Consider the following 107,143-nt stretch of genomic DNA (forward strand, 5'->3'; position numbering starts at 1 on the left):
TTCTGTAGCTTAAGACTAAATAACTAAAATACAGATTTCTCTGTATTTTCAAGCATTTGTCAACTGTTTCTAGTTTCTGGCAACCAGAAAACAGAATTGTCTGAATGTTCAAACTTGAAGAAGACTATGCAGTACAACATAAAATAGGGCATTTGGGATATCCAGTGTTGTTGTTGTTTTTTTTTTTTTAATCACAGGGAGTATGTGAAGCAAAAATGTCATATTTTCCTCATTGGGAGGGCAATTTGAGTAGCAGTAGGACCCTCCCTCCTCTCACTTCTGTCCCAAGCAGTGTCTGTGTAGTCCCTGATAGCTTTATGAAGTGAATGTTTATTAAATACTGAAAGTAAGTTTTGATGTTCACTTTTACGGTTCTTCATTTTCTCCCTCGATTCTGGTAGTGCGTATTCACAGGCCTGACAGCAACCAGAATATAATGACATAAACAGACTTACAAGACGGTGACTCAAGGTTTAATTTTTCTTACAAGTTTGCCTTCCTTCCTTCTTTCCTTTCTTCTTTCCTTCTCTTTTCAAATTCACAACACTAATGAGGGAGCACCTGTAATTGAAAATAAATTTTTGACCCAGCAATTAAATGGTCTCATTGTCTGGGTCTGAGGTTTACCCCATCCAGGCCTCCTCAGTGAGAGAGAGCAGCACTGCGTGAGCACGGATGTGTGTACAGAGAAATCCCCAGTCAAGAGGCCAGATCTTTTCTGGGGCTTTCAGCCATGTATCCAAGGAGCTACAGAGCAATTAGGAAAACAGTAGTGTCTGCTGACTTGGTTGCTGTTCAGGAAAACTATAAAATAAATTTCAGGCTATAAGCACAGTCAAGAATCATCTCCAGATGTGTTCTTCTATAAACAGCACACCCCATCTTGGTAACATAATCCAATGATGATTTACTGTAAATTCATAGAGAGCTGGGGCAATGTTAATCCTCTTTGGGGCCTAGTCCAGAGCTGAGTAAGCAGTGAGTGTTCAATAATTGCCTAATGATTTCTTGATTAATCTTTATCTCCTGTACCCTGTAGATTTCAATTGGCTGTGTCCATGCTGGCTCACAGCCACATAAGATGGATGTCTGGCAAAGAAAATGATTTTCTGCTGCTGTTGAATATTTGTTGAAATTGTTTTCTCTAGACTCATCACAGTCATTAGCTATTTTGTTCAGCTCATAGAATTCATTTTTCTGAGAAGACTCAATGAGAGCAAGCTATCTTTTCTATCTCTCATTCTTGGACTTGAGTTCTGGAATTCTCAGAACCAAAGCTTGAGTCCTCCTAGGAGCCCAAGCAAACTCATCCCGCCCACGCTGGCACAATGGCCATTCTAACCACATTTGCATGGGTGTGCCCGACTCTGTTCTGTTCTTTGCTTGAGCAAAATCAAAATTTTTATGGCAAATTTGATTTGATACCTGCTGGATGGCATCACCGACTCGATGGATGTGAGTCTGAGTGAACTCCGGGAGTTGGTGATGGACAGGGAGGCCTGGCGCGTGCTGTGATTCATGGGGTCGCAAAGAGTCAGACACGACTGAGCGACTGAACTGAACTGAACTGATGGGAAGGTAAGGGCTTCCCAGGTGGTTCAGTGGGTAAAGAATCTGCCTGCAATGCAGGAGATACAGGAGCCATGAGTTCGATCCCTGCGTTGGGAAGATCTGCTGGAGGAGGGCATGGTAACCCACTCCAGTATTCTTGCCTGGAGAATCCCTATGGACAGAGGAGTCTCGGAGGCTACGATCCATAGTGTCCCAAAGAGCCGGACGTGATTGAAGCAACTGAGCATGCACGCAGGTACCTGGGAAAGTAGGCTGATAATCTGGGGATATGCTAATACTGAGAAGATGGTATTTATTTTCACAATGTTCTCATTTATTTGAAAAATCTGAGAGAGTCAAAGGAATTTCCTATAAGAGAAGACACTTGGCACACTAAATGTGAGATCAAAGACCTGCAGCATATGGAGGAGATGTAGTGAAAATCAGCCCTCAGTCCCTGTCTTTGTGCAAAAAATTTAGAGCAATACAGAAGGGATTTTGATTCAGAGTTTAAGTTCTAGAGCCACCATTAGCTCTGTGTCGTCTCTCTGCCCCTTAGATTTCTTATATGAAAAACAGGGTTAATAATCATATCTTATCACAAGGTGGTAGTGAGATGCGGAGAGTTAATAAATGAGAAGTACCTGGAATGCTGCCCTTGCCCATGGAGAACACTGTGGGATCATTAGTTATTATTATTATCCAGTGTCCTATGAGGGAAATTTAGATCTAGAGGTGAGAGAGAGATACTTTCTCAGGGGAAAAAAAAAAAAAAAGAATTGCAGACTTAAACTCTTTTTTTAAATTTATTTTTAATTGAAGGATAATTGCTTTACAATATTGTGTTGGTTTCTACTAAACATCAACATGAATCAACCGTAGGTATACATATGTCCCCTCCCTCCTGAACCTCCCTCCTGCCACTTCCCTCCCCAGCCCACACTTCTGGGTTATTACGGAGCCCAGTTTCAGTTCTGTGAGTCACACAGCAGATTCCTGTTGGATATGTGTTTTACATATGGCAGTGTATATTTCCATGTTACTCTTTCCATAAACTCTTAACCAGTAGAATGTGACAGAGTGTTAGTTTCCTGTTTCTGCTTTACCAAATTAAAACAAACTTTCTACAAACAACAAAACTTTATTTCATTATAGTTCTTCAGGTCAGAAGTCCAGGTTTCACTGGATTAAAATCAAGATAATTATCTTTCTTCTGGAAGCTCTGAGGGAGAATGTGTTTACTTGTCTCTTCCAGTTTCTAGAGGCTACTGCATTCCTTGATTTATGGCCCCTTCCTCCATCTTCAAAGCCAGTTCTGTAGCATCTTCAAATCTGTCTTTCTGACTCTGACCATCCTGCCTCCTTCTTAGAATGACCCTTGTGATTACATCGGACCCTGACGGATAACCCAGGATAACCTTTATATTCTAAGAAGAGTAACTTAATCACATCTGCAGATTCATAAGTTCAGGGCATTAGGATGCAGACGTGTTGGGAGGCCATTATTCTGCACACCATATCCAGTCACATGCAGATGCATTTCCTGTTGCATATCAAGGCATTTGTAACAGTTTTTCAGTTAAAACAATATTTCCACCAATAGTGTTGACATTAGGTATACTTACTAACATCTAATAGACGTTTAAGAGATAATGCACAAGTCCTGTGTTAGGAAAGGGATCAGAAAACCATAAAACTATCTGTCCACAATGCCATAAAAGCCAACTGGAAAAGCAGAATTAGCTTGTTCATTTCTTTAAGCTTGTCAGGCTGTCTAGAATATGTAATGTATTTCAAGATGTATTCAAGTGCTTTATTACTTGTAAAATGTATGTTGGATTGCAGAAAAGCACCCTGTTAGATTTGGGAGGCAGACCAACTTTTAGTATTCTCACTATCACCAAAAGATAGCTCGGGAAATTAGGTGTGATCATAAAGAGTGGAGACTTCCACTGGCTGAGGTGAGTTTCTGGACGAGAAAGATGCTATGTATTGTCCTTTTTTTTTTTTTAATTTAATTTAATTTTTAAACTTTACACTATTGTATTGGTTTTGCCAAATATCGAAATGAATCCGCCACAGGTATACACGTGCTCCCCACCCTGAACCCTCCTCCCTCCTCCCTCCCCATACCATCCCTCTGGGTCGTCCCAGTGCACCAGCCCCAAGCATCCAGTATCGTGCATCAAACCTGGACTGGCGACTCATTTCATACATGATATTATACATGTTTCAATGCCATTCTCCCAAATCTTCCCACCCTCGCCCTCTCCCACAGAGTCCAAAAGACTGTTGTATACATCTGTGTCTCTTTTGCTGTCTCATATACATGGTTATTGTTACCATCTTTCTAAATTCCATATATATGCGTTAGGATACTGTATTGATGTGTTTCTTTCTGGCTTACTTCACTCTGTATAATAGGCTCCAGTTTCATCCACCTCATTAGAACTGATTCAAATGTATTCTTTTTAATGGCTGAGTAATACTCCATTGTGTATATGTACCACTGCTTTCTTATGCATTCATCTGCTGATGGACATCTAGGTTGCTTCCATGTCCTGGCTATTGTAAACAGTGCTGCAATGAACATTGGGGTACACGTGTCTCTTTCCCTTCTGGTTTCCTCAGTGTGTATGCCCAGCAGTGGGATTGCTGGGTCGCATGGCAGTTCTATTTCCAGTTTCTTTGGGAATCTCCACACTGTTCTCCATGGTGGCTATACTAGTTTGCATTCCCACCAACAGTGTAAGAGGGTTCCCTTTTCTCCACACCCTCTCCAGCATTTATTGCTTGTAGACTTTTGGATCGCAGCCATTCTGACTGGCATGAAATGGTACCTCATAGTGGTTTTGATTTGCATTTCTCTGATAATGAGTGATATTGAGCATCTTTTCATGTGTTTGTTAGCCATCTGTATGTCTTCTTTGGAGAAATGTCTATTTAGTTCTTTGGCCCATTTTTTGATTGGGTCATTTATTTTTCTGGAATTGAGCTGTAGGAGTTGCTTGTATATTTTTGAGATTAGTTGTTTGTCAGTTGCTTCATTTGCTATTATTTTCTCCCATTCTGAAGGCTGTCTTTTCACCTTGCTTATAGTTTCACTTACATTTTGCCTGTATCTTCCACACTATCTACTTTGACTCAGAAGTACTATGCTCCCACATTGCCATAATAATCCTGGACTTTTCCGCTAACAAATCAGACTAGGTCATAGGTAAGGACCTTCGCTCTTGCTCTTCCTCTGCCTGGAACAGTCTTTCCCCATTTACCTCTCCAATTCCTCCTCCAAATCCAATTCTTCTGTTGTGTTCCACTCATCCTCCTCAACTCAGCTAGGTCACTAATCTCCAGTAAGCCTCCCCCCCACTTCCCGCCCCGTCCTGCACCCTGAGGCGATCACAACTGAGCGGCTGCACACACATAGTATATTGAGATTTCCTTAGTTTTTACCTAACGCCTCTTTTTTTGTTCCAGAGTCCCACCCAGGACATCACATAACATTTAGTTCTTTAAGTTCCTCTTGGCTGTGACAATTTGTTGCTGCTAAGTTGCATCAGTCGTGTCCGACTCTGTGCAACCCCACGGACAGCAGCCCACCAGGTTCCCCTGTCCCTGGGATTCTCCAGGCAAGAACACTGGAGTGGGTTGCCATTTCCTTCTCCAATGCAGGAAAGTGAAAAGTCAAAGTGAAGTCACTCAGTCGTGTTCAACTCTTAGCGACCCCGTGGACTGCAGCCTACCAGGCTCCACCGTCCATGGGATTTTCCAGGCAAGAGTACTGGAGTGGGGTGCCATTGCCTAGGCTTTCCTTAAGGACCTTGACAGTGTTGCGCAATACTGGTTAGGTATTTTGTAAAATGCCCCTCAGTTGGGAATTACTGGATGATCTTCTCATGACTAGACTGGGAGGTCGTAAGTTTGGGGAGGAAGGCCCAGAGGTAAAGTACGGCCGTTTTCATTGCTCCTTGTCAAAGTCCGTGCTACCAAGATGACGCGTTATAGCTGATATCAATCTTAATCCCTGGTTGATGCTTGTCAGGTTTCTGCACTGCGAAATTTCTCTTCTCCCAGTCCCTTCCCCACTGTCCTGTTTGGATGAAGTCACTATGCACAGCCCATATATGCCCTTAAATAACGGGGAGCTACCCTCCATCTTCTTGAAGGCAGAGAACCTACATAAAGCTTATCCAGCATGAAGTCTAATTTTGATAGGATCCCAAAAGATCCCTATCCATACCGAAACCTGGGAATCACCAGTCCGAAGGGCAGAATCACGTGATGTCCTGGGTTTTCTTCCAACTTGATGACTCGCTGATTGTCTGAGTGTGGACGACATGGTGCATGGATGGATTTGCTGGACTTCCGTGGAGACTGATAGTCACTTATTTAGTCTAGAAACCAAGTCTCAGATCCTCTAGACACAAAACAGTGGATAAATATAGAACTGTTGATATTACCACCATGGAGTGTTTTGGAATTGGAACCCAGCATATTGGAGGAGAAAAAAATATCATTCCAAGGAGAATATATATACAGTGCTTTGGACTGGAGTCATACACACCACTGAGGGATCAGCTAAAGAGGAGAAAGTATCAGCCGAGTCAACTAGAAGAACAGTGTTAAGGAGGAGCCCAGAATCCTAGGGGATAAAAGGCCATGTGAAGAGGATCATATGGCACATGAGCAGTAAAGGGCATTTCAGAGCCACAGTAGCATTAACAAGAGCAACAAACATTTATTAAGCTATTTGCATATATCAAGCATCAATTGTACTATTAATATATCCATTCCTTAAATTAGGGACTGCAACTGAGTTTAAGTAACTCACCCAAGGTCACACCATTACTGTGTGATGGGTTTAGGATTCAAAGTCAGGTCTGTATGACTTTGGATATGAGGTTAAAACAAAAGATTAGGTCAGCTGTTTTCTTAGAGAAAGGAGACATTCCCAAAGTTATCCAAAGGATGTAGTAAACATGTAAGAGATGAGAAGCAACCATGTTTCTACTCAGGAAGGGGGAAAAGGTAAGCACCTTTATGAAAGTTGCTGACTTCAGAGAAATGATACAAGGAAGGCAAGCTGAAGATGGAACCATTCGCAAGAACACATGAACACATGAACTGTTGAGAGAGCTTATGGTGTAAAATGAAATTCGGAAACTCATTTTTCCCTAATGGAAGCCTTGAACTAATAACAAAGCTGCTACACCAAGGAGAAAGTTGGGTGGGTTATAATATTTCCTTGTTAAAAGCTCTTACATTTTCTCATGTGTGCCCTGCACTCAGCATTAGGTTGCAAACTTTTACAGGCAGGCTGTGGTTTGGTTATTCCCAGAGGGCACAGAGTGGGAACTCAGGAATGCAGTTAAGCAACTTCCTACTTTCCTCAAGCCTTAAAAGAGCTGCAGTGACCATCTCAGACATTGTTATTTTTAGAAAAATTTCCTAATGTATTTTAAGAAAAGAACAGATAAGATGCATATGATAAGGAAGCGCTCTGGCTTTAGGCTTTCTTTAGCACATTTCAGGGTTATGGAAACATGCTACCACTGCCCTCTTTTCCTTAAACAGTGTGGCTGTCTAGTATCTCAGCCTTAGGAGGTCAGGCCCACTAGCTCTACCAGTCTACTTCCACTGCTGAAAACCAATGCCCAGAAGAGAGCCCTGGGTCGAGCAGGCTGGACCAGAGTCCAGGTCATTTGCCAAGGCAGGCAGGGGTAGCCATCAGGCTTCTCTTTGCGCCTCTGCAAGGGAGAGATTTTCCCAAGATTGCTGAGCAGAGGAGCCTTTTACTTAAGGAACATCAGACTCCTTAGAGGAGTCTTTATTTTATGATATGCCCCTGGTTTGGGTTGACCTGCTGCTAACCGATTATTGATTGCAGATAACTGGTTTCTGGGACAGCTTTACAAAAGTTGACCCTTAAATGTAGTTAATCAGTGCATTTCCCATCCCAGTCCTTGGAAATACTGAGTTAGAACAGTTTCTTAAAACATGGCTTAAACTTATAGAACCTTAGCCATTGGAATTACTCGTTAGTTTATAAAAATGCACATTTCTGGGGTTTCCTTGAGCCAGATTCTCTGGGGCAGAGCCTGAAGATGTGCATTTAAACCAGAGCTACTTAGAAGCACTAGCACAAAGTGTAGTGGGATAATGTGACTCTCCAAAGTATAGGAAAACAGTGTAGGTTGGGTCATCATTAACATTATCATCTCTCTTGAGATGACAGGTCCCAGGCATGTGTCCTCAGAGAGCAGACACAGACAGGGGAAGGCAACTGAGCAAGACCAGAAGTCTCTGCTCTATTTTCGGCTCCGTCACTGATCGTCCATGTGGCTTTGTATGGTTCACTAAGCCCTGTGGCCCTGGTTTTGTCATTCATAACTATAAGTGTGGGGGCCTACATATTTCAACGTCCTTTTCATGTCCACTCATCTCTGATTGAAATATTGTCTGAAAATACAAAGTATAAACTGGCCTGAGGGCATCTGTGAGGTTCAGTTCAGTTCAGTTCAGTCACTCAGTTGTGTCCGAGTCTTTGGGACCCTAAGGACTGCAGCACGCCAGGCCTCCCCGTCCATCACCAACTCCCGGAGTCCACCCAAACTCATGTCTATTGAGTCGGTGATGCCATCCAACTATCTCATCCTCTGTCATCCCCTTCTCCTCCCGCCTTCAATCTTTCCCAGCATCAGGGTCTTTTCAAATAAGTCAGCTCTTCACATCAGGTGGCCAAAGTATTGGAGTTTCAGGTTCAGGATCAGTCCTTCCAATTAATATTCAGGAATGATTTCTTTTAGGATGGACTGCTTGGATCTCTTTGCTGTCCAGGGGACTCTAAAAAGTCTTCTACAACACCATCTATGAGGTAACAGGCTGATAATGTTGACAGTTTTCATAGAAGGTAAGGTATGAAAAATACAGCGGCTGAAATTTTGCCCCAAGAACTGGCACTTTATTACTCCCTGGCTGTGGGTGTGACCTTCACCTCAGTTTTCTCATTTACAAAATGACCATGAAACCTACTCAATCACGGCACAAGATTCCTGAGCTAAATTTTATAGAAAGACTTAAATTGCTAGAGTACTTTGAAAACTTTAAATAGCCAATCAAGGGAGCATATTATGAGTCGTCACCAAAACGAGGATTAACTCAACTGAATAGCAGGAGATACTTCAACGCTGTTGTCCGGAGTGTTGTGGGAAGCCCTGGGAATGTAGGGTGCCATTAAATGGTCCTGAGGTTTAAGCGGGAAGATCCCATAGAAAGCAAAGTGGCCTGATCCAAGCCAAGGCAGCACAGGCTGAGTGCCAAGATCAGCTGCGAGTTTACACAAACACTCTCATTTTAGCATCAGACATACTTTTTAGCCCCCAGAAAAGAAAGTGAACAGGAAGGACCCCACGAGATAACTTTGGATGCTTCAAGAATTCTAAAATCTTCAGTTTGGAATTTGAAGCATTCATTTCCTTTTCCAACAAAATTGAGACCCTATAGGGTAATTTCAGGCTGATGAACTCCCGCTTCTTTAAAACCTGATTGGAATTTGACATAGCTGGATCAGGCTGAGATTCGCACTGTGATGAAAAGTTTCACAAAGTAGCAGAAAACATATGGGCTTTGGAATCAAGTTGGATTCAAAGGCTGGTTTTTTTTCCAACAATCTAATTTGACTCATTGGGCAAATCATCTAACATCTGAGCATCTCAGTTTTCTCGTTTGTAAAATAGGAATATTGTAATATTATAAGGACTGACGGGAGAACACAGTGGAATAATGAATTCTGGTGACTTTCAATAGAATGTTCCTCAGCAGTCTTCCATTCTAACATGCATTTGATTACAAGCTACGTTGTCTGAACCCAAACTGCAAACACACCCTTCAAACACAAACAAAAAGAAGCTTAAGAACCCTTGCTTCTTAAATTTTCCAAGATGAAAGATTAATATATAATGTGGAACAAATGGTTTCATAACTTTCTTGCCATGGGCAGTGTCGTGTTAAGGCCAGTAAAAGACAAGCAGGATGAAGCTCTGTGAATTACTTCAACTAGTCCAGAAGCCATGAGGCTTCACATCCCTGAACCCAGTTTATTCTCTTTTTCTGGTAATATATCTGATTGCCTTATGCATTTATCCTTTTTCTCTTATTGAAGTATAGTTGACGTACAATGATATATAAGTTACAGGTGTACAACACAGTGATTCACAATTTTTAAAGATTATACCCTTAACACATTTTATTCATCACTAAATTAAACAATAGGATGACGGTTGATAAGTCTTCCCTCAAACCCCTACATTGGGTCTCTCATAGGAATAAATTTGAGTTTTTTAAATGACTCTCAAGATTTTTCTGGTATTATTATCACCCTGCAAGCTTACATTTCCTCCAGAATTTAAGCTATATCATGCATATAACGATTGCTTTTTTGCTGTAGCTTATAACAATAATTGAGATTTTCCAGTTGTGACTTGTAAGTGTGGCATGATTCTAGCATTCCTTTGGAAGTAAAGTATTCAATTCAGTGGGGTTGTATATATAATTATTTATGTACAATTATATGTTGTATATTAAATCTGTATGTAAGTCTTTGCAAACTTCTAAATCAGATCTATTAGATTTAGCAACTCTCATTCATCCAGCATATCTGACTAATCACAATATTTAATTATGTTCCCATGTGATCACACCTATGCATTAATAAACTTCCTTACTGTGCAGCAATTTTCTTACATGTAGTAGAGTCGGTTACATATATAATCATCCTGACAGGCACAGGAACACAGGGAGTCTTCAGGCAGGGTCTTTGGTCACCTTGGGTTTAAAATTCATCATAGAACAATAAAACATGTTTGTTTTACTGAACCCATGACAACGAGGACTTTATCCAAAAACCAGCTGTAGATGCTGGTAACACGGGCACTCCACTGACCTGAAAGAATGTGAACAGGGTTTGTGTCTTGCACACGTATTTGTCGACAGAGTACTTTTTTGGTAGAGAGGAACAGAAAATTCTGGCTTCTTCAGAGAGCTGGATGCAAGCAACCCCTCCTCCAAAAGTAGTCAAAATACCACTGGGGAGAACCTTGACTTTATAAGGGAAGGCAGCTTCTGAGTCACAGAAAGTCTTTTCCTGCTTAATTCTGTCTCACTGGCTGGCCTGGAATGAGGCTCTGCTAAAAATGTTTCAGGCAACTGTTGATTTAGGAATTTCTGTCCTCTTTTCTAGTAACAGACTGTGTATGTGTTGTGGAAATTCTACAGATCCCTACACCTCACTCACCCCTTTTAAAGTCTTCCTCTTGAAAAGTGGACGTGGATGGAAGATTTCTCAGGCTTAAAGAAGGAAAAGTTTCTGCCTGTCAGAACTTTATATAGGTCTGGCATTTGGGGGTAAAACACTACATTAAAAAAGCTTTTTTTCCCAGATGACATACAGATGGAAAATGTGTCTGGGTAGAAGATTCTTCTGAATAAGAAGAAACATCCCAGAAAACAGAAAGATTTAGGGGTTTGGAACATTATTATCTGTGTTGCATCGGGGTTTTTTCCCCTCACATTGAATAGTACTCAAGACAATTTTATACATAGGATCTTGATTATTGAACCAGTAAGTATAATCTTAAGTGACGGGAGTAGGGGAAGTTGGAACACATTGTCTCCATAAAATTAAAATGGATTTTCCAATACGCTGTTTGCTTTGCCACTTCTCTCATCTCCCAAAAACTTTCTTGACTTTAGTGTCAATATTCCATCTTAAAAAAAAAAAAAAAAAACTGCTTTGTAAGATACAAACATTTCCACATTCTGGGGTATTTGGGGCATCAACTGTGCCCAAGCCTATTCTGTAACCTGAGCTGTCACTCTGCCTTGATATGCCTTTGATCTCTCTATCGGAAAGGACACAACCCACCCAGAATAACAGATTTTCTGTCACGCAAAGGAGACTTTCCAAGCCTTCAGCTTCATCTCTCGTCATCCTTTTATGGCTGCCTTATTTCCACTCAGATTTTTCAGATCTCTCAGATGGTCAACTTCTTGGAAGCCTTCCCTGACCACCACACTCCCTCCCAACTAGATATTATGTTCTTTAAGAGCACTCAACTGTTTTCTAATAGTACTTGTTGGTCTTTGTAATAGTGTAGGATTATTTTGTGATACCCACCTTTCTCATTAGACTGGGTAGGGACCTGACTGTTCACCACAGTATCTCCGGTGTCTTTTAAAAGCTGTGGGCATAGCAGGTGCTCAGTAAATGTCTCTCATGTGGATGTTGGCAAAGGACCAACTCCACCTGGGCCTTGATGATGACTTGTCGTTGTTTTTCAGTTTCTATGTTGTGTCTGACGCTTTGAGATCCCATGGACTGCACAGTAGGCTTCCCTGGCCTTCACTGTCTCCTGGAGTTTGCTCAAATTCATGTCCATTGAGTTGGTGATGCTATCTAACCAGTGATGATGAGTGAGTGCCTCTAATCCTTCAAGAAGCAGGCACTCCTTGCAAAATATGCTGATAGTGGACTATACTGGTAATGAAAGAAAGATGAATTTAGATGCAATTTTAGTGACAGAAAAGTGTTTTCAGTATTCAGGCAATCTGTAAATCCCTTACATTTAGTGTTAAAATGCCGCTTAAGGAAAATGTTTACTTTCGTGGACTGGAGCTCACCAGTTCTTTCTCCACTCAGAGGCAATGTCGTTATTCCATTCAAGCAGATCTATTTGTCCAAGAAGCATTCCTCCAACCTCCAGCTCTTAACTCCACTCTCCAGAAACATGCTGGAAAAGTCACGTTGACCTGACTCTCCTCTCCTCTGAGTTCCCTTCTAACCCAGAAAATTGCTGAGTGTTCTCCAACTTCCATTACCACTTAAAAAAAAATTTTTTTTTTTTAATCTTTTGGCTCTGCCACAAGGCATGTGGGATCTTAGTTCCCTGACCAGGGGTTGAACCTATGTCCCCTGCTTTGGCAGTGAAGAATCTTAACCATTAGCCTACCTGGCAAGTCCTCCATCACCACTTTTATTCCAAAGTTTCCTTGGAGCTCAGGTCCCTGCTCCTGAGAAAGGGCTTTCAGTTAGGAATTCAGGGACCATCTGAATAGAGCTGGTTCTAGCTAAAAACAACTCAGCCCAGCAGTGAGTCTTAGAGGGTAGAAAGGACACACAGTAGAATATTAATATTGCATTGGGTAGTCCTAAAATTAGTTTGCACAGCTCTAGAATTTTCCACTCGATATTTATGAATCCAAAAATCTGACAAAGAGATATGTCTGAATTTGTGTCTGACATTGGGATTTTACCATCAAAAGACAATAAAATGTAGTGACAAACTTTGTTCTTGGCTTACTCTTATCCATTAAAGGGATAAATAGTAGACATCTTCCTAAGTGATTAAGCCTGATCTTTAAGCACTTCTCATACAATTAGGAATGGGGCAGGAAAGAGTTTTTAGAACACCTAGGCTGTCACTCTGCTTATTTAACTTATATGCAGAGTACATCATGAGACATGCTGGGCTGGAGGAAGCACAAGCTGGAATCAAGATTGCCAGGAGAAATATCAATAACCTCATATATGCAGATGATACCACCCTTATGGCAGAAAGTGAAGAAGAACTAAAGAGACTCTTGATGAAAGTGAAAGAGGAGAGTGAAAAATCTGGCTTAAAACTCAACATTCAAAAAACGATGATCATGGCATCTGGTCCCATCACTTAATGGCAAATAGATGGGGAAGCAATGGAAACCATGAGAGATTTTATTTTCTTGGGCTCCAAAATTACCGCAGATCGTGACTGCAGCCGTGAAATTAAAAGACGCTTGATCCTTGGAAGAAAAGTTATGACCAACCTAGACAGCTTATTAAAAAGGAGAGACATTACCTTGCCAACAAAGGTCTAGTCAAAGCTATGGTTTTTCCAGTAGTCATGTATGGATGTGAGAGTTGGATCATAAAGAAAGCTGAGCGCTGAAGAACTAATGTTTTTGAACTATAGTGTTGGAGAAGATTCTTGAGAGTTCCTTGAACTGCAAGGAAATCAACCCAGTCAATCCTAAAGGAAATCAGTCCTGAATATTCACTGGAAGGACTGAGGCTGAAGCTGAAGCTACAATACTGTGGCCACCTGATGCGAAGTGCTGACTCAGAAAAGACCCTGATGTTGGGAAAGATTGAAGGCAGGAGGATAAGCGAACAACAGAGGATGAGATGGTTGGATGGCATCAACAACTCAATGGACATGAGTTTGAGCAAGCTCCGGAGTTGGTGATGGACAGGGAAGCCTGGTGTGCTGCAGTCCATGGGGTCACAAAGATTCGGACACGACTGAGTGACTGAACAACAACAAAGCTGGAGAAGGCAGGTGTTTTTCTTATTTTCACTTTGCCTAGAGTTTAAAACTTCAACTCCTTAAATGAATATCTCACTTCCAAGTGTGTAAAATAACAGATGGTACATTTGTTTTTTATCCTTAATTGTTAACATGATGAAACAAGTACAGTTAAGCACAAATACAAGCATAAAATGGGCAAACCCCACGTAGTATGTTTTGTAAAAGGAATCAATGGCATAGAGACATAGGATTCTGTCTCAATCATTGTCAACATGGCCCCTGAAATTTTTTGTTAGTATGTGAGTGTTTGGGTAAATAGAATAAGAATGAATAGAAGTTATATTTCCTTAAATCACATCTGCTAAATGGTAAGACCCAAATTTCGTTACTTGACTCTTTCATTTCAGACCATTGGGTTTTATTTATTTATTTTCTGATGGGTTTATCAGAAGCAGAAGCAACAGTACAAATCACTGGAAGAGAATTTTGTTGTAGGTGTTGTCCTTTGTTTTTTGTTTTTACTAATAGGACCTTTGTATAATGAAGACAGGATCCACAGCATGTAGTGGCTCAACAATTTGTGCGATACTCCTCTTGTTAACCTTGCTGCATACTTTTTCCCTAGAAACAGCCAAGAATAAGTGTTTGGAGAGTAGTACTCTGAGGATGAGTTAACATACAGATCTGTAGCTTCTCCAATAGTTCCTTATTTATTCAAGCCAGATTTACAGTTCCTGGAGAACTAGGAGGCTGTTGTTCAGTGGAACTACTTATTGGTTATGCGTTTCTAGTGAAATGAAACAAAGTCATCAGCTAACAAGAGGAGAGGAGCTTAAATTCAGCCATTGGCTGGTCTTCAGGCAGCAGGAGAATAAGGGACTCATTATTTTTGATAGTGATTGATGTTTTTCTCTTTGTCCTTTCTTACTTCTTTTGTGCTACGTAAATATTTTCTAAACATCATTTTAATGTATCTATTTTCTTTTTGGGCTTCCGTGGTGACTCAGATGGTAAAGAACCTGCCCACAATGCAGGAGACCTGGGTTCGATCCCTGGGTCAGGAAGATCCCCTGGAGACGGGAATGGCTACCCACTCCAGTATTCTTGCCTGGAGAATTCCACGGACAGGGGCGCCTGACAGGCTACAGTCCATGGGATCACAGAATTGGACACGACTGAGTGACTAACACTTCATTTCCCTTTAGCTGTATCTTCTTGTACTATTTTTAAGCAGTTGCTCTAAAGACTACAATGTGCCTCCTTAAATAGTCACAATCCACATAGAGTTAATGCTGTTTCACTTCATGGAAAAAGCTGAAACCTTATAAGTGCATAAGTACTTTTATCCTCTCATCCTGTTACAATGCCTATTATAAACCCCATACAATCGTATAATTTTTGCTTTAATATACTTTGCTTTTTTTTTAATAGTACAATTTGCTTTATTTCTATTTGAGCATATGCACTGTCAAAGTGAGCACCTCGTTTATCTTTTGATCTATGTCTAGACTGTTTCTCCAATATGTATTTGAACTGAGAGTCCTAAAGGCAATTTTTTAGTGTTTCATGTGTTTTTGATTGCTGATGGAAAGATTGTGTTTCTATGTACATGTGTTTGTAAGGGCTGAACTTTTGAAAAAAGCCATTGCAGGAGACTAAAGAAGAATGAATCCATATGGTGTTTGTGGTTGTTTTATTTTAAAATCCAACTTAGTAAGTCCTTGGTCTTTCCAAAAATAAATTTTAACTTCTAAATTTCATTTTTCTATTTTTGCTTTCCTTCTCTTCCACTGACCATCCCCCTTCTTTCCTCTGTGTGACCCATGGAGTCAGAAACTCCTTATTTGGATAATTTCAGGTACAACTTTGGAGACAAACCCCAGGAAATTGATCCTGGAGATGCAGTCTGACCCTTATGGGGTCCCACCCTTAGGGATCTCGAGGATATCATCCCCATCTGAACAGCAGCTTTAAGAGAGACAGGAAGTGAAATGTCTTGATGGGGCCAGGGAGATGCAGTCCCAGAGATTATCCCTTTCTAAACAAAAAAGTATTGCTTCATCCTGATTCATCATTCTATCAAGTATCATGGATGTAAGACGATGTGCCTGCAGGCCCCATTTAAAGTGCAAAGTGCCCCCAAAGCTCTTTAATGGGCCATTCTTTACAAAGTGCTTAAAATGAACTAACCTCAAATGGCTCTCATTCAATTATAGACATTCAGATAAAACTTATATTCATTTTTGCAACTGAACCAAAGTCACCAGGCAATCTAGTGTTTGCCAGGCCAAATACAAACAAGTATATATACCTGTACCTGCATAATTACCTGTGTGTTTTGCATAATTATGTAAGCATGTACCTTCAGAGCTACAAAGTTTATTAAATTTTACAGCTGGGCCTAAGACAGGCATTAGGGTGAATTGTAAATGTAACCTGATTTAAGCCATATTGAATTTGGCTTGACTCTTCAGCAAAGAAATGAGGCTCTCAAGACCCTGATTTAAGAAACCAACAGCAAACAGAAAACTGTTCTTGATGTATTTCACCTAATAGGTGTCCAAAGAATTTATACTTGAAATTGGATGATTTATGTATTAAAAGAGAGATTGAGGCTAAAGCCCCACTCAATTAATTTGAAAATATGGAAAAAGCAATTGCCAAAGTGTGTAACTTATTAAATGTTGGTGGTCTCCAAACTTCATCTTTAAAGTGGGGGGGAAACGATATAGTTATTCTGACAGTGAGTGAAATAATGTACATTGCTTAGTGCAATGTCTAGCAGGCAATAGGTGCTCAGGGCCTTTCACTGTTATCATGGATTGTATTAGTATCACATTAAATTGCCAACTAGAGTCAAAGTGAAACAGTGTTTTAAGTCATTGATTAAAAAGAAAAGAAGATGACTTTCAAGCAGGAGCAAACAATCATACTGCTTCTATGTTTTCTAAATCTCCGAATATGTGGGTATTTTAAGGCTTCTGAAGAAGACTGCTGAATTTATAAAAAGAAAAACGATAAATCGGAGACAGAGAGGACCCCCACAGGTCAGCATCTGTGCTTCAGTGAGGTACTAGCCCCGTGGGTATTTTGTGCGTGCTTAGTTGCATCCAACTCCTGTGACCCCATGGACTGCAGCCCACCAGGCTCCTCTGTCCATGGGTTCTCCAGGCAAGAGTACTGGAGTGGGTTGCTGTTTCCTATTCCAAGGGATCTTCCTGACCCAGGGATCGAACCCTCATCTCCTGTGTCTCCTGCACTGCAGGCAGATTCTTTACCCACTGAGCCATCAGGGAAGCCTAGCTCCATGGAAGGGAAACCAACTGAAAAAAAGATAAATTTGTGATTCTTTTTTAAGGGAACGAAAAACACCATAAGTGTTTTGTTTGTTCCAGAGTAGACATAACAAAGTTTTCCTGTTGCTTCTGGCTTCCCAAAGCTCTAAGGCAAGAATCTCAGGTGGAAAGGCAAGAAGAATATGGGAAGCAGCATGGAAAGGGCAAGAACAGAGCCTTGGGGAAATAAATCTGTGGGTTCTGGGCTCGCTTAAGTGGGGCCACACGTGCTTTTCACCTGAACTGTAAACTCTAAAGGGTAGGAAATTTTCTTCAATTGTGTTCCCTGCTGCATCTCCAGAACACAAACCCGTGCCTATCACATAGTGGGCTTTGAATAAGTTTTCTAGAATAAAAGCAAGGAGAGAAAGTGGAAGATACTAAAGGGTTAAGGTAGTAAAAACCTGTCTTCTCTCCTTAGACTTGGGGAATGTAGCAGTATTAGTGTACATGTATAGTGTGTATGCAGAGAAGGCAATGGCACCCCACTCCAGTACTCTTGCCTGGAAAATCCTATGGATGGAGGAGCCTGGTAGGCTGCAGTCCGTGGGGTCGCTAGGAGTCGGACATGACTGAGCGACTTCACTTTCACTTTTCACTTTCATGCATTGGAGAAGGGAATGGCAACCCACTCCAGTGTTCTTGCCTGGAGAATCCCAGGGAGAGGGGAGCCTGGTGGGCTGCCGTCTATGGGGTCGCACAGAGTCGGACATGACTGAAGTGACTTAGCAGCAGCAGCAGCAGCAGAGTGTGTATGTGGGCTCCCCAGGCGGCGCTAGTAGTGAAGACCCCTCCTGCCAGTGGAGGTTAGACATGAGAGATGTGAGTTCAATCCCTGGGTCAGGAAGATCCCTTGAAGGAGGGCATGGCAACCCACTCCAATATTCTCGTCTGGAGAATCCCATTGACATAAAAGCCTGGCAGGTGATGGTCCATAGGGTCTCAAAGAGTAGGTCACGACTGAAGCAACTTAGCACACACGCACACATAATGTATATGTAGTAGTAGTCGTGTTCACGTGTAGTACTAATACATGTGAATACTATACAATAATACAAAGTATGTAGTACAATACTATAGTGTGATGCCAGAGCACTATACAGTTGTAATTCAGTGAATTTAATTTAAAACCAGTATTTGTGACATCATTTGATTCTTCTTTAAATTCTCAAATTAATTGCTGCCAAAATCTGAGATCCTTCTCAAGCTTGATTCTTGTGTCCTTTGTAGATTAGGACGCTATTATAGATCATTGATATTGTCATGGATTATTATTATTAATTTTATGATGTGGGTAGATGATATATAATTGATATATTAATTAACTATATTAATATGATCACAAAAGCCAGAGTAAAGATAATAGGAAAGTATATATTCTCAAGGAGGTTGATAGTGTTGACGACAATATACTGGTTTATTTTGATAGTCATGCAAAAGACAAGTACATTGATTACTTTCAAGTAACCTTTCCATTGTACTGATCTAATTAAAGATTTTGATTCTGAAAGTCTGTAATTTTATAGTTAAAAAACACTTCCTCTCGGTGATTTGAAAATGACTAACTGTAACAAATGCTGAATTCATTACAATTCAGTGACATTGTATTATTATTTTAAAATGTATGCTAAGTATTCTGACTGATTGTAATTTTAAATTAATACAATTGTGTTCTCTTGACACTTTAAAATGTATATCCATATTTAAATAATTATGTTAGGAAGAAAATGTTGAATAGAATTCTTTGAAAATGTTTCATTAAATAACACAAAACATAAATGTTCAGGCACTTGGGTAGAGTTGAGGTTTGAAAATTAAATAATTATTTATTTTATCAAACATTATTAGACCCTCTTAAAGGCTTAAATCAATACCAATGTTTGTAAAAGATGTTGACATTGTTTGAGATGCTTGACTCTGGTTTAGGGAGTTTTGCCTACGCCCCCGCCCCCTCCCCGTCCCGCCAGTTTCCTTTGAATAAGCAGCAAAATATTTTATTCTAAATCCCAAAGGAGAAACTTATTCCTGGCCTCTCCAGCATTGAATGAATTAATATTTTGGAGGATTGAATTATTAAAAGGCTAAAAGAAGTCTCTATCTCCATTTCACAGAAATAGGTGAAGCTGAGAAAACATAACTGTCAGTACACTTGTCAGAACTCTACAAATCTGCACGAGCCTGTCTTCTGTGTACACTGAGAGAGCTTCTGCAAACCTTCTCTGACCTGTCAGCAAGTGGAAGGAGAGGGAAAAGACTGTTCTACCGGAACCAACTGCAACGGAAGGAAGAAATGAATGCCGCCAGGCTTGTGCTGACAGCTGATCTAGTCATCAGTCCTTTCACACTAAAGCTCCAGCTCACCCTACTGCCAGGGAACCTAGAAGTCTCAAGGTGTTCGGGGACCACTCCGGGAAGGGACTTCTATTCAAGTGGATCTTCTCTCCCACTAGGGCGTGCTTGGTGTCTCCGTAAAGAATCTGCCTGCAATGCAGGAGACCAGGGCTTGATCTTTGGGTTGGGAAGATCCCCTGGAGGAGGAAATGGCAACCTACTCGAGTATTCTTGCCTGGAGAATTCCATGGACAGAGGAGCCTGGTGAGCTACAGTCCATGGGGTCACAAAGAGTCGGACATGACTGAGTGACTAACATTTTCACTTTTTCTCTCCCACTAACACATGGAGAATTGGGCCATCCCTCGCAGCAGCAGCTTCTCCATAGTCTTCTATGGCCCCTGAAGCTAGAAGCAACCTTTCCTCCATTTGGATTTCTTGGCAATTTGACTTTCTTATACAAATAATAACACTATTAGGGAATAATAGTAGGAAATATTAGGAAATAATATTAGGAAATAATAACACTCATCAGGAAATGACTATGTGTCAGATTCTGTGTAACACGCCCTTTCCCTGAATTACCTATACCTTCATAACAAGCATAGAAGGTACGTTTTGTTGTTAACATCTTTTTACAGATCAAACTAAAAGTCCAGAGAAACTAAGCAACTGCTCCATGCCCACCTACTTAATGGTTGTGGAGCCACAGTTCAACTCCCGGAATCCATGCTATGACCCCATAGATTATACTGACTGCCTAGGTTCTCTAGCGGAGAAGGCAATGGCACCCCACTCCAGTACTCTTGCCTGGAAAATCCCATGGATGGAGGAGCCTGGTAGGCTGCAGTCCATGGGGTCGCTGAGAGTCGGACACGACCGAGCGACTTCACTTTCACTTTTCACTTTCATGCATTGGAGAAGGAAATGGCAACCCACTCCAGTGTTCTTGCCTGGAGAATCCCAGGGACGGGGGAGCCTGGTGGACTGCCGTCTATGGGGTCACACAGAGTCGGACACGACTGAAGTGACTTAGCATAGCAGGTTCTCTAGGGGACAGGACCCATATGCTATATATCTCTACATCCTAAGTCTTCCTTTTCTCCCGCTGCTGCAAAGATAGAGACTTGCCCAAATGTCAATACATAGTTTTGGAATTAAAACCCAGAAGTGAATTGGTCTTTGGTTTCACTCTGGATGGGGGAACGGGCTGGCTTGTTATGACATCCTCACTGAGGGACATGAAAGGGTCATGTAGCAATGTGAACTAATTGAGAACAGAACTGAAGGCAAAAAGGTTTCCTCCCTATGCCTTCAGAATTATAAACCAAGTCAAAGTCAAGCCATGGTGGACTGTCAGGGTAACCTAGAAAGTTCCTCTTCTCCCTCATGCTGTTTAATAAACCAAATCTATTTTCACTCGGCCACCCGACTGAATACACCCAGAATCCTACCATCTTCCCTAAGACAACAGTAGAGAAATATCTTTAATACAAGTGAGCCTTTGAAAGTAGTTAGTATGGGGAAATGTGGTTTCTATGGACAAAAGGCTCAGTCCTGAGAACGTGATGGCACCTGACAGTCTCCCAGAACAGAACTGAGGATTTTCCCTGTCCTGATATACATCTACACTAATCCAGCTGTCCTTATGTCTCCTTGCTTAATGGAGAAAAAGCAGGATGACCAGAGGCAGAGTAAAGAGAAGAATAAAATGTGCATCCAAAAAATGGGCACTGGTGAGGGGAAAAAAAACATATTATTTTATGTTTAGGAACATGGTCCACTGTCTAAAACCCTGGAAAACAGAGAAAAACAAACATAATTCAAGTGATAGATTCTTTAGCTGTTATTAAGCCAGTTCTAATGGGCTGCACTGGTGTGTGTGCAGGGGGAGGGGTGCAGAGAGAGGGAGATGAGAGCTGAGAATAAAGGGAAGAAAGAAAAAAAAAAAAAAATGGGGTCAGTGAGTTTCCAGGCTCTGCAGCAGGGAGGTTTGGCAGCTCTGGTTCCTAGAGAAGCCAGGCCTTGTGATTCATCACAGACCAGATTCCTGCTGACTTCAAAGAGAGATGTTTAGGAGGAGAAGATGCCAGCATCCAGGAGGGAGGCAAGTCTGGCCAAGTAATTGTCATGACCCCTGAAAACGTATGCTACTCATCTAGAGGTGATACTAAACTCTGGTTTGTGTAGCAGTCATCACCCAGCAAAGAATGGGAAAGAGAACTTAATGGTCTCAGGCTGAGGCATCTCTCTCTTCCTCTCTGTCCCTCTGCTTTTCTTTTGTGGATGATGACATTATTGTTTATCTTAACATGTCTCAAAGCCCTGAACTTTGGGGAAGGACAGCATGGATATAATTCTTTCTATCATTTTATTAAAAATCAGGGCAAAATTAAAACCTCGTTCAATCAGAAAAGATTATAGGTGTTTGGCCTTATAATTTGCCTTGTTCAATCAGAAAGGATTATAGGTGTTTGGCCTTATAATTTGCTAGCCATCTAGTCCTGACTCCACAATCAAGTGACAGGTGAGTCTGTATGCTGCTGATGCTGCTGCTAAGTCGCTTCAGTCGTGTCTGACTCTGTGCGACCCCATAGACGGCAGCCCACCAGGCTCCTCTGTCCATGGGATTCTCCAGGCAAGAACACTGGAGTGGATTGCCATTTCCTCCTCCAAAGCATGAAAGTGAAAAGTCAAAGTGAAGTCGCTCAGTCGTGTCTGACTCCTAGCGACCTCATGGACTGCAGCCTACCAGGCTCCTCCGTCCATGGGATTTTCCAGGCAAGAGTAATGGAGTGGGGTGCCATTGCCTTCTCCAGGTGAGTCTGTATAGAAACAGCTAAAGCCATTTCCAGTGTCTGCATCTTCACCACAAACCTCCTCAAACAGTAGAAAGTGCAATATGGAATAGTAAAAGTTACACTTCCTACTTTTAAGGAGCTTCCAATCTAATTACGGAAATTAACAGACAGAAGAAGCAAAACACAGCTGCAAAGTCTGTGGGTTCTGAGCATGGCCAGATGGGCCCAAAGACTAATCGTGGGCTTGTTTCCACTTGAAATTTGACTTTTTTATTTTGTTCACGGCTTTCAATTTCCTCACCCTTGTGGTCTGGATGAAAATCAAAGAGCTCAGTTTTAGACAAATGAACAGTTTGAGGTGATAAGTGGAAAATGAGAAGGAATTAAAACAGTGCAATGGGAAGGTAAACCTAAGTGGGAGAAAGAGGGAGAGATCTGAAAGTCATCTGGAAAGAGGGGATGGTCAAAGCTTTAGGGCATCTTTGAGAAAGTGAGGGGAACAAATGCTGAGGAGAGTAGCAGGAGGTCAAGCATAACCAGGGTGAAGATGGCAGGGAAGGAGGAGCACCAGAAGAGAGGTGTCTGGTGAACCGAAGGAGGTAAGTGTTTCTTAGGCAAGGGGAGTCAAGGTTGAGAATTACAATCATTTTGTAAAATCTGTTAAGGCAGGGACCACACCTGTTCAACTCACTGCTGTTCCCAGGACTTAGTAGAGCCCATGCCACAAAGCAGATATGTATAGATATTCATCTAATTAAGGAGATTGTTGGGATCCAGACAGACTTAAGTTCAAAGCCTCCATTCAAAGACAGTAGTAAAGGATGCCCCTCTCTCAAGTAACTTGTTTTCTGATTTAGCAATGTATCTGGTGCTAAATAAAGTCAAGTCCATTTTTAAGGCAAAGGTGAATCAGGGTGGGGTAGTTCAGTTCCACGTTGATATAGATTTACCTGAAATGTGGTTTTGTTTTGTTTTTTAAAGATGATTTTCACAGATTCCAAATATGAAACTCAATATCATTCACTCTTCAAAAGTGGTGAGAAAGTTCTATGTTCTGAAAGGTCACAATGGGTAAAGACAGTCAGAGAAGGCTAGAGTTTTAAATTCTGCCTTCTGTGAGAAGTGGGATTTGGAGGGTCAAAGTGGAGGAAGAGGGTCCTTCCAGATAGGCAGTTTGGATGAGAGGTTGGGGACAGGGCATGGGGAGGCTGACTGCCAGGAAGTCAGTGTTAGCAAAGGGCAAAGGCAATACATCATCAAAGAGGGAGTGGGGTTAGTTGATGAAGGGATACCTTAGGAGACCTGAGACCTGTGTTCTAACCTAGATCTACCCTATACTGGCATGTGTAACTCAGGCAAATAACCTAAATTCACCAAGCCAAAGGTTCTTAATTTGTAAAATGAGGACAATCTTACATAATGAGATTATGTTAGGATCACATGAGGTTGTGTAAAAAGCACTTCCTAGTGGGCTTCCCTTGTGGCTCAGCTGGTAAAGAATCCACCTGCAATGCGGGAGACCTGGGTTTGATCCCTGGGTTGGGAAGATCCCCTGGAGAAAAGAACGGCTACCCACTCCAGTATTCTGGACTGGAGAATCCCGTGGACTGTGTAGTCCATGGGGTCGCCAAGAGTCGAACACGACTGAGCAACTTCCACTTTTACGTACAGTTAAACTCTTGGCTAAAGGTTAGTAATGTGTCAATCATTGGGCTGAGAGAGGAAATACTTTTTCTGAAGAAATTGGCCAATGCTTTACCCTTTGTCATTGTGGTTTGTGAACTTTCGCTATATTCACAACATGAAAAGTAGATAGGAAATTCTGTTTTGAATGAGGGCTAGAATAGTATCTAAAGAAAGAAAAATGAAGAGATACAATCCTAGGGCATGGGAAAGCCCCAAGGGAGGGTGAGGGAGGGACATTTTCCAATTCCCATCTAATGTCGCAATTGTTGGTAAGACCACAAAGGAGGAGACGGATGGGGGTGGCAGACATGAGGTCACAGGAAGAAAGGAAAGGTGAGGTGGGGAAAGGACTAAGGAAAAGTTAGGCCAGGTATTTCAGACCCTTCCAGAAAGCGCTCCAGAGCCAGAGAATATACATCCTAGTCTATGCTCTGGTATATGACCAGGTTTCAGATTGGTGCTATATCAAAAGAAAGCAAGAGATAAACTCTCATTCACTAAAAAAGGTAGGAAATATCAAGATATTGGGCAAAGACAGAGCACAGACTTTAGAGTCAGACAAACCTGAGTTCAGTGGACATGAACTTGAGCAAACTCCAGGAGATAGTGGAGGACAAGGAAGCTTAGCATGCTGCAATCCAAGGGATCACAGAGAGTCAGACATGATTTAGCAACTGAACAACAGACTTGAGTTCCTTATTTACCTGAGGAACTTGATCAAGGTACCTGTTTATGTGAATAAGAAAAGTTAGTCTTTCCTCATAGATGTGGGTAGGAGAATTAAATGAGATAATATATGTAGAAGGATCTAATGCATAGTGAATGCTCAATTAACTAATCTATACTGGTTCAGGAAGAAGGCAGTACATGGTTAAATGCAAGAAATAATTGTTTGGTTCACATCCCAGCCCTACAATTTACTTGTTGTGTGACTAGAGCAAGATTTTTAACCACTTGGGGCCTCACCTTATTGCATCTATATAATGGGTATAAGAAGATCTATCTCTCAGGATTTTTATGGGCATTAAATGATATGATATTTATAACCCTTAGCATAGTACCTGGCTCATATTAAGTGCTCTAAATAAATGTGTTAAAGATAATCAAAAGCTGTACATGCACTAAATGTAACATAAAAAAAAATTTCTACACGAGAGGTCCACTGTGGGTTATTTATTTATTTATTTATTTTGGAGAAGGGGAAAGACAGACATAAAAGGCAGAGTATGTGCACAGAACTGTAAGATACATGTCCCCACGACAGAAATAAAGAAGGCAGAGATTCACTGAGGGGGGAATTCATGGACATTTATGGTCACATTATTCTGATTGGCTGAGGGGATCAGCAGGCTTCTGGCCAGTTTTCTTTCCGTTCACGGAAATAAAAGTTCAGTGTGTTTGAAAATGAACTAAGTTTATTCCCCCTTATTTTTCTTGATAGGAAGGATTTATTTATGTAGTCAGAGTAGGCTTGTTTCTGCTAAGTGAAAATTTGGCCCAGGGAGTATAATAATAAGCTAAATGGGAACTGGATAAAAATATGTTTATTATGACATTATTTAATTTGTTGATATCCCTACATTCCCTACCTAATACCATGAAAGAGCTTCTCAAATAGCAGTACAGTTGGTCAAATTGTTAAAAGTGGGGTCAGCTTGTCTGTATCTGTATGAGCTGGATCAATGGCTAGTTTCTTTGAGCTGGTTACCTTGACAACCCAAGGCTCCTCTCCAGATGTGCCATCCACAGGAGTAAGCGTATGAGAAATGCAGAATCTCATGCTTCTCTTCAGACCTACTGCATCAAACCCTGAATTTTAATAAAATCACAAGGTGATTTATCTCTATATTACAATTTGGAAAGCACTGAGAATGTGGAGTTGTGGCCACATAATCTTAATCATTACAGTCATCACTTCAATCCAATTAACATGGACAAGAGCTATGATAATTAGGAGTGAGTGGATATAAACAGCAACATTTCATACTTGATAGATTTGCTTGGTGCAGTAAAGAGTTCCCTTAGCTCATGATATCTTAGGAAATAAACCTGAAACTTAAGAAAATAAAATGATGAAAGTATGACAGTAATCATCCAGAAACCAAGTGCTCAACAGAACCACAAAACAATCAGGTTCTGTACTTCCTTAGAGTAGATTCAGCCTGGACTGTAGAACTTCACCTCAGCCACTTTATAACCAGGTGACTTTGGGTAAGTTGCTGCAACAAATTTCTTATATCTGAAACGAGATGCTAAGAGAACCTATTTCATGAATCTAAGGGATCTACTTTAAGTTACGAGGCTTATATGAATTAATATGAATGCAAAGAACACATAAATGTCTGTGCCAAGATTAGTTATTATTAAGCATTAGACATTTTAATATTATTAGATATTATTATGAATAATGCCTTAGGTTTGTTGGATTTCACAATTCCCTTCTCTTTAAACAATTCTTCCCAACATATTTCCATGGTTTAAATAAAAATAAATCTGAAGAAAAATCTTAAAAGAGTATTGATAAGCCCCTTGAATGACTTGGAATTTCCAAGACTTCACAGCCAGGTGAGTAGAAGATGCCTGCTTTGGGTCTTTGCTCAGTCCCAGCCTCTCCAAACCCCAGCAGACTCATAACCACTACAACATGGGAAAGAGTCTTCTAAAGAACCATCCTTCCCAGAGGGTGGTGTGTGTATAGGAGGACAGGATGCTTAGCAATTTAAAACTATTTTAAATAGTTTATCTATGACATTCTCCCTTTTGGGCCATGTCTCATTATGGGTTTGAACAACTTGATCATAATCACTGCGGCACACACAAAGCAAGTTACTAACATCTTTGTTTTTTGTCAATACCCATTTGATAGACTTGAACCAGCAAATGAACTATGGACATGGCATGAACTGGGCACATAATTTGTATTTGGTTCTTAATGAAACCTTTGGGCCAGCCTAAGTAGTCAAGTCACATATGAAGAGATCTGAGCAGAGCCAACAACAGATGATCATGGGATCAAAAAATTTGAGACAATGATTTCTTTTTAGTTCTTTTCCAGGAAGTTTAAAATATACTTTCCTTTGTGGAGAAGCCAAGATGAGGGGCTGCAGGCCATGTTTATGCTCTCCAACCTAGTGAAGAAGGAAAAGCACTGCAGGTAAGTAAAAGTTCACTGATAGTGATAACTTTGGGACCAGCCCGTGTATGTTGTCACCCATTAAAAGGTGCTAGCAATCCAAGAGGTTTTGAGAGGACATTTGCACACCGCAAAAAAAATAAAGTTGCAAAGTACAAGACCGGCTCCCAAGCAAAGCATTATGCTGAAAGTGCTTAGGTTTACCAGGTGAGAAAACTGACACTGAAAGAGGTTAAATATTATGCAAAGCTTCCCACAGCTAGTGAAGGAACTGACCTAGGATTTAAATCCATGGGCCTGTCCTCCTCACTCTTCTGTATTAGCTGACGAAGGCCATCGTCTGCAGAAAACCATCTACGTCCTTCTCTTCGTGTGCTCTGTGCTCTAGATTAGCCTGCTGTTCCCCATCCTCTCTTTTCTAATACCTTACTCCGCATTCTCTCTCTAGCTTTACAAGATTCTCTGTAACCCTCCTTTACCTCTTATCCATCATGTCCCTTGAGCTGCCACTTAGCCTGTTCTAATGGGAAAGGCTTGGGCCTTGGTACAGGGTTCCCCCCAATCTCATCCCTCCAGCACTAGGTGGGGCCTAAGAGGCAATGACTGCCCCTAACTCCATGCTGCTCTGACATCTCTTGATGTTGATATTACCCAGGTTTGCTGGGCCTTTTTCTGGTGGTCATTTTGGAGGCAGAGGAAGGCTAAAACAGAAGATTTTCATGCCTTATGTCAACCTTTTCAGTACCCTTACCACTGGTGGTTTGGGAAACATTTTTAGTGGTAGGAAGGCAACTATTTCATTTCAGTGGTTATTTTTACAGATACCTTCTATCTTTGGTAATGAATGCTGATTTTCCATTTATGGTTACAATGTAATGCTTTTTTTTTTTTTCTATTTCTATAACATCTTTTTAAATTTATCTTAATTGGAGTATAATTGCTTTACAATGTTGTGTTAGTTTCTGCTGTACAACATGAATCAGCTATATGTACACATAAATCCCCTCCTTCTTGAACATTCCTCCCACCCCACCCCCATCCCACCCCTCTTGGAGCACCCAGCTAAGCTCCCTGTGCTATACAGCAACCTCCCAGTAGCTGTCTGTTTTACACACGGTAGTATACATATGTCAATCCCGATCTCCTAATTCATCACACACACATACACACCCTCACTGTGTCCAGAAGTCCATTCTCTACATCATCTTTGTACAGAGAGAAGCAAATCAGAAAGAGAAAAACGAATACCATGCATTGACACATATATATGGAAGGTAGAAAAATTGGTACTGATGAATCTACCTGCAGGGCAGGAATACAATGTAATATGTTATTGTAAAAATAAGTTACTTATGAAACAATGCAAGTTGACTTTATATTATATATATATTAGTTATATATAACTAAGTTATATATTATATATATATAGTTGTATATAACTAAGTTATATATTATATATACATATTAGTTATATATTTTATATATATATATTAGTTAAATGAAAGTACAAGTGGACCACAGAAATAGCAAAAGGTTTAAGAAATATTGCCTCAAGATAAGCCTTAAATTTCATCTGCCCCAGATCAGCTCTTCTTGAAAAGTGGCCCCTATCTTTTCATGTGTGGTACGGAACACCTTGGATGGGCCCACTTCTGGTGTGTGGATTCATAGAAAATCTGTGCTTTCAGGGCGCTCAGGGAAGGAGTGTCCAGCTGGATTACAAAACCAGGACCTACAGAAGAACCGTTTTCTTCAACCACTTGCTGCTCAGAGTGCACTCTGCATCTTAACCACTCCAGTCTTTAGGGACTTCCCTGTTGGCTCCGTGGTTAAGAATCCATCTGCCAACGCACGAGATGAGAGTTAAATCTGTGGGTCGGGAAGATCCCCTGAAGAAAGAAATGGCATCCCACTCCAGTATTCTTGCCTAGGAAATCCCATGGACAGAGGAACCTGGTGGGCTATAGTCCATGGGGGCACAAAGAGTCAGACACAACTGAGCAACTGAGCATGCACACAGGGAACTAAGATCCTACACGCTTTAGGTTTACTGAGTCTGCATGCCGCAAGTGCTAAGCACTCTCTGGAGCCGCAACTGGAGAAGCCTGCACGCTGCAGCAAAGATCCTGTGGGCTGCAACTGAAGACCTGACTCTATCAAATCAGTCAATAAATATTAAACAAATAAATGCTCTTTAATCCATTGTCTTTTTCAAGTTCTTGCTCAAGAGGTAGACTGATACATCAGGTTTCAAGGCAGAAGACATTGGGAGATTGAGGAACTTGTTCCACATCCCAGTGGCCAAGCTTTCCAGCCTCTGTCTGCCAGGCTCCAAGTATTTTCCTTGAGCTGTACCTTTAGGCCACAATCACACTCATACAGGAAGTAGCACAGAAAAGCAGTTGTAAGCTACTAAACTTGTCTTTCTTTCTACCTGAACTGTGACCCCAATTAGCAACCTGTCCTGTGAACACACCTCATTTAGGAGGAGCAATGATAAAGTAGTATTTATTGTATGTGCTAGGTGCTTTGTATACATCATGTCTTTAATCCTGGAAGAATGTTCTCATACAGATGAAAATGTCTAGATAATCAGTTCACAGATTCTCTCTCTTCTTTCTTCCATTTCCCAAGAATCCAAATATATTTTTATTCACGAATCAAAACCTTGTTCAAGTTGCTTCATCGTTTGGCTGATGTGGTATCTGGCACCCTCTAGTGACAGAAAGAGTCTTTGGTAGAAGTGATGTTCTAGATCTTCAGCCATCTCTATAGGCTTGTTTAAGACCATCATCCTTATTGAAACTGTAACAGTCTATTTGTAACAACTAATTTTGATAACAGAGAATTTCTTATGCCGATTATAAGCTCCGATGACCTACTTGTTAAGGCTCTTTTTAGCTGTAAGACTGTGGCTTAAGCAAACGTTGAGACTGTACTGAGCTGGGTAACTGTGGGTAGTCTAACTTTCGATTCCAGGATTAAGTCGATTCCGGACTCAGGCGACACTATCAGGCTTGGCCCTTCGGTGTGGTTTCTTTTCATCCTGGGTTGACTCTGCCTTCAGCTCTGGCAGGAGCAACCTCATCAGTTCTGTACCGCAAATATTTCCACTTCAAATACAGTGGAAAAAAAGAAAAAGAAGAGCTTGTGTCCCACTGTTTCCTGGAAAGCTCACGACAGAATGTGATGTGCTGGTTGCATTAACCACGTGGGGTTCCTTGTCCTCCTCTCCCCCGCTTTACACACACACGCAGACTCTGGGATCGGTGTCACGACCGCTGTAGTGATTAACCTTACGTGTCACCTTGACCAGGCCACAGGATCCAAAGACTTGGTACTTTTCTAGGTGTTTCTTTTAGATGGTGTATTTTTTAGATGGGTGTATTTTTTAGATGGGATTGATATTTAAATCAGGAGACTTTGAGTAAAGCAGTTGCCCTCCGTAGTATGGGCGGGCCTCGTCTACCAGTTGAAGGCCCTGAGTAAAGGACTGACCTCTCTTGAAAGACAGGGAATTTTGCCAGCAGATGGCCTTTGCAATTCTTCCTTGGGTTGCCAGCCTGCTAGCCTACCTGGCACATTTTGGACTTGTCAGCCTACAAAATCACATAAAACAATCCCTTACAACACATCTTTGTCTCTCTCCCTGTTTATATATAGGTCTATGTAAAAATAGATAGATATAGCTATATAAATCTTGGTATCTATGGCTAATCTGTATGTATCCTATTGGCTTTGTTTTTCTAGAGAACCCTGACTAACGCAACCATGTCAATAGCTAGGAAGACGGAAGAGGAACAAAGACAACTTGGAAGATGTTACCAGGAAGAAGGGGAGAAGATGTAGGATAAACAATCATGAATGTGCACTACAGATGGGGATTATTGAAATCAATTTGCTGCTATTTAGTAGGAGAAACTTTGTTGACAAAAATTTTCAAACATTAGGGGATAAGAAATAAAAAGTCTTGATGGTAAAAGGGTATTGGGGGTTTTCTTCCTCCCAGCTTTTTAAAATAAGTAGAAATATGTTTAAATGTTATTTAGAATGAAATGTTCAATGGCAAGGATTTCTTTAGAGTAGAAGCAGCAGGCTTTAACTTACATGGTGTGGTTTGAGTAAAATCAGGATGGTTGTCCGAAGTGTCTCCCACATCTGGTGGAGTGCCTGAAACTCTATTATTAAAATTGTATTTCTTTGCCCTTGAAGGCCTGTAAAAATGTGTTGTTAAAATTAACTGTTAAAGATGTCTGAACTGTTTCTTCCAGAACACCAGCATTCTTAAGGTGTTATTCAGTAGGTGTTCTTCAAAGAACTCCATAAAGACAAAGAAGACTAGGAAACAGTATAGATCACAGTTTATCTTAGTCAGAATGCATATTAGCATATTGAGGGCTCAGAGAACTCTTAGATTAGGAGACCTGTTTAAATTAACCCAGAATTTTCTAAAATCATTTGATCATGTAACACATTTCTTCCCACAAAGTACCTATTACTATTTCATTAAACTTAAGGGTTAGGTGTGTGTGTGGAGTGGGGGAGGTTTCAGGGGAGTTAGAAAGAGCAAGAATATCTAAGTTTAATTCCTGAATCTACTATTTACTAACTAATCAAACTGTCAGTGTTGCTTAAATTTTTTTGGCTACAATTCTTTATAAAGTAAATATAATACTTAGACACCTCACTGGGCTAAAATGGCAAATATTAGGTAAGGAAGAACCATTTGTGAAAGTTGTTGACTTATGATTCATTCTCAAGAGATGCTGATTTTGTCAGCTGTCTCGCTCTCCTCCCTCCCTTCCTCTCGCCTTTCTTATGATTTTTTTTTATTTCAATAAACTTCTAATTTCAGAATAGTTTTCGACTTACAGAAAAGTTGCAAAGATAATACAGAGTCTCCATATGCCAGCCCCTTTACACCCCTCTCCCCAACCTCCCACCATTCATTTCTTTTTGTGTCTGTTTTGGGTTGGGAACTGCAGGAGCAGGATCTTCTTCACAGCACTAACAATCTGCTGGGCAGTGAAGCAGGGGGCAGGTAAATCCACACCTGTAAGACAGGGCCACGAGTGCAGAGCAGAAAACAGGGAGAGTGAAAGCATTTAGAAGCAAAGCATTAGAAGCAAAGCAAAGCTCCTAACCTTGAATTGGGAGACAGGAAGATCTCCCAGACGAAAATGTCTTGAAAATGTCTTCAGAGAGGGATCCAGATGGATGAGGAATGAGCCAGGCAAAGGGAGGGAAAGGAGAGTGTTCCTAATGGGATACAGCCAACAGGGAAGATGGACAACCGAGTGCAGGTGCAGAGCTTATGGAGGAGGCGGGCCCCAGCTTACCAACTACTTGCAGAATCACGCTCACGAAGGATGTCATTATACAAACCTTCTGTAAAACTGTTGCGAACTGGCTAACCAGACGAATCAACTTTTCCAAAACAGTAATGACTTCGAGCTGTTAACCAAAGCACTAAAATATACTTTTTTTTTAAATAAAGAAAATTGGCCAGGAAATGAGTAATCAAGGAGGGGAAGTAATTGTACGCTTTTAATCATATAGCTGGAGGTGTGTGATTTGTCTTAGGAGTTAGCTTTGTACTCCTCGTGAGAATAAAATATAGAGGGTCCTCCCTCTTCGGAATCCTCACAGCACTGGCCACTACAGACACTAGTCCGGGGTTCCTGTGAGCCTTTAACGTCGCCACCACGGCACACGGAGCTGAGCCAAGGCTGGGTCTGCTCTGGGAATCCCAGCAGTCAGCCGAGGCTCCTGCTCCGAGCAAGACGCGTGCGCTCTGCACTTCAGTCCTCCCCAGCCTCCCCAGATGAAACTGCAGAAGAGTTTAGAAAGGACATGGGGCCCGTTCTCAGGATCCTCACCTGAACCCGAGCATGCCAGTCGACTGCGGAAACGCTCCCAACGGGGAATGCCCGCTTGTGCAACAACGCTGGCGCTTTCCCCGCTCCCCGTTCAACACCCCTTCCCCCACCCCACCCCCAACTCCAGGCGCAGGGTTGCAGAATCAAAGGCGCCCTCCCCTACTCGGGCGTTCCCCAGCTAAGCTTCCTCCTCCAACCCCCACCCCCTGGCTCCGGGGACATTTCTTTAGGTCTTTTCAAATGAGCTACCAACAGGTGTTCAGACACGCTGCTGGAGAAAGAGGAAAGCGTCCCGAGAGTAACTGTGCGTGAGCGCCCGGGGCGGGCCCGGGAGGGGAGCACTCTCCCAGGCCGGCTGGAGCGCGGGGAGGGGCCAGTCGGGGCTCACTACTCACCGGGTGCGTAACTCGCCCTGGTGCCAGTTGTAAGGCTCCTTCACTTCGGAGATTGTTTCACAGCCATGTCCGGGATCTGGGTTCACTTGTCACTGGTGAGTCGTCTCTGCCCCGGCGAGGGCCTCTCCCAGCTCGGCCACTGGGCTGGCGCGGGACGCGCTCTGGGGGCGGCGGGGGAGATGCGCGCGTGGGCGGCGGACTTGGCCGGCCTTTGCCCGGCTAGCTCCGCATGACTGCTAGGACTTCTCTTGAGGGCGAGGTCTCAGGAAACCAGGCTACTCGTTTTTCTTGGGGCTGGACGCGAAGCTGCGAGCCCTCGAGGCAGGCGGAACATCTCTGGGTGCCCCCTGGGAACGCGGTTTGCGGCGCCGAGTGGGTGGGCGCGGGGGGCTGGCCGGCGCCGAGGATGTTTGGGGGTCGCTGCAGGGAGACCCCCGTCTGAGGCAGGAAAGGGTCTTCTGGATAAGTCCTTGCATGTCTCGCTAAGGCTGTGCTATGAACGTGTGCGCCCCGGGGCGGTGAGAACTTGCTCTCTCGAAATTGATAACACAAGTTTTTCCAGCACTTCCCAACTTTGGAAATAAATCAGCCTCGAGGCAGTGGTTACACCAGAGGCTTTGGAGCGCACCGTTTCTTTCTTGAAAACGTTATCTTGGGGCTGAATGCGCCTTAAAGAGACTTGTTTACCTTTTTGCCGCTGCACAGAAAAAGAAACTGTTTTGTTTCCCTTCCGGGAATCCCTCTCCTTGAGAGTGTGAGTCACTGTCTCAGGTTTGCCCCCCGCCCCTTTTTTTCCCTCTCTCTCTCTCTTCCGTTTTTTTTTTTTTTTTTTAATCTTTCATTGCTTGCCTGACTCGGAGGCGGGAGGTAACCCTGGCCCCATTGCTCAGGCGGTGGTACCTGCTGCCACCGCGCATGCGCTGAGCAGCCTGTACTTGGCCTAGAAGCCTAAGCCGCATCCACCTCTTTTGGAGAGTCCCTACCTCAGACATCCCGGCTTGGTGATGGCTGATCGAAGACTTTGGCCTCAAGGGGTTCATTTGAGTTCCGAACTCTCTGAAAACCAGTGGATTCTTATTTGCTGGGCCTCATCGACGTGCCAGGCAGTGTGATAGGAATGTTTATGAGTATGATCTGAGTCAGTTCTCGCAGCAGCTGCGCAGTATCTCCATCTTACAGATGGCAAAATGAGGTTCAGACAGCTTACAAGTCGAGTCCAAACAGTAAGAGGCAGGACTGAATTTAAATCCAATTTAGATCCCATTCCAAAGCCTGGGGGGTGGGGGTGGGGGTGTCGACCGCAGCTATGTCCAGGTGACACCAGGAGTTTTAAGAAAAAAAAAAAAAGATAAAAAATGGATGTCTGGAACCGTCTTATGGTTGGGAAAAAAATTCTCCCTGGTCCTTTTGGAAGTAATGTACGATATTTGGGCTCCTTTAGAAATTTTCTTTGAGAAAATTTGAGATTCAAAGTTGGGAAACCATTTATACAACCTCAAATCACATTCTTCCTTATCATGAACCACTGCCTTATTGCAGTCTTGGTTGCTTTGACAATCTCTTCGTTCTAGGAACAACAATTCCAACTAGTATAGCAAAATTATCAAAGCCCAGAGCTACACTTTACTTTTATAATAATGCTATAGTGTCTCTACCAGGGGTGCCTGTTTAAAACAGCAAGGAAACTGCTTTTCTGAAAGAATGCACACGTATTCATACACACATATGTGCAAATACAGATTTATTTACATTTATTTGTATGTGCAGATTATAATAGCTATGATATATATTGAACATTTATTATTGTTATATGATATAGAACCTCAGAAGTGAATGTTTATTGAATAAAATGTGTTAATACAGATGTGTAGAAAGAAAAAAAATCTGATATAACTATCACCTAGATAGTGCTGTTTACATTTTGTAGTATATCTTCTATTTCCCTTTTCTAATATGGCTCTTCAGTTTAGTTACCCAGAATCCTGCCCTGCCCCCATCACGGGCCCAGCATCACACCTCTGTTCTTAGAGAAGTTTCCACACCATTATGTCACCTTGTGTGTCTCCAGAAAATGCTTGCTTTTATGACCTCGCATTTAGTGGGGCTTAATTACTAGTCGCAAATAAATTAAACCAGTTAAACCGGGGCGTGAGTGCTAGCTACGTGGGACACAGGAGCACATTTGGCTCAGTCATGTCAGTGGCCTGGAAGTGGATGGGAGGGAGCGACCATGCTGTCTTTTTTCCTCTTTCTTTCTCTGGTCCGTTCATCTCGAGTGTGGTCTATCATCAGCAAATATCCCATCCTTTACCTCTTTCCTTCTTTCTCCCCTGTTGAAGTTAGTTTTCTCTCTCTTGGATTCTGGGTGTTGTTTGGATACAGAAGAAAAGGCATAGTTACTTTAGAAATTTGTGTGAGAAATAGCTGTGAGTACTGCTGCTGCTACTTGTAATACCACATAGTTCTGATAGCTTTTGTTTTGTACTCTTTAGGTCTATGGTTAGGCAATTACTAGATAGCCATTTTCCTGTCCTTTATTTCTTGGAGTTTTCAAAATTATGGGCAAGGGAAAGGAGAGGGCAGCTGAAAAAGTGTATTTAAAGTAACCATACAGGAGAGCTTTGAGGAGAAAGTAAAGGACAGTCATTTAATTTGTAATTTAATAATTTTTCCATAAACAAGGCTAAGAAGCAAGAAATAGGTTGTGGTGTGTTTCTATTTATTGTTGTTTTTCGCAGGTTTTCCTTATCTCATGGCAGACTTGAAAATTCTTTTGAATTAAATAATATTATGAAATGTAATTTAAAACATTAACAACCAGCATGTAAAAACACACATTGATAAAAGATGGCAAGATTGGGAGGCAAAAATGAAATTGATATGTGAAGATCCTCAGGGCCTTCACCGCTAGCTTCAATTAGCTGAATGAAAACTCTTCTATTGTCTATCTCCATAATACAATTACCACCCTTAGTGGCAAAACTGGAGTTTAATTTAGCAAAGCAGTTTTTATTCTTGCACTGAGTTTATAGAAGGAGAAAAGTGAGATAGAGGCAAAGAGGACTCAAGATTTTGATGTTGTCTCTAAGTAAGTTTCTTTGGAATACGAAACAAGTAATTTACCTCTAAATAGTTCCTAAGAGTGGAAGTGTCAGCATTTCAAAGGAGCCTCTCTGAAGGCTACCAGCACTGTACCACAGCTGCTAAGGAGTAATCACTTTCTAAGAGATGATCAAAAACCTGAATAAGGAAATCCCCCACTTGAAAACCCCTAATGAGTTAAGTACATTTTGGTAAATTATCTTGGGTTCCAAAAGTCCCTTAAATGAGCACATGTTTTGTAATAGGTACTAAAGATTTATTGACTTACGATGAAAAGTAATAACATAAAGGTAATAACATGTATAGCTTGTTACCAAAAAATTATTTGCAGAATCATTGTAAGTACCTTAATGGACAGTAGTGTATTCTTTTTGCTATGTGTGTGTATCTATTTACAAAAGTGGGAAAACAGCATTTAACTACTTAATAAGTCCTTTCATTTCCCAGAAGACCTTTGCTTTTAAATGAAATAGATAAAATGAGTAAATAAATAAACAAAAATGAAATAAAGTAGTGTATCTTTTGCTTTGTATGTAATTGGATCCCTAACACCAATTGAGTATCTTCCATTCAGTCTTAAATAGGAACAAATAATTCAAATGTACTTGCCTACTTTTATTTTCTTTGATGTGAGAGTATGAGTAGTAAGACTCGAATTAGAAAGTTGATCATTATAAGACTGTTAACTTCACCTTCCTCAGAAGGAAATGGGCTGGTTCTCCTCTTTGATCACAGTTCCCTTCTTGATTTGGAATGAGCTTTTGCGCAACTGAGCCATCCCCATCTGTGGACCAGTTAGAAACAGCAGCTATTGCTCTACTGGACACCTGGCTAGAGACCCACTAAGTGAGGGGTGATAGTAACTTTTGTATGAAATTATGCATTTTGATTAAGGCTAGTCTTATAAATTAGCAGTCTGACTACAAACTCATTCAGCAGATGTACTCTGCCCAGCAAAGCAAGCAAACCTACTATATGTAGGTATTGTTAAGCTGTGAACTGGGATAAACTTGGGAAATTAGAATAAACTTTTTTTTGAAGTCATTAATGTCAGGCTGTCTTATAGTCGAGTGATGGCTGCATTGTAGATTTAGTCACTTCTGTGTTCTGGGACACCATAAAAATATAACCTGTGAGAAACGTCAATACTTTTGATTTCTGACTTCAAAGATCTTGGAAAAAAGAGAGATAGAGAGAGAGAGAAAATGAACTCAGAACATGTGGTATAATGTTCCCACCCCTTGCTGAGGTTTGAGCTTTGGTTTTTAGCCATCTTCACAAAAGGATCCTTGTACCTAATGGACTGTTTTTTCATATGAATGTCTGTCTTAGGCGTGATTTCAAAAATTGGGCTTACATTGCCCCAGACTATGTTCTTGTTTTTTAATATTTATTTATTTGGCTGCACTGGGTCTTAGCTGCAGCATGCAAGATCTTTATTTGGAGCATGTGGGATCTAGTTCCCTGACCAAGGATCGAACTGAGGATCCAACCCAGGCCCCTTGCATTGAGAGCATGGAGTCTTAGCCACTGGACCACAAGGAAAGTTCCCGCCCCAGACTGTGTTATGTCTCTGCTGCACTGCCTTGACACATGCAGAATGTATATAGGCAGGTATGTATTTTTAATATCAGTTGCCCCATTTAAACGTTGGAGGATTTTGGTTTCTCTTGAAAAATGAAAGGTCTGGACCCACATGCCACCTGGTCCCCACCCTCCTGGATTAGAAGGCTGCCCCTTGGGTCCAAGTGCACCTCTCCATTTTCACAGCCCAGCCTGAACTTTGTTGTCTGTTCCACCTGGATGCTTTACTCTTGTGACCCTTCTGGGCATTTGAGAATTCTTGGGCTCTAGTTTAGGACTTGGTAATCTTCCCATTTCCTCCACCAAAGATGACTTCTCTTCCGTTCAGGCTTAGTTTTAGAAGGGTCGTTATTTCTCCATGAAAAGTCAAATTCTAATTGGCAAGTGCAGAGCACAGAGGCTGTTGGTCTGTAATACTCTTCTCACATGTAAATGTACTCATCTGCTAACCTCAGATTTCGCTTCCTCCAGCCCTAAAGACCTTCCCAGGTCTTCAGCTGCGAGCAGCAGCAAAATAACCAGGGTTATTAGATATTAAAAAACAAGGTTGAGCATAATCATGAGGAGGCCCCATTCTCAGAGATCCTGATTCTGTAGGTCTGTGCTGGGACCGAAGCATTTCATATTTTTAATGTATCACTGTGTATGTGTGTGCTCAGTTTTGTCCAACTCTTTGTGACCCCATGTACTGTAACCTACCAGGCTCCTCTGTCCTTGGGATTTCCCAGGCAAGAATACTGGAGTGGGTCTCCATATCCTTCTACAGGGGATCCTCCTGACCCACGGATCGAACCTGCATCTCTGTGTCTCCTGCATTTCAGGCGGATTCTTTACCTGCTGAGCCATTGGGAAAACCATCACTACATGATTCTAATGTTTTTCAGGGTTTTGAGGACAGTTTTTCTAACTCTAGCACAAAACCCCAAATCTAATCCCAAATGGAATTCTCTAGGTTTCATTTTATTTTATTTACGACTTGATTCAGTCAGGAGTCTAACCAATCACTTACTCTACTGACCTTGCTATTTTTCTCCTGGTCTTCCCAGAAACCAGCCTTAAGAAAGAACGAAGACCTTACTGGAATAAGATTACCTTGTGTGTTTTTATTTACACACAAAAAATAAGAGCGAAAGAAATCTTCACTTATCTCTTTAATACTGAAATGTTTCTATGTTTAGAAAATTTAGAATACTTGTTTTTATTTCAGTTTTTCAATAATGTACCTACTACAAAATACCATCACTATTAATATTATCTCACTTTCTATACAAATAGAGATGCATTGAACAGTCAGAAATGGTGGACTATTAATGGTTTGTTAGAAGTTCTTTTTCCTAAAGTGTTGATCAGTAACTAAAAGTCTGAAAAGGGAATGACCAGTACTCATGTGTTGCTACAGTTGTGCCCTGGACAGGAGGGGCCAGTGAGATTTCAACTTCCTAGTGGAGGTCTGTAAGACTGGGAAGTTCAGGTTCCTCCTGGCCCCTGAGGATTCCAGTTCTGAAGACCATTTTCAGTCTCTAGTCCGTTTAGCACAGTGATGGTTGAAGATGGGAAATCCTAATGCTCAGCTGCGAGGGATTCCCAAATGTGTGTGTACCACGGACCTCCCTCAAATCTAGACTCTGAGGGAATCAAAAGATGGTGGTGTGGGCCGATAGGTACTCATTTCCTGTGGCTGCTGTAACTGGGTGGCTTAAACAACAGAAATGTATTTTCTCTCAGTTCTGGAGCCTAGACGTCTGAGATCAAGATGTCGACAAGTTTGGCTCCTGAAAACCCCGAGGTAACGATCTGTTCCATGCTTCTCTCCTTGGCTCATGAATGCCCTTCTTCCTGTGTCCTCATATCCTCTTCCCCTTGTCTCTGTGCCCAAATTTCCTCCTCTGAGAGGGACACCAGTCATATTGGATTAGGGTGCACCCAATGACCTCATTTTGATTTCCTCTTTAAAGACCCTGTCTGTAAATGTGGTGACATTCTGGGTTACTGGGGTTAAGACTTCAACAGAAGACTTTGGAGGTGAGGGAGAGACAACTCAGCCTAAAGAGACTGACTCTCTTGATCCAGACCCGACCGCCAGTTTGGGGCATAGCTGCCTCTAACAGATGAAGGGCTTGGGTTCTAAAACTCTTCCCAGTGATTACTGGAGAGCTTGTAGTCAGTCTGAAGTATGTGGTCAGTATCAAAAATTCTCACTGACCATTCTAAGCATCTGTCTTCTTACTCTTGTCATTTGAAGGACTGCCATTTTTCACCTTCAGACACCTTTTTTTTTTTTTTTCTCCTCTGCTTTTACAAATTCTTTTCCTGTTGCTTTGAACTTCACTGAGAACAGAAAAAAAGGTGATTTTTTTTTTTAAACTTCCTTTTCAAACCCTGGCTCATCTCTAAGGGCTATTGCCACACTGATTCTTTGAAGTAACCCTAATTGGATTCTCAGTTTCTTCCAGTAGTTTGTTTAATTCAGTCACTGTGAGGCTACTCTATTTGTGATTGCCATGTTAGATCTTGAATGTTTACAATTCCTGGGAAAGCATGGTGAGCTGGTCAAAGGGGAGTGATATGCCTCAAGGGTGGTTGTCGATTTCTGGATCTGGCCCTTCCTGCTTTGTTTCTTCTATGTAGTAACCCAGTTGGCTATGAAAAGTGATCCATCATATGATACAATTAATTAATATAAAGTCAACCGTCATCTGATACAAGAGACAGACTCTCATGTCAGCCTGTTTTTGAGACTTTCAAAGGGAGCAAATGCAAAGATCAATGATAGGCTAGGAGGACTCCTGGTTCCCAGCTATTCATTGCAAATCCCCGCACCCACAAGAGACTCACAGTGCCTTTGATGGCTGTGCTCAGAAACTCAGCACCCAGATGGGAGGAAGGGAAACCCAAACTCCCCTTCTTTTCAAGATGCAGATCAGGGCTAAGAAGTTTCCCCTTCCCTGCCAGCCAGAATCCCAGCCTGGATAGCCCTGCCACAGTTTTCCCAGACTAGAGGGCTTGGGACGGACTTCTGGTTTTCAGAAAGTTCCTGCTAACTTCCTCCACCCTCAACATGCATTTGCTTTGAAGGTTCATTGTAAAATTAACACTCAGCCATCTTGCCCACAGTTGTCTGAAAACAGACTGCATTGTTTGCATGCATAAATGGAGAAAGCGATTAAGAAACTGATTTATAAACCAGAACCAGAGTCCAGATTTGCGCCAGAGGTGCCGAGTCTTCCCTTAGCCTGTCCTAACGGGGATTATCCAATGAGTCATTTCACATACTCTGTTCAGCTTCCTCAGCTATAAAATAAGAAAGTAATAATTCCTCATGTCTAGGTTTATTGTGGTGACCATGAGGTGATTTTTGGAAGGAATGATGCTAAAGCTGAAACTCCAGTGCTTTGGCCACCTCATGCAAAGAATTGACTCATTAGAAAAGACTCTGATGCTGGGAGGGATTGGGGGCAGGAGGAGAAGGGCATGACATAGGATGAGATGGCTGGATGGCATCACTGACTCGATGGATGTGAGTCTGAGTGAACTCCGGGAGTTGGTGATGGACAGGGAAGCCTGGTGTGCTGCAATTCATGGGGTCGCAAAGAGTTGGACACAACTGAGCGACTGAACTGAACTGAACTGAGGTGATGTATATGAATGAACTTCATAAAACGCCAGGCAAATGTCAAGGGAGAATAGGTAAATGACTCTAGGGTTTGGTTTCCTGACAACACTTTCATGAATGATTTGGGACTCTATCCATTCGACCGAATGACATTTTGGTCATAATATTCTCCTCACTTAGGATGCTAGATATGAGTTGCCACTTCATTAACAGAACTCTCAAGATTCTGAATTTAAGAGATTGTAATATTTTTACGTGCCATTTCTCAAAATGAATTTCACCAGGTTTTAGGCTTTATGCTGTTAAAGCATCTACTGGGCATGCTAAATAACAAACCTTACCTTTCTTCATCATTTCATAAGAAATTTTCTGATTTGCAGAAAACATTAAAATCTTGTAGATAAGGAAAGACTCAAGAAGATCCACTTTTTAAATCTATGTGGAAGTGGAGCAGATGGTTACATGGTCCCCTTCTGCTCTGATGTTTCAGGATTCTACAAGAGTGCAGCGTCTGTGGTTATGATTGGCTGTGTGATCCCATGCACTAAGTCTTCAATAGTCAACATGTTAATTACCTGTGTGGTTCAGGAGACATTGATCTTTATTTCTGTTAATAGCTAACTGTTAATAATATTTTTCTGAGGACCTCAGGTAAGTCCCCATTTGGGCTAAGCCAAGTTGTCTGGGTGTGACTTGCCTGGAAAGCCCTTTTCAGCTAATCATCTACTTGCAACAAGTCAGTTTTCTTATTCAGTGGCCTTCACAGACAACTCTTCCTAAAAGAGCACTGCCTCACACCTCAAATTCTCCATGCCCCCTAAGCTTGCCTTATTCCTTTAAATAGTCCTCATTCCTCCTGGTTATGTTGCCTATTTCTTTGTTTCTTCATCATTTCCCTCCGTGTGATGCCTAATATTATTTGTCTACATGACTGGACCATGGCACCCAGATATTTGTTCAAACAGTACTCTGGATATTTCTGTGAAGGTTTTGTTTGTTTGCTTTGTATGAGTTGAACATTTAAAGTGCTAAACTTTGAGTAAATTAGATACCTTCTGTAATGTGTATGGGTCTCATTCAATCAGTTGAAGGCCTCAGTAGAACGAAGACTGAGACCACCCCCCTAAGGAAGAAAGAATTCTGCCAGACTACCTTTGAAGTTCAGCTGCTACTCTCCTCCGACTCTCCAACATACTGACCTACCCCACCAGCAGAATCTGGACTTGCCAAGCCTTTACAGTTGTGTGAGCCAATTCCTGAAAATCAATCAGTCTCTCTTTCTTCATACACACACACACACACACACACACTCAGTACTGAGCCTGTTTTTCTTGAGAAGCCTAACCAATAACTTCATTTACATATAAATGCTGTAAGAGCTGAGTCTTTATCTGTATACTGCTCTGTTCCCAGAGTCTGTCTGGCGCATAGCAGGCACTCAACTGAAGAAGGAAATGGCAGCCCACTCCAGTATTTTTGCCTGGGAAATCCCATGGACAGAGGATCCATGGGGTCACAAACAACTGGATATGCTGAGTGACTAAACAGCAGCAAAGGTACTCAGCAAAGTATTTGCTCATTTAAATAATTGATTAATGTATCAGCTAAGATTATTCCCAGCAGAATCTAAAACTGAGGTCCTTTTGACTTTTTGATCTTTGTTATGATGGTTAATTTTATTCCTTTTTTCCCCATTTGGTTATCATTTTCCTTAGTTTTTCTGCTTTTCAAATCTTGAACTAATTTTCTGGCCTTTTCAGCTTTTTTGAAAAAACAATTTTTGAGCATTCTGATCATTTAGTTCTTTGTGGGTTTCCTGCCTAGTCGCAATTAAAAACACCCCAGTTTCTGCCAGGAAAGTTTGGGTTAAATCTTTGCATACTGCAAACTTGAGCTAATATAAAAACTTTAAAAAATGCAAGCTGTGTGGAAACTGTTTACATCGAATCATGTAACAGAATATGCTCTTTAGACACATCTTTCTTTTTTTAATACTTGACATAATTCTTTGATGCTGAAGTAAGTAGGAAATGTTTCCAGAAATTGAACTCTCTGAAGCTGGTGTGATCAGATATGAAGTGAGTTTGGTGCCGGTGTCTGCTTCATGGCCAATGATATATATGTCTTTCACTGTTCTACTCCAAGATTCACATTTCTCAAATTCTGAATGTATTTTGGACAGTGACTTTTGATTTCCAGTCAAAAACTTCAACACTAAAACGAAATGTATTAGCAAGTACATTTCTTTCAGACAGTTCCAGAAAGTTGAGTATATGCACAGTGTTTTTAGAAATAACACTAATATAACAATTCATACATATAAAATGTGCTGCTCCTCTGAGCACTCGGTCATTTAAACCAGGAATTGTGGACCTGCTTATAATATTGTCACATGATTACTGAATGAAATTAGTATACCAAGGAAGATGGGCCCTATAGCTGTAGGGTACACACACACACACACACACACACACACACACTCTACTGTGTATCAATTTTGAACACCTTTAAATTGTCAGTTTTAACTAGTCCAATTTTGACTCAAATCTCTTTGAGTTTGAATGTGTGGCATTTTGTTCATTTTCTGGTGAGATGAGAAACCAGAATTGAAAGAAGAGAGCAAGTAGTATCTCACTGTTAACTCCCTCTTTCCAGGCCTTGAGGTGGCTGATAACAGAAAGAATTGCTCCTCCGCAGTTTGGTTGCTCAGATTCAGTTTTCCATTATCTGTTTTAGAAGGGGCTTACTGATTTCTTCTAGCTACAGAAACTTGTTAATTTGTGCAAGAATTTTCATGTGCTGGCAATGTCTGGAATGTTATATGGTTAGTATATTTAATTCCTGACTGTCACATAGAGCAAAGTTTGTGATAGAATAAAGATCCTAAAACATGGGTGATTTTCATTTGAAAGCCCTTCCCATCTTAACAGTGAAAGCTTTGGTGTGATTTCAATCACATTATTTCCTAAAGTGTTCAATTCAGTTACTGTTCATTAGCTATGATTCTATGGTTTAGAAGAGGGACTGATATTAAGAGGCTGATCTTCTGTAGAGAAGGTAAGAACTGGTTGGGGAACTGTCATCTTGAAAAGAGAAATTGATACTGATAAATATCTTTAGTTCAGAGCTGCTTTAGACAAAGACCATAGATTCAAATGTGTTTTAAAAAGTAAAAGTCAGGCAAATATAATGTTAAGAAATTAAAAAATTCCCAAATGATTAATATATTACAAATAACACGCCCCTGTGCAAGTCTGCTTTTGGAAACTTAAAATTCATTTTTGATTATAAACAGTGTTACACATATAATTATAATTTATATATTATATATAATATAATTATAATTTCTATTATAATCAGTGTTACGCATCTCTGTATTCACAGAGTAGGTGCTAAAGAAATGTCTGTTGGGTTGTAAAGGCAGTGGTTTGATAGTGAAGCCAGCACACTGAGGCATAACTCCTCTGATCTGTTTACCAGTTCCAGTTATTCTTTAAATAGAATTGTTGACATAGAAAAAGTAAGCTACATTTTATGGTGAGTTGGGTGTAGCAGGAAAAACACTGTAATATGAGTAAGGTGACTTAGACAAGTCCTAGCTCTCTGCTTTTTTGCTCATGAGTGACCCTGGATAAGTCAGGTATTTTCTTGATATTTTGGTGTGATTTTTTTTCTCCTGGAGTCTGGATGTTAGTAATGGATTTTTGCTTTTTAATTTATTTTTAAAATATTTTTCTTCCTGTCTTTCTTTGCCTGGGCTGGGACTTAGTTGCAACATGTGAATCTTTGCTGCTGCACACAGACTCTCTCTAGTTATAGTATGTGGGCTCCAGAGCTTGTGGGCTTCAGTAATTGTGGCACATGGGCTTAGTTTCTCCATGGCATGTGGGATCTTAGTTTCTCCAACCAGGGATCGAATCCATGTCTTCTGCATTGCAAGGTGGATTCTTAAGCACTGGACTACCAGGAAGTCCCTGGAAATGCATTTTTCAATCAGCCATCCCAGAAGGAAAAGTTCCTTCATCCTTCCTTCCTTGGAGGTCCCATGGTATATTGTGACTTGGCAATGCAGGCTTTGGTGACAAAGGGGGAAAGGCTAAAAGGGAAGATTTGGGGACTCCTGTGACAGTGATTTATACACAAAGAATATTTAGTTCCCTTAACCCAGAACATGCCATGAAGTAGAAAAAATAGTGTATGCCATGAAAAATGTGAAAAATGACCTTGAGGGAAAAAACCCTCAGAACTAGTAGTTTAAAAAATTGTGATGCTTGGCAATGAATTTACATATTCCACACAGAAGGAAAGATTATTTAAATTTGTGTTTAGAGAGACAAACAATAAATGTTTAGAAAACCTGAGAAAGGGATCAAACAGGCATTAACCCCAAATGTTTCTATACATTTTAGGAGCTCATTTTTCTGAGGAACTCAAGCCTACAACTGACTAAGATAAATTTGACACAGTGTCCCTTATGGATTTTGTCTCCCAAACAAAGGAACCAATATTAAAAGAAGTTCATTTTTCCTGAATAAAAGTGAGAAAAATCCTGTTGGATTTATTGTGAAAGCCACCAGGCTCTTATGTCCGTGATTCTCCAGGCAAGAGTGCTGGAGTGGGTTGCCATTTCCTCCTCCAGCAGATCTTCCCCACCCGGGGATTGACCTTAAGTCTTCTGCACTGTTGGCAGATTATTTACTGAGTCACCTATTAGTGCTGGTTAACCAGGAAGGAGTTCATCAGCACTGACTATTCTGTCACTATATATAAAAAAGGAAGAAATAGAACATGCTGTACGCTAAGTACCAGGTTTGGGAGAAATTACCACTTTTTATCCTCAGCGCTTCGAGACAGAAACTGCTGTTGTCACTCACAGATCAGGACCTTGAGGATCCCTGAGGTTATCTAACTTGCCTAAAGTCAATGTCGACCGCAGAGCTAGGATTCAAGCCACAGTTGTTTTGAAATTTCATGTATTTTCCCAGTCTGCTACGTTGTCCCTTGAGCTACCATCTGTGATGCTGTTTCTCAGGTGGTTTGGAGAACCCGAGGTTTGGACTGTTATGCTGTTGACCTGCTCCTTTTTTGGAGATGGGTCAGTGGAAGGATGGGGCCTATGTCGATCTGTGTGCAGCAAATAAAATACAGCCGTTTGGGGTGAGTTAACACCTTTTTTACCACGTTGCTTAGATGAGAAGTCAGTAAAATTCTCTTCATGCTTTTCTTTTACAGATATTTATCTCTGTTTCTGGACCATTGTCTAAAGGTGAAAATGCCCACATGGCTGGTATCAACTCTGAGGGGCTGAAATTGAATATTACTGAAGCGAACTCCTGCCAAGAAGGCCTGTATCGTGAGCACCAGTTTTGTTGTCAGCCTTGTCCTCCTGGTATGTTATACACACGCAAACAAAAAAAAATCCAGTAATCAGGGTGAAAATCGGGGTGAGGACTAGCATGTGGTAATAATGAAGAGAGTGTTTTTACAGCATTTAGTTCTCCTGCATTATGGCATGACTGAAAAGAAAAAGAACTATGACATTATTTTCCCAAGACTGGCTTAATTTTTTAATTTATTTACTTTTTAATTGAAGGATAATTGCTTTACAGAATTTTGTTGTTTTCTGCCAAACATCAACACTAATCAGCCATGGGTGTACATATGTCCCCTCCCTCTTGAATCTCCTCCCCAACCCACCCCTCTAGGTTGTCACAGAGCCCCTGTTTGAGTTCCCTGAGATACACAGCAAATTCCTGTTGGCTGTCCATTTTATATGGTAATGTAAGTTTCCATGTTACTCTCTCCATACATCTCACCTTCTCCTCTCCTCTCCCCATGTCCGTAAATCTATTCTCTATGTCTGTTTCTCCATTGCTGTCTTGCTAATAAATTCATCAGTACCATCTTTCTAGATTCCATATATATGAATTAGTATATGATATTTATCTTTCCCTTTTTGACTTACTTCACTCTGTATAATAGGTTCTAGGTTCATCCACCTCATTAGAATTGACTCAAATGTGTTCCTTTTTATGACTGAGTAATATTTATTGTGTATATATACCACAACTTCTTAATTCATTCATCTGTCGATGAACATCTACCTTGCTTCCGTGTTCTAGCTATCGTAAATAGTGCTGCAATGAACGTTGCAATTTTGGTTTCCTCAGGGTATATGCCTAGGAGTGGGACTGCTGGGTCATACGATGGTTTTATTCCTCCAAGACTAGCTTATTTTATCTTTATCACACTGATTTGATGTGAACATGAGTAAATATAATTTGTAAATGACATGTAACTCAGAAGTGAGAGGACTTATTTGTTTAGCTCCATTTTTCAATAGCCAAAAAAGACTAAGTTGTGGATATTAAAACTTACCACATCAGAACTGGTTAGAATGTATCATAATAATTGTGGAGCTCTAAATGCAAGAAACTTCTACCCTTAAGAGATATGTCTCAACACTTCCCTTCAATCAGAAAGTCTCTAAGAATGTTTGTCCTAGCACTGAAGCCTGAAAAATACATTTGCATTTTGCAACCGAATAACTAGATGAGCTACGAAAGCAAAGAATAAAAACCAACCATTTTTTTTAAATCAGTATTTTTGAAATGAAAACCAATTTCAGATCGGAAATCCTCTGAACACTAGCAAATTAAAAGCTAAGCAAAAAGCAATTGTGCAGACTTTTATTTTCAACACGGAGTAGAGTTGACTGTTATGTTATACAGATAAGCATTTCCCAGCTGCATCATGAAGGAAGACAGGAAGATAAAGGAAAACAGCACATGGGCATATATAATAGATTAATAGAACCATAAAGGATGGTAGTTGGAGAAGGCAATGGCACCCCACTCCAGTACTCTTGCCTGGAAAATTCCATGGGCGGAGGAGCCTGGTAGGCTGCAGTCCATGGGGTCGCTAAGAGTCAGACACGACTGAGCAACTTCCCTTTCACTTTTCACTTTCATGCATTGGAGAAGGAAATGGCAACCCACTCCAGTGTCCTTGCCTGGAGAATCCCAGGGACCGGGAAGCCTGGTGGGCTGCTGTCTATGGGGTCGCACAGAGTCAGACACGACTGAAGCGACTTAGCAGCAGCAGCAGCAGCAGCAAAGGATGGTGGTAGGTTTCATGTTTGGCTTTCTGGGCCTCCAGTACTTAAGCTGCTAAACAGATGTGGGCCCTGTTTATGAAAAGATTCTAACAGTCTTACTTGGCCTTCTCTCCAGGTTTTAACAATCCTTATGGAAAATCTGTCATAATCCAACTATATTTAAGCCTGTTTATATTTAGTCTCCTCCAAATGAGAATAAAGACTGGCTTCCTGGCTTTTTGTAATCTGCTGGTAAAGAATCCGCCTGCAATGTGGGATACCTGGGTTTGACCTCTGTGTTGGAAAGATCCCCTGGAGAGGAGAAGGAAATGGCAATCCACTCCAGAAATCTTGCCTGGAAAATCCCATGGACAGAGGAGCCTGGTAGGCTACAGTCCATGGGGTCGCAAAGAGTTGGACATGACTGAGCGACTTCATGCTCACTCACAAACACCATCTATTTGTCTTATGAATTGAGATCTTTACTCATATTTTTAAATGCTAAAATGCAAATTAAAATGAAGATAATATGCTTTGCATATCAAGCTGTTAAGGACTTTTGTTTGCTTCCTTTTTTTGTTTTGCTTTGTTTTATTTTCATTTTCGAAGTGATCTCAGTGAGTTTGCTTATGAGATAAGCAGACTCTCCTACATCACTCTTGGAATGTCAATTGTTAAAACATTTTAAGAAAGAAATTTGGATATGTGGGTCAAAAATTTGAAAATCTACTTATACTATAATAGATTTGTGGAAAAATGTCTTAAAAATAGTAAAAAATAAATATATGCATAACATTTCACTGTGATATCCAATGATGTGAGATTAAGTAAATTTCAAAGTATTCAAAGATTGGAATACTATGTATCAATCAAAATCATGTTTCTGATATATTTATGATATAAACCTCAATGTATATAAATTTTCTTAAGAGATTTCTAACTGATCTGCTGGCTGGATTAACTGATTCTCTCTGCTCCATCTCTAAAACATCCTGGATGGTGTCCAATATGTACTAAAAATCTTCCCACTTCTATTCCTTTTTGAAAAGAAATTTAAGCTTATCAGTATCCAAATTGCTTCCAAAAATTTTTGCGATAGTAATATGTAATTTAACATTACATAAATCAGTAAATAAATACACAGGAAAAACATTTAATTTCTATGAAAATTATTTTTAATGCTTTGGAGAATTTCAGTAAAGTCGAGTTACTAAAAAAAATTATTAATGAATTAGGTGGAGGCAAAATACATGGGGAAAATAATGAAACTATGAAAGCCTTTCATACAGATTATTGAAGTCTTTAACTTTTCTTTCCATCAAAAACAAAGGAAGAAGGAGAAAGAAAAAAGAAATTGTGAGTGATACATTTTGGATGTGACTTAAGTGAGAAAGAAGCTGGAATTCTAATAAGTTGTTTCTATATCACAAGAGTGGCAAATAATTATACAGTTATACTTTATAAACTGAATTATTTATAGTAATTTTTCTGTGATCCCCTATTTGAATTGACATTTTTTTAATCAAAAAATATATATGCAATGTATGCAGTGTACCATAGAATCCTTCTTATTGAATATGGTGATGTGATAAGGACTTTTTTGATTAAAAAAAAGTCAATTCACATAGGGGATCACATACATACCTATGTGTGTATATATATATACACATACATATACACATAGGTGTGTATGCATACATACACTCACATGTATATATGTGTAGGAATGCACCAAAATAATATCTCAGAGTGGTTGATATATAGGTGCTTTTTACACTTTCCTAAAATTTATACAGTGAGCATATATAGTAGTATACTCAGAAACAAATATATTTTAAAATATTATTTTCAAGAAAACAACTCCTTTTTTAATATTTTGATAAATTTAGGTTTTATCCTTTGGAAGAAAGAAAGAACTTGTGATATTATATCTCTGTCATGCCATAGGCATTCTGAAAGGTAATTCATTAAAGAGGTCAGCCCGTTTAGAAAGCAGTATTATTCTACTGGCAAGCAATTAAAGTTGTACTTTGACTTGGTTTTCTTAAACAAACTGCTGCAATGATATAGAACCCCGATGCGCTGTATTTAAATTGGTTCCAAGTTTCCACCATTTGTTTATTTTTTTCTATTGACATACCATTGCCTTTGTTTACTAAAGTATTGTATATGTTTAAATTTCATGACTTGTTTATGTATTGAGTAGTATTTTGTTTTATCAAAAGAAATGCTGTGAAAAGAAATTATTAAGAATTTCTATGTTCCTAGATTTCCGAGGAACAATTTCTATGTTCCTAGGAAAGATAGTATACATAATTTTTGCTCTTCATGCGAATAGGGCAGATTAAACTTTAAAGTGCATTCCAGCTCTCTTCAGGAAACATCCTGTACGATATTACTGGACACTTTGCTAACATCCCATTGGCCAGAATTTAATTATATGGCCATGCAAAGGAGGCTGGGAGATGTAGTCTTGACTCAGGGCAGCCATGTCTCCTAGTAAATATTCTCTTCTTATGAGAGAAGGAAAAATGGATATTAGGTGAATCAGGGATCTCTGCAACATTGATCTTTTACAAAGTTCTACATTAAGAAAAATGTGAAGACATTGTCATGTGTTGATCTGTGTAGTATCACCGTTTGCAGTTAGGTTTTTGGCACCCATAGTGGGCACACCCAGTAAAGAGCTCCCCAGTAAAGCGATCCCAGGAAGGCAAACTGACTTCCGAGAGACAGTTATGGGACAATGTTAGAAAGGAAAAGGAAAGCAAGTAAAGAATCATGCTCTGGTACACACATTCTCCAGTGCAGCGGATAAGCCACTGGGACTGTGAGATGAAGGCAGAGAAATAGGACAGAGCCCCTGAAAAGTTTTGTCATATTAAGAGTTTGCAATATGATAGCTGAAATCTTTACCAAGCAGATATTGAATTGTGTTTCATAGTTTAAGTACTGGCATCAGACACTGCTTTCAGGTCCTCCCTCTGACACTTAACAGGATGACCAGCATATTCTGGTTTGCCCGAGACTTCCCCAGTTTTAGCACTAACAGTCTCACATCCTGGGCACACAGGGATGATTGGTTCTCCTAGCTATTTACAAGCTTCATTGGGCAAGATACTTGATTTCTTTGAGTCTGGTTCTTTAATTGTAAAATGGAAGTAGTAATAGTTCTGACCTTTTGGGATTATTGTGAACAACAAATGGAATGTGTTTCTAGTGTGTAGCAGAGCGCTTGGCTCAATGAGTGTTACTATTATCATGTATTGTTACCATTGTAAGAATTATAACAGGTTCATATACATTTGAATGGGTTCATTTGAATGGATCTGATGCGTTCATATACACTTTACCTGCATTCTTCTGGATGGAATGACATGCTATATTGGAATAAGTGAAACTGAGAATTTGTGATGGCCTTATAACATATTTCTCATGAATGACAATGAGCTACTGTAAGTGAGGAATTTTCTTTTAAAATTTAACATAAATCTCAAATGTTCCTTCTCTCATTTTCTCTGTATACTAATCCACTAATCTTTTGTTGTTCCACCATGGAATCTGAAATGAGAATATTTTCTGAACAGTCATGTAAAGTAATTGTCTGAAATGTTACAATAAATTAGAGTAGCACTGGACATGGAACAACAGACTGGTTCCAAATAGGAAAACGAGTTCGTCAAGATTGCATATTGTCACCCTGCTCATTTAACTTATATGCAGAGTACATCATGAGACACACTGGGCTGGAGGAAGCACAAGCTGGAATCAAGATTGCTGGGAGAAATATCAATAACCTCAGATATGCAAATGACACCACCCTTATGGCAGAAAGTGAAGAGGAACTAAAAAGCCTCTTGATGAAAGTGAAAGAGGAGAGTGAAAAAGTTGGCTTAAAGCTCAACATTCAGAAAATGAAGATCATGTCATCTGGTCCCATCACTTTATGGGAAATAGATGGGGAAACAGTGGAAACAGTGTCAGACTTTATTTTTTTGGGCTCCAAAGTCACTGCAGATGGTGATTGCAGCCATGAAATTAAAAGATGCTTACTCCTTGGAAGAAAAGTTATGACCAACCTAGATAGCCTATTCAAAAGCAGAGACATTAGTTTGCCAGCAAAGGTCTGTCTAGTCAGGGCTATGGTTTTTCCAGTAGTCATGTTTGGATGTGAGAGTTGGACTGTGAAGAAAGCTGAGCGCTGTGGTGTTGGAGAAGACTCTTGAGAGTCCCTTGGACTGCAAGGAGATCAGTCCTGGGTGTTCTTTGGAAGGACTGATGCTAAAGCTGAAACTCCAGTACTTTGGCCACCTCATGCGAAGAGTTGACTCATTGGAAAAGACTCTGATGCTGGGAGGGATTGGGGGCAGGAGGAGAAGGGGTCGACAGTGGATTAGATGGCTGGATGGCATCACCAACTCCATGGACATGAGTTTGAGTGAACTCCAGGAGTTGGTGATGGACAGGGAGGCCTGGTGTGCTGCAATTCATGGGGTCGAAAAGAGTCGGACATGACTGAGTGACTGAACTGAACTGAACTGTCATATGTACACCCTGTTTCTGAGCCCTAGGTTGAAAGAACTGAAATCACCTAGTGGAATTTTAAGTAGACAGACAAGCCAGCAACCGGGACAACCGCACCTTTACTTAAAATGGCTCCCCTGTTCTCATCTAGAGCCTGTCTACTCCAAGTATGGTTTATAAGTCAGCAAAATCCACATTAGCCAGGAGTTTGTTAGAAATGCAGAGTGTCAGGCCCTGCCCCAGACCTACTCAATCAGACCAATGCCAAAACCCTCACTTAGAAATTCTGATTTAATTGCTCTGAGATGGGACCTGAGTGAGAGAGTGAGTGAAAGTCGCCCAGTGGTGTACGACTCTTTGCAACCCCACGGACTATAGCCCACCAGGCTCTTCTGTCCATGGGATTCCCCAGGCAATATTTGGAGTGGCTTGCCGTTTTCTCCTCCAGGGGATCTTCCTGAGCCAGGGATTGAACCTGTGTCTCTCACATCTCCTGCATTGGGAGGCAGATTCTTATGTATACATAAAGCTGATTTGCTTCGTTGTACAGAAGAATCTAACACAACGTTGTAAAGCAATTATATTCCAATAATAAATTTTTTAAAAAACTAAGAAGAAGACAAAAAAGAATGCTATGAAGTTATTAAGAAAGTCATATACCTGAGAAAAACAGAATAAATTATGTTTGCTGTTCATACGAGGGGGGCAGATTAGATTTTGCCTATTCTTTTTGTTTAGTTATAACAAGTTTAGTCACTACTTAGGCTTTTCTCTTAAATGTCCCTTTATATTTTTTCTTTCATCTTTCTCTGTTCCCTTGCTATAACTTACCTTCCCCCACAGCAATTATCACCACTTGCCATCCTGTATTTATTTGTGTATGGCCTGCTTATACCTTGAAAATGTGAAGTCTTTGGAGACCAAGGACTGGCCTTCCAAGGGTATCTCCAGCTCCCAGAACGTGCCTGGCACACAATCGGTATTCATAAACACGTCTTAAGGAAATGAATTTTCCAGAACACAGTGTTGTATGAAAAAAGAAAGTGAAACTCTCTCGGTCATGTCTGACTCTTTGCAACCCCATGGACTATACAGTCCATGGAATTCTCTAGGCCAGAATACTGGAGTGGATAGCCTTTCCCTTCTCCAGGGGATCTTCGCGACCCAGGAATTAAACCAGGGTCTCCTGCATTGCAGGCAGATTCTTTACCAACTAAGCTCTCAGGGAAGGCCATTGTTGTATAATACTTACTAATAGCAGTCCAGTGATTCATTTTATTTTTAAAGGAAAGCAAACATGAATATGATTTAAAGTTTTGTGTATTAAGATAGCAAACCTACACATCATAACATACTCTGCCACTTAGTGGCAAAGGAATAGAAAGAAAGAGGAGTGAAAAGGAAACTGTGAGCACTTACTGGGGCAGGTCCCTTGCAGTTCTTTTAGTTGTGCAAACGAAGTGTGATTATCTCCATCACATGCATGAAGAAATTCGGCTCAGAGAGATTAAGCAGCTTGTTAAAGATGTTATTGCTGTTAAAAATATAGCCAGAGTCTTTAGAACTTCAAATGTTCTTTTCCTCAAACACTACTATTCTTACCAGGATTTGTGGACTTTGGAAAGTCAAATGAGAAGTCAGAGCAAGAATTGGGTCATCTCAGTGGCCAGTGGCAGTCATCTCTTACTGTGAATATATACTTAACAACCTTCTTCCCTCCGCCCCCAAAGCTGGTAAAAGCATCTCTTCCAGTGCTTTTGGTCATTCTGACCTCCTTTTCATATGTTCCTATTGCTAATCATCCTATAGAAGTAGGCATAGGAACTTCCCTGGTGGGCCAGTGGTTAGAAATCTGCCTGCCAATGCAAGGAACGTGAGTTCGATCCCTGGTCCAGGAAGATTCCACATGCTGTTGGGCAACTAAGCCCATGTGCCACAACTACTGAAGCCTGAGTGCCCTAGAGCCTGTGCACTACCCTGAGAGAAGCCACCGCAACGAGAGGCCTACGCTCCACAGCCTGAGAGTAGCACCTCCTTGCTGCAACTAGAGAAAGCCCCTGTGCAGCAGTGAAGATCCAGCACAGCCAAAAATCAATCAATCAATAAATAAAATTAAAAAAAAATAAAGTAGGCATCAGTTCAGTTCAGTCCCTCAGTCGTGTCCGACTCTTTGCAACCCCATGAATCACAGCACGCCAGGCCTCCCTGTCCATCACCAACTCCCGGAGTTCACCCAGACTCACATCCATCGAGTCAGTGATGCCATCCAGCAATCTCATCCTCTGTCATCCCCTTTTCCTCCTGCCCCCAATCCCCCCCAGCATCAGGGTCTTTTCCATTGAGTCAACTCTTCACATGAGGTGGCCAAAGTGTTGGAGTTTCAGCTTTAGCATCAGTCCTTCCAATGAACATCCAGGACTGATCTCCTTCAGAATGGACTGGTTGGATCTCCTTGCAGTCCAAGGGACTCTCAAGAGTCTTCTCCAACACCACAGTTCAAAGCATCAGTTCTTCGGTGCTCAGCTTTCTTCACAGTCCAACTCTCACATCCATACATGACCACTGGAAAAACCATAGCCTTGACTAGATGGACCTTTGTTGGCAAAGTAATGTCTCTGCTTTTCAATATGCTATCTAGGTTGGTCATAACTTTTCCTTCCAAGGAGTAAGCGTCTTTTAATTTCATGGCTGCAATCACCATCTGCACTGATTTTTGAAGCCCCCAAAATAAAGTCTGACACTGTTTCCACTGTTTCCCCATCTATTTCCCATGAAGTGATGGGACCAGATGCCATGATTTTCGTTTTCTGAATGTTGAGCTTTAAGCCCACTTTTTCACTTTCCTCTTTCACTTTCATCAAGAGGCTTTTTAGTTCCTCTTCACTTTCTGTCATAAGGGTGGTGTCATCTGCATATCTGAGGTTATTGATATTTCTCCCAGCAATCTTGATTCCAGCTTGTGCTTCTTCCAGCCCAGCGTTTCTCATGATGTACTCTGCATATAAGTTAAATAAGCAGGGTGACAATATACAGCCTTGACGTACTCCTTTTCCTATTTGGAACCACTCTGTTGTCCCATGTCCAGTTCTAACTGTTGCTTCCTGACCTGCATATAGGTTTCTCAAGAGGCAGGTCAGGTGGTCTGGTATTCCCATCTCTTTCAGAATTTCCCACAGTTTATTGTGATCCACACAGTCAAAGGCTTTGGCATAGTCAATAAAGCAGAAATAGATGTTTTTCTGGAACTCTCTTGCTTTTTCCATGATCCAGTGGATGTTGGCAATTTGATCTCTGGCTCTCAGTAACTCTTTTAGCTTTTGTCTTGGGAGAAATTCTGTCTCTTGATATGATTTTTCAACAGCCTTCTCCACTACTGTATTTATATTTCATTAGCTTAGCCCTTCCACTCCTGTTTCAGGAGTGTTTTATTATCATCCCTGCAGACTTCCCTTGCTGTTGTTTAAACACTTGTGTTTAAACACTTGTTCCATTTTTTCCCCATGGGCAGGCAAACGGAAAAACGGTGATTGCAAACGCGACGGAGATACACCAGAATGTGTGCTCTGCTCAGAGGGGAACGAGTACACAGACAAGAGCCATCATTCTGACAAATGCATAAGATGTAGTATCTGTGATGAAGAACATGGTAAGTGTCTTAAAAAAACATTCAAAAGGGACAAATCATGGTACTGCATGTAGCACCATGTATAATACAGTCAGAAACTGGGACCTATGCTAGGGCTATGTCAACATACAGGAGGGAGAGGGTGGGGCTGATGGGGATGAAGCAGGATCAGGTACCCAGTGAATGAGTGGTCTGGACATTTATGGGTCAACTCTAGGCAATTCTTCCAGATGTAAGAGAATGACTAAATGTAAGCATGGTGAACAGGACCCATCAGCTCTAACCAGAATTGCAGGGACTTTCTTTCCTGCCTTGATTTATGCTTGTAAAATGGCTTTTGTTCTTAGCCAGAAAGAGCTCAGAAGCCTGCAGATACAAGGACACAGAAACCCAAGAGGTGGGTGGACTGCTCCCCGTTTCTCTGAGGATCTGGCTTGTCCTGATAATTACTGTTGAGGACCTGAATTTTCATGGATATTCCAGTCTATCTTGAGGGTTCAGATTAAAATAAAGCAGAAGTACTCCCAGTTTTGTTAAGAAGAACATCAAGAACCCTCTGGACATAAAGCTTTTCTTGTCCCTATGCGGGCTCTAAAGCAGTGTTTCTCAACCCTAACTGTATAGTAGAATCAAACAGTAAGCTATGAAAATTGCCCACATTTAGGTCCAATTTCAAGGGCTTCCTAAGTGGCTCAGATGGTAAAGAATTTGCCTGCAATGCAGGAGACTCAGGTTTGATCCCTGGGCCGGGGAGAACCCTGGAGAAAAGAATGGCTACCCACCACAGTATTGTTGCCTGGAGAATTCCTTGGACAGAGGAGCCTGGTGGGCTACAGTCCATGGGGTCACAAAGAGTTGGACACCACTGAGTGACTTTCACTCACTCTCTCACTCAGGTCCCATCTCAGAGCAATTAAATCAGAATCTCTAAGTGAGGGTTTTGGCATTGGTCTGATTGAGTAGGTCTGGGGCAGGGCCTGACCGAGCTCCTGGGTGATGCTGAGGTTGCTGATCTATAAGCCATACTTTGAGTAGCCAGGCTCTAGATGAGAACAGGGGAGCCATTTTAAGTACAGGTGGGATTGTCTAGGTTGCTGGATTGTCTGTGTGCTTAAAACACTGCTAGATGATTTCAGCTCTTTCAACCTGGGATTGTCTATTTGGCATTTAAACGCTAGATATGTTACTAAAGGTTTGATGGTTTGATTGCTGATGTCAGCACTGGATCTCAAAAACGCATGCTACTCCTGCCCATCCTTTTCATTGTTCATTCATCAAATTGGTATTCTAGGGCTAGAAGTGGAACAAAACTGTACTCGGACCCGGAATACCAAGTGCAGATGCAAATCGAACTTTTTTTGTAACAGTTCTCCGTGTGAACACTGTAACCCTTGCACCACGTAAGTTTTAGTCTTTCTCTGGTTAAAACAGTAGGTGTATCTTGAGAGAAAATGATTTCCTGAAAGGGAAGCAGCACTGGCTGAGAGTGAAGAATCTGGGTTTTAATCTTGCTTTGACTCCAAGAAACTAAACAACCATTTTTTCACCCAAACATCCTGTGTCTAAACATTTATTGAACACTTCCTGAGTGCTTGATTCTGTGCTGGCTGCTCAAGCCATTGATGTATGCAGACGCATGCCTGGTCTTGAAGATCTAAGGCTAGAGGCAGAGAGTGTCAAGGAAGATGATGGTTATTATGTCCAGACCATATGGTTAGACTTGTGTTCCAGATTTTGAGTTATATAGGAAAACCTTTGAACTCTGGGGGATGGGTAAAGATATGACACATGGCTTGAGTCTTGAAAAAAGGAAGGAAAGATACTTACCTGGTGTGAACAGAAAGGACATTTCAGGCAGGGGAACAGCAACTGCAACAAGGCAAAAGGAAGCTCTGGAGAACAAAGGACCTGGCTGGAGTTTAGGAAAGACTGAGAAGGAACCAGGTCAGATCATGAAGGACCTGTCTTTCATGCTAAAGTGCTTGATTTTAACCCAAAGATAGGACACCTGATTGTAGGTTTCACTTTTCTTCCGATTAATTGGGTGATTTTGAACAGATCACTTAACCTCTCTGCACTTTGGTTTCCTCACTCATTTTGTTGTTGTTCGGTCGCTAAGTCGTGTCCGTTTGCCACCCCATGGACTGCAGCATGCCAGGCTTCCCTGTCCTTTACTATCTCCCAGAGTTTGTTCAAACTCATGTCCATTGAATTGATGATGCCATCCAACCATCTCATCCTCTGTCGCCCTTTTCTCCTCCTACCCTCAATCTTTCCCAGCATCAGGGTCCTTTCCGATGAGTTAGCTGTTTGTATCAAGTGGGCAAACTATTGGAGCTTTATTTTCAGTATCAGTCCTTCCAATGAATATTCAGGGTTGATTTCCTTTAGGACTGACTGGTTTGATCTCCTAGCTGTCCAAGGGACTCTCAAAAGTCTTACCCAGCACCAGGGCTAAAAAGCATCAATTCTTCGGCACTCATACTTCTTTATGGTCCAAATCTCACATCCGTACATAACTAACGGAAAAACCATAGCTTTGACTATATGGTCCTTTGTCAGCAAAGTATTGTCTCTGCTTCTTAATACGTTGTCTAGGTTTGTCATAGCTTTTCTTCCAAGGAGCAAGCGTCTTTTAATTTCATGGCTGCAGTCACCATCCGCAGTGATTCTGGGTCCCAAGGAAATAAAGTCTGTCACTTTCCATTTTTACCCCCATCTATTTGCCATGCAGTGATGGGACTGGATGCCATGATCTTAGTTTTTTGAATGTGGATGCAAATAATACTCACTTGTCTTATCAACATCATTTCTGTGGCAATCAGATTGGGTAGTATGTGCTGTAGAAATTTGTCCAAGCTCACCTAGTTAGGGAATGGGCAGAGCCAGGTTATAATTCAGACAATTTGTCAGTATTTGGCTGTCTGAAGAAAATCCTACAGGAACTTCTTGAGTGCCCTAATCACTAATTGATATAAAAGAGGAGGCCTTTAAGGGGCTAGCTAAGTAGACTCCATAAGCAGCAGCCTGGGCAGTGGGCTATTGTCTGACCATTTAATTGCTCTATGACTGTTTTGAAATTGCTTTTGGAAATTTATGATTTTACGTTTATTAGCTAATTAAACTTTATTTTTATGTCTATTCCATCTTTTTTCTCACATGTTGATATTTTAATGCCTTTTTTTTAACCTCAAGGTATTTTTAACCCCAAGGTATTTTTAACCCATAGTCATTCTTTAGGATATTTTTCATCCAAACACCCAAATTATGTCATGAATTTGCACCAAGTAGATGCTAAAAAACACTAAAATCGTGTCATCCGATCCCATTAGGCATGCGTGCTTAGTCGCTCAGTCATGTCTGTCTCTTTGCGACCCTATGGACTGTAGCCCACCAGGCTTCTCTGTCCATGGGATTCTCCAGGCAAGAATACTGGACTGGGTTGCCATTTCCTTCTCCAATCTGGTCCTATCACTTCATGGCAAATAGATGGGGAAAAAATGGAAACAACGACAGACTTTATTTTCTCGGACTCCAAAAATCACTGTGAATGGTAACTGCAGCCATGAAATTAAAAGACACTTGCTCCTTGGGAAAAAAGCTATGACAAACCTAGACAGTGTATTAAAAAACAGAGACATTACTTTGCTGATAAAGGACTATATAGTCAAAGCTATGGTTTTTCCATTAGTTATGTATGGATGTGAGAGTTGGACCGTAAAGAAGGCTGAGTGCCGAAGAATAGATGCTTTCGAACTGTGGTATTGGAGAAGACTCTTGAGAGCCCCTTAGACAGCAAGGAGATCAAACCAGTCAATCCTAAAGGAAATCAACCCTGAATATTCATTGGAAGGACTGATGCTGAAGCTGAAGCTCCGATACTTGGGCCACCTGATGTGAAGAGCCAACTCATTGCAAAAGACCCTGATGCTGGGAAAGATTGATTGCAGGAGGAGACAGGGATGACAGAGGATTAGATGGTTGGTTGGCATCACCGACCCAATGAGCATGAGTTTGAGCAAACTCTGGGAGATGGTGAAGGACAGGGAAGCCTAGCATGCTGCAGTCCATGGGGCTGCAAAGAGTCAGACACAACTGAGTGACTGTACAACAACAACAAAATGCTAATCTAGAAATATTTGAGGGAATATGTTTGCCAGAGATGCAAAAATGGATAAAATGTCCCTGGATTTATAGTATGTTATTGAAAATGATCAAGGAATCTGTCCATCAGAATTTTTGAATTCCCTCTGTATTTTTTTCTAGGTGTGAACATGGAATCATTGAGAAATGCACACCAACGAGCAACACCAAATGCAAAGGTTATTATTTCTTTTTATGATTACATTCTCCTTTCTCCCAAACTCACTGCAAAATATGAAGAAAAGGCAATCCATTTTGACTCTTTGAGTACTTTGTTTTCATCTTTTTTTAAATAATCTTAAGAAGTATGTACTTTCATATATCATGTACAATGTTCCTATCTACAGGATCCAGATCTCACGCAAACAGTTTATGGGCCCTCCTGATCCTCCTCATCCCAATAGTTCTAATAATATACAAAGGTAAGCTCTTACTTCATTCAAATGGCGGGTTGAAGTGACTTGGGAAGTCATTGTTCACAAGAATTCCCTTCTGTCTTCTACTTGTAAGAAAGCTCCTACCAGGTAGCAACTCTAGTATAGTTAAATTCCTACTTCTAAATGCACCCCTGAGAGCTGATAAGAATAGATGATATTATCCTTCAGCTACTGTTTCTGAGCAACCATTCTGGGGCACTGATTGGGTATTCCCATCCTCCCCATGAACAAGGGTATTTTCATTTACACAGCAGCCAAGTTGGCCAAGAATTAGAAGTAGTCCTTGACTCTACATTGAGATCATCCCCTGCATAAAGAGAACTCCAAGAGCAAAGGGATTGCAGCAGACACTTGATAAATTCATCCCTCTCTGTGCCTCTTCTCCCTTGTCAAGACCCCATGTTTTTTTTTATTATTTATCCACTTTAAAGACTGTGGCATACCTTTTATGCAAGAGTTACTTAGTAAAATCATCAGGTAAACCAAAATTTGGAATACTTGTAATTACCCTGGGCTTCCCAGGTGGCTCAGTGGTAAAGAATTTGTTTGCCAATGCAGAAGACACGGGTTCGATCCCTGGGTCAGGAAGATTCCCTGGAGAAGGAAATGGCAATCTGCTCCGGTATTCTTGCCTGGGAAACCCCATAGTCAGAGGAGCCTGGTGGGCTACAGTCCATGGGGTCACAAAAGAGTCGGACACAACTTAGCAACTAAAGCAACAACAATAATTATTCTAGAAAACTCCCATTAGATCATTCATACAACACATGGCAGAGCCAACTTTTGATGACACTGATACATCCAATTTTTCCTTTCTGTTGGAACAAATCACTGTTTCTCCAGGTCAGCTGAAGATAAAAAAATTGTCTTGCCTTGAGAGGTTTAGCTGAAAATATAAACTCAATGTTTAAATAATGCCACTTCCCAGCAAACTGAAGTCAACTTTCTGTAACCTATGGCTTCTGTGTCCTGCTGTAGCCATGTCACCCAGCTTCAAGCGAGCGAGACAGAGTGGCGATGGCCACACAGTAAGTCAAAAGCCAGCTTCAGGCTACTGTGTGGTAACTGGATGGCTCCATTAAGATGTGGCATATCAGGACATTCCTAACGGTCCAGTGGTTAAGATTTCACCTTCCAGTGCTGGGGTGTAGGTTCGATCCTGGTTGGGGAGCTACCATCCTACATGCCTTATGGCCAGAAAACCAAACATAAAACAGAAGCAATACTAGAACAAATTCAGTGTGTGTGTTAGTTGCTCAGTCGTGTCTAACTCTTTGCGACCCGAATGGACTGTAGCTCACCGGGCTCTTCTGTCCATGGAATTCTCCAGGCAAGAATACTGGAGTGGGTTGCCATTCTCTTCTCCAGGGGATCTTCCTGACCCAGGGATCGAACCCAGTATCCCACAATGCAGGCAGGTTCTTTACCATCTGAGCCACCAGGGAAGACTTAACAAACTCAATAAAAGACTTTTAAAATGGTCCACATAGAAAAAAAATTTAAAAAAAGATGTGGCATATCTCTGTACCACTTGACTCAGTGGGATGGAATTTTCAAAATCAGGACAAATAGGCTTCTTTTGGTGGTTGGTTGCTGTAAATTTTAGTGAATGAATTTCTCCTTTCTTCTCATGCTTCTCTTAGTATGAGACTTTGTTCTGTCATGCTTCCTACAAGGCTGAGACCTGAGTCTGATAGATATTTCTTGGATCTTTCAGTGGCGAAAAGTCGAGAGAGGAATAAAAAAAATGATTATTGCAACTCTGCAGCCTCAAATGATGTAAGTGTTGAAATGTGCATCAGCTATCCTAAAAAAATAGTCATTCAGCTTTTTACTTGTTACTTTTTAAAAATTAATTTATTTTAATTGGAGGCTAATTACAATATTGTGGTGGTTTTTGCCATACATTGACCTGAATCAGCCATGGGTGTACATGTGTCCCCCTACTTGTTACTTTTTAAAAAGCAAACGTTTATGGTGCTTGTGTGTGCATGGATTAGAGGGGCATCAAAAATGAATTAAGATATGGTGCCCAGTTTATAAGAAACTTCTATACAAATAACATACAAATAAATTCTTATTAATAAGTTCTCACTTACACAAAGGGAGCTGACAAAAGGATGTGGCCAAGCGTCCACGTTCCATGTTGGTATTATTCATGAACAGAAATGCAGAGAGATATCCTTTCCCAGAGCATGGATTCAACATGCCCAAGCAAAGAGATTACTCTGGAAGTCCACACTAAAGGCACAACTCAGCTCTCTCCAGTCACTTGTTACCTTATCTGTCACCATATCTTTTTCCAACATGGAATCAAAGCCTGTCACATCGCTAAAAAAAGGAGTTCCCTGGTGGCCTAGTGGCTTTCAGTGCCGTAGCCTGGGTTCAGTCCCTATCAGGGAACTGAGATCCTGCAAGCCGTGCCCAAAGGAGGAAAAAAAAAAAAAAACAGCCAAAGGTACAATGGGGAGAGTGACCTGCTCACCTGGTAAATATTGATTTTCTCATTTGGGGCCAGTGGGATTTAGGGTTCTTTAAATCAATATAGTACAAAATCACTTCAACTTAAACTATGTTCTTGTGTCAAAAATTCAAATCGTTACAGTAAAGAAAATGTTAGAATGGTGTTTACTATGTTGTTTTTCATGTGCCTGTACAAAGAATAATCTCAGCACATTTCACAAACCCTTAGGTTTCTTGCCTCTGTAAAAAAATGAACCATTATTCCCTTCGTTTCTGGTTAGGCTGGAACATTTCAGAATAAAAATTTGAATGGTGAAAGAATCCTCCTTAGTCATTTAGTCTAATTGTATACATCAAGTAAGTGTACTTCCTTGAGTATTAAGGAAGAATTGGAAGATTGCATTTAGAGTATTCTAAATATATTTTTATTTCCCTCTCTTCTTCCCTCTGTTTTTGTTTTTTTTTCTCCCCAGGAAGGGAGGCAACTGAATTTAACAGGTAAGATTTTTATCATTTTGTTTGATAGAGATGGCTTCCTTGGGAGTAACAGGCTAATTTTGCAGTTAAAATAATGTTGTAAATTTCAGTGGCACATTGTGGGGTCTTGCTATTCCTTGAGGCTGCACTTCTTCCTGCTCACTAACAAGGGTTTCTTAGGCAGTGTGTTTAAATTTATAACTAATGCTCATTATTAAAAATAAGTCAGGTAACATAAGATGCTATATTCTTAAAGCTTTGTTTTCCTTCACAAGCAGTTGGGTATAGTATAGAAGAACTCTGCCTAAACTCCTAGGTAATCTGAATTGTAGACTCAGTTGTATACTTACTCTTGGTGTATCCTAGTTCCAGTGAGTCAGTGATAAGATGGTCATAAACCCTTGGCCTGCCTTTTATATTTGTGGATCATTGATCATCAGGTCCATGAAGGCATTAGAAATGAGCACTTCCAGCCCTCTTATTATATAGATGAGAAAAGAAGATGCAGAGATGTTATGTATCTTGCCCAGGGTACAGAGCAAATTACTGGGGACATAGAAGGAGCTGGGATAAGAACTCAAGGTTGTTTCTGTTTTTATTTTTCCCCAATTGGCTCTTTAGATCTCTAGGACTTACCCATATTCTTAAGTACAGTAAGAAGAGAAATAACTATGGTTTTTCAAAAGTGGGAATTTTGTTTAGAAAAACAAATTTTCAGAGACTGTTCTCTATTTTTTAGATGTTGACTTGGGTAAATATATCCCTAGTATTGCTGAACAAATGAGAATAACTGAAGTTAAAGAGTTTGTTCGGAAGAACGGTATGGAGGAAGCCAAAATAGATGATATCATGCATGACAATGTCCATGAAACAGCTGAACAGAAGGTCCAACTGCTCCGCAATTGGTATCAAAGTCATGGGAAGAAAAATGCATATTGCACTTTGACTAAAAGTCTCCCAAAAGCTCTTGCAGAGAAAATTTGTGACATAGTCATGAAGGACATTACTAATGAACGTGAAAATGCAAACTTGCAAAATGAAAATGAAAACTTGGTTTAAAGTGAAAAACAACTAACTCAGTTCTGAGAATATACTAAATATTCTAAATATGTTAAAATAAGTTCTGAGTAGCTATAGATATTGCTTGGCTTGGCTTTTTACTGGGTGTGTTTTCTTTTTTCATTTATTAGATTTGTAGAGCTAATATATTTGCTCAAAGCTATTTGTAGGGCTAATAGCTTTTAGCATTTCATGATTCTGCCTTCAAGGATTTTTAAAGTCTAGTTGGGGAGATGAATGCTGGTGAGAGTAAATACCCATGTTCATCTTCTTGCCTGTTAAGTGTCTAAAAAAGCATGAATTCAAAGATTGAGATCATGCTCAAGTGTGTAACATATGATCCTGTTAGTGTGAAGGTAATTAATGTATGTGAACACACATGCCTATCCACAGGTTGACCCCATTCCATGAATTAGTCGATGTGATCAACTGCCTCTAAATTACCTCCCCAGCTCCACTGATAATTCTAGAGATTTTGCCATATTTATAAATTTTGTTTACACCTTTGAGAGGAATATATTCAGGGAAAACCTGCACATATCCTCTGAACGTAAAATTTAATAAGGATTAAGATCTTTACACAGATTATTGCACAAATAATCTTTACACAGATTATTGGCCTTTCATAGTGAATATTTCCATTTTGGATTCACATAGAAAATGCAGACTCAGTTATAATGCTTGAATATTTTATATTTGTCGCTTGGATCAAATAACCCACTTCTTTCTCAGGTGTCAAACATTTTGATCAGGAAAGAATTATTAGATCACTGTCATCTCTCTGTTTTCACCTTGATGTGCATCCTGGTAGACTGTGTATCCCCAGACTTGAAAGGACTTTCTAAGAAACGCTGAATGATTCGTGAAAAACTGGGGCTGCCCTTAGAAACATCTAGCTTGGTTTGGAGAGACCAGCTGCTCTTATGGAAGGTAGCTTTGTGGCATATCATGAGCCCATGTCTATCATCAAAGCTGATAAGATAGATTCTTATTTTGTTCCATCCCCCACAAAGTACTCAGTAACTTGCCATGTGTTCTCTGTTGGTGTAAAGTCAGCTTATACACAGCAGAAGTGAAATCATACTGCTGCTGCTGCTAAGTCGCTTCAGTCGTGTCCGACTCTGTGGGACCCCATAGGCGGCAGCCCACTAGGCTCCCCCATCCCTGGGATTCTCCAGGCAAGAACACTGGAGTGGGTTGCCATTTCCTTCTCCAAGGCATGAAAGTGAAAAGTGAAAATGAAGTCGCCCAGTCATGTCCGACTCAGCAATCCCATGGACTGCAGGGCTCCTCCATCCATGGGATTTTCCAGGCAAGAGTACTGGAGTGGGGTGCCATTGCCTTCTCCAGAAATCATACTAGGTGTTAAGAATTGCTTCTGTTGTTTTCTGTAGCTTCTTAGACAAGCCCCTCTCCCCACTATCACTTCCTTGCTTTTACATTTAAACACTTTTGAAAGTTTGTATTAACTGTGAATGTTAATAAATACTATTTATATTTGTATAGTTGTAAGTTATAAGCTGAAGCAGATGCTCCAAACTACCTAAAGAGCTTCCATTGATGGAAGATGTTTTCTCTTTATGTCTGGAAATAGAAAATATAAGTAAAAATATTTTATTAAAATCATGTTTTTGGTATTTCTGGTTATCTCTTTTTTGGTGGGACCTTGCTTTTTATTTTCCTTTTTTCTATTTATTACTAACTGTAACCTGTTCATTAATCTTTCATCCATTCTCTGATCTCTCAGGAGGTATTTTCTTTTTAAAGGCTTTTAGTGGTTAAGTCATTTCCTCCATAGGCTGCTACTCTAAGAATATATCTCCTAAACAACACATAATTAACTTATTATGTGAGGACTTACCATGACAAGATTATATATTAGGCACTAGAAGTGTTGTATACTGACACATGTAAGTGAAATCTAGAAAAATGGTACCGATGAACGAATTTGCAGAGCAGGAATAGAGATGCAGATGTAGAGAACAGACGTGTAGACATAGGCAGGGAAAGGAGGGTGAGACAAATTGGGAGAGTAGCATTGATATATGGAGAAGGCACTGGCACCCCACTCCAGTACTCTTGCCTGGAGAATCCCATGGATGGAGGAGCCTGGTGGGCTGCAGTCCATGGGGTCTCGAAGAGTCAGACACGACTGAGCGAATTCACTTTCAATTTTCACTTTCCCGCAGTGGAGAAGGAAATGGCAACCCACTCCAGTGTTCTTGCCTGGAGAATCCCAGGGACGGGGGAGCCTGGTGGGCTGCCGTCTATGGGGTCACACAGAGTCGGACACGACTGAAGTGACTTAGCAGCAGCAGCAGCAGCATTGATATATATATGGTGCGTGCATGCTGTGTCACTTCAGTCACGTCCGACTCTTTGCAACCCTGTGGACTCTAGCCTTCTAGGCTCCTCTGTCCATGGATTCTTCAGGCAAGAAAACTGGAGTGGGTTGCTATTTCCTCCTCCAGGGTATCTTCCCAACCCAGGGAGCGAAGCTGCATCTCTTATGTCTCTTGCATTGACAGGTGGGTTCTTTACCACTAGCACTACCTGGGTAGTATCCTATATTACAGTACCATGTGTAAAATAGATAGCTAGTGGGAACCTGCTGTATAGCACAGGTAGCTCAGCTGAGTGCTCTGAGATGACCTAGATGGGTGGGAGGGAGGCTTACGAGGGAGGGGATATATGTGTATGTATAACTGATTTACTTTGTTATATAGCAGAAACTATGGAGAAGGCAATGGCACCCCACTCCAGTACTCTTGCCTGGAAAATCCCATGGACGGAGGAGCCTGGTTGGCTGCAGTCCATGGGGTCGCTGGGAGTCAGACATGACTGAGCGACTTCACTTTCACTTTTCACTTTCCTGCATTGGAGAAGGAAATGGCAACCCACTCCAGTGTTCTTGCCTGGAGAATCCCAGGGACGGGGGAGCCTGGTAGGCTACCGTCTATGGGGTCACACAGAATCGGACATGACTGAAGTGACTTAGCATAGCATAGCATAGCAGAAACTAACACAACATTGTAAAACAATTATATTTCAATAATAAAATTTCTTAAAAATATGTATAACTGGAAATATATAAGAAAAAGAAAAAAGTAAATAGTTCAAAGGATTTGTTTTATTGGTAAGAAAGCTAAATGGGGATTTTGAAATATTCCTTCCTGCATACTTTTTATTTCTGGCTCCGTAACGACCACTGGACTATCTCTCTTTTTTAAAATTTAATTTTAATAATACATTTTGTTTAGCCCATTATTTCCCAAATGTTATTGTTGGGAGCTGGGTTACACATTACTGACAAATTGGAGGCACGGCCCCAACCCCCTCTCCTCATCTCGCAGGCACAGTCCCGGGATGAAGGAGTTAGGCCTTGTGATTCTGACTTGTTCTTTCCTTTCTTCGGTTGAGTTGGCTGGAAAGAATGTTAAGGTGTTTGAGAGAAGCATGAGAAAGCACAAAGCCTTCTGCAGTTGTGCCCAGAAAATAATCTATAAAGTAACCATTGACGTTTGTTCAAGGATATTTACAAAGAATGTTCCAGGATGAGCACATAGCCCGCAGCTTGAGGCCATGAGAAGGATTGTTATCTGAGACCTGCTTGTGAGGGAAATATTTATGGCAAAAGAAGTTTGCTGAGTTTAGGGTTTAGGAATAATTAAGAATAGCTAGAAGCCTTTTTAGGAGATAGTGATCTTAAGATGCTAGGGGCAAACAGGATTTAGAAAGATAAGAAATAAACTGAGGAATGTGGCATGAGTTAACAATGTAATCACAAGTTAAGTATAGGACACATAAGAGAAAGTAGGTAATAGATGCTGCTGCTGCTGCTGCTGCTGCTAAGTTGCTTCAGTCGTGTCCAACTCTGTGCGACCCCATAGATGGGAGCCCACCAGGCTTCCTGTCCCTGGGATTCTCCAGGCAAGAACACTGGAGTGGGCTGCCATTTCCTTCTCCAATGCATGAAAGTGAAAAGTGAAAGTGAAGTCGCTCAGTCGTGTCCGACTCCTATCGACCCCATGGACTGCAGCCTACCAGGCTCCTCCATCCATGGGATTTTCCAGACAAGAGTGCTGGAGTGGGTTGCCATTGCCTTCTCCAGATAATAGATAGTAGAGCTGATTCTGAGAGAATCACTGAAGCAGGAACTCAGTTTGTAGGACAACAGTGATTTCTGGAGACAATAAATCTGGGTGGGGAAAACTAAAAATGTCAAACCTCTGACCTAATGCTTTTGTCAAAGTAGAAAAGAAAACCTGAAGCTTGAAATAAACATGTAGTTCCGTACTGTGAGTCAGAGGCTACATCATCGTCCGCCAACACCACTCAACCCTTCAGGCTGATTCCCTGGCTGCTGGAGCTGGACTCCAGCATGTCATCATTTCAACATGTATGCAATATAAAAACTATTAATGAGATTATTTGCATTCTTTCTTTTTTTCCTAGTAAAGCCTTCAAAATCTGGTTTGTATTTTAGTTACAGTTTTAAACACATCTCTAGTTTGGACTGGCTGCATTTCAAAGATTCAACAGCTGGTGGCTAGTGGCTATGGTGTTGATAGTTCAGGTCTCTATCTTTATTAGGGCAGGTCTGCAAATTTAACTCTATGGTTGGTTTAGCCCTACTACTAGAGTCCAGTACTTTCACCGTCTTTTCAAGGGCTTCTCTTCACTCTGGTTGGTTGGAGTGTCAACATCTCCCACCCCCATGTCATTGCTGGGAATTGTTCTGCTTACAGCACCCACAGCTGTTCTTTGCTGGCTCTCAGAGTCTTATCTCTGCACATAGTAACAGCCAAAGGTTTCAAAGAATCTCTGCACAGATTTCTGGAACTCTTTTTCTGTGTAACTTCCTTCTTTTCAGTACTCTGTTCTGAAAAGTCTGGCAGCCTCAGCCTCCTAAATACTACCCTGTGCCCCTCAACTTGATAAGAAGACTATTCTCTGCTTAGAGTTCCTCCTGTACCGGGGTCTGAAAAGAGCCTGTGGGCAGAAGGTCTGAGTGATCATAAGGGTCACCTCATTAGTTTCTATCCTCTAAGGGACAATCTGTACTCTATTATCTGGTTTTCTAGTTCTAGACAACAGTGGGGCAACTAGTTCATCTTCATGGCCAAAAGCAGAAGTCCTATGGCCACATCTCAGTATGTTGTGCTTCACTTATTGCATTTACAGATATTGTGATTTTTCCCAACAGGTTTTGTGGCAACCCTGCATCGAGCAAGACTATTGGTGTCATATTTTTCTAACAGAATTTGCTCACTTCGTGCTCATTTTGGTAATTCTTGCAGTATCAGTATCTTGGACTTTCTCATGATGATTTATTTACTATGGTAATGTGTGATTAGAATCAAATCCCATACCAACCAGAGATGCTCAGAGGGCTCAAACAAACCTTGTGCGCACCAGGACCCAGAGACCCCACACAGACTGAGACAGAACTGTTTTTGGGTGTCTCCTGAGGAGGTACAGTCAGCAGTGGACTGCTTCAGGGGCAGGGGCTCTGGGTGCAGTAGACCTGGGTATGGCATAAGCCCTCCTGGAGGAGGTCGCCATTAACCCCACCATAGAGCCAACAGAACTAAACAGGACTGGGGAGACAGACTCTGGGAGGGCACAAACAGAAACTTGTGTGCATCAGGACCCAGGAGAAAGGAGCAGTGACCCCACAAGAGACTGACCCAGACTTGCCCATGAGTGTCCATGTGTCTCTGGCGGAGGCGTGGGTCAGCAGTGGCCTACTGCAGAGTCGGGGGCACTGAGTGTAGCGGTGTGTGCATGGGATCTTTTGAAAGAGGTCACCATTATCTTCATTACCTCCACCATAGTTTGGTCTTAGGTCAAATAACAGGGAGGGAACACAGCCCCACCCTTCAACAAAAAATTGGATTAAAGATTTACTGAGCATGGCCCCGCCCATTGGAGCAAGACCCAGTTTCCCCCTCAGTCAGTCTCTCCCGTCAGGAAGGTCCCATAAGCCATTTATCCTTCTCCATCAGAGGGCAGACAGACTGAAAACCACAATCCAAGAAAACTAACCAATCTGATCACATGGACCACAGCCTTGTTTAACTCAATGAAACTATGAACGATGCCATGTAGGGCCATCCAAGATGGATTGGTCATGGTGGAGACAAAACGTGGTCCACTGGAGAAGAAAATGGCAAACCACTTCAGCATTCTTGCCTTGAGAACCCCATGAACAGTATGAAAATGCAAAAAGATAGGACACTGAAAGATAATTCCCCAGGTTAGTAGGTGCCCAATATGCTACTGGAAATCAGTGGAGAACTAACTACAGAAAGAATGAAGAGATGGAGCCAAAGCAAAAACAGCACGGAGTTGTGGATGTGACTGGTGATGGAAGTAAAGTCCGATGCTGTAAAGAGCAGTACTACATAGGAACCTGAAATGTTAGGTCCATGAATCAAGGCAAATTGGAAGTGGTCAAATGGGAGATGGCAAGAGTGCATGTCGACATTCTAGGAATCAGCGAACTAAAATGGACTGGAACGGGTGAATTTAACTCAGAGGACCATTATATCTACTACTGTGGGCAAGAATCCCTTGGAAGAAATGGAGTAGCCATCGTAGTCAACAAAAAAGTCCAAAATGCAGTACTTGGATGCAGTCATAAAAACAACAGAATGATCTCTGTTCATTTACAAGGCAAACCATTCAGTATCACAGTAATCCAAGACTATGCCCTGACCAGTAATGCTGAAGAAGTCAAAGTTGAATTGTTCTATGGAGACTTACAAGACCTTCTAGAACTAACACCCAAAAAAGATGTCCTTTTCATTATAGGGGAAAAAGTAGGAAGTAGGAAAAGTAGGAAGTCAAGAAACACCTGGAGTAACAGGCAAATTTGGCCTTGGAGTACGGAATGAAGCAGGGCAAAGGCTAATAGAGTTTTGCCAAGAGAACACACTGGTCATAGCAAGCACCCTCTTCCAACAACACAAGAGAAGACTCTACACATGGACATCACCAGATAGTCAACACTGAAATCAGATTGATTATATTCTTTGCAGCCAAAGATGGAGAAGCTCTATACAGTCAGCAAAAACAAGACCAGGAGCTGATTGTGGCTAAGATGATGAACTCCTTATTGCCAAATTCAGACTTAAATTGAAGAAAGTAGGGAAAACCACTAGATCATTCAGGTATGATCTAAATCAAATCCCTTATGATTATACAGTGGAAGTGAGAAATAGATTCAAGGGATTAGATCTGATAGAGTGCTTGAAGAGCTATGGATGGAGGTTCGTGACATTGTATAGGAGGCAGTGATTAAGACTATCCCCAAGAAAAAGAAATGCAAAAAGGCAAATGGTTGTCAGAGGAGGCCTTACAAACAGCTATGAAAAGAAGAGAAGAGAAAGACAAAGACAAAGGAGAAAAGGAAAGATATACCCATTTGAATGCAGAGTTCCAAAGAAAAGCAAGGAGAGATAAGAAAGCCTTCCTTGTTGATAAATGCAAAGAAATAGAGGAAAACAATAGAATGGGAAAGACTAGAGATCTCTTCAAGAAAATTAGAGATACCAAGGAAATATTTCATGCAAAGATGAGCACAATAAAGAACAAAATGGTATGGACCTAACAGAGGCAGAAGATATTAAGAAGAGGTGGCAGGAATACATAGAAGAACTGTACAAAAAAGATCTTCACAACCCAGATAATCACGATGGTGTGATCACTGACCTAGAGCCAGACATCCTGGAATGCAAAGTCAAGTGGGCCTTAGGAAGCATCACTATGAACAAAGCTAGTGGAGGTGATGGAATTCCAGTGGAGCTCTTTCAAATGCTAAAAGATGGTGCTGTGAAAGTGCTGCACTCAATATGCCAGCAAATTTGGAAAACTCATCAGAGGCCACAGGACTGGAAAAGGACAGTTTTCATTCCAATCCCAAAGAAAGGCAATGCTAAAGAATGCTTAAACTACCACACAGTTGCATTTATCTCACATGATAGCAAAATAATGCTCAAAATTCTCCAAACCATGCTTCAACAGTGCATGAACTGTGAACCTCCTGATGTTCAAGCTGGTTTTAGAAAAGGCAGAGGAACCAGAGATCAAATTGCCAACATCCGCTGGATCATCGAAAAAGCAAGAGAGTTCCAGAAAAACATCTATTTCTACTTTATTGACTATGCCACAGCCTTTGACTGTGTGGATCACAATAAACACAATGGAACACAATGGAAAATTCTGAAAGAGATGGGAATACTAGACCACCTGACCTTCCTCTTGAGAAATCTGTGTGCTGGTCAGGAAGCAACAGTTAGAACTGAACATGTAACAACGACTGGTTCCAAATAGGGAAAGGGATACGTCAAGGCTGTATATTGTCACCCTGTTTATTTAACACATATGCAGAGTACATCATGAGAAAGGGTGGACAACCTGGAATCAAGATTGCCAGGAGAATATCAATAACCTCACTTATGCAGATGACACCTTATGGCAGAAAGTGAAGAAGAACCAAAGAGCCTCTTGATGAAAGTGAAAGAGGAGAGTGAAAAATTTGGCTTAAAACTCAACATTCAGAAAACTAAGATCATGACATCTGGTCCCATCACTTCATGGCAAATAGATGGGAAAACAGTGATCGACTTTATTCTTCTGGGCTCCAAAATCACTACAGATGGTGATAGCCATGAAATTAAAACATGCTTGCACCTTGGAATAAAAGTTATGACCAACCTAGACAGCTTATTAAAAAGCAGAGACATTACATTGCCAACAAAGGTCTGTCTAGTCATGTATGGTTGTGAGAGTTGGACTGTGAAGAAAGCTGAGCACCGAAGAATTGATGCTTTTGAACTGTGGTGTTAGAGAAGACTCTTGAGAGTCCCTTGGACAGCAAGGAGATCCAACCAGTCCATCCTAAAGGAAATCAGTTCTGAAAATTCATTGGAAGGACTGATGCTGAAGCTGAAACTCGAATTCTTTGGCCACCTCATGTGAAAAACTGACTCATTTGAAAAGAACCTGATGCTGGGAAAGATTGAAGGTGGGAGAAGAAGGGGACGACGGAGGATGAGATGGTTGGATGGCATCACTGACTCTATAGACATGAGTTTGAGTAAACTCCAGGAGTTGGTGATGGACAGGGAGGCCTGGTGTGCTGCAGTCCATGGGTCACAAAGAGTCGGACACGATTGAGCGTGTGAACTGAGCTGAACTGTGATCAGTGATCTCTGATGTTGTGAAAAGTGAAAGTGTTAGTTGCTCAGTCATGTCCAACTCTTTGCGACCCCGTGGACTATAAAGCCTGCCAGGCTTCTCTGTCCATGGAATTTTCCAGGCAAGAATACTACAGAATATGTTGCCATTCCCTTTTCCAGGGGATCTTCCTGACTCAGGGATTGAACTTGGGTCTCCTGCATTGCTGGTCTTCCCTGATAGCTCAGTCAGTAAAGAATCTGCCTGAAACGCAGGAGACCTGGGTTCGATTCCTGGGTCGGGAAGATCCTCTGGAGAAGGAAATTGCAACCCACTCCAGCATTCTTGCCTGGAGGATCCCGTGGACAAAGGAGCCTAGCAGGCTACAGTTCATGGGTTCACAAAAGTCGGACATGACTTAGCAACTAAACCACTACCACTCCTGCATTGCAAGCAGATTCTTTACCATCTGAGCCATCTGCTGCCAATATATATACATATATATATATGTATATATATATAAAACTTGCTGGAGGTTCAGATGATGGTTAGCATTTTTTAGCAATAAAACGTTTAAAAATTAGTGTTTATAAATTTTTTTAGACATAATGCTAATGCACACTAAATAGACTAAAGTATAGTATAAACATAACTTTTACATGCACTGGGTGACCCCATAATTTGTGCGACTTGCCTTTTTTTGCAATATTTGCTTTATTGCAGTAATCTAAAGCAGAGTCCACGATATCTCTGAGGTATGCCTTGTACTTTGCAAGGTGTACTTGAGTCATAGAACACCCTGTACCCTCTCTGGTGAGCTCCAATCCAAGAATTTCAGGTTCCTTTGGGAGGACGAGGGAAGTTGAGAAGGTCTTTGGACTTGGTGGCATGGCTCTTGCCCTCATAATTTCACTTGAGTGTGACTGTTCCGAATAGTTACAACCATGTTCCAGAGTCTGAGATGGCCCTTGGTTCAAGATCACCCTTACTGTGGTGAACATGATCTGGTCTTCTTGGTGGCAGACATCATGGGGAAGAGTATCACCTGTGAGCCGGAAGGAAAAGTTCATTTGCAGAAGGAGGTCATAGATCACACAGTGAGACTTGCTTACACAAACAGCTTGGTCTTCCCCATTGGCTTGCACATGGAGCTCTCCTAACTCTGATTTGATCAGAAATTTTTAGCTATCGAATCAGTTTCTGCACAGCTGTCTAGATAAGTTATAGAATCAATAAAATTTAAAAAATTTTCCACACGCACTCCTGAAAGGTATTTTATCTGAGTACAGAATTTTATGTTAGGATACTTGCAAGTTTCCCTCATCTCTTTGAAAATGTTAATCTATTGTCTTCTTACATTTATTGCTGCCAAAGGAATGTCTACTGTTGGTCTAAATATCATTCCCTCAAAGATAATATTTATTTTTTAACTCTGATAAGTTTTAAAGTTTCCCCTACCTTGTCCTTGGTATTCTGCTGTTTCACTATAATGAGCTTCAGTGAAGATTTATTTTTACTTAGCCTATGTAATAAGTGTAGAATTTTTATCAGAAAGATAGGGCTGTGGTTTTTGTTCTGTCTGGAAAATTCTCAGCTATTTTCTCTTTCATAAGAGTTTCTTTTGAAACTCTTAGTATTATCTGGTGAAGTTTCTTGAGTATCTAATTTTTACCTTTTTATTTTTAATATATTTGTCTCTAAATGTTGCATTTGGGGGAAATTCCTCATTATTCTTTTTAAATTAACTATTTTTTCTTACTAATCAGGTTGGAGTATTCTGTCCACTTAGGTATATATTTTATTCTCTACCTTTTTCGTTCGTAACATTTCTAAGTGCTTCTTTCACATTTTCTCTTGTACTTATCTCATTTATGCTTGTTTTTCATTGGCAATGTATTAGAGTTTAATAGATTTTATTCCACCATCTATCTCCTTATAGAGAAGAGGATCTTATAGTTATTTTAAAGTCTTTTTTAGAATTGCTTTGTTAACTTTAACTGAAGCAATTTCATACTGATTTTGAAGTGTGGCTCTTCTGGAAGGATTTTCTTCTTGTATTTTTGAGCTCTGTAATAACAGATCCTCACCTCCCCCCCAACCCCTTTTCTCTGCAGTCTCATCTGTCTAGTAGTTTCATGGCCTCTTTTACCAGGGCTTCCAGAATCCTCAGTTCTGAGACTGGATTTATAGATGTGTTATGCAACTCACAGTTCTTGGTGACATTAGAGCTGTCGCATATTCAGACGGAGGAGCCTGGTGTGCAGCAGTCCATGGGGTCACAAAGAGTAAGACACAGCTTAGCGACTGAACAACAACAATATTCAGTCAGGCATCTAGGGTCAGCTTGGCTCAGCTCCATGTCATGTGGCTGTTGTACCTAGGACTTACTAGCTCTCAAACTCCACAACTCCATATAAGCCATAGTCCCGGGCCATGTCTGGCAGAAGTTCTGTTTAGCTTTCTTCCACCAGTCAGAAAGCTCTGCCTCATTCCCCGATTGTAAGAAGGGAGGCTGGCTCTTGTCCTCAGCCTCAAATGGGACATATTTATTGTTGACTAAACCCATGAACAAGCCCTGCTTTCCTTCCAGGCATTGATCTCACAGGGCTTTGGCTTGTGTCAGGTCATTAATTATCTTGCAGTTGTTTTCCATTCTTCTAGCAAGGAAGAGTTCCTTATTCTTTAGCCTGGCTGTGCCTTTTCATTTTCCTTTTAAAGTGTGTTGTGGATCATTGCTATTTGTTCAGATTGGGAGGGGCTGGCCCTCCAGAAGTGCACTTACAATTCTAGTCTAACCCTAAGGCCCCAATTTTGTCATTAGGTGATCAGAAACAATGCTTTGTTTTACATTTTTAAGCTACAACTAACACTCAAGTTGTTTTCAGTTACACAGAGTCCTTTGATAAGAATAGAAGAATAGGGACTGTAGGATTTCCCAAGTGGACCTGAGTTTTATTATTGTGATACATCTAGAGACCTACAGATCTGGGATTAAATGTTTATTTTCTCCATTGCCGGGATCCAACCCCGGCTGATCCAGGGAGTTTGAAGCAGGGACGGTGTCGGCGAGGATCAGGATACAATAGCTTCAATTAGATATTAATTAAAGATGTAAAGAGTAATAGAATGAGGATAGCTCAGTAGGAAAATTCAGTGGAGAAAAGAGGCTGAGTAGCTTGGTTTACGCGGGAGACCAATAAAACTTCAAGACAAGAAGCTTGCACCACTTACATAGGCCGCAGGCGTCCTTCCGTTCTCCCGAAGGAGAGGAGACACTGAGGCCTCCCCGGTCGGATCTTAGAAGCCCATGCAAAATTAGTAAGCTTGGTGGGTTCCGCGCTCCAGATGGAGACTCAGCCAGAGTGAGAGAGAGAGCGACATGGGGAGACCAGTATTTCGAGAAACTGATCCCAATTCTTTATTTTCCATGGTCTACTTTTATACACTGAGATGTTATGCAAAAGTCACGTGGGGTCAGCAGTCCTGACTTTTATCAAAGTCAGGTGCTTCATACAAATGTATACAGAGGTCTTAGGGGTGTTACATCATCTTCTAGCCAGGGGGCCTGCTGACAATTTATGACCCTCTCCTTGTGACAGCGGTCAGTCAACCAGGACACTTATTTCTCCAGGGGTGATTATTCTTAAAACAGATGCCACCCAAATAAAGTTACATTCCTATAGGGTGAGGGTATAGTGGGTTTTAGTTAAGGTCTAACATGATTTATATCAAAGGTTAATACTTATTTCTTCTATATATTCATTAATGTGTGTAAGAGCAGGGGATGTGGAGACTTAGCAGTAAACATTGGCTCAACAAATGAAAAACCCTTCACCAATACAATTTCTAATCAGCCTATTATACTTATACTAATGGTTTTCTAACTTTTCTAAGGAACCTGTTTTTAGAAGGTTTAAAGCATCTCGTGCCTCTCACGGTTGGGAGGCTGTGAGCAATCACATGTGGCTGGACAAGCCTGTCAGGCAGGCTAGAGAAACTTCAGAGGAGTTTGTAGGTTAAAACACTCTTGTCATGCCCAGTAGTTTTTATTAACTGGAGCTCTAAGTTAACTCCTTCTCCGAAAGAGGTGGTGGGGGACAGCCACCCGTAAAGTCAGAGGTGTAGGTGAGAACACAAAGTAGTAAAGTAGGCAGGCTCTGGTTATGGGGGTAGATGCTCGAGGATTTCCAGGGGGACTCCTGAGGCTCGATCCCGCCTTTGAGTATGTCGAGCCTCCTTCCTCATGACCTTTGCCACGGGCCGAGTGCCTCACTCTGGCCCACAACACTCCATAAGGGTAGAAATGCGTATTTTAATGTCTTTGAGACTTAGTTTCCCCATCTATAGAATGGGGAAATTGTTTCAGCATTTTGGAGTTTTATGATGAATAAATTGAACATGTATGAAGTATATGCCAATGGTGCCTGACTCCATACCTTGGCAGATAGTAATAAAAAAAATCCAACTGAGATGCATAAGCAAAATGTAAATTGACTGGCATATTTTACTAGCAGTTCAGAGATAGGGTGGGTTTAAGCACTAACCTATTCCAGTGCCTCCAGTCATGATTTCCTATGATTCTCTTGGATTTACCATCTTCATATGGATCTACTTGTCAGGCTGATGGCGACAAGCTACTTGGACCTATCTGTGTATCACAACATCCAGGAAGGACAACAGTTATGTAAGGGGGCAAGACGTTCTGGTTGGCTTAATCCATGTGGCTCAATCTTGAGCCTCGGGTAGGATCAGGTTTCCCTGAGTTGCCAAAGATGTAGTTGGGAGGAGGACCCTTGCTAAGAGGGTAAAAGGGGGAGGGGGGATCTCAGTAGGAGTGCTAGGATGTTTTGGGTACCCAACTCAAACTGACAATAGAAAAATACAGTATCACGTTGGCCAAAAAGTTCATTTGGGTTTTCCATAAAATGCTATGAACTTTTTGGCCAACCCAATACATTACAGGACGGGCAGCCCAAAGGCATGGCTCAGCAATACCATGAAGACTGCTTGGACCAGCTCACAAGCATTAATTGTTCAATACTCAGGAATTTTGTAAGCCAACTGTTAAATTGTTGGCAGCTTACTGACCGGGGTTCGATCCCTGGGTCGGGAAGATTCCCTGGAGAAGGAAATGGCAACCCACTCCGGTACTCTTGCCTAGAAAATCCCATGGATGGAGGAGCTTGGTACAGGCTACTGTCCATGGGGTCACAAAGGGCCGGGCATGAATGAGCGACTTCGCTTCACTTTATATTACTGTGGTGGGAATAATTACTTTGCTTTTTAGGTAGAAGACATCAGTCTACTATGAAACCCAGTGAATGTCAGGAGACTTCCAAGTTTTGCTTAAAAGTCCTACATTTAATTTCTAGCCACCATTCCAAGCATCTGTCTGGTAACGCTTACACTGATAAAGATAGGGTCAAGCTAAAGAGTGGGACACGTTGGAGAGACTAAGCAGAGCAGAGAGAAGCTCTGTCTTCTTCTCTTCCATGAGCATGTTTGAAGGGGACTTTCCTGGTGGTCCGGTGGTTGAGAGTCTGTGCTCCCAATGCAGGGAGCCCAGGTTCAACCCCTGGTCAGGGAATTAGATCCCACATGCCACAATTAAGAGTTTGCATGCTGCAATGCAGATTGAAGATCCCACATGCCACAACTCAAGACCTGGCACAATCAAATAAATAACTAGTGTTAAAAAAATGTTTGAAGAGAGGGGTTAGCTTTCTGACACCAACAGTAATATTTTTTTTAGTTTTTTAATGAGAGGGGACTAATCTAGTGGCAACATTAATCACCTTGTGAGACATCTGCAGTCATCAACCATCAGCTCCTATTGGAGAGACAAACCCAGAACACGGAGACTGGGTGCCACCAGTGGCCACCGAACCAGGAAGGGAGAGCCTTTCCTTTCCTTCCTGCTCGCCTCATTTTCTCGGCTTTCTCCTCTTCCCCTTCTTCTCTAGCAACCACTTGAAATCACCTCTCTCTTGCCCCTCGCTCTTCCCCATCCTTCTTCTTTCCCTCCATCTCACTCATTTGCTATATTCTTTCCCTTTACTTCTCTAACTTGCACATTGGATTCATCAGGAAAGTTGTATAACCATAGCAAAAAATATTTTTAAATTAAAAACAAAGACTAAGAGTCTAGAGATTCAGGATATGTTGGCCCCAGAAAACATTTTCATCAATGTACCTTGGATCTACTGTGTGTATGGCACTAATAATCTTGTGGTATCTGCCCTCCTAGACGAGTAAGCTAACTTCAGCTACGAGGGAAAAAAATCGCAACTACAAAATTAAAGACCAAAGGACTGGTCCACTGGTCCTTCAAATGCATCTGTGGTGAGTGAGGATGGCTCAGAACATATCCATCATTGAAAGGCGCATCAAGGTCAGCAAGAGAAAATGATCAGTAAAATAACAAGGTTACACTTTGCTTTCAGATGGCCAGAAGATGGCAGTGTTTCTCCTAGTACTAACTGCCCTGCTTGTATAAAAGACATGCCTACAGAAACAAAGTGGTCATTTTGTGCTTTTAATTCTTTTTTTTTTTTTTTTTTTTAATTTTTCCTAGTACAGGCACAGCACAGATTGGAGTAGTAGGTCAAGGACTCAATCTGAAATCAGATAAATCCAAGTTCAGATTCTAGTTCTGCCACTAACTTACAATCTTGAATTTAACATCTCCAAGTTTCCCTTTCCTCACCTATAAAAGACACATTTGGCTTGCCCTTCTTATGATGGAGAAGAACAAGAAGAAAATACATTGGCAAGTGTAATAAATTATAATGCACTATGGAACAGGTTCTTAACCATTAATGTGCATAGAATCACCTGAGAAAATCCTTTAAATGCATATTCCCCAGGTCTTTCTCCCAGAGATGTTCAGTAAGTACAGGGCTGTGCCTGGAAAGGTGTATATTACCAAGCATCTTTGATAAATAATCATGATGCTGAAGGCTCTTGGACCACAATTTAAGAAACTGCATTATGCAAATATATACCAATTGAAAGAGAGATTAAGGCACAGAAGTTATTAACTTCCTTTGTAATAACACTAATTATTTTCTATTTTGAATAAAAGTTTTATGAAGTCCCCTTTACTCATAGATTAATTAAATCAGAGAATTGTATTTTGTTCATCCTTTGGTGTTCACAGCAAATATTTATAAATATTTACTGTGTGGTAATCAGATCTGGGGGAGGGGGAAGATCGCCTGGAGGAGGGCATGACAACCCACTCCAGTATTCTTGCCTGGAGAATTCCATGGACAAAGGAGCCTGGCAGGCTATGGTTCATAGGGTCACAAAGAGTTAGACATGACTGAAGTGACTTAGCACACATGCAATCAGATCTAGGACAGTCTATAAAGCATCCTTGAAGGTTTTACCTCATTTACAGATATATTTGGGTAACAGGACTTGGCAGACTCAACAGAATCATCTTGAGCTCTGCCTCTGGACTCCCATGGGCTGCTCTTTGCTTACAAATAAGTGACCCAGTGCCTTCTGATAATGGCTTCACCCTGCAGAAAGAGGTAGATGTGCAGGAAGTTTAGCAACGAAGTTTCAGGAATCTCATTAAGTTCTCCGTCACTGTGTCTATCACAGACCTCCAGGTCTTTCCGACCAGTACTGGCAAGATTTTCACAATATCAAAGCAAAGATTCGGCCCCCCTACTCTTCAGAGTGTGCTCATCCACTGCGTTGTTGCCCCAGCAGAGACGGTCCAGTTCAAAGCGTGCACAAGCGTTATGCAGTCTGGCCCCTGGCGAGTGGGGCTGGAGTAGAATAGCTTGAAGTGACAACCCCAGCACCTGGACATTAGTATTTCTATTCTCATCTTAGGCAACAGGAGACAGCAAAGCTTCCCAAAGGGGCTGCAGAAACTTGCTTTGCTGGGGCTATGTTCAGACTTCACACTAATATGGCAAGGAAGGTGCTTAAATGGAATCACAGAATTTTTAGTCTTTGAGAAAATCCCTGTTGAACTATTCTTTTTGAGCCAGGCACCATTTTAAACCTTTCACTAAAATGTTAATAAAATATCCAAAGACTCCAGTACTCTTGCCTAGAAAATTCCATGGACTGAGGAGCCTGGTAGGCTACAGTCCATGGGGTCGCAAAGAGTCAGACACTGACTTTACATACTTACTTACTCTTTGTGGAGCTAAGATTCTAGCAGCAGGAGACACACTACATAATAAATGGACTTGATTGCAGTTAATCTTTGTAAAGACCATTTGTTGAATTGGTGGAAACCTGAATCAGTAAATGAGAGGTGATCTCAATGCAGCACTTCCTTTTTTTATTTCGGTGGTTTTATTCGTCCAGCTCTTGCTCTCAGCAGTTGCTTAGGAAAAAAGATTGAATACAGAAATGTGAGGAGCATGGGAGAACTAAATCTGATTTAAATGTAGTATAGCAAATAAAGGAATGTGATACTGTTTTTGCTTGACCTAAAATGTGACTCATTAATGCAACACTTTTTGCACCCCATCCTGCCAAGTCCTTGTGCAAAGCACACTCTGCCCTTGGGCATTTTCCTGACTCCACTACTTTTTTCTAGGGATGACCTATGCCTCACACCTTAGTCATCTCTTCACTGAGAAAGGACTTTCTTAAGAACATCGAATTTGGAAAGTCCCTTTCTGCACCTCTCTTTTTTTGTTTTCAACTGAGATGAAATTCACATAAGATTATCCACTTGAAAGTGTACAGTTCAGCGGCATTTAGTATACTCACAAAATTGTGCAATCACCATCTCTCTCTAGTTCCAAAACATTTCCATCATTCCTAAAGAAAACCCTGTATCCATGTAGGGGTCATTTCTCCCTATCCCCAACTCCAGCCCCTGGAAACCACCAATTTGCTTTCTGTCTCTAAGGGTTTAACTCTTCTGGACATTTCATATAAATGAAATCACATAATATGTGGTCTTTTGTGTTTGCTTTCTCTCAATGAACTGTATGTCTAAGAATATTCAAGTGAAGCAGCAGATTTTAATTCTGCAGTGAAAAAAAGGAAATGCAATAAGAACCTGCTAGTTCTTATCTGATAGTTATAATCAAAGATTTTTCTGATTTCTTCAGCTTCAGGTGACACATACAATGCTTGTCAGATTTATATTTCCTAGGGCAAGTTTTCTTTGGATAAAGATATATAATAACACCTGAAACTAACACAACATTGTAAATCAACTATATGCCAATAAAAATTTTAAAAAATATTCAGAATACATGTGGCAACAATAATAGCTTTTATAGGTCCTTGCATAGTCTTTCCTCAGTTTCTGCCCTTATTGTCAATAAAAGCAAGCATTTCAATAGAGGTTTCAGTTCACTTCAGTCGCTCAGTCATGTCCGACTCTTTGCGACCCCATGAATCGCAGCACACCAGGCCTCCCCGTCCATCACCAACTCCCGGAGTTCACTCAAACTCGCGTCCATTGAGTCAGTGATGCCATCCAGCCATCTCATCCTCTGTCGTCCCCTTCTCCTCCTGCCCCCAATCCCTCCCAGCATCAGAATCTTTTCCAATGAGTCAACTCTTCGCATGAGGTGGCCAAAGTACTGGAGTTTCAGCTTTAGCATCATTCCTTCCAAAGAAATCCCAGGGCTGATCTCCTTCAGAATGGACTGGTTGGATCTCCTTGCAGTCCAAGGGACTCTCAGGAGTCTTCTCCAACACCACAGTTCAAAAGCATCAATTCTTTGGTGGTGAGATTGTTTCCTGTAAGATGTGAAGCTAGAGGGTCTCACATGTGGAGAGATTTGAGGTAGTCTTACTTTTTTCATTTATGGAGAAATATTTCTGGTCCTGAGTGTTCATTGGAAGGACTAATGCCGAAGCTCAAGCTCCAGTACTTTGACCACCTGACGCAAAGAACTGACTCATTGGAAAAGACCCTGATGCTAGGAAAGATTGAAGTCAGGAGGAGAAGGGGACGACAGAAGACAGATGGTTGGATGGCATCACTGACTTGATGGCCATGAGTATGAGCAAGCTCCAGGGGTTAGCAATGGACAGGAAGGCCTGGCGTGCTGCAGTCCATGGGGTTGCAAAGAGTCAGACATGACTGAGTGACTGAACTGACTGAGTGACTTACTGATTACTGGTTCACTCAAGAATCCTTTTAAATTTTAATTCCATCAATGCATTTTATTCCCAGACTTTGAGGCAGGTATTATTATCCCCATTTTAAGGATGAAGAAACCAAGGCTTTAAGAAGATAAAGCTTCATGCATATTTATACATCTTTCAGCTGACAACGCAGACTGAGTTTTTACATTCTAGAGAAAGTTCTAAAATAAGGAGCAGTGTCATTTGCAGGAACTCTTAGTCATTCCTACATCTCACTGGAAGCCTAATGAGCTTTCATTGAAAACCAACATAGGTCTGACATGAGATTTAGAATTAGATGAAGAGGTGCCTGCTCTCACCTAGAGAAGACTCTCTCAGTTGACACTCAATAAAGATGACCAGACCAGGCTCAAACTTTGCCAGTGTCCTCTATGCCTCATACTGCTCCTCACAAACTCTGTGTACGTGTACGTGAGTTCCCTGTTCTGTTTTTTTTTTTTTTTAATTTGAGGATAGTTGCTTTACAGTGTTATGTTGGCATCTGCCACAAACAAGGTGAATCAGCCATAAATAAACAAATATATGTATATCCATCCCTCCTTCTTGAGCATCCCTGCCCCCTCTCATACCTTACTTCTCTTGGTCATCAACTCTATTCTGTTTCAACTCCACAAAATGTATCAGTTCCTAATGAGAGCTTTAGTAGCATTCTTGTTTCTATAGGATGTTTTCAAGACTGCACCAGACAAAAATGTTTGAAATGGTAGCTAACTGACTTTACAACACACACATAGACTTTTAACGTTAACCTTTGTTAATTCAAGAAACATATGCTATATACTTAGCACTCAGTTTAATGCTGGGGATATAGCAATGAATGAGATAGACATTGTTCTTACCTCACTATGCTATGTTAAGTCACTTCAGTCGTGTCCGACTCTGTGCGACCCCATAGATGGCAGCCCACCAGGCTCCCCCGTCCCTGGGATTCTCCAGGCAAGAACACTGGAGTGGGTTGCCATTTCCTTCTCCAATGCATGAAAGTGAAAGTGAAAAAAGTGAAGTCACTCAGTCATGTCCAACTCTTAGCGACCCCATGGATTGCAGCCTAATAGGCTCCCCCGTCCATGGGATTTTCCAAGCAAGAGTACTGGAGTAGGGTGCCATTGCCTTCTCCGTCTTACCTCACTAGTAAGAACTTATTTCATAGTGGAAATATACAGCAGGAAACATCTCCAGTAATTAACTAAATAATTTCTTCTCTAATAAGGAATATCAAGAAAAAGTACAGGTGATAAGAACTGGTTTAACAGGGGAAACTATTCTAGACTGGGATGAGGGTAGAAGACTAAGGAAGAGCTTCTCAAGGACATGATATCAAACTGTATTCTTCTATATCTAAATGTATCTCTAATGGATATGAACAGATATTCATGAAAAATTAAAATGTAATTATCTCCAAACAGTGAGCATTGGAATTATGTAGAATTATTCTTTCAACACACACACACAAACACACACACACACATATGAAACGAATTATTTTTAAGGCATTTCCTATGTAAACTACATACACATTTATTGAAAGTTAGATTTAAATACAATCAAATGAAAAACAGATGATCTCTGCTTATTTTTGATCCTTGACTCTGCGATTTTTACTAAATAAGGAGCTATTTGATATCCATAGAGGCACTTAGGAACTGTCAGATGTTTTGTTTTTCCAAGAATTGGATTGCAAAATACCTATTACAAACTCAAATAATGACAGTGTCTGCTGGAGAAGGAAATGGCAACCCATTCCAGTGTTCTTGCCTGGAGAATCCCAGGGATGGGGTAACCTGGTGGGCTGCCGTCTATGGGGTCGCACAGAGTCGGACACGACTGAAGCGACTTAGCAGCAGCAGCAGCTGGACCCTAATGGAAGCCATCGCACGAGGCTAGTCTTTCTGCAACACCAGGCAGAGAACTTCCTTTGTGATGCACTCGCTCAGGTCAGAGCGCCTTTGCTGGATGAGTATGTCAAGGAGGCTCCTGGACAGAGTTTCCTTGCTGTCCTGAGGGAAAGGCAAGCCGAGCATGTAAAAGCACATTCTGAGTGTGCTTAGGCTGCATCGTCTTACTCCTGCGAATAACCCAGAATGGCAGGCAGGACATGACTGGAGTCATTTAACCTCTGTGGTAGTGAGTGCACATGAATCACCTTGTGGGGTAGGTTTAAAACGTAGAGGATGTTCTCATGCAGATTCCAGTGCACAGTGGTAATAGCTGAATTCCTAACATGGTTCTCCATGAGTGAATTCCAGTGATGATCCCCTGAGAAATACAGACCTAGGAACCTGCAGATGTGCTTCCAGGAGCCTTGAGTTCTCTAGAATTATGTATTACATTGAGCTTGTGTGTAAATTTTTCTAGGAAACAGCCCATCCTTTTCATCAGCTTTTCTAAAATCCAGGTTGGAAATGAATTACAAATCACCTCCTTGAAGAGTATTGATTGACGTGTGCTTCTTAAGGGCTAGGTGCTCATTGAACACTTCATTTCAACAAAAGCCGGTGAACTAAGTAATTTACAAATGATAAAACTGAAGCTCAGAGAAGTTAAATAGTCCCTCCACCTGCTGCTTCAACAGCCCTGAATGAATTCATCTGTTTAAAGTGTACAGTTCAGGAGACTTCCCTGGTGGCTCAGTGGTAAAGAATCTGCCTGCCAATGCAGGGCACACAGGTTCCATCCCTGAGCCAGGAAGATCCCACATGCCCCAGAGCAACCAAGTTCATGCACCACAGCTACTAAGCCTGTGCTCTAGAGCCGGGGAACAATTACTGAAGCCATGCACCCTAGAGCCCATGCTCTGCAATAAGAGAAGCCACAGAAATGAGAAGCCTGCACGCCTAAACTAGAGAGTAGTCCCCCACTCCACAACTAGAGAAAAGCCCATGTAGCAATGAAGAACCAGCATAGCCAAAAAGTAATTAATTTAAAAAATTAAGTGTACAGTTCAATGGGTTTTGGTATATTCAAGGAATTGTGCAGCCATCATTATAATCTAAATTTATAACATTTTTATCACCTCACCAAAAAACTCATACTCATTAGCAATGAGTCCCCATGTCCGACCCTAGGTAGGCACTAATCTACTTTCTATCCCTATATCCTGGACATTGGATATCAATGCAGTCATGCAATATGTTGCCTTTTGTGATTGCTTTTTTCCACTTAGCATAATATTTTCAAGTTTCATCCATGTTATACCATGTACAGTACTTCATTCCTTTCTGTGGATAAATACTGTATACAATTACATTGTATAGATATATCACATTTTATGTATCAGTTGGTGGATATGTGGGTGGCTTACACTTCTTGGCTATTACGGATAATGCTGTTTGGCACATTCATGTACCAGTTCTTGTGTGGACATGTTTTCATTGCTCTTGGGTATATACTTAGAAATAGGTAGACTTTCTGGATCCTATGTCAACTCTAGGGTTTACATTTTGATGAACTGTCCAACTTTTCTGGGAAGTGACTACACGACTTTACATTTCCGGTAGCAAGCAATGTGGGTTCCAGTTTCTCCACGTTCTCCTAATACTTGCTACTGTCTGTCTTTTTGATGATATTCATCTTATGGGATGTGAAATGATATTGCACTGTAGCTCTGATTTTCAACTCCATAATGACTACGACATCTATCAAAATTTAGAGCCTATTGGTTATTCGCACAACTATGGAGATATGACTATTCATGTCGATTACCCACTTTTGACTTGTCTTTTTATTATTGAATTATTAATGTTCTTTATAAATTCTAGACTTCAGTCACTTATCAGATACATGATTTGCAATATTTCTCCTATTCTTTGGGTTTTCCTTTCACTTGCTTAATATCATTTGCAGTCCAAAAATTTTAAATTTTAATACAGTCTACTTTATCTCTTTTCTTATCTTGTCACTTGCGCTTTTGGTATTGTATCTAAGAATCCACGGTTTAACCCAAGGTTACCAAGATTTATTCTTATGTTTTCCACTAATGATTTCATAGTTTTGTACCTTTAGGTTTATGTCTATTTTGAGATAATGTTGTTATATGGTGTGTGATAGGAGCCCAGCTTGATTTACCGGTATGTGGATATGCCCAGGCGTCCCAGAACCATTTGCTGTTCTTTCCCCATTGAGGCATCTTGGCACCCTTGTCAAAAGCCAATTTACAATAAATGTAAGGGTTTGTTTACTAACTCTTGATTCTATTCTATCATTCTATATATCTATCCTTATGGAAGTACCACACTGTCTTGATTACAGTCTGTTTTGAAACAGGAAAATATGAGTGCTCTTGCTTTATTCTTTTTGCCAAAGCAAAGATTGCTTTGGCTTTCGAGGTCTCTTACATTTCCATATAAATTTTAGGATCAGTTTTGTACATTTGTGAAAAAAAAAAATCCATGTAACTGCAAGCCACATTTTATACTTTATCTTCCTCTTCTTTCTTGATATATATTAAACTCAGAATGTATATGTTATTGGCAGGCATGTATGCTATTCAGTGTGCTGTGTTATTGGATAATGTTTCCATATTCATTTTTAACCACACTGTCATCAAACATAAATCTAATTATGGCTGTCAAAGAAGGAAAAACAAAATATCTGTATTATGGTCTTTCAAAGCTATGGGAGCTTAATAATTTACCAAGTGTTGTGCTTCAAAGGCTTTCATATTGTTGATGACTCGTTATTGTATACAAGCAGTTAATCTTATGTGCTTAAAGTCTAACATTTGAGATAAAAACTCAGTGGATTTATTGTTAAATTTTAATGATTTATTGCTGAATGATGAGATGGGGATTGCATTCTGCTCTCAGGGAGCACTTTTTCATAAATAATATATCATAGTGAGAAAAGTATGTCTACCAATGAGAATTCATATTGTACATAATTGAGACTCTTTTTTTTCTTCTAAACTATATTTTTCAGCATTCCAAAGGGACCCAGAGTCCTATGGTTTTGAAAAATTACACAATAGGTAAGTTAAGGAGAAAGAATGCAAATAAAATATTTTTTTCGAGTAATGGAGTGTTTTGTTTGTTAAATTTATTCAAGCAGTGCTAATGGAATGCATATCTTCTGTGGCAATAAGACAGCCAGGGTCTCAACTTCATGATGTCGATGATCAAGTGCAGGAGACTTTCCTCCAAGTCTGCCAATTTAGTACTGTGGCCAAGAAATTCCTTCCAAATTGTTCTGCATTTCTAGCAGTGTGGACTTAGCCAACACATTAACCTCTGTCACACATTTTCCTCACATGTAAAATGTCTACAAGGTTATAATGATTAGATGATCTGAACAGAGTATCTGGTGTGCAGCAGTGACATAGTGAAGAAAATAGGTTATGTATGGGGCACACATCTTATACACCCTTTCAGCTTCCTTCAACTCCACAGGTCTCCCAGGACTCCAGCTACTACTCCACTTGTCAAGTACAGTCCCCTAAACTCTGCTTGTCCCTGTCGCTCTGCTATCTAAGGCCACCCAGTAATTGGCGCTGAGTGTGTTGACTCAACCTTGACTACCAGCCCTGTTGGTGTTTCCAGTTCTGGTCATCATTTCTAGATTTAGACAGAACACCGTGTATCAGGGTTTGGGGATGAAAAGACTGGATGACACAACCCAGGCGCATTTTCTCCTTGTGGGAAAAAAATGTTGAATATGGCAAAACATCCATTGGGAGGAATCTGGGCAGATGAATCTTCTCCCCCTCCTCTTTCCTCAAAAGATAGTCTCTCTTTGCCATTCAGTTGGAGAACTTCCAAGTAGATAGGTACTGCTCTGCTGAGCAACCCTCTGTGTCTTTTGATGACTTGTCAGGGAGCAGCGTGCAGCGTCATTTCTGATGGTTTCACATCCTTCCTTGCCCAGAATTCCCAGACACACATTTCAGCAGAGTTCAAGTTTAAATTTTATTGCCATTATTTCTTTCTTGGTCTAAGAATAATTTTCATGTAGATTTTGGGTAAGAAGTATCTAAGACCTATGACACAAACATTGATAAACTAGTAGAACACTCCTGTCTTAAACAAAAGTCCTGTGTTCCTGGAAGTCTTTTTTTTTTTTTTTTTTTTTGCAAATTAGGCTCTCTTCTCTGGAAAGTTAGAAATGATAACATAAGAAAGGAAACATGCCAGTTGTTCTATCTTAATGAGAAATTATTTAAACTGGAAAACTCAAGCATCCCCATCTCTTTCTCTCTCACTTCCCATATCCTATTTATCACTCATGCTAGTCAATGAAATTTATTAACAATTTTAACCCATGTCCTTGGCCTTTGTCCCATTATGAACTTATTCAGACCCTAGTCACTACACTTCTAGACAAAATGCTGAGTTGCTGGTTAACTGGTCTCCAGTTTCATCCTATCTGAACCCATCTTCCAAACTCCTACCAGATCAGTCTTTCTAAAATATAAAGTAGATTGCTTTGCCCTTCTACTCACAAATCCTCAATAACTCATTGTCTTTTAGAGATAGTATTCAGGTTAAATTCATTTGCCTACTAGTATGATGTATTACAAGAGTATGATAAATATTGAGGAGGGAAATGCTAAGTACTATGAGAACAGGGAACAGGGAGAGTGGGCAATGTTTTATGAGAGGTATTGATGTTTGAGCAATTTTTTTTTCAGGAACTAGATTTAGAAAGGGTCCAAACCATTGACTGTTTCCTGTGCTTTCTCCTACATAAGGATGTCCCCTCCGGCAGATCACAACACTGTCCAGCAAGTTCCCTACTCCTCCCCGTGAGAGGGTGTTGCATGCATGTCCCAGTATGGCTGCTCATGTGGCTTCTGCTCCTTCATTTTATTTACAGCTGTGCTGGGTCTCTGCTGCTTTGTGTGGGCTTTCTCTAGTTCGGTGAGTGAGGATGTGCAGGCTTCCCATTGTGGTGGCTTCTCTTGTTGCAGAACAGTCTCTAGGCTCATGAGCTTTAGCAGTTGCAGCTCGTGGGCTCTAGAGCACGAGCTCAGTACTTGTGGCACACAGGCTTTCGTTGTTCCATGGCATGTGGAATCTTCCTGGACCAGGGATTGAACTCCTGTCCTCTGCATTGGCAGGCAGATTCTTATCCACTGAACTACCAGGGAAGTCCAGCTTCTGCTGTTTCTTGCAGGAGGCCATCCTTTCCTGCCCCATTTGAAATGTAATCATCTTGGCCATATGATTTGTCTAATGAAGCCTGAGTGGAAATGTATGAATCTTCCAAGTAGAAGCTTTAAAGGCCAAAGTGTAGTTACCTCATTTCCTTTTGACCCTTTGCTATGACATCACTAAGCTGCAGACTGAAGCTGCCCTCTCATTTTGGGTCCAGAGCAAAGATTATTTGGAGTAGAACTGCAGCTGACTCACAGTCGGCAAGTGATAGGAGCAAGAAATAAACTTTTGATGTTATTAAGTCTCTGAGATTTGGCGAGTTGATAGCTATTGTAATTAAACCTAGTCTAAGCTGATCCATATGTTTACTTACAAGGTATTTCAGTTATCAATTGTTGTTTACAATCCACCCAAAAACTAGTGGCTTAAAACGGCAATTATCATTTTGTTTGCTTACAAACCTGCAACTTAGGCAGAGCTGGCGTTGGGGAGAGTTGAAGCTAGCATCTTTCTGTTCCCTGAAGAATAAATTAGTGCAGCTCAGTGGCTGAGGGCTGGACCACAAGATCCCTCCCTCCCTCCCTCCTTTCCTCCTTCATGTGTCTGGTGGTTAAGGTTGGCTGCCATGTGGGATCTGAGCTGGACTGTAGTCAGAACACCAACATGCAGTTTTTTCATTCATCTTCCAGAGTGATCGCTGGCTCTCACCAGCAAGCAACCCAAAAGAAGTAAGCAGAAGCCCCATCATTTTTGAAACCTGGCCTTAGCAATCACAGAATCACTTCTACATCTATACTACACACCCCACATCTTAAACAAAACAAAACAAAACAAAAAAGCAAAAAATTGTATTAGAGTTCTCCAGAGAAACAGAGCCTATACGGTGATCTATATGGTGAGAGAGAGAGAGAGTTTTAAGGGATTGGCTCATGCAGACGTGGGGCTGACAAGTTTGCAATCTGCGGTGCAGGGAGGCAGGAATCTACATTGCGGTTTTGAGTCTAAAGGTGGTCCAGAGAAGAATTCTTTCAGATTTAAATCACAAGTTGCAAATCCCCCAGGAGAAACATAGCTCTAACCATATGAGAGAGATTATGAGTTCTTTTTGTGATACAATGGTAACACTATCCATTCATGGACACTAGTGAAAAGTGGCTATTTCACCAAAAAACCTTCATAAGGCAAATGGGACAGAGGAGGTATAGAAACTACATTAAATTTAAGATACTCCGATTACCCAATAAAAAAAAAAATCAAATCAATTTAATAGGAAAGGAAAAATTTTCTCAGAATGTAGAGGCAAAAATGTGATTTGAGAGTTAAAAGGAGAAGATGGCAAACATTTATCATTAAAATGACTTTAGAGTTGTGGTTAATACACTCAAACATTAAATAGATTTATAGATTTAATCTAATTAATTAACAAAACAACCTAGGAAAGGATTACAGAATGCCATCTAAGCATGTCATGAGACAAAGGTGAAAGAACTCAGAGGTCAAGATTTTAAATCTAATCTCATAAAATGAGTATTAATTTGGAATCTCCCACTGCCATCATAAAAACTCAAAAAGAACGTGTGTGTAGGGGATATGGGGGAGGGTATTAGTGCTTCTATCTAGGGCTCAAGAAGATTCAGCTTAGAATTATGTAGCTTCCGGTTCTTTATACTGGTACACAATTGCATTAAAGTTATCAGTTGTCAACCCAGAAACTGAAACTTGTTGCAAATTTTGATGTATTTAACAAGAAAATTGAATATAAAAATTATAAATGCAGTTAAATATTTACATAACTACATAATTTAAGCTTGTAAATAATTTGATATGTTTGAAATGAGGTCATCAAACATTAATCAAAGCCTCTCCTGGAAATAATAGTTCTTGTTTTATATAACATGTACTCAATTGGTAAATATACAAGATTGACAAAAGATATATAGACAAAGAAAATTAGATTTCTAAATTTTTGCTTTATAAATTAACTATTACAAATGGATTCAAGGTAACATCACACATTACTCAATTAAACTTTCTCAAGTGGATAAATAGCTAAAGTGTAAGACTAGTAGTGTTAAGAAGATTCTCTTCTATTTCTACTTTATTCTCAATACTGAAAATGTGTTGCTGGCACCAAATTCTTCATTCCATTAATTGACTGGAACTCCTTACCATTTTTTGAGTAAAATTTACAACAGTCCTGGAGGGTGGAAAGTGCTGATTCTCAAATAACAATATACCTTGTTTATTGTGCTTTGCTTATTTGTGTGTGGGTGTTTTTTTGTTTTGTTTTTTGTTTTTGTAAATTGAAGGTTTGTGGTAACCCTGCATTGTCAAATGATGGTTAGCATTTTTTAGAAATAATTTTTTTTTAAAAATAAGGTATGTGAAAATGGTTTTTAGACGTAATGCTATTACAAGCTTAACATAACTGAAGTTATGTTTATACTATATAAAGTATAGTATAAACGTAAGTTCTGTATGTACTGGGAAGCCAAAAAGTTCATGTGACTTGCTTTATTGCAACATCTGTTTTATCGTGGTGGTCTAGCACTGTATCTGCTATATCTCAGATGAGCTCGATAAAGGACAGAAATGGTATGGACCTAACAGAAGCAGAAGATATTAAGAAGAGATGGCAAGAATACACAGAAGAACTGTACAAAAAAAGATCTTGACGACCCAGATAATCATGATGGTGTGATCAGTGACCTAGAGCCAGACATCCCGGAATGTGAAGTCAAGTGGGCCTTAGAAAGCATCACTACGAACAAAGCTAGTGGAGGTGATGGAATTCCAGTGGAGCTCTTTCAAATCCTGAAAGATGATGCTGTGAAAGTGCTGCACTCAATATGCCAGCAAATTTAGAAAACTCAGCAGTGGCCACAGGACTGGAAAAGGTCAGTTTTCATTCCAATCCCAAAGAAAGGCAATGCCAAAGAATGCTCAAACTACCGCACAATTGCACTCATCTCACATGCTAGTAAAGTAATGCTCAAAATTCTCCAAGCCAGGCTTCAGCAATATGTGAACCGTGAACTTCCTGATGTTCAAGCTGGTTTTAGAAAAGGCAGAGGAACCAGAGATCAAATTGCCAACATCCGCTGGATCATGGAAAAAGCAAGAGAGTTCCAGAAAAACATCTATTTCTGCTTTATTGACTATGCCGAAGCCTTTGACTGTGTGGATCACAATAAACTGTGGAAAATTCTGAAAGAGATGGGAATACCAGACCACCTGATCTGCCTCTTAAAAAAACTGTATGCAGGTCAGGAAGCAACAGTTAGAACTGGACATGGAACAACAGACTGGTTCCAAATAGGAAAAGGAGTACGTCAAGGCTGTATATTGTCACCCTGCTGTCACATGTCACCCTGTCACGTGAGTCTGAGTGAACTCCGGGAGTTGGTGATGGACAGGGAGGCCTGGTGTGCTGTGATTCACGGGGTCGCAAAGAGTCGGACATGACTGAGAGACTGATCTGATCTGATCTCAACTGATGCCTGTATCTCAGAGGTAGCTCAGGTAAGAGAAACAGAAACATGTGCTCTAGTGCCAGCTACTGAAAAACAAAAGAAAGGTCTCTAATTACTAAACTTGAATCTTTAGAATCAAGTTAAATAAGAGCTCTACCTAAAGATGAAAGGTGTTTGCTACTTCATATTCACCAGCAGAGGAACAATTCATCAAGTACCATGTAAAATCATGGAATACAGTATCACAAAAAGAAAATAATAATTCTCCAGAAGCCATACTTAAAGTTATGGAATATTGTGATATAACTGATAGAGAATTCAAAATGGCCACTATGAAGAATCTAATGAGCTACAGGAAAATTTACAGGCAGTTCAATGAACTCAGAAATAAAATTAATAAACAGATGGAATACTTTACCAAAGAGATTGAAACTCTAAAATAGAACCAAATAGAAATTATGGAGCTAAAGTATTTAATAAATGAGACAAAGAAACATTGGAAAGTATTGGAAATAGAGCAGACCATACGGAAGAAAGAATTAGTGAGCTGGAAGATAAAAATTTAGAAATGATACAAGTAGAAACAGCTAAAATCCAAACCAATGGGACTTTCCTGACAGTCCAATGGTTAAGACTTTGCCTTCTAATGCAGGGAGTGTAGGTTTGATTCCTGGTCAGGGAGTTAAGATCCCACATGCCTCATGGCCAAAAAATCAGAACATAAACAACAGAATCAATATTGTAACAAAGTCAATCAGATCAGATCAGATCAGTCGCTCAGTCATGTCCGACTCTTTGCGACCCTATGAATCGCAGCACGCCAGGCCTCCCTGTCCATCACCATCTCCCGGAGTTCACTGAGACTCACGTCCATCGAGTCAGTGATGCCATCCAGCCATCTCATCCTCTGTCATCCCCTTCTCCTCCTGCCCCCAATCCCTCCCAGCATCAGAGTCTTTTCCAATGAGTCAACTCTTCACATGAGGTGGCCAAAGTACTGGAGTTTCAGCTTTAGCATCATTCCTTCCAAAGAAATCCCAGTAAAGACTTTTAAAAAATGATCCACATTCAAAAAATCTAAAAAAATTAGAAGCTAAAATATGAAGAAATTCTATGAGGACTATCTGACTCTATAAGGAAGGGAAACATAAGGATAATGGGTATCCCAGAATGAAAAGAGGGGAAGAAGGAAGCAGAGAGTTTATTTAAAGAAACAGTAACTGAGAACTTTCCAAATTTGGGGAAGAAACATATACAAGTCTATGAAGCTAAGAGAACGTCCAATTACCTCAACCCAAAAAAAACTGTCTCCAAAACACATTATAGTAAAATTATCAAAAGTTGATGACAAATAAAGAATTTTGAAGGCAGACAGGGAATAAAAACAGTAACCTACAAGGAAACCACAATAGACAATCAGCAGATTTTCAGCAGAAACTCTACAAGGCCAGGAAACAATGGAACCACATACTTAAAATACTGAAAGACAATACTGAAAATTATCTTACATACTTAAAATACTTGACATACTTAGAATACTGAAACTGTCTGCCAAGAATACTCTATCCAGCAAAGTTATCATTCATATATAAAGGAGAAATATCCTTTTTTTTTTTTTTTGGCATCTGTCTTCTCATGCAAGGGAAACAAAAGCAAAAATAAGCAAATGGAATTACATCAAACTAAAAAGTTTCTGCATAGCTAAGGAAACTATCAATAAAGTTGAAGAGACAATCTACTGAATGGGAGAAGATATTTGCAAATTGTATATCCATTAGGGGATTAATATTCAAATATGGAAAGAATTCAAACAACTTAACAACAACAAAACCCCCCCAAACAACCCGACTAAAAAGGGGCAGAAGATCAGAATAGACATTTCTGTAAAGAAGAAACACTGATGGGAAACAGGTACATGAAAAGATGGCTAAACATTGCTGTACTAGGGAACTGCAAATCAGAACTATAATTGGAATTATAAAGGCTATTATTAAAAAGGATAGAAATAACAAATGTTGGAGAGAATGTAGAGAAAAAGAACACTTATATACTGTTGCTGGGGTTGTAAGTTGGTGAAGTCACTGTGGAAAACAGTATGAAGATTCCTCAAAAAATTAAGAATAGAACTATTAATATCCACCTCTGGGCATTTATCTGAAATGAACAAAAACACTAGTTCAAAACAATATCGGCACCTCTATGTTCATTGCAGCACTATTAACAATAACCAAGAGATGGAGACAGCCTAAGAGTCCAAGGAAAAAGAAGACAGAAGATGTGGTTGGTATACACATACACACACACACAATGGAATACTACTCATTCAAAGATATCATGAAAAAGATAAAATCTTGCCATTGGCAAAAACACGAATGGACCTTGAGAATATTATGCAAACTGAAATAAATCAGAGGGAGAAAGACAAAAAGCATGTGACTTCATTCACATGTGAACTATAAAACAAATAAATAATTTAACAAACAAAAACAAACACATAGACACAGAGAACAGAGCAGTGGTTGCCAGGGTGGGAGGGGAAAGGCACAATTAGTAAAGGGAGTTGACTGTAAGGGGAGGAGTGGAAAATGTGTACAGAAGTTGAAATATCATGTTGTATACATGAAATTTACATTATGTTATAAACCAGTGTAACCTCAATAAAAAGTAGGGGAAACCAAGTGTATTATTATCTTAATTTTTTGTAAATCTCTAAATCTGTTCTGGAAAACAAGGTTCAGTTAAAAAAATTCATTGTCTTTCAAATACAAAAGTTGCAAAAATGGAAACACTTCCATCAACTATTCTGATGGAAGTCCAGGTCCAACTAGAGAGCGTGTGTGCTGCGGTTTGAGAGTGACTGGCAGGCTACAGTCCGTGGGGTCTCAAGAGCCAGACACGACTTAGCGACTAAACAACACTCCAGGAAGGCTATGCCCCTAAACTATTAGGAAATGAGCCAGTCATTTCATTTCTTGAATTCATAAAGACTTTTCTGAGCTAGAGATGTTAAATGCATTATGTGTTTGGAAGCCTTGGAAGGATGTGTAGAGAAGAGGAATAGTAAAAAATATGGAATTATACCATTTCTTCTTTTTGTTTTCTGGGTGGTACATTTGACTTCTATCGCAATTTGATTCTGTTAAACTTAAGTTAGAGATTTGCCTTCCTTTTTATATTAAAACAGTTTTGTAACTGTCATCCCAAGCTAATCTTTCTCACTTTCCTCCTACTTGCTGTGTTGGATATAAGTTATCCTGGGGTTTGCCTCATTTGTTGATGATGGATGTTAGATTGTAGCTGTGAGCTATATTCCTAATGCCAAGAATTTGGGAATATTATAATTGGGTAAAAAGTTTGTTTCTATTTTGAAAAATGTAAATATAATCTAATAGGATATATATGGTACATGATACAATAGAGACATTCATGTACTCACAACCAAAGTGTAACAAATATCAGCAGTTGTCATAAATGTTTCAAATATTTTAATAAAAGAAAAAAAGCTTTAAAATATATGCCCTGGAAAAAACTAAATATACGCCCTGGAAAAAAACTAAATATACACACAATTTCCATTCTAAGAATTCATTATTGTACTTTGAATCCAGTAGAAAGTTAAGAAGGACGGCCTTGGCAAAAGAACAATAAAAAGTATAGCACAAAGCTTTGAGAAATAGGAAATTAATAGAAATCTGTACTCTTAGGAGGAAGCAGAAAACATCACATGTGTTTCCTCCTATAGTGTCAGTAAGTAATTTACTTCAAAAAGGATACAGAAGAGGGAAAAAAAGGATACAGAAAGACTAAAACACAACCTTGAGTCTATCTTTCCTGGAAAAATGCGATCTTATACACATACACACACACAAACATGCTAATTTGCCTCCAGGTTTTTCTTTCTGGAATTTCCAAAGTCATTTAGAGGTCAAATTTACTTAGGTTCTAATTTTTTTGCCTCTTACTGTCTAAATAGCCGTCACCATATCATTTATTGTTATAGCCCTTGACTTAGAGAGTTGAGTGATCCATTACATAACCTAGTACATTATTTTACATTACATAACCTAATACATTACATTACATAGTGCTGTTAGTTCTTATCACTAATTGTTTTATAACTTTATATCTTGTCTCCCCAGCTGGGCTGTAAATTCTTTCATAAAAGATTGGTGCTGATTTTGAAGTCCCAGAGCTTAGTGACTGAAAGAGTTGTGCATCTTGTAAGTCTTCAATAAACACAGGTTGAACTAGTATTTTTATTGCATTTAATTAGTGTTTTTTTGCATTTTTGTAAGTGTCCTCTATTCTTGATACCATCACTAAATCCCGTTAACATTTAAAAGCCCAGCTCAAGTCCATATTTCTCCAAGAAGCCTTTTCAGGTGTTCCAAATGACATTTTTAATCCACATAGTTCTTATAGGCTTATAACTCTTATGTTTTAGTTTGTATGGTACATTGTACTTACATTTAAGTTATGCTGTAACTTACATTTACATATTTGGTAACCATGCTATGGGCAATTTGACCAGAGATCACAGCAAGTGTGCATCCTGAAGTCAGAGGCCATCCACTGACTGGTTATAGGACTTAATCAAAGAGGTTATATGATGCCATGCATGGAGGATGCTCCATAAACATTTGTGGAATAACTTTAATAATTCAAACCCTCCAACTCTCAGTTTTTTCATCTATTAAACACGTGCAACTGGATCTAACCTGGAGAAATTATTGTAAGAATTAAATGAGATAATGTGCTAAATGTAACCATATATTAAATAGAAAATGTTTATTTCAGGACATATCGTTGGCATTTGCCTGTCTTTTAGTTTTCCATAGACTTAGTGAGTTTTCTTTACATTTTTTCTTTTCCTTCGAAGGATAATGAACCCACTTCACCTTTCATGCTTTCACTCACTGTACACCACTTATTTCATTCACAGCACTTATTGCGATGTATATTTTTTGGCGTGCCCATCACCTTATGGTCAGTATATTTCTCTAGACATCCACACATCTGATAAACCCTGTGTACTGTTCACCTCCATGATCTATCGCTTTACACTGAGCCTGACAACCCATGTGAATCTTTTTCTGTGGGTTATGGAGTCTGAGCTACATAGCACAGGCGACACCTTGTCACTTGCGTGGGTCACCTTCAGGACAAAAAGAAACAATCTCCCTCCCACTCAGCCCCTAGTAATGAGATAAGAAGGATAAATTATCCTTTCCTCTGAGGGGTGTTGGAGACACACTGGCAGAAATAGGTGGGAAATTCCTCCCCCGTGCTGGGAAGCTCATTGGCCCCTGAGCAATGTCTATTAACTCCTTCAGGACAAAAGGACTCATTTCCTAAGGACCTTCTTAAGCAGGGATTTCTAATATTTGAGTGCATAAAAATATTTGAGTGCATAAAAAATCACCAAAGGAGTTTGTTAAAAATGCTGCTGGTAAACTAATTTGTTAGGGGGTAGTGCTCAGGAATCTGCATGTATTCGTCACAACTCTCCTCCCCATTATACTGATGCAGGTGGTTCTCTGCCCCTAATTCAGGAAAGATTGTTAGGCTACCAAAAATTCTCTTCTCCAGATTGGTCAGAATCTTCCTTGGCAGGGCCAGGTTAGTCCAAAAGCCTTATATAATACTTATTGGGTTGGTAGGATGATACCTTTATGGCTCAGTTGGTTGCTGTGCAACAAAGCAATCATTGGAGTTAGTCACTTAGATCCTCAGTAGTTTAAAAGATGAACTCAAGACCCAGAAATTCTGCCCAGTTCCAGATGATGCACTTTTATTAGGGTTATGTCTGGAAAAGGATAAAGTTGGGGAAGCATTTAAAAACCATGACATATGCTAAGTGGCTAAAAGACCCAAGGACTCTGAAGGCATTGGGATAGGAGCTACCTTCAGATAGCTGTAGCATGGCCATCATAATCGGGGGTGAGAAGCAATTACTGTGTGTGGCCCCAGAAGGCAAAACACATTTCTCCCTGCAGATTGTATCCTGATCTACATCCCATCCTTCAGTGCATTCAATGCCATGGTTTGTCTCACATGTATCCCTGGGATCATGATGACATCAATGTACAGCAACAATTAAATTTCAGTAATGATCAAAATTTGATTAAATCGTTGAAGCTGAGAACAATACTTTAGTCTGTAGTCACTGGAAATAGTCCTAGTACTTTCCTCATCCTATATCCATGTCTTTGCTCGCTCAATTTCCACTCTCTAGGGTGTTTTACTTCTCTGCCTGGTGACCTCATATTTATTATTAAAGTTAGACAATGCCTCTAAGAATTCCTCCTTGATTTCCAGGCAGAGCAAATTCTCCATGGGGCTCCTGTGATTTCGCATGTCTTATGAGTGAGGTATGAAGTGTCCATTTGTTTCTGGCTGTCTTTTTAAGGGTGTTTATACAGCCAGCAGTCTTAGAAGATAGATAGTGTCTCTCTCTCTGAAGAGGAAAGAGTAGTACTTTCATACTGTATAGAATCAAAGATTCAGGTTCCCTAAACTCAAGGCAACCTCAGCTATGACACAAACATCCAGACGGATCTCTCCTTTGTGGGAATTGCTGGGCAAGAGAAGTGACGCAAACATGAAGTCCATGTTTGTGTCATGAGTAACAGAATTCTTTGTCTTCGATCCAGAAGTATGATTGGTGTCTTCTCTCAGATTCCATGAAATTGCGTTAGGCTAATGTGTTAGCTTGCGAGGAGGGTAAAAGCTCTGCTCCATCACAGTTCTCCGTAAGTGGCCTTCCTGTTAACTGCGTTTATCATAGTATTATTCATATCCAGTGTTAAAATAATCAGTTTATACGAGGAAGGTTTCACTGGAAGAAAGTGACTGTTTTTGTGTTTCTGCTTGTATGTGTACCTCATATGATTCAGTGAAGGTTTACAAATAAGACAATTACCATTAGAAGAATTTTGTTGCCTCAACTGAACTGAAGATTCAGTACATTGAATTGAATTCAGTTATTATTATTTGCCATCCATCCCACTAAACACACTTGTTGAAAGTAAGAAAGATTTCTGAGAATAGAGAAGAACAGTAGAGGTGAAAGTAAGGGAAAAACTATGAAAAAACTAGGAGCAATTTAAGGACACGTATTTACAGATGGGAGAAAGATCCTGCAGGGGATGAGAAATAGGTGGGCTCAAGGGAACATTATTTAAGCCCACCCATCCAAGGTGCCAACCAGGAACTCTCTGGTAATTTTTTCAACTGATTTTACCTCCACCTGTTTCCTAATGGTCATTCCTAATGCCTTCCCTAATCTAGCATCCTAAGCACTGAGAATATAGACTCAGAATCAGAAATATACTTTTCCCAACACACACATTCCTAATTAGTATTGATAAACTATTCTAGCATCTTTTCTTCTAAACCATGAATCTGTTTCTCCACCTAGTTCTCCAGTTATCCATTACCAGTCAAGAGGAGTTGATACATGTGATACAGTTCATATATGCCATTGCAGACAAATCCCCCAGGAATTATTTTTTAAAATAGGATACAGATAAAAGATAAATCCCTCCCAAAAGAGTAGCCCTGAATAAATGACAAGGCTCATCATTCTAGCCCTGAAGAAGGACAATCAGAAAAGTAGCTTTTAGGATCAAGAAGCAAACTCCTGCAGAGATGAGCACCAGACTCTACACAGAACCAGACCCAATTGACCACAGCAGGCCTACAGCCCTGTGGCTCTCCCACCTCCTTTACCCTTCCTACTGCAAAGTAAGTAGGGAGAAAAGTGCCTATAATATGAGAAACACACCAGAGGAATGTCTTCTAAATTCCATCTGGGGCACTGTCTTCTCCACATCTGGAGCTTCTGAGGCATTGCGAAAATGTGTTGGATATCTCTGAGGAAATTTACCAAATGTGGTTTACCATGTGATTTAGTGAAGACAGGAGATGGGGGGGAGTTGAGCTGTCTGCCAGATGTCCTCCGTGGCCTCGCATGTCACGTGTTCTTGCCCATCAGCACCACGGCCTTCCCATGGAGGAGTATGTGGTTTGGCTCCATCTGCTTAGAGCCCACATTTTCTGCTCCCACAATGAAGTATTTTGGATAATCATCCAATAATGAGATGATCAAAAGGAAGCAGTTGAATTCCTAGGTCATGCGGTCTTCCCTGGATGACTTGGTGGTGCAGCCAAAGATTGTCATGTAGTGTTTAAAGATGACTTCATTCTCATGAGGACACCTGGCAAGAAGGGCCCCCAAAATTTCACAGAATCCTGATAGTCAAGCATAAAACCAAATATTTATTTACAAGAATTTTTGTTCCAGTATGATTCAGAATAGAAAAAGAATCTAAAGAAACTTGAAATTAACAATGATAAGCGTTCTGTTAAATAGTTTATTTGATGCCAATATGTTGGAACAGTAATATTTAAGTATTTTTAAAATCATGTTTAAATAGAAACTTATACAAGTGAGAAAATATCTTTGAAATACTTTAGGAGATAAGTGAAAAAGTGAAAGTGAAAGTCACTCAGTTGTGTCTGACTCTTTGCGACCCCATGGACTATACAGTCCATGGACTTCTCCAGGCCAGAATACAGGAGTGGATAGCCCTTCCCTTCTCCAGGGCATCTTCCCAACCCAGGGACTGAACCCAAGTCTTTCACATTGCAGGCAGATTCTTTACCAGCTGAGTCACAAAGGAAGCCGCAAGGAGATAAAGGAAGACAAAAAAGACTGTATATAGTACAATCCTCATTTTATGGCATATATGGAAGATACTTACGCAAAGATATTCATGGTGATTTTCCCAGAAGGTAGAAATAGCGATGGCACCCCACTCCAGGAGTCTTGCCTGGAAAATCCCATGGACGGAGGAGCCTGGTGGGCTGCAGTCCATGGGGTCGATGGGAGTCAGATGCGACTGGGTGACTTCTTTCACTTTTCACTTTCATGCATTGGAGAAGGAAATGGCAACCCACTCCAGTGGTCTTGCCTGGAGAATCCCAGGGACAGGGGAGCCTGGTGGGCTGCCGTCTATGGGGTCTCATAGAGTCGGACACGACTGAAGCGACTTAGCAGTAGCAGCAGAAGCAGAAATAGTGAATGAATTATTTATTTTCTCTTTTTTTTGTAGTTGAATTATTTTTGTACTTTGACTAATCATTATGCATGTAATCAGAAAAGATACATATTAATAACAAAATGATAAATAAAAAGCAAAATCTCTGAGAAGGATGGTGTGCTCTTTTTGAGAAATGTTAAAAAAAATATGTATTGAAATCATGTTAATGGATAAAACAACTTAATATTGTAAAAACATCACTTCTTCCCAAGGTGATCTATAAATTTAGACAAATTCAATCAAATTCCAAACAAGTTTGTGTGTACACATGTATTGTTGTTCAGTCGCTAAGTCATGTCCAACTCTTTGCAACCCCATAGACTGCAGCATGCCGGGCTTCCATGTCCTTCACTAGCTCCCAGAGTTTGCTCAACCATGTAGAAATTAAGTGAAAGTGAAAGTCACTCAGTCATGTTCGACTGTTTGAGACACCATGGACTATACAGTCCATGTAATTCTCCAGGCCAGAATACTAGAGTATGTAGCCATTCCCTTCTCTAGGGGATCTTCCCAACCCAGGCATCAAACCCAGGTCTCCCACATTGTCGGCAGATTCTTTACCTGCTGAGCCACCAAGGAAGCTGCCTATTATTTATGTGAGAAATGAAAAGATCCAAGAATAACAAAGTCAATGCTGCAGAAGAAACATAAATCTGAAAGTCTTAAAGTATTAGATACAAAGGCTTGTTACAGAGTAGTTAATCAGTTTCAGTGGGGGAATGGTGCAAGAACACACAAATAGACCAATGGAACAGAAAGAAGAGTCCAGAGAAAAACCACATATAGTCACTTGATTACTCAGTGCAGTGGGGAAAAATTGGTCTTAATAAATGACGCTATGTCAAATGGACATCCATATGAAAAAAAATTTTTCACCTCTACTTCTCAGTATAAACAAAATTAATTCCAGATGGACAGATTTTATGACAGATGAAATAATAAAGTTTCAAGCCTGAAGTACAGAAGAATGTCTTTATGACTTGGCAAAGATTTCCTAAATAAAATACATTAGAAAGCACTAACCATAAGAAACAAATACATTGGATTATATTATAGTTTAATATATCAGTTCATCAAAAGACATCACTAGTGAAAAGACGAGCTTCAGAATGGGAGAAGATATCTGCAAAACTGGTATCACAATAAGGTTCATATACAGAATACATGTATTTTTAAAACTTATAGGAAGGAAAAACATCAAGTCGTACAATAGGAAAAAACAGACAAAAGACATGAAAAAGACTCATCAAGAAACAAAGGGAGAAAAATCAAATCAATAAAATTAGAAATGAAAATGGAGAGATCACAACAGACAACACAGAAATACAAAGGATCATAAGAGACTACTATCAACAATTACATGCCAATAAAATGGACAACGTGGAAGAAATGGACAAATTCTTAGAAAAGTACAACTTTCCAAAACTGGACCAGGAAGAAATAGAAAATCTTAACAGACCCATCACAAGCATGGAAATTGAAACTGTAATCAAAAATCTTCCAGCAAACAAAAGCCCAGGTCCAGACGGCTTCACAGCTGAATCCTACCAAAAATTTAGAGGAGAACTAACACCTATCCTGCTCAAACTCTTCCAGAAAATTGCAGAGGAAGGTAAACTTCCAAACTCATTCTATGAGGCCACCATCACCCCAATACCAAAACCTGACAAAGATCCCACAAAAAAAAGAAAACTACAAGCCAATATCACTGATGAACATAGATGTAAAAATCCTTAACAAAATTCTAGCAATCAGAATCCAACAACACATTAAAAAGATCATACACCATGACCAAGTGGGCTTTATCCCAGGGATGCAAGGATTCTTCAATATCCACAAATCAATCAATGTAATACACCACATTAACAAATTGAAAAATAAAAACCATATGGTTATCTCAATAGATGCAGAGAAAGCCTTTGACAAAATTCAACAGCCATTTATGATAAAAACTCTCCAGAAAGCAGGAATAGAAGGAACATACCTCAACATAATAAAAGCTATATATGACAAAACCACAGCAAACATTATCCTCAATGGTGAAAAATTGAAAGCATTTCCTCTAAAGTCAGGAACAAGACAAGGGTGCCCACTTTCACCATTACTATTCAACATAGTTTTGAAAGTTTTGGCCACAGCAATCACAGCAGAAAAAGAAATAAAAGGAATCCAAATGGGAAAAGAAGAAGTAAAACTCTCACTATTTGCAGATGACATGATCCTCTACATAGAAAACCCTAAAGACTCCACCAGAAAATTACTAGAACTAATCAATGACTATAGTAAAGTTGCAGGATATAAAATCAACACACAGAAATCCCTTGCATTCCTATACACTAATAATGAGAAAACAGAAAGAGAAATTAAGGAAACAATTCCATTCACCATTGCAACGAAAAGAATAAAATACTTAGGAATATATCTACCTAAAGAAACTAAAGACCTATATATAGAAAACTATAAAACACTGGTGAAAGAAATCAAAGAGGACACTAATAGATGGAGAAATATACCATGTTCATGGATTGGAAGAATCAATATAGTGAAAATGAGTATACTACCCAAAGCAATTTATAG

General features: G+C 40.5%; 1 protein-coding gene and 1 long non-coding RNA gene across 6 annotated transcripts; one reads left to right on the forward strand and one right to left on the reverse strand.

Annotated features, from left to right (window-relative positions):
* Window positions 1-2,313: 2,313 nt before the first annotated feature.
* LOC132343936 (uncharacterized) lies at window positions 2,314-33,541 on the reverse strand. The gene is made up of 2 exons (XR_009492955.1): window positions 33,453-33,541; window positions 2,314-27,173 (listed from the first exon to the last, which is right to left on the reverse strand). It is a non-coding gene; the product is annotated as an uncharacterized lncRNA (long non-coding RNA).
* On the forward strand, window positions 33,373-99,855 carry FAS (Fas cell surface death receptor). Of its 5 annotated transcripts, none has more exons than XM_059881738.1 (10): window positions 33,433-33,547; window positions 46,984-47,140; window positions 56,880-57,017; window positions 58,288-58,396; window positions 61,263-61,318; window positions 61,487-61,561; window positions 63,294-63,355; window positions 64,513-64,537; window positions 89,819-89,867; window positions 99,602-99,855. In XM_059881738.1, exons 1-10 carry the CDS (start codon window positions 33,518-33,520, stop codon window positions 99,636-99,638), a joined length of 738 nt encoding a protein of 245 aa, XP_059737721.1. In that variant the 5' UTR covers window positions 33,433-33,517; the 3' UTR covers window positions 99,639-99,855.
* Window positions 99,856-107,143: the final 7,288 nt, after the last annotated feature.

This window comes from Bos taurus, chromosome 26 (genome assembly GCF_002263795.3).
Source record: "Bos taurus isolate L1 Dominette 01449 registration number 42190680 breed Hereford chromosome 26, ARS-UCD2.0, whole genome shotgun sequence".
Taxonomy (NCBI): Eukaryota; Metazoa; Chordata; class Mammalia; order Artiodactyla; family Bovidae; genus Bos; species Bos taurus.

Excerpts from the sequence above, each read along its gene's own strand:
- FAS (XM_059881735.1), top strand. The coding sequence starts at position 47,032 with ATGGCTGGTATCAACTCTGAGGGGCTGAAATTGAATATTACTGAAGCG. Across the intron at positions 47,141-56,879 it reads TTGTCAGCCTTGTCCTCCTG|GCAAACGGAAAAACGGTGAT; the intron begins GTATGTTATACA and ends CCCCATGGGCAG. Across the intron at positions 61,319-61,486 it reads GAGCAACACCAAATGCAAAG|GATCCAGATCTCACGCAAAC; the intron begins GTTATTATTTCT and ends TCCTATCTACAG.